At 51.3% G+C, this 142,701-nt stretch overlaps 1 protein-coding gene across 6 annotated transcripts; it reads left to right on the top strand.

The window, feature by feature from the left end:
- The first annotated feature begins 51,740 nt into the window (after positions 1-51,740).
- VWA5B1 (von Willebrand factor A domain containing 5B1) lies at positions 51,741-116,085 on the top strand. Of its 6 annotated transcripts, XM_072750981.1 has the most exons (23): positions 51,741-52,064; positions 52,653-52,791; positions 70,612-70,776; positions 72,528-72,680; positions 73,904-74,174; positions 77,292-77,437; positions 78,302-78,433; positions 79,074-79,198; positions 82,884-83,060; positions 87,194-87,304; positions 89,208-89,410; positions 89,884-89,998; positions 91,632-91,817; positions 94,240-94,423; positions 95,350-95,540; positions 99,091-99,292; positions 99,785-100,105; positions 103,001-103,138; positions 105,513-105,644; positions 107,898-107,972; positions 108,587-108,656; positions 108,931-109,048; positions 110,540-116,085. In XM_072750981.1, exons 3-23 carry the CDS (start codon positions 70,638-70,640, stop codon positions 111,044-111,046), a joined length of 3,696 nt encoding a protein of 1,231 aa, XP_072607082.1. In that variant the 5' UTR covers positions 51,741-52,064; positions 52,653-52,791; positions 70,612-70,637; the 3' UTR covers positions 111,047-116,085. The 6 variants fall into 6 exon arrangements, with proteins under 6 accessions (XP_072607082.1, XP_025867847.2, XP_025867845.2 ...); XM_026012062.2 differs by lacking the exon at positions 52,653-52,791 and having other exon boundaries at positions 51,799-52,064; positions 73,955-74,174; XM_026012060.2 differs by lacking the exon at positions 52,653-52,791 and having other exon boundaries at positions 51,857-52,064.
- Positions 116,086-142,701: the final 26,616 nt, after the last annotated feature.

Here is a 142,701-nt window from a genome sequence, read left to right as displayed (position 1 = left end):
TGTGAGCTGGGGGCAGGTGTTCACTAGCTAATATGTTCCGTTCAGCCACCAATATGAAGTGCTCTGGTCACACTCAGCGGAGCAGACTGGGGGATGGCAGCCAGCTCGGTGCCCCACGGAAGTCCTACATAAAGGTTTGGGAATTTTAGTCTTCAAAACCACAAGCACCAAATTCCAACCGCTAAGATTTAAAAAAAAAAAAATCAAGCACAGAGGAAAGAAAACGTCTTTATTTATTTCCTAAACTCTCTCCTTCAAAATAATTTCTCTTTCTCTTCCTGGGTTTGCAGCAGTCATAAAACTGGCATCAAATAAATTATTTGGTAAGGCTCGTCATAGAAGCAAGAATTTTCCACACACGTGTCAGCTGAAAAAAAAAAAAAGCCAACCTGAAACTAGGTTAGTAAATGCTTTATTCGTTGTCTTACTGGGGAGACAGTATTTCAGATCGCTCTGAAGGAACTGCTCCAAAACTTGTCAGTTTGCAGGGGATTATATGCAAAAGGGGGATGGGGCATACATGTTTGCAAACAGTCCTGCAATTGCACATCACAAGGTATAATTTGGCTATAAAAATCAAGGCTTACTGATTTCGACATAGACACGAAAAATGCCCTTAGCGGTCTTGATACATCATGCTTCGGTCATTCAGAAACGCTGCCGGCATGCATCCACTTAAGTGTCTTCCTGGTTCTTCCTGTTTTGGGTTTCTCTTTGAGGTCACTTGAGATGGTCACAGGAGTTCGGCACTGGTCACCTCCTGCAGTTGTAGTGCGCACATGTAATGGGAGGATCTCACTGATTGGCTAGCCCCGGGCCTTAATCCCTGTACCCAGATATTATAACCTCACTCCACATCCAGAATTTTCTAAGCTCAGAGAGTAGATTGAAAGCAAGTTCAATCCATTTGGCTACACCGGATGGAACCCTAGAGAGCATGAGAATGTACAAAACTGAATGTACAAATGAGAATGTACAAAAATGTACAAAAGCCCTCAGAAGGCCTTGTGTGAATCCAGGGGAGTGTGGGGGCAGGGAGATAGGTATCCATTCGTCACAAAACTTTCACTGATTTGTGTTTTCAACAAATCAAAGTCACTACTACATAGGAATGTCTTATTTGGCCTGCCCCTACATGTCACAAGGGTGATGACAGAACTGAAGTTGACTGAAGATCATCTTGAAGTTATGATGCTATCACAGCGTCCTACTCCTACATCAATCAGCCCTGCCAGTGGCAGGTGGGTGTGCAGACCACCTTGCACGTGGCCTCAGGGAAGGTCTTTCTCTGTTCTCTCTGTTTCCTTACTTATAGAGTGGGAGTGAAGGACTCTCTCCTTACAAAGGTTTTCTGGCTGGTGCACATGGGTGGCTCAGCAGTTGAGCAACTGCCTTCGGCTCAGTTCGTGATCTCGGGGTCCTGGGATCAGGCCCTGCAGCAGGATCCCCACAGGGAGCCCGCTTCTCTCTCTGCCTCTGTCTCTGCCTTTCTCTGTGTCTCTCATGAATAAATAAATAAAATATTTTTTAAAAAAGGTTTTCTGGCTGAAAAGACAGTTGTCAAATGCTGAGCATGCAGATGTGAGCTCCTATCTCCTCCACTCCTCACCTGTTTCTGCTCAGTCGCTCTCTTCCTCTTCTTCTCCTAGAAACACATTCTTTAACCTCTGAAGTCAGAAAATATGTTCTCATTGATTTAACTGAGATCAATTGAACCTGAAACATAAGGCCATTGGTACAATTTCTTGGGTATAATTTTCATGGGCTTTAGGCTTTCCTGGAAGTCTCATAATTCATATGTAAACAATTGAGACTTCGGGAGCTCACCACAACAGTCTAAAAACGAAGCCCTGAGAATAATGGCTCATTGTCCTCATTATTCTAGGACTTTCGCAGAAGCTCTTTATCCTGTCTCTTGTCATAGAACGTCAAATGGTGGGTACCTTTCTCTCTGCCTCCTCTTGCCTTCTGTGCATTATCAGCCTTGACAATAGCACATATTACAAGACGGGCGGGTGCCCTTACTCAAGGGCATAAGTCAAAAACAAAATCGCTAACGCAGTTCACAAGTTTGACAGACTGACTTTTGGAGCCAAAACGGGAGACGCTCTGGTTATTGGTGCAAATGACAGGACTGCCCATCCTCCCTAAAAACTGAATCATTAAAAAAGCAAAAACCAAAAAACAAGCAGCTCACTTGGAGGGCTATTCACAGCACTGGAGGGCTTACAGGCCACTTTCCAGCACAGTGGGAGAGAGTGGAGAGAGAGAGAGAGCGAGAGAGATTGAGAGAACACGGGAAAAGGAGAAATGAGGGAGCAGGCAAAAGGCCAGGCCCTGGAGAACACCCGAATTGAGAGGCAGGAGGAGGAAGAGGAGGCAGCAGAGCAAACCAAGGGCAAATGGTGAAAGAAGCAGGTGAACCAGAAGAGTGTGATTTCAAGAAGACCGAGGAATCTGGGAAAATGAAGGTGCTTTCAACAGCACCTGCAACTAGTGATGCAACATTCGCTGCCCGTTGCTGTGTGCCAGGCTCTATTCTAATGCATCAGCCACCTCGCCTGCCACAGCCAATGAGATGGAGGCTACTATTATGCTCCTGTTATAGATATTGAAGCCAGGGTTGTGGGAAGGCTGATCAATCTGCAAGAGCCCACCACTGTGAGACGTGGAGGGTAAGATTCTAATCCAGGCCCCATGGCTCACCAGCGAGTCTCTGTCTCCCATTAGCCAGATGCAGGCTTATGCCCCGGGTGCTGGGGCACCAGAGTATGTACATCTATACTGGATATATTTCCGCTAACAGCTTGATTTCCCAAGAAGCAGATCCAGAGATAGAGATTTGTACAAGAAGATTTACTGGAAAGGGGGCTCTGGACCACCCCTGGTGAACACTGAAGACGGTCGGAGGAGGCAGAGGAGAGTCAGGTGCCCATCTCACGGAGCTGGGAGCTGGGGTGGCCCTGCACGATTTCAGTCCCAAGCTGGTTCCTGCAGAATCTAAAAGGAAGAGATGGTTTCCGAGCATGGTGCATGACAGGGGGTGGTCTCCCAGCCCTGTCACCGTTGGATGTGTGATCTCCATAACTTGCTGAACTTCTGCGCATCTCCATATCTTCCTCTGTGAAAAAAGATGATAAAGCCCATTTCATGGGAATGTAGAGAAGTGTATGAGATAGTGTACCTAAGTCCATGCTACTAAATAAAGGTTTCTTCCTCAGTTTTGTAGAAACCCACTACTCCATTGAGAAGGAATGAGCAAGGTGGAACTGGAATTCATATAGGAAAAGCTCACTGGAGGCCCTCAGGGCAACACCTGGTCTTGGCCACACAGCCTTATCCTTTGGAGGTTTGTGTCATGGAAAACAACTACTTCCTCTCTGCCAGGTGCCTTCCTGCATTGTCAGGCAAAACCCAGAAGGAGGATGGCAGGCAATTCCTAGAATCACCCTGCTCCAACATTCCCAAGCCCAAGAAAGCTGGTCTGATGAGTCTGGCCAGAAAGAGGAAGAAAAGGCCACACAGCAGAGCATAGTGGCCTCAGCAAAGGCCAGATGCCATGATGTTTTCTCTCATGGGAATGGTAACAGGCAGAAAGCCCAAACCTTTCCTAAGGAAGAAAAACAAAAACCCCTCACCAGGCTCTAATCCACGATTGGTTGGAGATGACCAACCACTACAAATGGTAAAGGCACTCTCAATCTGTGAGGGACATTATGATCCCATCACATAGCCAAGATGCAAGGGGTTGACCCAGGTCCTCAAAATTATATCCATTTTCAGGAGGGTGGGGCTGGGACGGGCAGGAGGATTTAGAGAAGCATCTAAGGCCAGTCTGGGGGGGAGGAGGGTCAAGAGAAAACTATTATTTGATGAGCAGGTAGTGTGTTGCTAGATACTCAAGCTTTAGCTCATTTCATCTTCAAGAGAACCCCACGAGGGAGGATAGACATCATCCCTGTTTCTCAGATTGGAAAGTGAGGGACAAAAGGTGAGCATTTCCCCACATTTACCACAGTAAGTGATTTAATGGAATAATTGGGATTTGAACTAGGGCTTCTCCTCTTTCCACTGCTCCAGTGTCTCCAATCACTGACCTTGGCATGCCTAGGACAGCACCTGACCTAGGACAGGTCCTGCCACCTTCTCCCCTCCGCCTGTCGCATCACATACCCAGCCAGTCTTGCTTCCAGCAGGGAGGCAGCATGTGCACAGCCACAGCTCAACATCCAGCGGCAGGTGACTGCCATCCACATGGATCCCCTTCCTGGCCAATTGCAGGCACCCAGGCCACCCATCTCCCCAAGGGTGTCAGGGCCTCCTCGGCTGCTAAGGATCTTGACAACCAAATGAACTCCATGACCATGAACTTGTATTGGAAAACTCAAGCAAGCTCTCTGACACCCCTGGGTAGACCCCATCCTCGAGGTTGTTGAAGTCTGACACATTTCTCTCATGTTCTATTGAGAAAGACCTTGGTTCTATCTCTATCTTTTATCATTTATTAGATGCATGATCTTGGGTAGAGGATGTGACGACCTCTCTGAGCGTCTGCCACTGTCATCCATAGCGTGGGGTACCGACAGCTCCCCGCAAGCCTCTCACGTGGCAATGTTTCCCTCAGCAGGAGACACAGAGACAGGTGAAAAAATAATAGCAGGTGGCATCCTGACAGGGCGTCGAAGAACATGGCATCACACATGAGAACCTTCTCTTCCAGGCGTTCCAGTTGAGGCCAGAAGAACTACCTGTCTGGTTCCAGCATGTCTTTACTGACTGCTTCTCTAACACCTGCTAATCTCCCTTTTGAACAGAGAACAGGCTTCAGGGCCAGAGCATCATCCGGCTGGACCCTGACAATACTGCTTTGTTTTTATTGTATTTATGTTCCTGGTCACCTTTTGTTTATGGTAAAAGATGCTGGCTTTCAATTTCCAGTGATGGCAACAGCTTTTTTTTTTTTTCAAGTGCACCTATTTAAGTAATAATGGGAATCGATTTTAATGACAGCTAAGTAAGACAGTGCTATATAGGTGGCATACAGAAAGTGGTAAAAATCGTGAAGATAGGACGCAAATGACTGAATTTTGGAGAACACTGTTTAAGAGATTAGAGGAGGCTGCCAATTGGCTAGCACACTTCTCCCCCGCCCCGACATGGTGGGTACTCAATAGATACTAGCTATCATATTATAATTTTTTTATTATTATCAGCCTTGGAGTTTAATTGCATAGCTCACTGCCAAAGTACCCAGGAGCTCCAGTTGCTTTTTCGTGGTGCTCTGGCACAGACACAGCAGCCTTCCTAATGAAGGAAGAGAGAGAGAAAAGGAAACCTGATAAAGATTTGAATCCATAGCTCAGTTCTGTCACTTGCTAGGTGCATAACCTTGGATAAGTCAAGTAACCCGGCCAAGTTCAAACTCTCTGTGATAATAGCTATCCCTTCCTAAGCGTTTATTATATGCCAGGGCACAGCATGAAGGGCTTTACAGTAACCATCCTGCTGAAATCCCACAGCAATCCTATGGGGGGGGGGGGATTATTACGTTCATTATTCAGGTAGGGAAATAAAGCTCAGAGAGGTCACTTGGGGTACTTAAGGTCACACAGCTGTGAGTGGCAGTGCCAGCATTCAATCCCAGGTCTTTCGGACTCCACGAGTTGGTAGGGGGATTAAAAGATGCAGTAGAGAGCAGGTGCCTTTTGCACGACGGACATTTGACAAACAGCTGTACCCCAACATTTAGAGCATCCATGGCTCAGGCATCAAAGGAATGTTATTTTCTGAAAATGGGTTCAAGAGATGCAGAGGAGGAAAACAGAATGAAACAGCTGCTCAGGGAGAAATCTGTGCGCATCCGAACATCAGACCATCATTGGAACATCCGGCTTTCAGCATCAGCAGCAGGGCTGGAGCTTGCACTTCCCTGGTGCTTGGCCTTGAAGAAAGACAGCTAATGAGGATGAGCCAGGGTGGGTGCACAGCACACATCTGCTCCCGCCAAGCACGTTTTCACTTGAAATGCTCAGGGCTGACGAAGAGAGCACAGTGGGGAGGCATTACCCACATCCACCACAGAGCAGGGACCAACTCGGGGAATATTGACTACACAGGGCTGGGGTCGGGGCGGTGGGGGGTAGCTGGAGGAGCGCTGCAGTCAAAGCCCTGCTCCCCAAAGAGCAAGGACAGGTGTAGACACAGTGTGATTAAGAGGGAGAGGGGAGGTGTGCAATTCACTGTTGTCTGCGCTTAACAAAGCACCTGCAGAAGCAGAAAAGGGCGCTGCTTCAAACGAAAAGCCTGTTTGATACAGATTCCCACGTGTAGGGGCTTATGCTATATAATTAATGACATCATTATTATGAGGGGGAAATGCTTGCATTTAAAAAAAATCACTGTAAAGAAGAGTGTCTTAAAACTTCCATATGCTGGGGTGCTTGGGTGGCTCAGTTGGCTAAGTATCTGCCTTCTGCTCAGGTCATGATCCCAGGGTCCTGGGATACATCAGGCTCCTTGCTAGGCGAGGAGCCTGCTTATCCCTCTCTCTCTCCCCCGGCCTACTTGTGTTCTCTCTCTCTCTCTCTCTCTCTCTCTCTCTGTCAAATAAATAAATAAATAAATAAATAAATAAATAAATAAATAAATAAATCTTTTAAAAAATAAATAAAACAATAAAACAATAAAACAATAAATAAATAAATAAATAAATAACACTTCCATACACTTGTGAGGATTTTTCAATTCTCAGGAAAACGAAGGTCTGAAAGGAAAGAACACAGGTCATCGGAGGGGGCACTCAACCAAAGTGGCCGGGGACAGGATGCTGCAATGAGTGTGGGGGGCCAGGAAGATGGAGCAGCAGGCTAGAGTTTCTCTCTGCTTAGCCGGGAGCATCTTCACGGGAACAGGAAAGGAAGGCGAATCGGCTGACTGGAGGCTGCGTGGCAGAGAGACAGGGAAAAGACATCTCCTCAGAAGCATTCAGGAAACGGCTCCATTAATGTTGAAGGGCATGAGCTGATAAATGTTGATTATACTGGCGTGTGTGCATATTATGCAAATGAACCCAGAGGGGACCGATAATGCTTCAGGGTCGCAGCCTGTCATATTCTAGTACCTTGCATTTTGAAAAGGGTTAAGGATGGCTGACTCAGTCCTTAAAATACCTGAGTGGGAGTCAACAGTTTTAAACACCGTTATTTCAGATCTGACTCATTGCGGGCAACATTAATTTCCTATTTACAGAAACCACTTTCCAGCACATCATAGATCCTATTTATTCAATTTACCACCTGCATACCTGTCAGATGTTCCCGATGTCCAGAGGCTTTGCAAATACTAGTCTTCCCCACACATTTGAAAAAGCTATGCTCTTTCAATTACAGTCTGAAAATGTTTGTCTCAATCACATTAAATTAATAGGTGGGCCATGAATTGTTAAAAAGACTTAAAAGCGACGGAGGCGGAGGGTGGGGGGGAGAGGAACCTGTATCAAAGTAGGTTAATCTGTCAGATGGCAATCTTTCCACGAGAGTGTCCTGCATGGGCCCATCCCCTTCTCGGCCAAGGTCATCACAAAACAGTTCATCATCCTCATTCACAAATATGTATTTAATGTTTCTTTGGTTCTATGGAGTTTGCAGAAAGTTGAGAGCTCGGGGATCTCACCAGCTCTCAAGAGATTACATCAGAAGATAGAAAACCGTTTAGAAAGATTTGCATCACTTTCTCATGGGAGACTACGCAGTAGAAGAAATGCCTAGAGGCAGAAAGTAAAAACACATTATACAGATTCCTTTCTGCTCTCCTCAGGCTCCTCCTCCTTAAATTGGATGAGTATGGACTACAGCTTTTCTTGTCTAGCCAGTACTTACTTATTAAAAACTTCACCAGAGGTACCCTGCACTTTGTACTAATGTGCCTCTTGGTGCTATTACAAAATGAGGTGGTGTTTTTTTTTTTTTTTTTGACAAGTATGCATTTAGAGGCTAAGAGATAAACTGAAGACATTGATACGTCTGCCAAGGGCCGTGTGTCTTTTTTAAAAAGACATTTACAGTAGCCTGCTCGCCTCCCCATCTTTTATTCTTCCTTTATTGTGGTTGTGATGTTATTTGTGCAATAAATAAAAGTGATGAGAAAACTAAAAAAGAATCTGCTGGTCTTTTTTTTTTTTTAACCCACTTTAAAAAAAAGATTCATTTATTTATTTTAGAGAGTGAGCGCATGCACATGTGTGCCTACAAGCAGGTGGGGGCGGGAGGGTCAGAGGGACAGAATCTGAAGCAGACTCCCTGCTGAACGGGAAGCCCCACGTGGGGTTCGATTCCCACCACCCTGAGATCATGACCTGAGCCAAAAACAAGAGTCGGATACTTAACCAACTGTACCACCTAGGCACCCCTAATTTTTATAATAATAAATCCAAAAAGAATGAAATCCTCATGAGCCTAAACAAGTTGAGGATCCTGCCAAATTCACAACCTCTTCCTCCAAATATACCGCTGCAACAGTTTCTAAAATGAAATGAATCTTCTGCTTAAATGGCAGCATGTGACCAAGATGTGGACAAGGAAACAGGTGTGCTCCTAGGCAACCTGTATCCATCCCAGCTCCTTCCAGCCCTCCTGATGGATCTCTGTGGAGACAACCCAGCAGATCTGCAGAGGCCTCTGGCAAGCAGAGGACTGTAAGAGGCTGTTTGATGGTTGCAAAGAACTGAGTGGCAGAGTCGCAGGCTGTCAGGCCACTGCAGCAATCAGAATGAACAACCCCAGCAGGGCACTGCTCCCTGCTGCAGTCTGTTCTGTACATCACTGGACTGACCCTCCCTCCTGTTCTGGGCATTCACTGGTTTGGGGCCCAGACTCCAAGTACCCTGCTTCCGGCAACAATTCTCTTTTTATTTGGAAATTTGCTGCTCCCTGGTCTCCTTCACTGTGGTTTGGTCTGGGAGGACTCCACCCTGAACTGGGGAAGCAGGGCTGTGGATTCGAACTTCAAACTGCATAGGCCTAAGCTACCTGGCACACTGCATCCCTCTGGTAACAAATACTGACTGGTCCTGAGAAGGGGCACCTGAACCAAACCAGGCTGTCCCAGCTGTCTAGATTCAATTCCAGGTATTAGAGCCACCAGGAAAGATGATGATTCCCTTCTCCTGGACTTCAGTCTGGAAAGATGTGATCCTGGAGCTGCTGCAACCATTCTATCACCTTGATGGGGAGCCTACTGGAGGAAAGAGCCTACTCGAAGGATGCTGAGCACAGAGATTCAGGAAGAAACCAGTTACACCAGTTGAGCTTTTGGATCAGGCTATGCCTAAAGTAAAATCTATCCTTGGACTTTCCAGTTGTATAAGCCAATAAATTCCCTTTTGTGTAAGCCTATTTGTTTTTCATTTTGTTTTATTTTTATTTTTTAAATTATTATTTCTTTCTTTCTTTCTTTCTTTTATGTGTAAGTCTATTTGGAATGGGTTTCTCTCACTGGAAACTGAGTGTCCCATTGATTTGCTACTGATTTGCAAACGGTTAGCACTCGTGCTCAGAAAATACCAGTGGTTTCTTCCTGTCTATAGAACAAAGTTTAAATTTCTTAGCCTGTCACCCAAGGACATCCACAAGATAACCTTGACTTACTTCCCAACCTGTATTTCCAACTGCTTCCTTATATGAAACTCTCCTGTCAAACTGTCATGCTCTTTGTCCCTTGAATATGCAGAGCCCATAGTCACCTTTGAAGATTCTTGTTTTCCTCTAAGAAATAACTCAAGTCTCAGCCGCCGGAGGCCTCAGTGATTCTTCTGCCTCTGAATCCTCATCACATTCATCTTACTGCTCATTCCTTCAACCATTATTTAATGGATGTCCATGTATGGTAGGCACAGTGCTGGGTGCTCAGGAGACATGATGTCTAGTCTCAAGGAGCTCGCAGACTAGTGGGCAAATCAATGGTCAAATATTTATGGAAAGAGTAGTATATAATTACATTTAAGATAAATAGCTCACCCCCTAGAAAGGTCAGGGTTCCATAAGAAAGTATGGTGTTATCAGTGGAGCTGGAGAGAATTATATGGGTCCAGTTACATTTTGAAGGCAGAAGCTGCATGACTTCATGATTTGTTGGATGTGGGCAGAGGGATGTGAGGTACAGGGGACTGCAAGGAAGATGGAGGACACTGGACGTAGAACAGGTTTGGAGGAAATAGTGGCTTGTTTCAGATAAGTTTAATTAGAAGCAGTCGTGAAATAAGTGCATTTGTTAAATAGTCATGTGTTCAAAGTTTAAAAGAACAGTCTAGACTTCGGATATAAGTTTGGGAGTCTCTGGCATATACTGGGTATTCAAAGCCAGGGAGGTGGGTGGGCTCATCCAAGGAGACAGTAAAGCTAAATGATGACCTGGGGCCATACCACAGAGCACCTCAACTTTTAGAGGATTAGTTGTTGGGATAGAGGCAACACAGAGAGGATGGAGACCCTGAGCTTCCCAGGCAGATTGACACCTCTTGGGTGCAGGAACCCAGCCTCGTCTATCTCTTTGATGAGACAGTGCTCTGAACTCAACATGTATTAAAAAAAAAAAAAAAAGCTCAATGTAGATTACACCAAAGAGTGGCATCGGGCTGAGAATCAGAAGATGTGTATCCTAAAATTTTATGATTCTGGGTGAAAACCTCAATCCATACTCATGATTTAACAGTAAGTGACAGGCCCTCATTCATTCCGCTAGTATTAAATAGAGCCTACAGACACAAAAGCTGGATAGGGCCAGGAACAGAAAACATAAAGGTGAGAAGGGAAGGAAAATTAGGCGTTTCCCATCTTATTTCATTATCTGATTTAAGCCTCACTACATGCCTAGGAGGAGCACACCTGCAGAAGGCACCTTTACATGTGACGGCTGAACAAACGGAGGTTCATGAAGTCTTAGAAACGTAGCCACTAAGCAGCAGGACCAGAATTCAAACTCAGATCTTCTGCTCTCCCAAAGCTGTGCTTTTTCCTCTCCTCTACGGTGTCCCTGAATCCCCCTGCTCAACAACACATAATGTACAAGAAAGTTAACTAACAATGCAAAGTGGTCTATGATTAAATGTCAAGGTCAGAGCAGCGGACTGTGAATGCTACCGTTTAAAGAAAAAGAAGATCAATATGATACAGATGGGGAGAAAAGTACGGTAGATGCACTGTGCCTTGAAATAACAGTGTAACAGAGCCTGAGGGTCAACTTATGGGGCAGGGTGGCAAAACCAACCCAAAGCCACACTAACAAGGAAAACACATTTAAGGCTCAGAAATTCTCTTCTGTCTCCTATAGCTCCTTTGAGACTGTGTTCCCAGATGCAGGGGAATGTCTGTCATGGTGGAGGGTGGCCTGGGAGCAGGTAAAGTACTTAAATTACTTTTTTTTTTAATGACCAGCAAGGGTCTGGGAAAGCATGTAACTTTGGCTCTAAACGGCGTTCACTGAAGACACAATGCCAATCACAAGTACAATAAAACGACTCATGGTTTTTTATAAAATAATGGAGGTTGTCTGTGAAATCTCCGCTAATGCCTAATTTAACCCGACTTGTAGGAGATCCCCCATCACAGTCTTTTCCCCTCAATACTGTAAGCTCCTTGAGAGCAGGGACCATATATATCATGGTCATAGACCTTGATGGCTCGGCACAAGGCCACGGACCTTGATGGCTCGGCACAAGGCCACGGAGCTTGATGGCACAAGGTTGTGGACCTTGATGGCTCGGCACAAGGCCACGGACCTTGATGGCACAAGGCCGCGGACCTTGATGGCTCGGCACAAGGCCACGGACCTTGATGGCACAAGGCCGCGGACCTTGATGGCTCGGCACAAGGCCACGGACCTTGATGGCACAAGGTTGTGGACCTTGATGGCTCGGCACAAGGCCGTGGACCTTGATGGCTCAGCACAAGGCCACAGAGCTTGATGGCACAAGGTTGTGGACCTTGATGGCTCGGCACAAGGCCGCGGACCTTGATGGCTCGGCACAAGGCCACGGACCTTGATGGCACAAGGTTGTGGACCTTGATGGCTCGGCACAAGGCCATGGAGCTTGATGGCACAAGGTTGTGGACCTTGATGGCTCGGCACAAGGCCGCGGACCTTGATGGCACAAGGTTGTGGACCTTGATGGCTCGGCACAAGGCCGTGGACCTTGATGGCTCAGCACAAGGCCACAGAGCTTGATGGCACAAGGTTGTGGACCTTGATGGCTCGGCACAAGGCCGCGGAGCTTGATGGCACAAGGTTGTGGACCTTGATGGCTCGGCACAAGGCCGCGGACCTTGATGGCACAAGGTTGTGGACCTTGATGGCTCGGCACAAGGCCGTGGAGCTTGATGGCACAAGGTCGCGGACCTTGATAGCTCGGCAAAAGGTCTTGTCCAACTCAGCTGTTGCACGAACACGCCCTAAACTACTAGAAAATAAACGTCATATGTCCACAGATGGAGCTCCCAGGCTTGCGAAGGAAAGGAGGAAGGAACGAGAATGGCCAAGGCTGTTTTTTCCCAATCACTGCTTCTTGTTCGTTTGCTTTTATCAACCAAAGGGCGAAGGAAGGAAAGCAGGAGCCGAGTGTTCCATTTCGACATCAACAATTTTCAACCTCCCAAACCAACTAGGAGATCGAAGTCCACTCCCAACCTGCCAGAGAACGACTTGGGGCAGTGCAAATGGCCAGGTCGCTCCCCTCCGGGGCAGGAGGGGTCAGGATGCACTGCGGAGCCGGAGCCGGGGCGGTGTCATCCTCCTCCATCTGCACTGGGCCAATCCCAGGCTTAACTCTCCCAGGGACTAACTGGAGCCATTTGCACTCAGTCTGGGGGGGGGGGGGGGGGGAACCTGAGGCCTGGAGACGGCCGCTCTTGAACCCCGTCTTTCTTAATAAAAACGAAAATGCGAGTTCCCACGAGCTCACATCTAGGACACGAGCGCTTTCTCTTGCATGACCTCATCTGGTCTCCCCAGGACGATCTCGGGAGCAAGGTGCACTAAGCACAGTGCCTGGGGCGGGGGGGGGGGGGGTGTCCTCGAATGCACGAGGCCAGACAGGAGGCCCCAACCCACAGATGAGGAATCCAGGCTCAGACACCAGAAAAAGGAAGCTAAGGCGTCCCCGCAGCGCTCCCGGGAGGGCCGGGCTCAGTCTGCCGGTCTGCAGAATGGGCGCGCATGCGCAGCGCCGATTCTCTCTCGGAGGGGTCCGCTACGCGCGACACCCACGGCACTTCCGGTTCCACATTTTTCAGCGCTGCCCCGGGGTTCCCTCGCTCGCGTTCCGCTCCCCACTCCGCCCCCCTCACCCCCACCCTCCGCGTCCCGTTCCGCCCCAATCCGCCGCGGCCGCGTCCGCACGCCCGGAAGAAGGACCCGCGGACCCCGGGTCCTCCCACCGCCCGGGCTCGCCCGCTACTCCAGGCCGGCGCGGACTGCGCCTGCGCAGGAGGCGCCTCCCTTCCCGTCCGGGTGGGAACTCGAGCCTTGCACTTCTGTTCCGGAACCAAACTCTCGGGCCGTGTCCTCTCTCTAACCCTTAGAGAGCAACCTCCTTAGCTCCTTGCGATGCAGATGCAGAGCCAGACTGCCCGGGTTCAAATCCCAACTTTACCACCTACTACCTAGGTGATGTTAGGCCTCAGATTCCTCACCTATAAATGTGAATTTTAAATGTGTAAATCACCTGCACTGGAACCATGTCTGGCACACAGTAGGCATTATATAAATATGAATTGTTATTATCCCCAATTTTTTTTTACTGGACAAACAGGTTAGCAATTGCATGTTTGGCATTCACATTTCTGTGATGATGAGATTGGCCCTCCTCTCTCATAATGACCAAGAAGTCTTCTCTCCTTCGCCTGAATATGTCACCACCCCTCCTAATCTGCTGACCGCAGGAATTGTTCCAGAGAAAGGGGTCTTAGGTGGTGCTTGCATATACAAGGAAGCCTGAAGTTTTCATGTATTAAGACACTGAAGTCAACTGTCACTCAACATTTGGGTAACGGTGACTTGTAATATTTCCTTCCTTTGTACAGATTTTTCAATAAGCATAAAAAAGCCTTCGTTTGAGTTCTGAGTCTGTGGTCTTACTTTTCACAAGACTTGCAGTAAATTGCAAAAATGCATGCATCCCTGCATGCATTTCCCTTTGCAAAATGTGTTTGAGGGATGGAGTCTATTTCTCTACCCTGTGAATCTGGGCTGGCCTTGGGACATGCTTAACAAAATGTAACAGAAGTCTCATCTCACTGTGGAAGTTCTGAGCCTGGACCTCAGAAACTATGTAACTCCCACTCTCTTTCTTCTTCAATGCTAGGATGACCAATTATCCCGATTCTCTCAGGAGTTTCCTGTGATCTGGGACTTTCATTGCTAAAACCAAGATAATCCCAAGCAAAGCAGTATGGCTGATCACCCTACCTGCTGCCCTGAAGCTGCCATCATCCTTGATGACAAGAAGTCCTGAGGGGAGAATGGCTCAGTCAACATCCAACACCACAAGCATTTGGCTCTTCCAGTCCTAAACTACTTGCCAGATGATAAAAGCCACATGAGTTAATTCAGATGAGACCAGCAGAACCACCCAGCTGAACTTATCCCACATTTCTATCCTACAGAATTGTGAGCAAATGCAATGGTGAATGTTTTAAGCCACATAGTCTTGGTTTATTACACAGCAACAAATAACTGATATAATAATACTCTAACCACGTAACTATAGGGCCTTAGCCTAAGGCCCCACATGTCCCAGCAAGAATAATAGGTGATTTAATCACCTCTTTTGCTTTGTCCATAGATACTTATTCTATGTAAGAAAGCTTTGTCCCACTTCCTTACTGAACCAACAGATAATTAATACACTAGCTTCTGGGTTGTGCTTTTTGGAAAGCTCTTCAGCATGAACTATTTCAGCATCTGAGCATGCTTTTTTTTTTTTTTCAAAAAAATTTCGTGTGCCTCTCCATCTGTGTCAGGCACAGTCCGTGACACTGAAGATAGAGTCATGAGCAAGACAAAGTCCTTGCCCTCTGGTGGAAGAGACAGATGCCAAAACAATAATTCTGTAAATATAGCATCAGGTAGTAAGAAATGCCACAAGGAAACAAAAAGCTCAATATGAAAATAGAGAGTAACAGGTAAAGGAGAAAGTCCTCCCATTTCAAACAACAGCGTTATAAATGAACTAATTACCAAGGAAGAAAAATTGTAGCCATTGTCCAAAGTTTAGGAGATGCCAGGGAGCTGTTCTTTCAGCACCTCTCCCGTTAGCTGAACTCCTTCCTTCATTGGGCATTTCCTGTGGTGTGGGATATTGCTCTGGCCAAGTAAGAGGAGACGACGATAAGTAAACCATGGACCCTTTCCCCAAAAGAATTATACCTGGGAACATCACAAAAAATGCACAATACCATAGCATGTTAATTTTGCATGTGCCATACCAGAGCAGGGAAGCGTACAGGTATCTGTTTCCTTGCCTGTGCTCTCCCACCACATCTGGTCACTTTTGCACCCTCCAGGAAATCCTGATTTCTTTTAGTTTCTTAAATGTTTGTGTCCTTCCCACTTAGGACCTTTGCTCATGCCTCAGCCTAGAACGCTCCTCTCCTCTTCCTTCATCCGCTTACCTTAGCTTTCACTGAGATGCCATTTTTTAAAGGAATCTGGCCACAGACTGCCCAGATTGTCAATGTATTGTTAACTGTAAGCAACAATGCCATATAACAATAGCCACAACAATCTTAGCAGCTTACATCGATGAGCACTTACTGAACTCGCAAGGGTGCAGGTTAGCTAGATATCAGCTGACCTGGGTTGGGATTGACTGGGATCAGCTCTGCTGATCTCATCTGGGCTTTCTCACTCACTTCTTTTTATAGCACATCCACCTCTTTAGTGACCAGCACACGTATATTTTTCTAACAGGGAGTGACCCACCCGTGTCATGTCACATCTCTCCCTTCCTTTGCCCAATGACATATTTCCTGGAAGTCCCCCAGCATGAGGATCATGTTCATCACACCCACTATATCACTTAGAGCATGTGGTGTATCTCCTTGAATGGTCTTTAAATTACCACTTGCTAGAAAAACGGATGGTATGATGCTGTGTACTTAGTAATCAGGATATTTAGTTCATGAAATGTTTTTCTGAAAACTCAGTGCTTGAGCATTGTTGGTAATTTTCCTCATATGTCTCACTGATGCATGGTGGGAGGAAGTTGAGCTCCCCAAACATAAGTTTCCTTAGCTTTTAATGAGGCTGCCCCCAAAAGGCTGCCCATGCACATGGGTATTGGGGTTTGAGAATCCCACCTTGGTTTGGTGGGGCTTCAAGGCATCATAAACAGGAAGTTCAGTGGACTCTGATTCAGTTTCTATAGGTTCCTGGGTAGGCCTGAAGTATGTGAGCATCTCTCATTCACCTTTAAGACTCAAAGGTCCTTTAATCTAGACTGCTTAGCTAGAATATCTCCCTTGGGGTGGCTCTACTCCACCTACCCCCCAACCTCCTGCTAGGAGGCATATTTTCAAGGTGATAGAGAGGCACAAAAATGAAAATTGGAACACACAAGACATGTCATGTCTACACTTAAAATTGGCTCACTACACTTAGAATTGGCTCACTGTCATCTCTACTTCATCTCACTGGCCAAAGAAAGTCACATGGCCAAGTCAAAAGTCAACAGGATGTATAGTGAGAGAAACTTCCAAAGTCACATGACAAGGTTGAAACTATAAGGAGAGGCAAAGAACTGGGACCAATGGTGCAATCTGCCATAATCAGGTTCCCTCTCACACCTTTTCCAAACACCCTCAACTTCTTCATGGGGCTCAACACACTTAAAATTGTGCTACAATGTATGCATTTATTTGTTTGCTGTTTTATTCTCCCAGCACAATAAACTCCACAATGGCAAAGAACGGGTCAAGATTGTTCATTTCTGTATCTATCATGGTGTCTAGTGCAGTGCTTGGCACATGGTAGGTACTCAGCAGGTATTCGTTGATTGAATGAATGTGAGTGGCAGAAACAATAGTGGGAAGTGTCCACAGGAGGGAGAAATAGTTTCTGAATGAGTTGAGCAAGGCAAGCTTCTTGAAGGGAGGTGTTGTGAGTTAATAATTAAGTGCATTTCTCTCTGGATCAATTCCACTCCTTCTGACTGGTTCTAAAACAGTGATTGGACATCAAATTTATTCATTCAAAACAACAGAGGGTTTGCTATTCCCCCACCCCATCCCTTTGTCCGTGGTGGTGAGGCCTTTGGGAGGGTCTGGAGGCATAGCCGGGAATGCCCTGGACTAGAGCCACAAAGCTCTAGGTTTTGGCACTAGGCTTCTCATTCACACACTCTCCATTTGCCCTTTGCCTTTAGCATCCCAATCCTACAATCCTCCTTCCTCCTGGTGAAAACACTGATTTTGTTAAAACTTCTGTATCAAAAGTCTTCTAATGCTTCTCATAATATCTGAAGCCCAGGTATTATCCACAGAATCCTCAGAATGGCACTTCTGTCCCAGCATCAACCCCACTTCTTGACCTGTGCCCTACCTGTCACCTAGCAGAACTGTATTACCTAGCAGGACTGTATTACCTTCGATTTCTAGAAAAGACTAAGCCGATTTCCTGCCTAGAACTTGATTCACACCATCTCTTCTGCCTGGTAGCCCTGTACTACTCTCCCTAAAACCCTCCTGCTCCCTCCAACACCTCCTAACTTGGCACACCCCTATCTGCCTCCCATTTATTACATCCTCTGGAAAGTCTTGCCCGAGATGTCTGTAAAACTGACCTCTCCCTCCTTCATCCCTGCCCCTCAGACTTCTCTTAAGGCACAGGAAATACCGCTTGAGAGTCCTTATATGACACTGGTTAAGAGCATGGATTTCAAAACCTTAGTATGCCACTTACTTATAGATGATAGCCCCTCCTTTATAATGTGTGAATTGAATAGGTTAAAAGCACTCCAAATATTGCTGGTGCAGAGATGAGTGATGGTGCGATGTAAGCCATTGTTTTCTTTTCTCTTCTTTTTCTCTTCTCAACATGCTTCCTCCCTTGCCTTGGCTGCTAAGAAGCTCTGACGAAGTGATAGTAATAGTCAAAACATCTCTGATTAATTCATTTGGAGAGCTTTTTGTCCAGTTATGGGGAGACAGACATTAAATCAATAATTGCACAACTAAGCAGTGAGTTCCAGCATTGATGGGTACTGTGAATAAAGAGTGTAGGTGCTATGCAAGCATATAATTTGCAGAAATTAAGCTGTTTGAGGGGTAGTGTGACAGGCTGAATAATGACCTTCCAAAGATATCTACCACCTAATCTCCAGCACCTGTAAATACAGCATCTTCCCTGGCAAAAGAGACTTTGCAGATGTGATTAAATGAAGGATATTGAGCCAGGAGATTATTCTGGATTAGCCAAGTGTGTCTAATGGAATCATTAGGATGGGTGGCCTCTAGAAGCTGGAGAAGACAAAGAAATGGGATTCTCCCCTCTAGAACTTCTAGAAGAAACAGCGCCACCTTGATTTTAGCTTGGTGAGGTCTGTTTTGGAGTACTGACCTCCAGAACTGTTAGATAATAAATTTGTGTTGTGTTAAGCTACCGAGCTTGTGGTCATTTGTTATAGCAGTCATAAGAAACTAATAGAGGTGATCAGCTTAGCCCATTTTTGGAAGAAAGGGAAGAAGGGAGAGAGGAAGGGAGGAGGGAAGGGAAGAGTTTAAGCCAAGGGAGGTGACGTCAGTTAAAGGAGATGGTCCCAGGGTCTACTGCAACCTATCAGCCCCTGACGCTGTTTGTGGGAAGGAAAGCCTTGGGGGTCAGGACTTAACTAAAGAGGCACCTAGCCACCATGCTATTGCTTGCACTGCTCTATTGCAAATCACGTTTAGCCTTCATTTTAAAGCACTCAAAATCAGACCCACCGCTGGCCCCAGACCTCGTGCAAACATATGGAATGGAGATCCCCGTGGACATATTGAAGACATTTTAAATGTAAATTAATAGTTTAACATGAGCCTGGCTGTAGTACAGTAATCCTCTGTACCACAGAGAAGACAGATATGGGGGAAGCTGTGACAGTTTGGTGGGAATGCCCAGTCATCTCTATACAGACAGGAAGCATGTCTATGTCCTGCACTGCCCAGTGGTGATTAAGACAGAATGGAGCCAGGCTGAACTTTGTTGCCAGGCAGGCCAGCGAAGGAGGGGGTAAAGCCCCAATGCAGAGATGAATGCTATATGACAATGTCCTAGAAAATGGCCCACCCTAATGAGGCTTGCTTAATCTCATTTTAAAATTAAAACCCCAAATTCTCTTGCTTTCTGCAGCAACAAGAGTTGCTCTCTGAATGAAAACCATTCCTGGCTTGTTGTTTGCCCCATTTCTTCTGCCAGGACTATGTCTGTTGTGAGTTCCTCCTCTTCAATTAAGATACTAGCAGCAAGTGCACGGCACACTCAAATTTGGGGTGAGTTTAATAAAAGCACCATTTGTGGAGATGTGGGCAGGGCATGGGGCAGCATGAGGGAGAGTGCAGGATGGTGGGGCTGGTGACCTTGGGGAGCCATTACTACACCCCTGGGCTGCCAGGACAGGGCAGGGAGCCGTCAGTAAGAACACAGAGAGAACATTCTGTGGAAGCAGAGTTGCCTGAATAAAAGCTGTGGCCTTTGGAGACCAGCCAGCTGGAAGTGAAGCTGCAGGGAGGGGGCCAGGGAAATAAGTACCCCTACCTTACTCTCTTCCTTCCCTTGCTATTCAAGGCTCAAAAAATGGCAGAAGTCATGGATGCGATCCCTGTGGTCTGGCCTTCTGGGGCGGAGAGCAGATGGATAGTAGGTCTGGAGGGCCAAATGGAAAGTTCCAGCACAACACCCTCTTTCCCCATTGTTGTCTAGGCATTTCTTTTCTGTTTGCTAACCCCTGTAGAGAAATGGAGCAAATCCATGTTCACCTTCAGCTACTGCAGCCTTGGAATGACATGTCTAAACAATGTTCTTGATACTGAATTTTGTCACAAATCTCCAAATGAGTCCTTGCATTGACTTTTACTTCTGTTTTATTGAAAACATGTTCTGAAGAGGGTAGCACAGTCTCGGTCCCTGCCCCCCACAGACTTGAGCCCCTAAACCTTTACTCTGCAGGCTTTTTGGTCTCCCCGATGTGAAGATTATCCTCCCCAATCTTTCTCAGGCATGATTCATCTTCTGCAAGTTTGGTGTGCGTAAGATGCTTCAAAAATGCTCATTCATCAATACTCGGGAAGATTCTAAAAGGAATGGGTGGTTAACACTTACTGAACACCATTAAGTATCGGACAGTTGACCAGCTTAATCCTGACTAGAATTATGAGGTCGGAGGATTATCTCAGCTATCAGAGGAGGAAATGAGGCTCAGAGAAGGAAGCTGACCAAGGTCACATAGCCAGCAAATTAGCAGAACTAACTGACCAGAACCCTGGGATGCCTCACTCCAGTGTCTGTATCCTTCTCACTGTACCAGATGCTTTCCAAAGAAACAAAGGACTCAAAAAAAGAGCTAATAGGTGAAATAAGATGCTCAGAGTAACAATAATGCCAGACACATATTGAATATTTACCATCTGCCTGGGCACTGTGATTTACATGAATTATCGCATTAAATCCTCAAAACCACCCTAACTAGCTCTGTGCTCTTGTTATTTCCACCTTGAAGTTGGGCCTTGAGTCTTCAAGGAGTTAAATGATTGTTCTGAATAAGTCATATGCTCACAATCCAAACCCCAGGTGGTTTGACTCTGGAGGTTAAGCTCTTCGTGAGAATTAAAATTTCAGAGAATCAATTAAGATGAGCAAGAATTGAGGAGGGGGTGGAGAAGAAAGACCCTCCCACCCCACCACCCCTCACCTCATGTGTGGAAGCTGCAACCAGCACAGATTACCCTCCAGCATAGGATAATGTGGCTGCTTTTCACTGAGTTAAGAGTGGCAGGAGCAAGCATAGCAAGAACTGTTCAGGGAAACTTCCAGAAAAAAACTACTTCCTCAATGTTCACAAAGACAAGAAGAGACTTACTCTAACTCAGGTTTCTCATCCTCAGCACTACTGACATTTTGGGTGGGATAATTTTTTTGTTGTGGAAGGGTGTCCTGTGTGCTGCAGAATGTTGAGCATCATCCCTGGTCTCTCCCCTCTGGGGGCCAATGGTACCCCACTTGCCCAGGGTGACAACCAAAAATGTCTCCAGCCCTTTGAGATGCCACCTGGGGAGGAAAATCCCCCCTCCTCCATTGGAGAACCACTGCTCTAGCTTAGAATGAAGGTGAAGAGTAGGAGAGAGACTCAAGTAGAAACTCTTTACTTGGAATACCCAGAAGTAAAACCTCTAAATGAAGGGCTGACCTCCAGAAACAATGCAGAACCCAGGACAAGGAAAGGCATCAAGATGACCTCGTGGCTTGGTGGAAGGGGTGCAGTGACAGGCAGGTGTGTCACTTATTACTATGCAACAGTGGACAAATTGCTTCGCCTTGCAGAGTTCTGGTCTCCCAGGCTGTGAAAGGAACATAAAAATACCCACTGCATGGGGTTGTTTCAGGGATCAGATGATGCCTCTAGTGTTCCTCATGTGATCGGGGTTCACGAAGTTAGTTTCCCTTTTCTCTTGTTTCTAAGACCAGCAAAGCCAAGTTCTGCAGCTAGGCCATGTGACTGCTATCCAACTTCCTGCTACATCTCACTCTGATGAAGTCCTTTCTCGCCCTCCAAACAGCTGGCCAAGGATGACTCACCACCACAGGAGAGCCATATTCCAGAGAATGAAGGGGGAGGGGCATTGCAGGCAGGAAAAAAAAAGGCTGTGCACCGAGGGAAGGGCATAGAGAAATTATGAACTACAGAATATGCAGCAATGGCAAGTTACCTGGGGGGGCTCTAAAGCCTCCAGAGTACAATAATCCCAACAGCTCAGGCTGAAAGAGTTTGGAACCAGACTTTGAATGTCCAGGCTTTTACTGTTTGTCTACCAAACTCCTACTCATCCTCAAGACCTGTCTCAAAGACCAAAAATATAGAACTAGTCATGTGTGGGTCTGAAGCATTCAGAATAGAATGATCCCAAGAGCTAGGACTAACAGGAAGTTTGAGACCAGCTTTTGAAAGCCTAAGCCCCCACTCTACTTACATGGTAAACTATTGTCTCACCGTCATCTATCTCAAATGTCAAAATGTCATCTTTGTGACACCAACCCAGCTCCCCCAGATAGTGTACATACTCTGTCCTTACTTTACTATGCTTCACCACTCTTCTAATAATATATCCATTGTACCATAAAAGGTTGTTTTTGTGTCAGGCTCGCCTACCAGGCAGTATGCCCCATGGTGGGAAGGGACCATATGTTGTACATCTTCATACTATGCATGCCCAGGACAGAGCCTATGTGACAGATATTGTTAGTGGCCTATTCAATACCCGTCCCTCCCATCTTCCTTTCTAACAGAATCCCTACTGGACAATACATTTAATTAAAAATAGTCACCTCCCCAGGCTCCTCTGAAGCTTAGGTGCCATGTGACCTGGCTTGGACCAATGAGATGCAAGCTGAGTTCCAGAGTGTGGGCTTCTAGAAGAAGCTTTCCTGATTAAGGGTCAGACCCACCTGGCTCTTTGCGTTTAAGGGTCAGACCCACCTGGCTCTTTGCGTTTGGCCCCTCTTACCCTCACGCTCTCATCCTCATCTCCCTGCCAGTAACCTTAGACTACGCATGTCAAGGTGATGTGGCCATCTTGTGACCATGAGGATGAAAAATCACACTGGGGATGGCTGAGCAGGCCTCTGGAAGAATCCTGAGTCCTTAAGGAGTTTCCTCAAACATCTGTGAGCTCTTGGGATTTTCCTTTTCTGGACTGGTTGTCAGATATAAAAATCAAACTCCAGTATGATTAATCTACTGAGTGGGCTTCTGGTACATGCCATATGCAATTGAGCCTAAATGCTGTAACTGGATGTATAAACAATGGTTAGTGAATTCTGATGATCATTTGAATGGCCAGATCTCCACCTGGCTCAGTTCAGGCCACTTGGCCTCCACTGGACCCATAACCATGCATAAGGGATGGCCAGATCTCCACCTGGCTCAGTTCAGGCCACTTGGCCTCCACTGGACCCATAACCATGCATAAGGGATGCACAACTGTGATGGAATCGTTAAGACTTTTCTTATTGGGCTAAAAATTCTCAGAAGTTCCCAGTATCCTTAATATGGCAAGGACCCCAAGGCTTTCTCCTTCTGGGGCACCACTTTTCTTAAAAGAGGCTAATTTTGGAGACCATTCCCCACTAGTTGATATAAATTTGGGGGCAAGTGTCAGACTGTGGCGTGGGTATAAGTATTGACTTTGGGATTATTTTGATCATTCATCTTTTCTTTCTTTCAACACCTACTGAGCAGCTGGTCTGCCAGGCAGTAGGCACTATGCTGAGAACTGGGGATGTGGGGAGGGGGTTGGCCAAGAACAGCCCCGCTGACAGTCTAGTGGGAGAGACAAAGCCTCCTTGAACAACAGCACTGATGAATACTTAATGATAATAGGAGATAAGTAACATATAGAGAAGATGGAGCATAATACAAGGATCTGTTCTGGCCTGTCTTGGTTTTCAGGGAAGGCTTCCTGGAGGAGGTGGCATTTAGGCTAACATTGGCAGGTGACCTGTGTTCAAATATCCCTCTGTCATTTACTAGCTAATGTACCCTGGAAAAATCATTTAACTCTTCTAGGCCTCTGTTCTTACAAGTGAAATGTAGAATTCATTTTCCAGTCATATTTGTGAGGCTTAAATTAAATAATATTCATGGTGTCTGGGTCATAGGAAGCACCTGTTAGGCAGCTGCTTTTAGGATTTTGTTTTGGTCCAAGCTCTGAGGCTGTTGCCACCTGGGATCAGTGTGCTGGGCATCAGTGCTCAGTATGGGGCGGATGCTGGTGATCCCCACCAGTTCAAGCCTGTGAGGACTCTGATCAGGAAATCATATGCTGAGTGAGGATGAAAACAAAGGCTCAGGACAAGGTGAAGGGTAATTAAATCCCCAGGGCTGACTCCCGCAAGATCTCCATTTCTAATCTCCTCCACCTCCGCCCCTTCCACGGGGTTGCTGGTTACCTCAAGGCTTGGATGATGCCAGCCTGGTGGGAGGGGGTAGTGGAGACCACCCCCGTGATACCCTGTGGAGATTTGGAGATGGTGGCTGTGAGGGGCTTCAGAGAACGGGATCAGCTCCTACGTCTGGCATCACTTCTGTCCTGCTACCTAGAGGATCGTGGGGCAGAGAAACTCAGGGAAGACAACTTCCCTTCCTTGAGCCTCACTCCACACCCACATCTGCAAATAGTTTATTAGATGAAATCTGTGCTTCTCAAACTATACTTCATGTTAGAATCATCTGGGGGAGATTTAAAAAACCCAGAACCCAGCTGTGCCCCAAACCAACTCAGAACCCCTGGGTAGGAACCCAGGCACCAGCATTTTTCAGACTCCCCAGGTGATTCCAATGTGCAGGCAGGGTTGAACCCAGGCTAGGCAGGCCCTAAGGGTCCTTCCAGTTCTGAAGTCAGATGCTACTTCTAGCTGCGTGACCTGATTGAAAGTTTCTGTGCCCCCATATCCTCATCAGTAAAGAAAGGGCGGTAATAGCACACCTCTCATCGAGGTGTCATGAGAATTAAAAGGATTCATTTCTGTGAAGTGCCGATAACAGCGATGGGCACCATGGAAAGCCTCCAACAGTGGTAGCTGGAGCTGCTCTGGTTCTTATTGTGACCATGAAGAAGGAGGAGAAAGAGGAAGAGGAAGGGACTCTGTATGAGCCCCTTAACCTCCGTCCCTTCTCCCCACCATGCCCATGACTCTCACAACAATGAAAGGAGGACACATTCAACTCTCAGGTCTTGGGGAGGCCAGGAGGCAGGGGCATGGCATTTGAGAGAGCCCCATTGACGGAAGAAAGGATGGATGAGCACAGCCAATCAACGGGGGCCTGGTGTTGCACTGCCTAGCATCTTTGGAGAACTGCTGGAAGACTAGACATTACTTAGTCCTAACTTATTTAATCAATGAAGGCTCTGAGGCACAGAAAGGCTAAGTAATTCACTCAAGGTCACACAGGCTTGGGCCTAGTCAGGCCTCAAATCCAGGATTGGGTTTTTTGTTTTTTATTAACTTCAGTCTAGAAGTCGTTAAAAAGAAAATAAAAACACTCTGCAGCCTCCTCTCAGAGGACAAAATCCATCAGCATTAATCAGTCCTCTTGCTTTGGCAGGAATTCCTTATCTCTTCCTTCTAAGCAGACACTGTGCCTACAGCTGAAAGAGCAATCGTGATAATTAATAATAATATTTTGCACTTAGAATTTTCCCCTGGCAGCAGCTGCTCTGAAAGCATCCACTCATTCAGCCACACGGTATCAGCCAATCAATCAGTCCCCAGGAGCTCGTGGCGCATCTGCTGCCAGCCTCTTGGCCTGTGCTGGGTGCTTGGAGGGACCCAGCAGCATAAGAAACAGTTCCAAAGCTCCAAGAGCTGGGGGAGGAAAAATAACTCTGACAGGAGGTTGTCACTGACAGAGGCGCCAGGCCTTTGTAACATCAGCTTCTGTGCATGGTAATGAAAGTCACATACCACTGTAGGAGCTTCCGTTTGATTTACCATGCCTGGCACCGTGCCTCAAGTTCAGTGGCCAAAGGTAACTAGCGTTCATGCAAGAATAATGCCAGATAGCACCCACTACACCAAGAAGATTAAATGATCTAAAGCATGTGAAGCTCTTAGAAGACCACACAGGAGGAAGCACCCCATAAACGCTAGCCATTGTTGGTGCAACTCTCTGTATCAGCAAGAGTCCCACTCAGGAGACAGATGGAATGCTCACAAGGTTCACCAGGAAGAGAATGCAATAAAGAGACTGTTTATGAGGCGTAAGCAGGATTAAGGAAAGCTATAAAGGATGGTGAAGCACCCAAGGGACCAGCAATAGCAGAATGCTCTTACTATTCCAGATCTTGAGGGACAAGAGAAGAGGTCATGGACGAAGGAGCTCCACGGGGCCTGTGATACAGAGAAAAGCAGCCACTGACACACTCACAACCGGAGTGTGGAGGATAGAGACCTCATTTCTCTTTCTTCTTCCTTTCTAGTCCCCTCTTGGTACCTCTGGCTTGGAAGCTAGAGGCTAAGAGCAGCTGACTGATGGGTGTGGAGTGGTCAGCCTCTGGGGACACAGAGCAGATCAAAGAAGAGCAGATAAGAACCCAAGAAGAGGCAGGAGAAGGGAGGAGAGAACAATTAGAGATTGACCAGAGGTAAACATGAGACCAATAATTCAATATGGTGGCAATGGTTTGGCATGACAATGTTTTCATGCCACTAGTCCTAAATCGTTGTTCTAGAATTCTGGCAAGGACCTTGAGCTGAAAACTTTAACATTTTGAAAATGTAGATCCTTTGAAATGGAAAGTAATGCAAATTTACCCCCAAACTTGGGTTTGGGAGTAGCCAAGGAGGGATACTGATAAAGCTCTTCTCACATTTATGTGAGCCTCTCTTGTGGCCCTGGTCCCTCTTCTGTGGGAAAGAGGGCCTTCGCTCTGGACTTCCATCCCCCTTGCTCTGTCTTGGCCTTTGGAGCCAGACAGCCTATCTTTGGCTCTCAGCTACCCACCCTCAGTGGCCATGTGCGTTTTTCCTGGTCACTTAGCCCCATCTGAAAATGAGGATAATGTCCCCCCCTTCCTCATAGGACTATTCTCAGAAATAAATGCCATAATACACATACAGCACTCAGCATAATGTCTGGCACCTAACAGGTGTTCAATAAATATTGGCTTTTATTACAACAAGAGACTGCTAGTTCTTTGAAGTCAGAGGTCAGGACTGTTCGACTCTGAACCTCAGTATCAAGAATGGTGCCTCACATATACCTCGTAACAATCATTGCATAAAATACGACAATATTCCTATTTTCCACCGTGAGGAACTTGAGATTCACAGAAGTTACTTGAGTTGCTCAGGGTCACAGACGTACTAAGAACCAGAGCCAGGATTAAACCCAGGTGATCTGACTACAAAGGTGCATCAACTACACCAGTGGTTCTCAAATTTTAGCAAGCATTAGGGTCACCTCGGGATAGTTAAGACTTTCCCCAAGTTTCTGACTCAGCAGATCTGGGATGGGGCCCAAGAATTTGTATTAGTGATAAGTTTCCTGGTGACAGGGATGCTGCTGATCTAGGGGCCCCTCTTTGAGAACCACTGGTCTATATTCTCAGCCTCCCGGTCAGTGTTCATCTCCACTGTGAATACTCCTCTGATTTCTTCAACCTCCTGTGAACAGTTTGCACAATTCCAGTTCCACACTGAACCCATGACCCTATTTCACTTTCAAGATGAGATCTAGAATGTTGTCTGAGCTTGCGGAAAGGAATGGAAGCACCCTGTGGGTGGGGACCCTGTGCCTCATTGTCTCTTACTCCCACTTACCATCTTTCCCTCCCTTCTCCACCCTCAGCCCTTGGGGCATTCCTGTCTGTGCTCACACAAATGTACACGTGTAGGTCTTTCTCACTTTTTAAACAAAAATAAGTTCATATTATATAATTACTTATCCCTCCCCCCATCTCTCTCTTTTTTTTCTCTCTCCCCAATCTTTCAATTTTACCCTTCTAGAAGAACATTCCCCACACACACACATACACACACTCCTGATGAATCTTCCAGAAGCAACACTCTAGATGCCTCTCACTCTCTCCAATCCCCTTATAGGCCTGTCCCACTGAGTGACCTACCTCATTGGTGGGTCCGGGATAAGGAACTTGGCAACAGAAGACCAGAGTCTTCCTCCCCACTCTCTCCGTGGGGAGCCAGGTTCTGCTTGGTTCTCACAGTCCCTGCCATGGCCCAAAGCTGCCTACACCCCAGGAGGAGGGGCCAGTCTGCCTGTTCCGGTGTAACATAAGGCAGCCCACCCTCCCGCACACAGAGACATGTTCTCCAATAACAGCTTTATCTTTGGTAAAGGCAATGTTTTGGGGCCCCATCTGCCTTTCTCTCATTCTCATTTCTCGTTGGTTCAGAACGTGGGTAGGGAAACAAGCGTATTGTTTATTAGCTCCTCTTGATGTGCAGCACTTATGATATATCTTGGACCTAAAGACCTGGCTCATTTTAACAGCTGATTCTGTTAGGATGCCTCTGATTGCAAACAACAGATGGTGCAACTAGAGGTAGCTTGAACAATAAGGGGGCTGTTACCTCATATGGTAAGAATTCTGTAGGCAGATCTTTTTGCCAACCTCCTGATCGGGGATTCGTTCCCTTCCTCAAACTGCAGCCCAGCTCTGGGTCACTTTTCCCTGTTGTTACATATTCCATAATGGCAGGAGAATGGGAGGAGGTAGACCATTGGGTCCCAATGTCTATGGTGCTATCTCCAGTCATTGGGTCCTTGGGTAAGTGACCCAAACTCTTTGACCCTCAGTCTCATCCTCTGTGAAATGAGGATAATGTGCTCTTCCTTCCAAGAGTTCAGTGGGGATAGAATTAAAGCATGGAGAGTGCTTCGCAAAGTAAGACTCAATGCCTGGTCATTTCTGCCCCATTTTCTCCCCTATAACCTTCTCAGGGGATAAAAAAAGACCTAAATCAGTACTTAGAAACTCTTAGAGTTAGGCCTTAACTTAGTTTTGTGTGTACACATGTGCATGTGCTTTTAACCAGGTCCCAGGCAGTGGGGAAGAGACCCCTCTTGAACCAGTTATCCATCCTCCTACCTATTTCCCCTTGGGACCAGGGATTTTTTGGGTTTAAAAGTACAATTCCTAGGTGCAAAAAGCATTTTTCTTCCTCAAGGCCATCTGCCAACACACTCAGAATAGATACACTGTATTTCTTCACTAGGGCTGCCAGAACAAAGTGCCACAAGCAGAGCAGTTTAAACAACGGAAATGTATTGTCTCACTGCTCCGGGAGAGAAGTCTAAGATCAAGGTGTCCCCAAGGCCATGCTCCCTAGAGGGCCTTAGGGAAAGATCTATTCCAGGCCCTCCTCCCAGTGTCTGGTGGCTCCTTGGCTGGTAGAGGTGTGACTTTCCTTTTCACAAGACATTCTCCCAATGCATGGCTTTGTGTTTACATCTCCCCCCTGCCCTTTTTTTAAAAAAGATTTTATTTATTTACTCATGAGAGATACAGAGAGAATGAGGCGAAGACACTGGCAGAGGGAGAGGCAGGGTCCCTGCGGGGAGCCTGATGCAGGACTAGATCCCAGGACCCCGGGATCAAGCCCTGAGCCAAAGGCAGACATTCAACCACTGAGCCACCCACATGCTCCTAAATCTTCCCTTTTTCTAAGGACACCATATCATATGGCATTAGAGGCCCACTCAACTCCAGCATGATCTCATCTTGTATCAGAAATGACCCCATTTCCAATGAAAGTCCAATTTTGAGATGCTAGGTTATGACATCAACCTATAATTAGGGTAAGGGGCCCAATTCAATCCATAACCTACCCTACCTACCCTATGCTTCAACAACAGTATCCCCCAAACACATCCCATTCTTTCCTTGCTCTGTGATTTTGCGCATGACCTGAGATGCCCCTTCCCTTCCATCTCTTCAAAGTCCCACCCATCCTTGAAGGCCCTACTCAGACTACTCTTCCATGCAGCCTTCCTTCAACCCTCTGGTCAGAAACAGTCCCTCCTTTCTCTGTCCTCTCCTACCTTCTCACAACGGTGCTTTTCAAAGTCTAAGCCCCACGGTTGATTAGGGTGTGTGTTCCGATCCCAGGTCAGTCACTTTCTGGTGGGGCGATCTCACATCTCCCTACTCTAGTGTGGTCAGGACCAGAAGCACCTGCATCACCCAGGGGCTTGTTAGAAAAGTGGTGGAATCTCAGGCTCCACTCCAGACCTGAACAATCTGGAACAGGACAACATCATCAGCTGTTTTGCATGTACACGGAAGTGTGAGAAGCTCTGTTCTAGCACCAGGAATTTATCTGAACCTTAGTCCCCTCATCTGTAAGATGGGGATACAATAGTACGAGCCTCACACAGGGTTGTGGGGCGATGACTGAGACAACATGTGCACTGTGCTCAACATAGTGCCTAAAGCGGGATAATGGTGGTTACAATCTTTATTAATATTAGCATACGGTCTTAAAGAGCAAAGATCAAGATGCAAGAAAGTAATGCATGCAAAGTGGTTAGAATAACCAGGCTAAAGCACTCAGTGACAGCTATTGTTGCAAATCTTTATGACCCACCCCTGCTTTTCCTGCTCCCTCACCTTGGGGCAGCGCCCTGCTCAGACACTGCTCATCAGCATTCACTGACAGGAGGGCAATGGCTGAGTTCACAGGCCCATATGGACCCCATCAGTACTGATGCACTCGCTCGTCATGCCAAGGCCCTCCGCCCAGGACGCTGCTCCTGAGCCAGCTGCCCCTCACCCCAGTCCCACTGTCATCCAAGGGCCCTGGACACACAGACACGATGGTTTCCTGTCTTCATTCACCTCCAGCAGGGTCCACAGCAGGGAGCAGGGGGAGGGAGGGGAAAGAGGCCAGAGCGAACAAGAGTAACAGTGAGAGATGGAGGGAGGGAGAGAAGGACCTGGAATTGTCACTGAGGGCCAAATGAGGTTGTAGAATGTAATTTTGGGACACAACACACTGCGTTTCTGCTGGGAAGGGGAGGGACAGGACCTACTATGTGCTGGGAACCCTCTGGCACCTCTTGCTTCCCTCATCTTATTGATGAGGAATAAGAGTCGTAATTTTTATTCCCATTTTGTAGGTGAGGAAACTGAGGCACACAGAGATTAAGGAACTTAGATGAGGTCATCAGACAGGTTCATGGCTGAGTGGAGGGTCTAAAGTATTTCTGGTTCTAGACCCCTGGCCTGAGATGGATGGGGGGAGCAGGGAAAGGAAGACATACAACACTGATCCTGTTTCCCAATTTTGTTCACAGCAGAACAAAGCCTAGCACAGAGAAGAGGGTGGCTTTGAGCTGGGAGAAATCATGGAGAGGGTGCCATCCAGCCTTCCCACCGCCCCTCCGTCCCTCCCTCCCACAGATGGACAAATTGAGGCCTTGTATTAGCCGTGGAAGGAAGCGCGTATCTATAGAGCCCTGTACTGGGTGCCCTCCTGGGCCGTCTCATCTCGTCCCTTCAGCAGCTGCAGGAGCTCACGAGGCCATTCTGTTCCCTATCAGCTGCCACACCAAGTCTTTTTGGGAATTAAATGGGGTACAAATTTTCCAAAGTTTCCTCTAGCCCCCATTTTACAGATAAGGAAGCTGAGGCTGAGAGCAGGAGACTTACCAACGCCTCAGAGGCAGGGAATGGGAGAGCCAGGATTTGAACTCATCCCTGACTGAACCCATGGTTCCTACCTATGCCGCATTTGAAAGAAGGAATCAGCTCAGAGACACAAGAACAGATGAGAGCTACCCTCCTCTGCCCCCAAAGCCACAGCATGGCTTGTTCCTGGGGGCAGGCGACAAGAGTTCGTCTCCTTAAGGCACAACGGGCACCATCCTTATGGCATCAAGAGGCAGACAGAAGTCCAGTCCAGAAGGCCCTGTTCACTGGGTGCTTCAGACACCCCCTCACCATTGCCGGAGACAGAATATTCCACGGGGATCTCCAACTCTCTGACCCCAGTGGACCCAGATCCAGCCAGGCCTTGCTTCCCACTGTCCTAGCACTCTCAGCAGACTCGTGTCTGTAAGCACCATGCCCAAAGCTAATTGCCACATGCTTTTACCACCTGTCCTATTATTTAGTTAATACTTTTCTTGAAAGTGATTAACTTTTAACTTGGCGTCGTCCTGAAGAATAATAGGCACAAAATTGCAGTTGTGGATGCTCATTATTCATGTTGATGTTCATAGAAATAAACACACACTATTAAAGTGTGCTTATTTGTGTAGCAATTGAAATTACATAATGCTCCACCAGTGATAGATGTATCCATAAAACTCTGGATGTGTATCCAGAAAACTCTGACTGGTGTGCACATAATTAATCCCCCCAACAAACCTGTATGTGGTAGGGTTATTGTTTCTCTCAATTTGATGAATGAGGAAACTGACCCAAGGTCACACAGCCAGCAAATTGTGGAATCTGGGGTCCCTGATCCCTGGATGCCCCTTCTTCCCATCGCCCTGAAAAAGTCACCCAATTCTCTCTTCACCAATACCCGCCTGGGACCCCAGCAGTGGTTTTGGGTACACTGCTCTACCAGAGTGACCATCAGGAGGGCCGCCAGTGGCTGTGCCTTTGCTCAAAGCTCTAATTCCTTCCAGTATTTGATGCTGTCATACAGGGTCCAAAAACCTCTCCCTATGGCAGTGTCCTGTGAGGCAACCCAGAATGGACAGACAAGAAATTCAGGGCAAGCTGAGAAGTCCGTCTTATCCTCATATAATCAGGATATCGCAAAGGAGAATGACAAGCAATGTCTCTAAGCAAGGTCAACATCCCCCTCCCCATAGGGTTGTTGGACTCCCCTTTATGTAACTCCCTTTTCTGAGCCAGAGCTTCTTTATGCCACCATGGCAAATACCACCATGTCAGATTTCTGCATTCAAGACTGATGTTAGGGATCTTTGACTGCATGGAACAGAAATCCACACAGGCTTACTTACGCAAAAAAAAAAAAAAGAAATTTATTGGGGAGATTTGGGAAAGCTTACAGATCAAAGGAAAAACTGAAACAAAACAAATCAGATCTCAAAACAAAACAAATACAAGGGAGCAAGAATCCAAACAGCAAGAGCTAAAGTATAACCCTGGTCAGGGCCTTGTGAGTGAGTCATGTTGACCCCATCACTGTTTTCATATGACTTCCTTGTAGATCTGAGTTCCAGGAGAATCCTGAGTTCTGTGTTCACCTCTTGCCCAATGCCATCTGCCTCATGGCCTTTAGAGGATGCTAAGGGGTCTATCATCCTAACACTCCAGGCAATTCTAGGTCCCTATCAGAGCTGTCAAATGAGGGGGGTTCCAGCATGGATGTTCTCAAAAACCTAGCTAGACTGAAGGAATGGGGAAAGGAGACTTTCCTGGGAGTGCCTTGGTCTCTAGGTGGCTCTCCCTCCAGATAGCTTTCAGGTCCCTTGGTGGTGACCAGAGGACCAGGGGAAATTCTGAAGTTTCCTACTCATTTATCCTCAAAGCTTCTGTGATGCTTGCTTTCAAAATTGGGCAGATGATCCCTTCCTCCTGTGCACCCTTCTGCAGACATGGCTTTGCCACTCCTCCCATCAAGAACCTATTTCTCCTGCCCCCTCAAATCTGAGCTATCCCTACGCCTTGCTGGATATGGTGCTATGTGACTTCCCCATCTAAATCCTCAAAAGTCTTGCAGCTTTTGTTTTGTATCCAGTACTTGGCACTTAGAAGATGCCACCTGTTATGGATTGAATTGTGACCCCCCCAAAATATGTAGGTTGAAGGCCTAACCCCCATTGTGACTATGTTTGGAGATAGGGCCTTCAAGGAAATAATTAAGGCTAAATCATAAGGGTGGGGCCCGAATTCAATAGGACTAGTATCCTTATAAGAGGAAAAGCCATATGAGGACACTGCTGCCAGGCAGCCATTTGCAAGCAGAGAGGTCTCACCAGAAGCCAACCTGTGGGTACCTTGATCTTCCAGTCTCCAGAATTGTGAGAAAATACATTTCTGTGGTTTAAACTACCCAGACTAGGGTGTTCTGCTATGACAGCCCCCGCACTGCTCATTTGTTGGTGGGATATCTCAAGAGTTATCCCTGGTCCCATTTCCTCGTTCCACACTTCATTCCAGGTGGATCTATCCCAGGATTTCAATGCCACTTGTATGTTGACAACTACAAAATATATCTTGAATCTGCCTACTTCTCTCCAGTCCCATTGTCATCACCTTAATTCAAGCCAACCTCATCTTTTGCTAAGTATATTAGCCAGCTATTGCCATGAAAATGCTGTATAACAAACAACCTCCCCATCTCAGTGGTTGGCCACAACACCCATTTTTCTTGATGACAGGCTTATGAGTCATTTGGGACAGTACTTGCTCAGGCTACAGGTCAGGTTCTGGTCTTCTCTATAGGTCTCCTCATTTCCCAGTGAACAGCAGCTTCCCAGGGCAGATTCTCATGGCAGGTAGCAGATGCATAAGAATGTAAGCCAAACCTTGCAAGTAAAAGCCCCTGCTTGTGTTACACTCACTCATATTCTATTGAAAAAGACATGCAGTTAAGCCCAAAGATAAGGAGGCAGAAAAATATTACTTCTCTCACAAAAGGGAAACCACCTAAGGACCAGGAAGGGAAGAAGAATTGAAGGCAAATGATACAAACTACCACACCTGGGCTACTATGATAGCCTCTGTAATGGGCGTCCTCCCAAAACCTCTGGAAGAGATATCTTCTTTTTTTTTTTTAATTTTTTTAAATTATTTATTTATGATAGTCACACAGAGAGAGAGAGGCAGAGACAAGGCAGAGATAAAGGCAGAGGGAGAAGCAGGCCCCATGCACCGGGAGCCCGACGCGGGACTCGATCCCGGGTCCCCAGGATCGTGCCCCGGGCCAAAGGCAGGCGCCAAGCTGCTGCGCCACCCAGGGATCCCCGAGGAGATATCTTCTTAAAAAAACAAAAAACAAAAAACAAAAACAAAAACAAAAAAAAAACCACCATTCTGATCAAGTTGCTCTTCTGTTTGAAACCCATTGATGGCTTCCCATTGCTCATAGGATGAAGTCCAGATTCTTCCTGTTGTCTGCAATGTGTGCAGTGTGATCTAGCACCCTCCTACCTTTTGTATCATTCACCCCGACTCACTCTTCTCCAGCCACACTGGTCTTTTAACTCCTTGAACTCATCAGGACATTTGTCTGCTCTTGGCCTTTCTTTTATTTTCTTTTTTTGAGATTTATTTACTTATTTGAGAGAGAGAAAGAGAGAAAGAGCACACTGCGGGAGGGGGGCAGAGGGAAAGAATCTTTCAAGCAGACTCACCACTGAGCGCAAGGCCCAGAGCCTCGCCCAGGGCTCCATCTCACAATCCATGAGGTCACGATCTGAGCCAAAACCAAAAGTCAGACACTTAGCCAACTGAGCCAGCCAGGCACCCCACGCTCTTGGCCTTTCCACTTGTTTCCTGCACCTAGAAGCTCCTCTCTGTCTTTCCCCTACCTGCCATTCTGGCAACCCTTCCAGTTCTCCAAGTCCCAAAGGAAGTGCCATTTCTTCAGGGAGGTCATCTTTTCCCTCTTCCACCCTGTGACCTTGATCTCCTCTTAGACATTTTCTAACTCCCTGTGATGGGCTGAGATTCAGGTACTGAAGTCCCAAACCCCAGCACTTCACAATATGACTGTATTTGCCGAGAGGATCTTTAAAGACGAAACTGAGTTAAAATGAGGTTATTAGGGTGGGCCCTTCCCAATGATTGCTGTTCTTATAAGAAGAGCAAATTAGGACAATCACACAGAGGGAAGACCACAGGAGGACACAGGGAGAAGATGGCCATATATCAGCCAAGGAGAGCCGTCAGAAGAAACCCACCCTGCCTGTATCTGAATCTTGGACTTCTAGCCTCCAGAACTGTGACAAAATAAATTTCTGTCGTTTGAGCCACCTAATCTGTGGAACTTTGTTATGGCAGCCCAAGAAAACTAACACACTCCCAGCATTTTCCTTCCCAGCATGAACCACAATGGTAGTGATGTGTTATTGTGTACTTTCTTGTGTGCCCATCTCTCCCACTAGACTGTGAGGTGTGCAGCCATACAGGGATCACATTGTCGTCTTATCCCAAGATCCACCCCCAGTGTCTAGCTTGGTGCCTGACACATAGTAGGTGCTCAAAAGTTATTTGCATAAGTGAATAAACACATGAGTCTCATCTCAGGAGACAAAGCGGGGGTGGGTGCAGTGTGGGGTGGGAGACGGTCATACTACAGACCTACCTTATGGCTCCCCTGCCTCAGCTCTTCTGTTCCTAACACCCTCCAGACACAGAAGTGCTCAACTGTGAGACCTGCGATTTGATTTACTCCCTGGTGACATCATAGTCATCACCATGGCAACACCCAGCGATGCCTGTCTGCCAGACAAAGTCGCTTCCATCAGGAAAGGGCAAATGGACACCCAGGATTGGAAGAAGTCGCTTGTGAGGCACAACGGCAGCCCCCACAGCCCCGCATGGGCAGCCAGGGCTCAGTGGGGCTGCGGCTGGTGTGCAGCAGTGTCTGTGTCCCTGCGGAGGGCAGCCAGGACTGCCTTCCCCGTCTGGGAAAGAGCTCTTTATCTTTGAGACAGGCCAGCCAGCCGGAAGCAAAAGTGTGTAGGTGGAGGCCAAGTATAGCACAGGCCCGTCTGGCTGGTTCACCTGGAGCATCTGCTCAGAGCCCCTCAGACACCTGGGCAAAGCTCTTGCTTCCCGTCTGTACATCATCTTTCCTTCCTGCCTTCTTACTTTCCCTCCTGCCTGCCATCCTCCCCACCCCTACCCCTACCCCCACCCCCATTTTTCTCTTTTCTTTCTTTCTTCTTTTTTGGGGCAAAATCTACTAAGAACCTGCTGCGTGTCAGGCCCTGTCTTAGATGAGAGTGTTTGCCGGTGTTCAAAGAGGTGTCTGCTTTATGAAGGAGTTAAGCCCCCATGCTTGCCCCTTCAGGGGTGCCCTGAGGCCGTGACTTGAGGGAAGGAGGCATCAAAGAGGAGAGATATATTGCTGGTATCATGAGTGAAATCTTGGGATGTATTTCTTACAGTAACCGTGGCAGTTGAGTGTAGTTGAAACACTACTACTAATCCTCCAAATATTTAGGGGGATCAAATGGGATTTTGAGGGCCAGTCTGAAGTCTAACCACCACCTCACCTAGGCAAATAGATTCCAGTTTCCAAACATTTAGACATTACCTTCTTATTAGCTGAGCACCCTATCTGGTGGTATCCCTGAGGCCCCCAGACCTCCTTAATCCTCACAAACAAAGGGATCAGAAATTTAGGAGACATCACAGTTTTGTCTAGTGCTTCCCTTACAGGCAGGGCTGCCTGGCTATGAAACAATTTGGTATGTAACAGTCAACACAGGCTTGCATCAGGGGGACCTGGGTCCCACCCAGCACTCCACTGTCTGGCTGTCTGATTTTGGGCAAGGTGCCCTCCCTCCACGAGCCTCTATGTTTTCAGCTGTAAAATGGGAATTGTCTCCTACACATTTCAGGATCATTGTGGGGAGTAGAGACAGGGCCTATGAAGAGCCTGGTATCCAGAAGGCACAGGATACATGCCAGCTGTTTCAGAAGCTTCTTCAGGAAGGTAGAGCCTGTCCTACCGCCACCCCACTGGCAGAAGTGTCAACAGGAAGGGCGAGATATTGAGAGATGCCTCCTGAGCTGATGCTGGCAGAGGAGACGTGACAATCTGCCTCTAGAAAGATCCCAGCAAGCTGCCTGGGCCTGGGGAAATCCAACTGTGACGACACTGCCCAGACTCTGCAAGATGTTACCTAATTGTCAATGCTCATGAGGGACAAGCAACCACTGAGCTGATTTCTTTTCCCATAGATCAGCAGCATTTTCCCAGCCCTTACCAGAGAAGGAAAAATAAGGACTTTCTGGGCATGCTTTCAGGTTGTCAATCTTCGACGAGTTACCACATTCCAGAAATCAGATTTTTCTAAAGTCTCTTCATTGTCATCAATAGCTTTGGTGGGCAGAGAACAGCACTGGCCTGTGGGTTCTTTGAGGGACGTGCCTTTTTGATCTGTACAGTTCCAAAACTTAGTAGGGCATGGCACACTAATGAATGTTTCCTGGATGGATGGATGATGGATGGATGATGGATGGATGATGGATGGATGATGGATGGATGGATGAATGAAACTATGAAGTATAGAGAACTGAAATGAAGATTATTTCCATTCTGCCAGAGAATTCCAGAAGCATGTGAAGACCTTGGGCTGGGGGAGCAGTGGGGCTCAGGTTCTGGAAAAAGTTGTGAAGACCACAATAGTAATTGAGCCCCTGAGGGCCTTGAGACCCAGGATAAACCATTCCTTATACACCTGCAAGACATATTTCATAGAGAAAGGGACTGTGGGCCTGGGGGCCAACCCAGGCCAGCCTCTCCTGTTGTAGATGAGCGCTTGGCTCTGTTTCCTCTTTATAGCAAGGGGCACAAGGGCATCTCCCTTGCAGGCTTCTTGTAAAATTTTTGTGGAGATAATGCCAGCTAAGCAGTTTGCACAGAGCCTGACACATATACATGTGCAGTAAATATGTTAATGTTTGATGACATAACAAACACGCAGTAATAATATTGTGGAGACAGAGGGACCTGGAGCAAGAAGCAGATACAGGGAGAATAAGAGGTTTACTTTTCTTTCTTTCTTTCTTTTTTTTTTTTTTTTTGTTTGTTTGTTTACTTTTCTTTAGTTGCACTGTTTCCTGAGGCCCAGAGTCCAGTTAGGGGCCCATTACACCTATGAAAGAGAGGAAACAAGGTGGTTGCCATGGGGAAGGGGGACAAGAAACAGATTTGGAAAATGAATTCAGGATACCGATTGAGCACTTTCCCCACCACCTGTGATCTCTCCATAGCCATTCATGGCCTTCCCTCCAAATCTTCACCCGGAACCTACCTGATGGTTTCAAAACAGATCTGATCACATCAGCCCTTGCCTTAAAGCTTTCTGATGGCTTCCTACCACCCTTAAGGTTAAAGCCAGATCCCTCAGCACACTCTGCAAGGCCCTGCGAGGTCTGGCCCTCATCTTTTGTACATCCGCACCACACAGGCCTTGCATACGCTATTCCCTCCACCTCTGCTTTTTCTTCTCCTCTAATGAACACCCATGCATTTGGATCTCAACTCAAGTAGACTTCCAACCTCCCTGATTAGGTCAAATTCCTGGTGTTAGGCAAGCTCCATGGAGCTCACTTGGTGGCATTTGTCGCATTAATTAGTAGCTCCCTCTTCCACTAAAATATAAGCTCCACAAGGGTCAGTCTCGTGTGCCTTCACTATCTTCCTGCATCCCTAGTGCTTGGCATGCAGGTGGGCTCAATAAACTGCTCGAGTGAATGAATGAGTGTCCACCATTGGCCAGGCACAGCACTAGGCACTTTGAAGGTATCAACAGGCCGGGACTTTTCAGGAGCGGAGGAGCAGCCCCTGGGAGGGAGATGTCCTTCTGAATCTCTGTCCCTGTGTCCCTTTCACTCCTCATCAGTATTCACAGCACCGGAGCGTCTTGAAGGCTGGCATCCCCTTGGCAACGTTGCCACCAGCCTGGCATGATCTGATGCTTATCTGGACCATGCCGGCTGGGCACAGCCTCAAAGGAACTGAGGTGGATGTCATGGCAACGGCCTAGCTCCTGGGAGGACCTGGACTGCTCCCGGGGATGCCAAATCAAGCTTCTCCATTCTCTGGGGACTGGGACCAGGTTCAGCCTTACAGGAATAAAGTCTTTGAGGGAGAAAAACCAGCTTGAACCTTGCTGGGAATGCATCATTGCACTCAATTGCCTCTGAGAGCCGAGGGGAGCCACAGACCAATCACTCCTATCCATAGGCCTGTCTGCATGTTGACAGTAAGACTGTCCCCATGGGCACGAGTTTCCTTGGTGGAGATAGAGAACCACAATTTAGGAGGTTATGGAAAGCTCCCATGCAGGTGGGGGATGGGCATGATGCCAAGAGATAGGGAGATGTACTGGGTTCAAATCTTGGCTGTGTCTTCTGATTCCCATCACCTCTGAGTCCAATGTCCTCCTTTATCAACTGGGGATCGTAATAAAAACTTACCTTGCAGGGCTGTTGTGAGGAGCAGATCTGTTGACAAGTAAAAAGTTCCTGGAACATGGAAAGTACACATGAAATCATAGCTGTTTTTATCAGCAGCGTGACAAGTGATGTCAAGAGGGCACCATTGAGATGTGTGCTCTGTTCCTATATGGATACTTAATAAATTGGATTGGCAGCCTGTTGCGAGTGACCTGCCAAAGTTTTGGTTCTGCTACAAGAGCAGAGTCCAAGTCAGGGGCAGGGGCAGCTTGGGCCGTGCCAGGCCCTTGACCTACCTGACCTCATCTGTCTACACAACCACCCGTGAGGCTGGTATCATTGGCCCCACTCTCAGAAGAGGCTTTCCAGGTCCAGAGAGCTCAGATGATTTGCTTCAAGTCTATCAGGAAAGGAGCTCATATGTTCTCAGAAATATGACTGAGAAGGTACAGCGGTCGCTGCTAGTCTCCGTGCCACAGAAGACCCCTGTGGCCACCTTCACCTGTCAGCCACAAGCCCCAGCCTCTCCCCCAACTCCTTCATACCCCAAACAGAAATGCTCCTTTGTAAGGAGGAGAGTTACATGATTTTAGTTGCTTGGATCATGTCCTAGCTGGACTCCGAGTCTCTCTGCCAATGTGGGCTGTTCCCTCTGACCCCATAGCAGGGCTTAGGAACTGGTGTGGACATGTGTGCGCCTTGGGTATGTCTGGCCATCCAAGAGGTAAGTAGGTAAATGGGCATCCCTCGGGTCTTAGGCACCAACTACCCCTTTTTCACCTTGAAAATGAAAGTTCACCACAGGCCAAAAACTCTCCGCCAGCAACCAGTTACGGTTATGCTTTCTGCTCATGTTATACCGCCATGGAATGTCTGCCAAGTGGGGCGAGCAGAGAACAGTTGTGAGAGATGATTCTCTTCCTGAATTTTCCCCAAAACTAAGTCATGGAGCTTTAAGGAGGTCCTCAGCCTCGAGCAGAGCCAACTCTGGGAGTGTGGCTGAGCCTGACTCTCGCATGGAGGATTGCAAGGCTGGCAGCGGTGCACTACGGAATCCAAAAGGAGTTTCACTTACTGCTGAGAGCAAAGGGCCACAATGAAGATGAGCAACCATGAGCGACTGTCCTAATGGGAATATATAATCCCACAGGCTCAGGACTCCACCTCCTGGGTAGAAGCTCAGAATCCTACAGAGTCCCTTTAAGTGTTGCTAGAAGTCCTAGGGGAAGAAGCTGTCCACCACACACCTTCAAATGCATCCATGTGAGGCCACATTGCATGGCCTTAAAAGGCCCGGGTGCAGTTTGGGGGAGGGGGATGAAAGCTGAGGCCTATGCTAGGGTGCTACAGTCCGGCACTCCGTGCGCTGAAACCTCAAGATCCCCAAATAGCCCTTTCCCCCCACCTGTCATCACTGTGTTGGAGCCATGCTGGGGTCCACACAGAACAGGAAGGGTTTATTCATGTAGTGACTTTTTATTGAGCATCTGCTGTGTGCCAGGTGCTGTACTAAGCTCTGGAGGTACCCTGGGGGAACAGACGTGACGTGGTAGTCATTCTCTGAGGAGGTTGTGGCCTGGAGAGGAGAGATGACAAACACACAAATGAACGGAGGAATTTCAGGTTGTGGGAAGAGCTGCGAAGGAAATAAACGGGATGCTGTTTAAGACAAACTGGGAGGGTGTGCCTTGGGATCAGGAGTCAGGGAGGACCTCCCTGAGGAGGTGACACGTCTGGTAAGAGTCTAAGACGATTCTGCCAAAAAGTGAGGGGCTGAGAGCTCCCCGCAGAGGAAGCAGTGTGGCGGGGAGACCCTGGGAGCTGGGCTTGAGGACCTGAGGGGCGGGGAAGTGGCTGGAAAACAGGTTGGTGAGGGAGGCTGGGCTGGTCATTCAAGACCAAGGTGAGAGTTTGGATTTTGAGTGTGATGTAATTCCCAAAGTCTTTTTAAGCAGGGCAGGGATGTGATTTAATTTATCTTTTTAAAAGAAGAAGAAGAAGGGGATCCCCGGGTGGCTCAGCAGTTTAGCGCCGCCTTCAGCCCAGGGCGTGATCCTGGAGACCCGGGATCGAGTCCCACGTTGGGCTCCCTGCATGGAGCCTGCTTCTCCCTCTGCCTGTGTCTCTGCCTGTGTGTGTGTGTGTGTGTGTGTGTGTGTGTGTGTGTGTGTGTGTGTCTCATGAATAAATAAAATCTTTTTTAAAAAAGTCACTCCTCTGTGGGGTGAAGAAATAGGGAAGCAGAACAGTAAGAGGCTGCTGCAGAGTCTGAGGTTTACCAGGGGCAGGGGATGGATCTAAGAGATACTTTGGAGGGAAAATCAGCTATGCCTGCTGATGGACTGTGCACAGACAACTCGATTATTCTGTAGTATAAGAATAACTACTCTTCCTTTCAATGCCTTCCTCAACCAGGAAGTGCTCCAGACCACACTTTACAAATCTTTCCCCGTCTGGCCCTGGGCACTGGCACCCAAATCATCCTGCACCCTGTCTCCCTGCCCCAAGCAGAGCTGGTGGCCACCTCAGCAGCCTGCATTAGCCTCAGCTCAGCCAGGAGCACCACGCCACCTGAATGAACATGTATGAATTCATACATGCTAGAGCGAGCATATGAAGAAACCAGGCACAGCAGCTCATTTCTAGGCTGTGTTCAGGAGCAACTGAGGCCCAGAGAGGTTGAGAGACTTACTCACCTAAGAGACACCCTTAGAGAATTTGCTTCGATACATAGCTAAGAATTCGTTTATTCAATAAACCCATCGAGCTTCTGGTACCTATCAAGGTATCAGGATACTGGTTGCTCATTAACTGTCACAGGCCCAGCACCCAGGCAGCCTCTGTCTGGAGTTATGATGACAAATCAGAGAAAGCCCCCTGCCCTTGCAAAGCTTTGTCATTTTGTGGATGGTAGGGGGGGATGATAAGGAAGGAGGACAGGAAGGACGTCTCCAAAGGAAAGGGCCGGAATGCAATGAGACGAGCACAGTAGCAAAGACGTACCCAACAGCCTACAGAAAAGCAAAAGCAAACGTATCAACTGCTGAATGTGTATCTGGAACAGAGCAGAGAACAGATACTTCCAAAGGGCTTGGAATTACTCGTTCTAGAGCTCTTTATCTGTCTTCCTTACAAGTTGTGCTTAGCTTATTCATTTGGACCACGCGTGAAGGCAGACTCAGAGGCCAAGGCAAATGTCATCCCTGGCTCATCAGAATGGTCCCAGATTCCAAACCGTCTGTGCGGCTAAGGTTCTAAGCATCTGAAGCTGCCTCTGCTTCCAGGAGGCCCTGCCTGAGTAACGTAAGCTCCTTGAAGAAAGAGATCATGACCTTGGATTTCTTTGCATCTTCATCTTTCCATCCTCAATAATGACTTAACAAATGCATACTAGGCGCTGGGTTGTCGGTGCTGGAGTCACAGGGCAGTGACGATGACAGGCGTGGCTGCTGTTGTCACAGAACTGACAACTGACGCTCTGAGAGGGTCCTCGGTGCTAATTGTCACCTAGAGGGATGCCTGGGTGGCTTAGTGTTTGAGCGTCTGCCTTCGGCTCAGGTTGTGATCCTGGGATCGTGGGACGAGTCCCACATCGGGCTCCCCGCATGGAGCCTGCTTCTCCCTCTGCCTGTGTCTCTACCTCTCTCTGTGTCTCTCATGAATAAATAAATAAAATCTTTTTTTAAAAAACCTAAGAAATATCCTCAGTTCTTCTCTTTCCCGCACCCCCCCCCACCCAAGCCACCATTGCTCTCCATCACCACCATCGCCACCACCATCACCCTGTGCTACTTCCATTTCCAGATAGCTCCCCCATTGACCTTCTCCTAGCTCACCCTACTCGAATCCATTCCCTACACAATGACCAGGACAACCTCATCAAATGTAAACAAAAACCTATTTCTCCCAGTTTATAATCTTACAGGGATTGTCCATTGTTCCCAGAGGAAAATTCTCACTCCACGGGGACAGGCACTGCTCCCATCGCCCCACTGCACCCCCCACCCCTGCATGGGCCACTCTTTGCTCCAGCCAGCCTGGTCCCCTTCTCTTCCTGTGGCCCACAGCACCCCTCCCATGCTTTGCACCTGCTGCACCTCCGCTCCTCCCCCACCCCATTCTCTGAGCATCTGGATCCCTCCTTACCTTCATGCCTCAGCTCAGATGCCACCTTCTCAGAGAAGCCTCCCCTGACTTCCTGATCTGATGTATCACCCCTCACCCTAGTGACTCTCTGTCATGTCACTCAGATTGTCCCCTTTGAGGCATTTATCAAACCCTGAATGCTCTCACGACTGTAGAATGTAGGATTCACGGCACCAGGGGTAGTGTCCATGCTCACCACTGTGGCCCTGAGGCTAGCAGAGGAGACACTCAAATATTTGTTGAATTGAAACAAACCAAACAACAACAGAAAAAGCTTCCCAAAGAATTACGTGAAAGGGTGTCTCTGTGTGTGTGTTGTGCGCGCGCGCGCGTGTGCGCACCTGAAAGCATCTGGCACAGTGCCAGGCTCATGTAGGTCCTCAATGTGCAAAGTATCTCAGACAGGCCTGCAGATTGCAGGGACTCCAAATGCATTCTCCTCTTCTCCCAGAAAAAAAGCAAGAGGACAAGAAACATGGAATTGCTCCAGTCCACACTTGAAAGAATTTATGCTCCTTTGTTCTCCTCTTCTCCTTCTTCGCGACGCATCTACGTTTAAAAAAAAAAAAAAGAAGAAGAAGAAGAGAGTGGCACAAGATTGATAGCTTCAGAGATTCAGCTCTTCCTTGTCCCTGAGCATCCCTCCTCGCCTCCTTCTGATTGCTGTTGAGCAGCCACCTGTTCCGAGCCGCCTGCATCTGTCCCAGCACCTGCCTGTCCCTGTGGCACTGAGCTGCCCTGGACCCCTGGTCAGGCGCGACTGTGTTCCTGCCCCCAGGATGGCTTTGAAGCCAGGAGCTGTCACTGCCTGTTTGTTTGTACCAAGGCCCCACGTACGGTAAGAGAGCATGAATAAGAAACAAGTACTTGATGGTAGAGCAGCTGTCTCCTGCCAGCATTGACCTCCGCCAGCAGCCATCCGCAAACTCCAGGCAGCCCACCTTCTGGAGAGGCGGTAGGGTGCAGGGGACATGCCTCAGAGGTGGAGGAAGAACACACTTCCGCTCAGCAAGCAGGGACTGAGCCCCTCCGTGTGCCAGCAGCTATGTCCGGGTTCCAGCCCTGGCCATGCCACTAAGCCAGGAGACTCAGGTAAGTCTCTTCACCCTTGTGATCATCAGTTTCCTCATCTGTATAGTGGATATACTAATAATTCCAAGTAGATTCCTAGGATTTATAGTTTTTATAAAGGTTTTTCATTTCATTTCACTTCTTCAGCTCTTCAAAAAAATATTTACTGAGTGCCTACCCTGTGCCAGACACCATGATGTTGGATATGGCATATACAGTTGCCAGAGGAGATGAGGTATTAGCCTTCCTGGAGCCATCACTGTAGTAGGGGAGAAAGACATGCACCAAGTGACCCCATGGTGAGATGTTCAGTTGCAGTTGTGACAAGTGCCATAATGTCTACAAAGTATAGGGGATTCAGGACAAGGAGAGCCTGGATTAGGGAATTTGAACTTGAGCATCCTACAAGGATCCTTGAGCTGACACCTGATGAAGTAGAGATGTTCATTAAGAGAGGAGAGAAGAACATTCTAGAGAAAGGGAGCAGCTCTGAGTCAGAAGGCTCAGAGACCATGAGGGTCTGCGAGGAATACAGTGCCTCTGGATGGTACAGAGTGGAAATGAAGTGGATGAAGTTAGCAGGGACTAGATCTGCAGGCGGTCCTTGTTGGCTGAGGTGCAGAGGACTTGTGTCTTTATCCTGAGAGTAATGGGAAGTGTTTGGTGACTTAATCAGGGTGGCACGAGACTGGGTTTGATGCTCTGCAAAGTTCACTCTGTCAGCTGCATGGAGCATGGACTAGAGACGCCTGAGGGGGAAGCAAGGCCCTGAGGCTATGGCAGTCACCCTGGAGGGAGCTGAGGGGGATTTGGAATGGTGGTGGCAGCAGAACCGGAGAGAACATCCAGTAGCTGGCTGCACAGCAGGATGGATGGGGTTGCCATTCACCAGGGGGAGATAGGAATTCCCAGCCCCACTTTGGAGATAAGAGAATCAAGTCTCAGAAAGGGGAAGTGGTCCCCACAAATAGCAAGGGATATTTGCTATTTGTGGGGCCAGACTCATAGCCAGTCTTCCAACTCAAAGGTTCAATCCCCAGGAGATCGTGTCAGGTATCATTATGCAGGTGAGGACTGGATGGCTGGGTGAAGACTGGCCCCTGAGGCCAGGGCTGATCTCTTTTCTGAGGCTTGTGCTGCCAAAGGTGATGAGGGCAGCCTCTGGGCTGACTGGCCCTGTCTTCAGCCAGAGCCCGAGGGTGTCAGCAGCAGGCAGGAGGGGACCAAGTTTGAGGACTAGCTGGAGATTGGACCTGGAAGGGGTAAAGATGATAAGCTCTGGATGCACACAGACTTGGGTGCAAACCCTGCCTTTGCCACCATCTAGCCATGTGCCCCATGGCCCTGCCAGGAGCTTCCTGGCAGGTAACCTGAATGGTAGAAGCCTTCATAACCCAGGCTGAGCTCACTGAGGTTGCCAGCGTCCCTCTCCCCAGAGACTAAGCTGCCCTATCACTCCAAGGATGTTCTCGGGGGGTGGAAGGTAGTTCTCGTGGGGGTGGTGAGCATCAGCGACAGAGGGAAGATGTCCTCTCTGTAGCAAGAAGTCAAGGCAGAGAGGCAGGAGTTGTCTGCCCAGGGGGAAGGACCATTTGATCACTGCCATTGTTTGAACCCAGCACTGCATGGTGATAAAACACAGCAGACTGGTTACAGTCTATCTGAAGGCGTTTAACTCTCTACAGACAATGCAACTTCTCTTGCCTGGCCTCAGAGCAGATGGCCTCCACTGCCCCTGCCCCTGAAGGCCCTCCCCCCTTCATCCCAGCTATGCCCAATGCCAAGCCCCTCCCACTACCACCACCACTGCCACCTTCTCTGGGGAGGGGCACGGGGAGGAGAGCTTGCTGTGACTCTTTGGAACGCTGAGGTGATGTGGTCATGTTCATTCATTCACTTATTCAACAAATATTCATGCAGCCCCGTATGCATCGGGGTCAGGATTCGATGCTGTGAATATAGGTATGTCAACACGAGACTGCCCTTGAGAGAGGCTCGTTAGTTCATGCCCTCATTCACTTATTCATCCAGCATGGTATTAGTTGAGCACCTACTGTACGCTGGGGTGTGCACTAAGCACAGGATACTACAGCTCCTTGGTCAGGTGGTCTAGCTGGGAGGGTGAGCTCCCTTTAGGACCTGTTGCTTCAGCCCTGTGGGACAAGTGGAAGATAGCTAAACAGACACAGGGAAGGCGTCTTTGCAATGAAGGGATTAACATGGTTGGTTCAACCCTAGAGTTTAAAATAACCCAAAGTGGAAGGAACCACAAGTAGTTCTACGTGGTGGGGGATGGAGCAGGAGCAGGGCCAGAGAGAGGGCAGGGGCAATATCAAAAAGGGCCTTGAATGCCAAGCTAAGAAGGGGACTTTTTACCCAAAGCCATAGAGGGACACTGAAAAGTTTCAGGCTAGGCTGGGAAAGGGGAAATACGTAAGCATCAGCATCATCAGATATTACAGAGATCTGGCTGCAGCATGAGGCTAGGAAACCATTAGCAGGCTGGAATTGAGGCAGGGGGTGGAGAGGGGAACCTGCGCTCACAAGGCAATCAGGAAGCCTAAATCTACAAGAAGTAGCTTATCCTTTAGTTATGGTCAGAAAAAGCCACTAACCAACCCATACCAATTCCAGTGACTGACCATAACAAGCATTTATTCAGCTAAGAGTTGGCCCGATCTCGTCCGGCCTTGACTGGGGTGGGGCTTGGTCCTGCTCGGTGTGCTCCTCATCCTCCTCGTGGCACCAGTGCATCAATCTGGGCATGTTCTTCTCATGGCAACGAGGACAGAGGCACAAGAGAACAAGCGCCATCAGGCGAGCGACTTTGCAAGCCTTTAGTGACGTCATGCCCTTCAGCATCCCATTGGTTGTCATGGGGCCCGAAGCCAAGGTGAAGGGGTGGGGGCTCTGTCCACCTTTTTAGAGAAACAGCTGCCAAGTGACAGGGCACAGAGCATGGATATGACGACCGCAGATGATTTCACTATTTCCTGCAGCAGATGCGGGGCTGGGAGGGGAGGTAAAGAAAGGGAGGGAGGTCATGAGTCTGTTGCCGAGGTTGTGGCATCTGTGCGCCCACGGCCTCCAAAGCTGGGACCTGGTCCCCTTTGCACCCCACAGCCATTCACAGCTGCATCCATCCCCCTCAGGAATTAGATCTGAGACAGGGGCACTCTAACATGCACTGTGTGCCCAGCCTGGCCACCAGGCCCAGGGTGTTCTGGGGAAAGAGCCAACCCGCCACTTGTTACCCCAGCCAGACCTTCCCTGATTGTCACTGGAGGACTAGCTTTCCCTTCTCACCCAGACTGTGTTGATTACACACTCCGGAGGCTTGTTTTCCTCCGTGTGGGCAGAAACAGTTGCCTGACTGCTTCCAGTTCTGCAAACAGAGGGCTGGGTGGGAAAAGAGGTGTGTGTTTGGGGACATGAGGAACCTACTGTTTCGGTCCTCACTGGGGTCCCCTCTTCCCTTCCACACCCACCTCTTCCTCTCTTGTCACCCCGCTGGACATCCCCCTGATTTCTCCAACTGCTCAAGATATGGGAAAGAGATTTAATCTACCCCGTGGGCAACCCTGCACCCTAGCTGGCCCAACTGGGTGACCTAGAGAATATCATCTCCCCTTTCTGGGTCTGAGTTTTCACACCGATGAAACAGCAACATTGGTCTGCGGACCACTTAATGCTTATTTTAACACTCATGTGATGCTTACTAAGCGCCATACCATCTTAAGGGCTTTGCAAATGTTAACTCATTTAATTATCGTAATAACACTTCGAGTACCCCCATTTTACAGAGGGGACACACTGAAGCTCAGAGAGGTTAAGTGATTTCCCCAAAGGCACACAGCCAGGAAATAAGAGAGTCAGGGCTTGAACCCAGGCAGTCCAGTACCCGAGTGCACATTTAACTATCTTATTATACTGCCACTTGCTTTCTTCTCCTCTCCTAATTTCTAGAAATCCAGAGCACTGCCCTCTTGGAGTCATGTCCATCCCACGTCTTTCTCTATTACCTTCTGAATGTCTTTTCTGGGTTGAATTGTGTCCCCTGAAAAGATCTGTCCAAGTCCTAGCCCCTGGTGTGTGACCTTCTTTGGGATAAGGTCTTTGCAGTGTAATCAGGTGATGAGAATGGGCCCTAATCAGTGGCGGGCGATTGTATAAGAGAAAGGAGAGGGGAGTTTGGAGACAGACACACCAAGACACAGAGACGCACCTGTGTGGGGCTGTGTGACACAGACACAGGGTCCAGCCACCAGCTGCAAGCAGAGCAAGGCCGAGAGGCTGAGGATCGCCAGGAGCCACCCAGGCAGGGTGCAAGCAGCAGGGAAGGCTGCGTCCCTAAACCCTCAGAGGGAGCAAGAGCCTGTGGACACTTGATTTTGGACGTCTGGCCTCAGGAACTGGGAGAGAATAAGTGCCTGTTTTTTTAAGTTGCTCAGTTTGGGGTCATTTGTCACAGCAACCCTGGGAACCCGAGACAACGAGGAAGGAAGTCTTAGGGCTTCGAGCAGAGGCAGCTCTGGGAAACATCTCCCCACCCAGTCCTGGGCTCAGCTCCTCTGTCTCCTGCCACCCCACGTTTCTCCTTATGGCCTTATCCCCACGCGCCCAGGCTGACCTTGAATCCCCAAGAATTTGGTCCTCAAATGCAAACTCCAGACATGGGACGGCTGAATAGAAAGGATGACTCTGGAAGTGGCCTGAACGGCAGAGATCTTGAGCTCCATGGGGCCTGAGAACTGGGCTTTGGGGAAGGCTGGGAATTCTACTAGCTGTGCCCCTGAAGCCCCAGTGAGTTACCTGCAGGGGAAAGTGGCTCCTGGCACCTCTCAGCCTCGGCCCCCCACCCCTCCAAAGCAGGGCTGATGCCACCTGCTGCCTGGGTGATCACGAGCATTCATTCGAGCATTCGAGCATTCGCTAAGACAGTGTTGGAGACAAAAGGCTTTAGGGGACGGCGGAGTGGAAGGAAAGTTGGTTGGAAACCCTTGCGCTTCTTCCCACTGGCCAGGTTCCTGGAATCCACGCCTCACTCCTCAGCACCCCCTCCTAGCACCGGACCCAAAGCTCCCCTCCCTGTGGGTGAGCCACTGAGCTGAAGTGAATTCCTCCTTATATCTGGGTTCATCCCCCATGTGATAAATGTGGCGCCGCACTCCCCAAACTTCTTCTACTGTCATCTGTGCTATGACACCCCAGCTGGCATTCAGAGGCCATCCAGGCTGAACATGAGCCAAGTCACAGGCGTTCTGCTCGGACTAGCTCCGATCCCTCTCCACCCCTCCATTCCCCCTGCCCAGCACCCTCCCAGATCCCTCCCTCTAGACCAGTCTCCAAAATTCTCCTTCTAGGGACTCCCTTTCAGCTGGCTGACACCTGCAGTGATGGGAAAGACCTGGGGTTTCAGAAGGACACTTCATGAAGGTCTGGGGGGACTTTGAGCTCCGGGGAATCCTAAGATGTGACTCTCTAATGGTGGAACTGTCCCTTCTCAGGCTTCTGACTGAGATCACATGCCTTGGACCCCAGGTGACATCTCTGCTTCTTTCACACCTCCCTCACCCCATTGCATCTGCCCAGTGTCCCTGTCCCACCCTCAGACTGACCCTCCTTAGGCAGAGAGTCCAGAAAAGGGATAAGCCTTCTGCCCTGGATGCCACCCGATGTGCGTGGTGAACAAAGGCAGGGTGGAGAGACCGACTCGGACTTGGACTTGAATTTTGGCTCTCCCACTTGCTTTCCCACTTGCCTCGGGCAAGTTACTTCACCTCTCTGGGTTTATTTTTGAAATGAGGAGGGACTTCGCATCTACCTCCCATCGAGCGTGCCCTCCTCCCAGGCCTCACGTGCGGTGCCTGGCACACGGGGACTGCTTGAAAAGTCCAGCGAGATGTAGTGGGAAGTTCCTAGGTGTCAGAATCCGACAGGCATGAGTTTGAATCCATCCTCATCACCTCCTACAATGTGTCCTCGGGCAGGTCACTCACTTCCTGAACTGCTGTGTCTCCGTCACGTCGGGATTAAGCCCCGCTTCTCAGGGTTGCAGGAGGGCTGAGTGAGAGGCGCACAGGTGGGACTGTTGGCTCCATTCTGTTTTCCGGGGGCACCCACCTTCTCAGCCCCGGACTCCTTAACTCTCAACGCCAAGTTAGGTTTCATAGACCCCCCTGGAAGACCTCTTGCTTCCAGATCTACCTGTCTCCGATACAATAGGTCTCTGGTTCTCTGGGTGGCCCAACTTTGTACCCCAGAGGCTGGACCTCTAATCTGATGCCTCCTGGAGTTGCACCTGAAAGCCTAGCAATTTCCCTTGTGGCTTTGCATGACCAAGGGCAGGAAGTGATGGCTCGGGGCTCTAAGGCTGCACAGACATGGCCAAAGGTCTTGGCAGAGAACCTGCCCATGACCACAGTCACTAGAGCCTTGTGTGCAACATGGTTTAGGGGATAAGTTGGAGGGAACATTCCCTGATGGACCTACAGCTTGGACTTTCTGAGGGGACAGGGAGCCAGCTCTGCTCTGGTCCCAGGGAGAGGGGACAGCACAGTGCTGAAGGGCCCCGAGGCAGCCCCATTCCCTTAAGGAGGGGCTGCCCGCAAGCCTGTTATCACTGGCCAGGCCCTTCCCATCAGTCCCAGCAGGAATTAGCAGAGACTGCTAAGTGGCCTCCTGCTTCCTCCAGTGCTCCAGAGGAGGGGGAGGGAAGGGGTGAGGGGGGAGCAGCACCAGCGGTGTGCGCAAGGGGTGATTGTCATGGTTACGCTCTGACAAAACAGATGGCTCTGCTTCCTGCAGGCCACCTAAACAGCTCTCTCCATGTGGGCATCCATCAAGCCAGCTACCAGGGCTGCGGGCACTGGGCACCCCCTCCAGCCACTCTGGGTGCAGGGAGGCAGCCTCCGGGGCTGTGGACAAAGAGACCACTTGCCCAGACACGTGTTGCTTCTGGGGCAGGTAAGGGCTGGTCCAGCTCGTGGGAGGATGAGGGGCTGGCTGCTGTGCTGTCCTGAGTGTGTGGGCATCAGGGCGTGCGTGTGGGTACACATATGAGGAATTCAGGTGCCCCTGGGTGCCGCTGGAGATGCAAGTGCGTGTGCTTGTGTGCATCGGGATGTGTACAGTGTGTTTGCACTAGGGGAGGGGGTCAGAAGAAGATGGGGCTCAGGATGTTCCAGCTTTCGAAGTGAGAGGGAACACGACCACATGTTGCTGCTGGAATCCTCCCTCCCTCCTCCCTCCTCCCTCCCTCCCTCCCTCTCTCTCTCACTCACTCTCTCTCTCTCACTCTCTCTCACTCTCTCTCACATCCTCTCTCACATCCTCTCTCTCTCTCTCTCTCTCACTCCCTCCCTCTCCCTCTCTCTCATTCTCTCTCTCTCTCTCTCTCTCTCTCTCTGGAGCTCTCTGTGTTTTCTCTCTTCTGTGTGTGATTCTCTCCGCATCTCCTTCTCTTCCCTGTCTCAGCCTCCCTCCTACCCCCCATCCCAGCCACCTGTTTCCATCATCTCCGGGTCCCCATCATCTCTTGTCTGTCCTCTGGAGCCCCAGGGCTGCCAGGAGGCTCTGCAGGCGGTCCATCCCTGGCTGCCTGGCTCGTGCTGGCTGCCCTCCAGGTGCCTGGCCTGTGACCGTCCCCAAAGCCACCGGCCGAGTGCCACAAATGTCCCCCGTCTCCTGCCAGGTAAGCAGGGCTCCAGGATGGAGAAGGGGTCCTGGGAGGTGGGCGGGCGTGGGGGACTTGGCCCAAGTGTGGCTGTGGTGTCCGCTAGCACGTCAAGCGCCTCTGGAAGCCCTGGCGTTACATCTGCAGCCCCAACAGGTCTGTCCGACGCGACGCTTCCTCCGCACCACCGCGCAGCAGCGGAGGCTTGGTGGAAGCTTGGTGGGGAGGAGGCCAGAACCTTCCCCTCCCCTTCCCCCTCCAGGCGCAACAGGCACCTTCCCGTGTCTCTGCTCCTACTCCTCTTTCCCCTTCCTGCCTTCCTGCCTTCCTTCCTTTTCTTTCTTTCTTATTTTCTTTCTTTCTTTCTTCTCTTACTCTCTTTCTCTTTCTTCTTTCTTTCTTTCTTTCTTTCTTTCTTTCTTTCTTTCTCTCTTTCTAGAAGTCTTCAGAGGAAGCAGAGCTTTCTTCCTCTTCTCCTCTACTGGCATAGGACCCTGATCATTTGTCTGAACCAGATTCATTTGTCTGAACCCAGGCAGGTCCCGGGGAACTGGGCAGAGGCTCAGAGGGCACGGGCTGAACTCCTACCCTCCTGCACAGGATGGGAAGCAGAGAGCGTGGAGGTTCCCTTGGTTAGCTGGATTTGGGGAACGCTGAGCACGTGCATATGTGGTATACAGGATGTGTGGGAGCGTATGGGGCATATGTGTCCCTGGAGGCCAGAGATATGTATGGAGTGAGCTCCATAAGTTGGTAAGGGGAGGGGGTGGGGAGTGGCGCATGTATAATAAATGTGTTCACGTGTTTGGGGTACTTGTGTGGGGTGCCCTGTGCCTGCAGGGATTTAAGAGTGTAGGGGCACATGCGTGTGCGCGCACACACATGCACATGTACAATTGTGGGTTGAACCCAACGCAGAGGCTGCTGGGCAGGATCCCTGAGGCCTGATGTGGTACCTGCATGCAGTCACCTCATCACCCAGATTTGTTAGTGTCCTCCTGCAGGAGGAGTGCTGCTTTCCATCCAACCCCACACAGTTGGTGACCCAGGGCCAAAGGGGAGATGAGTGGGTGTTCTGATGGGTGGACTGTAGACCCCACTGCTTTTTGGACATGAGACAGGCCAAGGTTCCTAGCCTGGGGAGTAAGTAATGAGGGGTCTGTGGCCTTGCAGAAAATAGTGTGAGGACTAATCCCCAAACCAGGCCAGACTAAGCTCTCAGTAGAGATTCCAGTCACCAGCCATTGATTTGCCTGGTGGAATGTGCTGTTAGCAAAGTCATCCTGAGCCAGAGGGAAGAAGCAACCCTCTGTGCCTGCTGGTGTCCCTCACTGTACGCCACTCTCAGTGGGCACTGTACTGGTCCCCTGGCCTCTCCTTCATCAACAAATGATGCTGACTATGGTTCTGCAGGGGCCTGACTCCACAGGGAAAGGAATCAGCCCTGGAGGAATGAGGACAGTAGAATCCCACCCAGGGGCTCCAGGTTAGCCATTCCTCCAGGACCCTGACCTCAGGGTTCAAGCTGTGCTTTCTACTGGGTCAGTGCATTCCTGCTAGCACATTCTGGCTGAGTCGCTCCACCTACATGGCCAGGGTAACCAAAGGCCAAGCCAACCTAGATTTCTCATGGTCTCACTGGCATCCACAGTTTGGCAATGCCAAGGAGAGGATTACCATAAGCAAGAAATCAACAGACTTCCCTGCGGGCATTAAGGACAGCCCAGTGTGCTTAAGGCACAGAGGGTGGCTCTAGGTCACCAGGGATGAACAAATTCTGGCATCCCCTTTAACATCTTTTAAGAGAATGCGACCACTGGGCACTCCACCATGAAACCCCGATCAGTGCTCTTCGGGGGGCACTCACCTAGCAGCATGGCTGATATATGAGGCCCTCTGGAAGAAGAGGTTGGGATCAGGTGCATTCAGTGTGAGTCTAAGAAGGCTTTGTGAAGAAGGTGTTGGAGTTGGGACTTGGAGACAACAATGTGGGGGGGGGTGTGGGCAAATGGATGGACACAGAGGATCAGGGAAGGTTTCATTCAGACGGGAGGTGTGAGTACAGGTTAGGAGGGGCAGGAGATCTTTGTCAACAGGCATCAGTTAGGTCAGTTTGAATTAACAGACAAGCTAGGGTGGAAAAAGGGAAAAGCATAACAATCATTCGGGCACTAGATGCCAACTTTATGCCAGGTTCTGTGCTGAGTGTTGGGTCCCCATCGTCCATAGCTTGCAGTCTCCACAATGGAGATGAACTTTAATCAACCAGCCAAGATTATGTAAAATAATGCCCAGGATAAGAACACTTGGACTTGAGGCCTCCTTGAGCTAGCCAAGAGGAGAATGCAAAGGGGTTTCTCAGGGATGGGGTGTGGGGGTGGGGCCAAGCTGGAGAGACACACGTGTGAGTCAGCTGCTCATACACTGGAGCAGGGCAGAAGTCAACCACTTTAGGACAGAGGTAAGAAGGTCTGAGGTGAGCCCTTGAGGAGTGTTCTCCTCCAAACCTCATGGAGGAGTGAGTCTGCAAAAGAGAGAAAAGGGGCAGATGGAAGGAGGTACCCATACCTCGGTGTCTCCCCTGCCTTGTGTTGTTCCCTTGCCAGGGATCTTACCCCTGGTATTTTATTTAATACCCATATTATAGCTGATGAAACTGAGTCTTGGAGACCTCCAAGCGCTAGGTTTAAGGTCACCTAATGAACAGCAGAGCCATTGCACCAAAAATGAAGCAAGGGATGCTCCTGAGCGTGTGCTATGGGCCCAGTGCCAGGACAGAAGCAGAATGAGGAGGGCTTATGTGTCACCCCTGTGGAGATATTAGAACCATCATGGAGCGGGTGATTACAGCAGGATATGGCTGGGGAGGTTCAGGGGAGGGAGCCTCACACCAGATAAAGGAATCAGGAAATACTTCAGGGAGGAGGTGAAACTTGAAAGGGCCCAGAGGACAAGGAGGTTGGGAGTTGGGTGTTCACGGGGGCCTAGGGTGGAACAAACACGTTGCCTTGCCAGGAACATAGGGTTTAGAGGGGAGGAGTAACATGGGATGAGGCAGCCAAAGTGGACCATCGGGGAGCCTGAATTTGACACAAAGAAGTTGGGCTTCAACCAAAGCTACTAGCAGTCCTGAAGTAAGGAAGCGCTGGTCAGATGGGGACCCCAGGAAGACAAATTTATGAACCCGAGGAGTTAAATTTTCACCTTTTGAATCCTCAATGAGATCTGGGGAATCAATCAGTTTGAAACTATTTGCTAGATTATGCACTGTGAATGTTCTGGAGTTTCAGGTGATCCTAGTACAAAACTTTTCTTCCTACAACTACATGGGGTTCACATTGTGGGGCCACAGACACGAGGTAGTTCCTTTCATGGATGCCACTCCAGAGATAGTGAAGAATGCAGGGTCAGAACAAGCAGCTGAACGGATGCTCTCAGCACAGCCTAGAAAGGAACCATGGGTGAGAGCAACTGGAGCATAGGGGATGGGTCCATCTGGTTGGCCATATATCCCCTGTTCCTTGTTCAGATCCCATAAAGAGGTCTCAGTAATCATTATCTGAGACCCCACAGATGTGAGGTTGTAGATTTTTAAAAAGTCACCCTATTAGAAGAACATGAATGAACTGACCACTTAAAAAGTAGTCCCCACCCGAACATCCCTCCTTGCTCGATGCTGGCATCCATCCCTGCGCATCACTTAATATCTATATCCATCAGGCTCTCTTTGAGTTTGGGGCCGTGTCAGCAGCTGAACATACAATGCTGAAGGATCACAGAATGAAACCAAAATCTTGTGAATGTTGTAGGATTTAATGAAGCCAACCAAAGAGGACATCGGAGGGCTCTTCTAATCCCACATAAAAGTCACAGATGAATGAGAATCCAGCAGAGGTAGACCAGTCAACCACAGAAGGGAAACTTGGCAACGATGAGTTGATGATAGGAAACTTGAATCATTACACTGTGATGGTGAAACAAAAAGTGAAAAAATGTCATATCATGTTAGCATATGATTTTGCACAAGAAATTTATCTTCCCCCAACCCAATCAATACTTGATTTGATCTTTGTTTGTGGAAAGGTTTAGCACATGGCCGTAATTATAATCTTATTTTGGTCCAATATAAAATTCCATTTTCATATTTTTAGTTTCACTTTTCAAAATAAAATCTCAGTTGAAAACTTTTTTTTCACTCACTACTTCATGTGAAATTATGGTCCCTGTCTTAAGTGGATTCACTTGAAGTGGTCTTGTTCTGGTCCAATTATTGAGGAAATATGGAGGTTGTTCAATGATTTATTCATTTAATGGGCACCTGCTAATTGCCAGATACTCTTCTAAGCACCAGGGGTACAATCATTAATGAAATATAGAAAAACCTCTGCCTTCATGGAGCTTATATTCTAGTGGACCCACTGGCCAAGTCCCCCTTCCCCACCTCTTACTCCTTTTCCAATATTGTGGTTTCTGTCTCTAGACCAGTGTCTTTGCTCAGAGACCCAAATATTTACGGCCCTATTAGCCAAGTTAGATTAGGTGGTGCTGCACCAAAAAGCAGCAATGTTTTCATTCTTGCTCCTGCTGTACAACCAAAATGGGTCATGCATGTTATCACAAAGACAGTCACTCTTGGGTCCAGGATAACAGAAGCTCCTTGTGGGCAATAGTCCCCATGATCACAGTGGCAGGGAACAAGGTATGGCCAAGTACACATCAGCTTTGAAAGCTTCCTCCTAGAAGTGACACACTTCATTTTCACTCAGTTCATTGGCCAAAGGAAGACACACAGCTATACTTGCTAGGGGACAGCCTACCAAGTGCCCAGAGGAGAAATGGAAAGGTCTGCCCAATAGTGTGAAGAACACAGGTGGGCTTTTTCAAGACAGGGGCATCATAGCCATTATGACAATGCAAACAGAAAATGGAGGAGGAGAAAGGATTATCTTGGACTGAATCCCTTCGGGCCTCTTAGCTCCCAACACTGGCCACTGAATACCCTGTGGCCAGTGGAATCATCTCCTGCCATCCTCCAACCCAACCTAGCAATGCATCTGGAGAGTCTCTATAGTGCCTTAATTAGCTCAGGCTGCTGTAAAAAAAAAAAAATACCCTCGAATAGGTAGTGTAAACAGCAATTTACCTGTGATAGTTCTGGAGGCCAGAAGTCTGAGATCAGGGTGCCAGCATGGTTGGCTTCTTGGTGAGGGCCCTCTTCCTGGTTTACAGCCATCTGGGCACCTTCTTGCTGTGTCCTCACATTATGGGGAGAAAGAGAGCTCTGGCTTCTTCCTTTTTTCACATAACATCATCATAGGGCTCCACCTATGTGGTTCCATCTACATCTAATTACCTCCCAAAGGCCCCATCTCCAAATACCATCACAGTGGGGATTAGTGTTTCCACATATGGATTGGCGGGGACATGGGCCTTTGGCCCATAGCATAGAGAACGCTCTGCTGTAGGAGCTCCGGATCTCCTGTGTCCTTTCCCCCTCTGAACCTCAGTCCCCCATCCTCATAATGGGTATAATAATTTTTATTTTGCCTCAACTCATAGAGCTCCAATTAATTCACAGATGTGAAATCATCTTTTAAATTACTCCATAGGAGACACGGATGCTCAGTATTCATACTTTTATGGCACAGTGGTAGATGTGAAAGTGTCACCTGGTCAGAGACTAGAATCTGCTCACTACTTTAACTTCCATCATTTTCAATTCTTTGAACCTTGAAGTCTTTTCTAAGAGACTCCTCAAGAGCCTGTCGGGAGGTCTGGCCCTGAATGGCTTTGTCACTCAGCCAGTCTTCCCTCACACAGGCCAAAGCTCCCCGCTCACCTCCAGAAGCCAGCCAGCCTCTCTCGTCCACATGGCTTGAGGTCACCCCCTGAGCACCCGAGCTGAGTCGCATATACCTGTGCAGATGCGGGGAGTACTGACTCCAGGTCAGGCACGGTGCTTAGCGCTTACTGTGTCATGGTAACACTCAAAGCAGGCCTGCTACTGTGCCCTTTTTACAGATCAGAAAACTGAGGCTCAGAGAGGTGAAGTGACTTGTCCTTGTCACTCAGAGGTACAAGTCAGAGCCTGGCTTCCAACCTAACTGTTGGGACTCCAGAACCTGAGCTCTTGACCTTCAGGCTGGCTGACCAGGGAGGAGAACCTTGCTCCTGGCCTCCTCTCTCTACCTTCTTGTCCTCCGCTGGTTGTCTTCTTGTCTCTGTTGCTGAAACCCCCAGCCCCTTTGTATCTTGGCCTCTAAGAGGAGGTTTTTGTCTTGCTTCTGAGCACGTGAGACACTATTAGTGTGGCACAGAGGCAGATGCGTAGGCACAGGAAAGAGACCGCCGGACTTCCAGTCCCACACCCATCACTGACCAGCTTTGTGACCTTGGGCCAGTTCCTTCCCCTCTCTTATGTCCACGCAGATCATCTGCAGAAGGAAAAAGAAAGAATGAATGAAAAGAGAAGCACTATAAGCTCATGAGGAATCAGTGCACTAATCCACATAAACTGCTTAGCGCAGTGCCTGATTCAGTGACAGTTTGTTGTTAAGTGTCAGGAGCCTCTAAATCCTCTCTCCTTAAGCCTGGCTGGCGGTGGGGACTCTGTATCCTGGGCCCAGCTCCTTCCACTGCCCGCCCCCATTCCCCATTAACCTTAAGCTACCTTCTCACCAATGGAAGCCCTCCCTGGATAAAGGGACAGGCTAACCTGTTCCGAGTTTCTCCTACACTGTTACCCCTGAGACCCATTTGGAGGCCTCTCTGTGTGTCCGCAATGTTCTGTTTGCCTCTTAGCTCAGATGATTTCCCAGTGGGGGTTGCTTCAAATGCTCCGACTCTGTAGGAGGAGATGGTGGTATGGATCCATCGTGGCTGCTAGAACAGGGGAAGGAACATCAGTCAGGGAGCCAGTGCGGTGTGGAACCTGGCGTGTTTGCCCCAGTCGGTGCCAGGGATGGCAGCCTCTGAATGACAGCAAGCAGGCTTTTGGGGGCCATTGATGGGGCCTTGGCCCCCGGATCTGGCCAAGAGGCAGCAGAAGGACACAGTTAACAGCCCACGTCCTGGAGCTAGACGGCTAGGGCTCAAATCCTAAATGCGCCACCAGCTTGCTGTGTGACCTTGAAATTTCTCTTACCTCTCTGGGCTGGGCCTTGGTTTCCTCTCCTATAAAGTGAAGTTATCTGCTTCATAAGGTCTCTATGGAGCTTAAATGAGAAAATCCCCTAGGGAACTTCAGTGATGCCTCTGGAAATGGCCTAAAAGTCAGACTCCTGGCCCCCTCTTGAAATGAGAACATTAAGATTGGGAACCTATGCACATCTTCTGTTCCCTTGGAACAGCTGGAACCCCTCGATGTCTTCTGGACTTTCAACTTGGGAGAGAGGATTAACTCTCCAGGCCCAGCTCTTCATGCTGTTAGATAAAGATGCCAAGACCTGGTCAAGGTTGGGAGGTGACCCCCACCAGGCCATTCATTTACTCGTTCTGCAATAAGTATGAGGGCAGGAGGGATAAGGCTCTATGGTTACCAGCCCAGTCTCTGAAACCAGAGTCCAAGCCCCAGCTGCATCAGTTATGAGTGTATGACCTGGAGCAAAGGATGCAAACACTCTGGGCCTCAGTTTCTTCATCTGCAAAATGGGGCTAATAAGGCCTGCCTCCTTCATAGGGTTGTCCTGAGGGTTCCCAGAGCAAATGCGTGAAAAGCAATGAGAATAACACCCGGCAGATATTATATGGCCTGACATGCGTTAGCTGTTAGTACTTTATTTTTTTTTAAGATTTCAATTGTTTATTTATTTTTAGAGAGAAAGGACAGGGATAGGGGCAGAGAGAGAGAGAATCTCAAGCAGACTCCGTGTTGAACATAGAGCCTGAAGCAGGACTGGGTCTCACGACCCTGAGATCATGACCTGAGCCAACATCAAGAGTCTGAGGCTTAGCTAGCTGAGCCACCCAGCCACCCCTGGCTGTCATTACTCTTGAAGAGCTCTTTCAGCCACTGTTCTTTGTGTTCAAGAACATAACAAGGAACAAGGCAGCTTTGGTCCCTACCCCCCGGGACTTGTGGGCAAAGCCAGACCCTAAGCCAGCGACCCAGGAACACTGTGTGCAGGACCCAAGCAGTGGGTGTTGGCCATGTGTGTGACAGCAGGGTCACAGGCTGGGGCCCTTATGGAGTGGGCGGCAGAGCTGGCATCCAGGCCTGGGGACTTTGTCTCTTTGTCCAGTGCCCTCAGCCCACACAGCCTGTCTGTACCATCTGATGGGACAGCATGTGTGGGGGAGTAGCCTTGCAGCGCGGTGCCAACTGACCTGGGACCTCAGACGAAGTTAAGGCAATGAGTCTATTCTTCAGCCAACACCCAGGCTGGGTGCTGTGGGAAACAGGGTCCCTGGGGGAAGCTAGAAGGCAGGTCTCGGGGGCTATGAGCGGCCATGGCCACCATGGGGAAATGCCAAGAACACAGCTGCCCAGATGCAGCCTGACTGGTGGGAGAGTAAGACCAGGAAGAAATCCCAGAGAGGAAAGGAAATGAAAGTATTGGCAACGTGGACGAGGCCCTGGGGTAACCCTTCTAGAAGCCATGTCTCACTTGCAATCCTCATAAGAGCCCAAGCGGGGCAGGGCGGGGCTGGTGGGGGCGGGGGAGGATAAACTGCCACTTTACATGCCCATTATACAGAGGGCAAGACTGAGTTTCAAAGAAGTTGTTGTGAGAAAGAATTGGGAAGAAAGTGGAAAGGCAGTTTCCCGAAGCAGGAGGTAGCTTCCTTCCTAGCCTGTCACTCCACCCCTTCCTGGCGTCTGGGGAAGGCACGGTACATATGGAGGGTGTCTCCTCAATTTCCTAGGAGCCCCCAGCGCGAGAGAGCAGTGCTAGAAGGCACAGGCCTGCCGGCAGGAGGGGAGACAGGGAAGTTAGATTCTAAAACAGCCCTTGGCCGGCGCCCTCCTCCTGCGAGCCCCTCAGCGCACAGGGAGACGCGGACAAGGTGTGGGGCCCTTCCTGGGGCCACGGGGACACGGTGGCCCAGCTCAGGGAGCTCGCCTTTGCACATGCAGCCCTGGAAGGCTGGGGGGAAACTGCATTTGCGTAAACGGAGTCCAATTTTCCAGCCACGTGTTGGCTCATTTCTGAAAGACCCTCAGTGGGCAGAGACCCCGATGCTTGGGTTTCGCTGGGTCCCCAGGAAGCGAGCAGCTACTGTGCACCTGCCAACCAGCGCCGTTTCCAAGGATTCACGACACCTTCTTAATGGTGTATCATATAACGAAGGGTCTCTCCAGAAACCCGACAGCCCCCATGGAGGGCCTGGAGAACGAGCAGTTTTTGATGCGGTTGTGCCTCTGTCTCCCTCCTGCAGCAGGCCCAGACGCAGCCTCTCAGCTGGAAGCCTCTGGAGCCGTGCGTGGGCGGCTTGGGCCTCAGCCACCTGCAGGGCTGGCTGACCTGGACATCCGGCCTGGCTGGACTCCAGGTCTCTCTGGGCAGTGCAGGCACACCAGGCACTGAGACGCCTGGGCATCTTCTGTCCTGACCGTCCCCCAACTCCCCAAGCCAAAAGAAGACTACATCTGTCTCTGGGATGGAATCCTACAGGCTCTGGGGTGAAAGAGATTTCTCCCACCATTTGCTGCTTTAAATGAGCCCACAGCCAAGGCCTGTTCCCACTCCCTGATACATTCCATCCTGTTCATTTACTCATTCATTCCCTCGCTCATTCAATATGGGACAAATGGAGCACATGCCGTCATCCATTCAGGCCGCCGGTGAGCACCGACTGTGGGCCAGGCAGCGGGGGAGGCAGTCTTTGCCTCGAGTACCAGGAGCTGACAGTCTCCTTGCTGGGATGGGTGAGGAACGGGACACAAGGGCTCTGGGCAGAGTCCTTCCTTGTCCATCATGCTGGCCTCTGTGGTCCAGGTCCAGCACAGTTCTGGTCCACGGGAGGTGCTCCATCTACATCTGCTGAGCGGACAGCACATGGCTGATGAGAGAGGAGGTGCACCAACTGTGCTGGTGGGGGTGGTCATAATGCCAAGAAGCCTTCATGGAGGGGGTGACATTTGGACTGGGACTTAGGGATGGATGAGCACTCCTCTGGGGACAGGGGTGGGGTGGGACCAGCCTTCCTGGCAAAGCCAGTCACATCAGAGGAGAAGTGGAAGCAGAAGTCAGGCTTGTTTAGAGGAACAGCAAGTGGTGTTGACTGGTTGGAACATGGGGTAGGTGGGCAGAGGTGGGGTAGGGGTGGGGGTTCAGAAGCATGGATGTGGACCTGAGGGGAGAGGTGTGGAGAAGGAGACCAGAATGTGAGAGCCCCAGAATTCTAGAAGCTTAGGACAATCAGCCAAGGCCTAAAAACCCATTGACTCTGCCCGGACTTTAAAGAGAGTGTTGGTGCTGGTTTGTGTGTGGGATGGTTCTTGAAGCACAAGCTCCCAGTGGGGGCATGAAAGCACGGACTTTCTAGACAGCTTGGTGACAGGGAAAAGGATGAAGACCCATAGCCCAAGGTGAGTGGGCAGGGTGGCAAGGCCAGGGTTGCTTGGTGGGCTCCGAGTCTATGTCTGGCCCCAGCCTGGCTGAGACCACCGGGCTGGGGGGCCTTGACCTTGTGGACATAATCTGGGGGCATATGGCCAGGGAGAAGCAGAGAGGTCTCCAGGTGGGGAAAGGAAGGCTGCCAGGCTGTCTCTGGGACAGAAAGTGAACTGAGGAAGAGAGGGGACAGGGCACATTTCAGCCCCAAGGTCAGAATCAGAGAGCTTACTGCGGTGGGCGCTTGGGCAGGGACCCAAGGATCTTCCCAGCTGTGCCGACCTGGCACCTGTGCAAGCTCACCCAGCCCAGGAAGGGGCCCTTGCAGGGAGGGTCTATGAGAAAACACGTGGAAGAGAAGCCCCCAGCTCCATCAGGACCCACTAGCTTCCCGCCCACTCATTTGCAGACATTCTGTCCTTTATCCATCTAGTTTCTAAGGAAGTGGGCACTGTCGCCATCCTGTTTTACAGATGTGAAAGCTAAGGCACAAAGAGGTTAAGTAACTTGCTCAGGGTCACACAATATAGATGTGATGGAGCCCGGTTGAGTAACTGGCCCAAGGCCACCAGGAAGTCGCCGTCTAGGACTCTAACTAACCCAGGCAATGCTGCAGATCGCGGGGCCCGGCTGCTAGCCAGCTTCCCCCTTTCTGATCCCTTTCTGACAAGCAGGCGGGCGGTCCCTCTCCTTGACCCCAGGACCTCGATGCAGGCATTCCCCAGCCTGTCATGATGATGGAAGACAAGCAGGGTCCCCGCTCTCTTTTCTCCTGGCTCCTGTCCCTGGACGTGTCCCCACAGCACAACTAAACCAAGTCACACTGCCTGCTGCAGGCTCCTGGTGGCCCAGTCGGTTCTCAGCCATGAAGCCTGCACCCCAGGCTGTTCCAGGACAACTGAGGCCCAGACCACAACCTGCCCAGAAGCTTCTCTGGGGCCAGCGGTTGATGGGGGGGGGGGGGCGGCTGGCTGAGCTCATGGTGCTCAGGATCACAGCAGCAGCTCGAAGGGCATCACAGCCCCACGTCATGAAGCCCACGCTCCCCAGCCTCCTGGTGCTCCCTGCCCTTCCCCCTTCCTCCTCCAGCAGCCTCTCCTGTGCTCTCCATGAACTGGAAGCAGCTGGACAAGGGAAAGGACAGGCGTGGGCTGGCAGAAGGCTGCTTCCCACCCCACCCAGCCTGACCACCCACTAACACGCTTCCAGACTCTGCACCTCGTTTTTCCCACCCATAAAGTGAGGGTGGGTGTGAGCATTAGCAATGGCTCTAAAGCACTAGAACCTGGGAGGAGCCTGATTTAGAGCCCCTCTTCCAAACTGAGCCCCGTGCAGGAAGCCAGGACACAGGCGAAGAAGGAGATGCCCCCACGTTCTTACGGTACTTGGAGCTGACAAGCATCACCTATGGGCAGTTACGGTGCTTCCGGATGACAGATGTGACAGGTGCTCGGAGGCTGTGGAAGCCCCTGAGGAGGCCGCGGCTGATCCACTGGGGTGTCGAGGGTGGGAGAGGACCTCAAAGAGGAGGCGACAATGAAACTGGGCCTTGAATGTTGAACAGGACTTTGTAAGGCAGAGAAGGCAACACTCGTTGTAGGAAGCAGCCGAAGGGTGAGAACGAACCTGGTGTGTTCAGGGCACAGTGAGGAGGTCAGGGTGTCTGGAACGAAGTGAATGTACAGAATGTACCAGGAGGTGACACCGGACAGAGATGGGGACCGAATGGGGACGAGCCCTGAATGCCATGCTGAGGGTTTAACCTGCCCCATCAGACAAGAGCAATGAGGAGCCATCACGCACAGGGGAGAGGGAGGCTGGTGTGAGTTTGTGTGCCTGTGTGTGTGCGTGTGTGCACACGTGCGTGCCTGAGATGACAGAGCAAACTGGAAAGGACACAGTCTGGAGTCAAAGGAGCGAGTCAGAGATGGTAGAGATGGTCCAGGGCAGAGTAGGGAAGCAGCAGCGGTGGAAATGGAGAGGAGAGGAGGCCTCGGAGAGCGCACGGGCGGAAATGTCACAGCTTGGGGCGCAGGCCAAGCGGGTGGCATCACAGCCCACAGGGCAAAGCGAGCACAGGAGCTGTGTTCCTGCTGCTTGGGCTCAGCTCCCAGCCCTGTTGCCTCCTGGCTGTGTGACCTTGGACAGTCCACCTGACCTCTCTGTGCTTCATGTTCTCATCTATAAAACAGGGATACCCGAGAGTACCCACCCCTGACGGCTGTTGCCAAATTCGATGTATAAAGCCCGTGGAATGACGTTTCACCCGTTCAAAACCAAATAGTTATCGAGCATCCACCATCCCCGGGCATTATTCCCTCTGTAGTGGGTACAGCAGCGAATAAACTGCAACAACCCCCCTGCCCTCGTTGGGGACGACACTCCGGAGAGCTGGGGAGACACGTCCAACCAGACCACTAATAAGCAGGACAGTATGCCAGACGGTGGTAAGTGCTTAGGAGAAATCAAGGAAAGGGCTCGGATGTGCTGAGCAGTGGTGATCTTTTAGAGCGACCTACGTGACTGAGCCAGTGGTTTCAGAGATGGGGCGCTCAGGGGCAGCGTCTCAAGCTCAGGGCGTTGGGAGTGGATGTGGCAAGTGGGCTGGGGCGGGAGCAAAGGTTCCGGAGAGGCAGGGAGTTGGGCGCACCGCGGCTACGGGTGCTGACATCAGCCGATTGATGACAGGGCTTGGGGAGCCGAGGAAGATAGGAGCCGGGTGCCAGGTGTTTGCTACAAGAAGGGTGTAATCGGGACCTTGGGAATGGCAAGCGACGGCGGGACATGGGGATGTGTCCAGAGTCAGAAGGCATCAGCCCGTCCTCCCAGATCACCACCATGGAAAATGGGTTTTATAGGCAGATTTTTTTAATTTTTATTTATTTATTTATGATAGTCACAGAGAGAGGGAGAGAGAGAGAGAGAGAGAGGCAGAGACACAGGCAGAGGGAGAAGCAGGCTCCATGCACCGGGAGCCTGATATGGGATTCGATCCCAGGTCTCCAGGATCGCGCCCTGGGCCAAAGGCAGGCGCCAAACCACTGCGCCACCCAGGGATCCTTTTTTTTTTTTTTTTTTAATGGTGGTCTGGAGCAGCAGCTGAGATGGAAGGCACGTGTCCCACCTCCCGACTCTGAGGGGTGACAAGAGGCAGCCCCCTTTCCTGTCTAGGGCTCCAGGGGAAGCAGGACAGGGAACTCAGAGAGAATCCCAGAGAGGCCCAGAAAACAGGGTGCTCTCTGGCTTCAGAATGGTGGCAGCTGAAGGCACAGCAGGTGGCTGGAGGGTGGGGGGTGGCCAGAGGCCAGCTCGGGGACGCAGAATCACAGCATCCCTGGTGGACGGACGGTCTGTTAAAGGTGGGACCCTGGTGCTGCCGACAAGGGTGTATTTGGGGTCCTGACATAAATAGCAAGATGAGAGCCTAAGGGATTCATTACAAATTCTCTGGGGAGGTGCCCTGGGCCTGGTGGTCAGAGGACCTCTCTCCCACGTCCAGGAGAATAAGGAACCCAGGAGTAGCCAGCCTGGTGTTAAGATTACGTATTGATTGATTGATTCATTCATTCAATCATTCATTCATTCATTCAATAGATCTTTATTCTCCACCTACCATTAGTACAAGTTCTATTCAAGGTCCTTGGGATATACCAGTGAGAAAAACAGACCCCAAATCCTTGCCCTCGTGCAGGGGAAGCAGAGGATAAGCAGCAAACATAGTACATATTTTATATTATAATATCACGTTAGTGGTGCTTGCTGAGGGAAAGGTAAATAAAATGTAGGACAAGGGATTGCATGTGAAGATGGGGGGACGGGCTGCTAGTTTAAAGGGTTGGCCTCCGTGAGCAAGTGCCCTTGAAGCAAAGGCTTGAGGGAGCGAAGGAGCGAGCCCCGAGAACGTGGAAGGGAGAGCATTCCCGGGAATGGGAACAGCCACCGCAGTAGAGTGAAGGCAGGAGAAGAGCTAGAAGGGCGTCTTCAGTGGGAGAAGGACTAGGTGTGGGGGGCCTGGGAGGCACATGGGGAGCCATCAGGAGGACTGTACCCTAGACTCATATGACTGAATCCCCGGCTTCACTCTGCTCCAGTGGGAATAGACTGTGGGACGATGGGAGGGTGGCAGCAGGGGAGGTGACAAGTAGGGGTCAGATCGTGAATCTGTTGGCTTGCAGCTTAGTATCTGTCTCTACCATTAGTTTGTATCTCGTGCCTGCCTGGTTCCCCACGGCCTCCCTGGCACCTCGGTGATCACTAGAGGTTAGTGTCCTTGAGAGGCAGCTGGCTTTCATTCATTCATTCATTCATTTATTCATCCATCCATTCCTTTCACTGTACAAATATTTATTGAGCACCTAGCATGTGCCAGGAGCTGTTCTGGGTACCACACTGTTCAACGCGATCTTCATGGTGCTGGTGAAGTGGGAGCCAAGGGCCTCTCCGCTCGCCCAGTTTTATAGACAAGGGAGTCAGCATCTAGGGGCTGACACTCACTTGGGGGGTAGTGAAGCAGTCAGTTATGCACCAATGTTCACGTCTAGGCTTGTCTGGCTCCAGAGAGGCCTGCCCGAGGGACAGGGATCGCTGGAGATTTACAGGGTCTAGACCATCAAGGACAGCCTTGGTATTCAACAGTCACCCTGGGAACCCCCCATAACCTGGGTGTTGGGCTGGCTGGTGGGAGGGCACCCAGCATTATTGGCTCACAGGACTGGCATGGGGTGCTCTGAGAATGCTCCAGAGGAAACCCTACACAGGCACCCACAGTATCCCTCTGTCCTTCCACTCCCCACCTCAACTCGTGTGCGAAACCAAACACATCTCTCTCTGGGCCTCAGTGTCCCCATCTGCAAAACAGTGCCGTGCCTTATAAGGTGGCTGTGAAATAATACATACATCTAGCACATTCGATGTCCAATAGATTCCAGCTGCGGCCACTAGAGCTGCTCCCCCTCTCCTCTTCCTCTGCCACTAGATTGATTGTAACTCCTTAAGGACAGAGCCGTGTCTTATCTTTGTATCCCCAGTGGTTAATTCAGGGCTTGGAATACAGTAAGTGCTTATCAGTGCTTGATGAATTGATGAAAAATATGCATTGTGTAGACCCCAAAGAATTCCAAGTATACTCTTCCCAAGAAGGAAAGGTACTGGTTATGCTAAAAGGTCGGTTCTGAGTGAATCTGCCCTATGTTACCAGCCTCCTTCATTCAAGCCCCACTTCCCAGGTGAGCCCCACCCCTCCCCAACTTTCTGGGGACCTTGTGGGGAGATGCCCTTGGCCAAACTCCCATCCCAGGACAGACTGAAGCTGAAAGCCAAGTTTGCCACACATCTGGGTGCCAGTTGCCCGAAACTGCGTTCCTCGGGAGCCCTCTGGCCGGGAGTGAACCAGGCTGAGGAGGAGGGAGGGAGGCTGGTGGCAGCGGAGGTGGCTCAGGACATGGACTCCGTCAGCTTGTCCTGTCCCCCGGAGGGAGTTAGGCTCTGCTGGGCCACCAGGACAGAGAACACTCTCTGGGGCAAGGCAAGGCAAGGTGGCTGGAGAGGCAGCGGCCCCCTCGGGGCTCCTTATCTGCTTCCTGCTGCCAGTCAGTCGGCCCGATAAGGCAGGGCTGAGAGCTGTCTGGGCCGGGGCCAGAAGGGAGAACATAATTAAAAAGGCAACTGGTGCCAGGCAGAGAGGCGGGCGCCCCAGAGGATCCCAGGGCGGCGAGAGGAGCACCCGGACGGGAAGGGTTCCCTTCTTGGAGAAAAGCACGCCTTGAACAGCCTTGCAAAGGATTGCAACAGGCCAGCTGCCCACCGTAGCCTGTCCTGGCTCACCCTCCCCAGGGAGGAGCCCCCAGAGCTAGTGAACCGGACCTCAAATTTGTATTCCCCACGCTTTGAGTTCACTGCCCGTCCCCACTGCACCCTTCAAGCACAGCCATGACCGGGGAGGGTGTCGGGAGCCCAACAGATCGTGTGCCGCCCTGAGAAGTGCTCCATCCTTCACTCAGGAATGACCGCAGTCCTCGGTTCCTGTGTGTGTTTAAGCACTGAGGATACACTAGAGACACGGCCCATCCCTCCGGGAGCACACACTGTAGATGGGACGACAGCAACCAAATAATCTCACACCGCAAACTGCATCCCTACACACGGGTGGGGGTGCCCTGAGGGAGAGACTCAGCTCTGCGGGAGGCAGATGAACGGAGGACGCTGGGCCCTGGTGGTGTGGCTTCTGCACACAGTGACCCTGGGTTGACACTGAAGGACACTGAAGAGGGAGGTTACAGTTTAGAACTGGGTCATGGGGTGAGTCTTCCAGGGGGTGAATGGAGGGACAAAGGTGAGAGACCACGGGCCACGTTTGAGGAATGGACTGGAGGCTGCCTGAGGACGTGATGACTGAGCGGCTGGCGAGGCCGGCAGGGCCAGACTACACAGACCCTAGGCCGTCTTAAGGGTTTTGGTGTCCACTCCGGGAGCAGAGACCGCTCCAATTGGTGCGTTGCTGTGGGGGCCTGGTCACTGATGGGAGTGGGGGTGACAGTAGATTCAAGGGGCCAACTGGGAATCTTGGTCCAGATAGACATGGTGTGGCTGGGACGAGGATGCTGCTGGCGGAGAATGGATGGGCGCCAGGGCATTTGCAGGGATGAGACACAAGCCTCGGCTTTGGACTGGGTATGGGTGTGGTGAGAAAGGTGCCAGGAATGCCTCCAGCCTTCTGACGTGCACGCCTAGAGGAATGGTGGCTCCTTTCATCTGAGCATCTTTTGGGTGTTCATCACCCCCCTCACAGCGGCGCTGACGGTGGTGGGTAGATGCATTCTGGATGCCTCTGAGATCAGAGATGGAGGGATGTGGCGAGCTGTCCCTGCTCCCTCATTCAGCGCAGGAAGCAGCCACAACAGCTCTGAGATTATGGGACTCTGATGAAAGGATGGGGCCAGAGCCCGAGTCCCCGGACTCGCATCCAGAGTTCGGGGAGCACCATCCAGTGGGGAGAAATCCAGGGTGGCCGTGAGCCTGCTTGGGCTCCAGCCCCAACTCTGCTCCCTCCCACTAGGGGAGCCCAGGCAGGTGACAGGTCTTCAGTCCTTGGCTTCTTTGCTGTGAAATGGAAAGAAACAGAATCTCCACTTCTCTCAGGGAGGGCTGAGAGCCAGCAAGGTCACTGCCCAGGAGGGGAGAACAGTGCCGGCTGCCTGTGGGGCCAGAAGTGGACAACTGGGGTGGGAAGGGATACGGTGGGGGGGGGGGTCTCCCCACTTCCTGCCCTTCCTGTCTCTTGCAGGCCCTGAAGGCTGAGTAGCCAGCGGGATGCCTGGTCTGCTGAACCAGATCACAGGGGCAGCCCTGCCCCTCACCGCCTCCGATGTCACCTCCTTCGTCAGCGGTTACGCCCTGGGACTGACTGCTTCTCTCACCTATGGCAACCTGGAAGCCCAGCCCTTCCAGGGTGAGGACCCTTGCGGGGCTTCCCCCAGGGCCACCCACCCTCCCTGCTTAATCCTTACCTTGACGCGTACCAGCCGATCCACGCGGGGACAAGCCACGTAACTTTCCTGAGTCTTGGTTGGCTCATCTGTGAAATAGGAATGGCAGTTCCGCCCCTCAGGCCTCAAAGCTAGAGGCACAGCAGGTCAGGCCTCGGGCTCAGCCCTGGCCAGCCGGCCCGGCACTATCTACACCCGCAAGGCATGCCCACCTGTGTCAAATGCCTGGTGCCCCACTTTCTCAGGGAGCCTCCCAGTAGGAGGGGCGTCAAGTCTCCATGGAGAGCCGGGAGCTCCTACTCCTAGGTGTGGCTCTTACCTCTGTGACCTTGGGGAAGCCACTGTCCTCCTCAGGATCGGGGTGCACCTCCACCTGTCTGGACGCCGGGGTTTACGGGAGGAGCAGATGAGGTCATGCGTATGGAAGGGCAGCGTGGAATGAAAAGCAGTGTGGGACTGTGAATCATCAGAGCGGGGTAGTCAAGAGAGTGCAGGACGCTGGTCCGTAGGAGTCTGTAAATCAATCGCCTCTCTTCTCACTTCAGAAAGGGGGTCACAGGAAGGCTGGCCAGGAGGTGCTGGATGAAGGCTTGTTGCCATTACAATTCCTCCTCGTCCACAGAGATGGGGCCTCCTTTACCCCCAGGCTTCATGTCTTGGGGTACCACCCTCCATCCCAACCATCTCGGTCCCCAAAGGAACCTACAGGGGAACTTACTTTATCAGAAACATCTTGGGCAGAGCAGATCACCCTGGTGGTCTATTTAGGAAAATCTCTAGATGGAGACTTAAAATGGAACTAGCTGGGGGCCTAGGAGACTAAAGGACTGGCCCACGTGGGGACGGGTCCTTGGGCTCTCCACATGTGGGGAGAACCAGTCTTCCTAGTGTGTAGATGAGGAGGCTGAGGCTCCGAGGGATGGGAGCCGGGATCTGGGGAGGGCTCGCCGTGGGCCAGGCACTGTGCTGTGGGCACATCAAATGAGATACTGCCTTGATCCCCGGAGAGTGGTCCCCCAGCCATCAGCACCGCTCAGGAGCTCAGTGGAAATGCAAAATCTCAGAATTTGGCCCAGAACTACTGAATCGGAATCTGCATTTTAACAAGATCCCCAGGTGACCCGTGCGCTCTTAGAGTCTGAGAAGCACGAAGGTCTAAAAACATGGAGCTCACGCCATGGGACATGTAGCTAAATAAATGGCAGTTACTTTTTCTGGTTTCACGACAACCCCATGGGTTTGGCTCTGTTGGCCGCATTTTCAGATGGGGCTGTGAGGCTTCAAGGAGCTGAGTGTCCTATCCAAGCTCACCAGGCCAGGAGGGGTGGCACAGACTGGATTGGAACCTTAGTCTGTTTCCTCCGATGCTCCAGCTCCTTGGCACAAACAAGTCACATAAAAATCCCAATTGCCATGGTCTCTTGCAAACTCAGAAGCCCCGGCCACATGGCCAGAGTCAGAGCGGGCTGGGACAGGAGCAGCTGTCCCTCTGCCAGTCGCCCCACTGCTCCCACGGTGTCTCTGGTGCACTAACCTGGCCCGCCCCAGAGCCACGAGGTCCCAGCTGGAGTCCCCTGACCCCGACGTCCTCTAAGTGGCACTGAGTACCATCCATCCATCGATCTGGCTGGCCCAGGGCTTGGCTTCCCTCCCACGGGTGGGGTGCGCAGTGTGCAGCCGGGGCACCCTGTGATGCCGGGCCCTTCCCCTACAGGCCTCTTCGTGTACCCCCTGGATGAATATACCACAGTGATTGGCTTTGAGGCGGTCATTGCCGACCGTGTCGTGACAGTACAGATCAAGGACAAAGCCAAGATGGATAGTGGCCACTTTGAGGGCACCCGCATCCGAGCCACAACTGTCACAGGTGAGGACAGAAGGGCTGTGGCAGGGCCTGGGGCTGGCTGGGGTCTCGAGCAGACTGAAAGGACAGGAGTGGGATAGGGTGGAGAAAGCTCTAAACCAGGAGGCAGGAATCCTGTGTGACCTCGGGCCAATAATGCGACCTCTCCGAACCTTGTTCCTGTTCTCACCTCAAAAGCGTGGTGAAGATCAGAGCCACGAAAGGGCTCCTATCTCTACAGATAGCATGTCCGTTGAGCTCAGAGGTTGTAGAACGAACTGCACCAGGGCTTGACCCCCCCCACACCCCATCCCATTGCTTGCGAATGGTATGAGCTTAAATTAAAAAATTAAACTTCGTCTGTAAAATGGAACTGATCACAAGATACACCCAAAGCTCAACAGGGTGTGTGGGTTGTGGAGATGACAGTCTCTGACAGAGAGTAAGGACTCCAGTCACAGCTACTCTGCCCGCTATTATGGATACTGAGGCACAGAGAGGGTGAGTGACCGGCCCAAGTTCACACAGCCTGTCGGTGACAGTCAGGATTTGAGTTTAGATCAAGTATCATGTGACAGAAGGGACCCTTACCTTTGGATCTGTGATCGGATGACATTTGTTCACCTGATCATTAAGACATTGGAGAGTCTTGTAAGGAGCGCCCAGCACGTGTGAGACATCCAGTCGCCTTCGTTATCACGACTGCTCAGAGCCTAGAAGGACAGCTAGGACATGCTTCGGGGTAACCACAGCAGGGGGTGGGGGCGCCTTTGGCAGAAGAGGTCTGGATAACGTCAGAGGAGGGAAAGAGGGTCCGACTGGGGACCAGGGAGGTTTCCATGGAGCGGTCGGTGGCTGGGGGACACTGGCTGGGGAGGGGTGAGGGAACAGCCTCTCAGACAACAGGGGAGACATGAACAAAAGCACCTGCCCCAAGGCTGGGAGGGTGCTTAACTGTGACCCTTTGAGGAGGAGCAGAGTCTGCAGATGGGTGACTTCTGTCCAGGTTCTGTGGGTCCCAGCCTCCCACTCCAGCATGGTGCCGTGGAAAGTACGCGGGCCTGGCCGCAGACCCCTGTGCGTTCAGCTCCCTCCTCAGCGAGTCAGTTATCTGCTGAGTAACTTGGGCAAGTCCCACCTCCGCGCTAATCCTCAGTCTCCCCGGCAGCAAAATGGGCTCAAACCTGCCTGTGGTACAGGGAACTAGAAATCATCTATGCATAGCTGACTACGGGCCTGTCACTTAGGGAACAATCTGCAAGAGGGGGTCTCTGTCATCCCGCCTTCCTGCACACCAGGGAGGGTGGCTTTGGATGAGGATTTGGAGCGGATCCTGTTCGTGGTCAACCTGGGGACCATTGCACCCATGGAGAACGTCACCATCTTCGTCAGCACCTCCTCCGAACTCCCGACGCTGCCCAGCGGGGCTGTGCGGGTCCTGCTGCCTGCTGTCTGCACCCCGACCGTGCCGCAGTTCTGCACCGAGAGCGTGGGCCCCTCCACCCAACAGGCCCAAGGGTAAGGAGCCCCAGCCCAGCCCAGGGGCAGAGCCTTGGGTGGCAGCAGGGGGTCAGCTGGATGAAGGCAGGGGACAAGAGGTATTTTCTGAGCACCTGAGTGCCAGACACTGAGCTGGGTATCAGGGTGACAGAGGGCCCCAAATCCTCATGGCCCCTTCCTATTTGGAGCTTGGTGGGAGAGATCATCATCCAACTAAGAACACAACTGATATGTAGGTCATTGTTTCTGCGCTTGCATGCATAATTCATGATTGTGATCATTAAAAGTGCAATGAAGGAGAAGTTCATTGGGCTGATGGTATAAAAAAGGGACCCACCCTGGGGGACCAAGGACCAGGCCAGGCTGCCCTGGGGAGTAATATTTCAGCCAAGAGCTGAGCAGTGACAGGGAGGTGGGCGCACAGAGGAATGTTCCCACAGGTGAGAACAGGGACAGAGGCCCTGAGGTAGCAAGGACAGGACCTCAGAGAGAAACTGAAGCAGGGTGACAGGAGATGACGCTGTAGACACACAGGATGCCCTGTGGCCCTGGCCAACTTCAGATTTCTCTCCAAAGCAACAAAAAGCCATTACGGGGGGAGAGGGGGTGTCTCAGCAAGGTGGGGCTGGGGACACCACAAGCCCAGGGCAGGACAGTCTTTCTCTACTCCCCTGGAGGGGTAGACAGGAGGAGAAGGCGGGTCGCAGCCTGAAGCACCTGCTATGAAAATTGGGTCTCGTCCCTTTTTCCCACCCGTGGACTGAGGAGGATGGGTGTTTCCTGTACAAGGAGAGAGGAGGTGCTTCTTACCTGCTGTGTTCAAGTATCTTTTAAGATCTTGTACGTCATCATTCATGCGTGAATTTTTAAAATCTATTCCAGAGAGTCTTTGCGCTATTTTGACCCAAAAAGAACACAATTAATGACCAGTTAAACTACTTAACTCTCCCCACCCCAAGTCTTGTCTCAAACATTTGAGCCAAGTTGACATCTGGGAGGAAGCACCGGTGTATAGCCCGGAGTTTCATGCACACCCTGGGTAGGGCTCTGGGGACAGCCGGGGACACAGAGGACAGAGTCAGCAAGCTTCTGGATGACACCTTTAAAATGCTTCAGGCTGAGCTGGGGGAAGGTTAGTGCAGCTTCCCATGTGGAGCCAGCCAGGAGGACACTCCTCCATCACTACCTGAACAGTAATTAAGCACCTACTGTGTGCACAGTTCTGGGTGCTGGGAATACAGCAGTAAACTAGACAGATAAGGTCCCTGCCCTCATGGGGCTGGCATTCTGATAGGGGCAGGGGGACATGTCAACAGACAGGAAAAAAAAAATAAGCCCATCCCGTAACATGTAATATGTAATATATTAGGGAAGTTCTATGAAGTTAAATGCTATAGAGGCTGGGGTGGGGGAGAGAGTGGGGTTGGGTGCTATTTTAGCTCCAATAGATGGTTTAGGCAACATCTGAAGCCTCATCTGAAGAAGGGGAGGGTGGAAATATGCTGGAGGAAGAACATTCTGGGCATATGGCAGAGCAAGCAGTAAGTGCAAAGGCCCTGAGGCAGCAGTGGGCATAGTGTGTTGGAGGAGCAGCTGGAAGGCCGACATGACTAATGGAGCGAAGGAGCAGGAGAGAGAGAGAGAGAGGTTGGAGGGATGATGGGGAGTCCGATTGTACAGGATCTTGAAGCCTAGGGTGAGGACACCGGTTGGCACAGCAGAGAAGCTGGTGGCACCAGCCAGTCTCAGACCAGGAACACGAGACACACGCTGTGTATTGCCAGTTCGCTTCCTAGGCTGGAAAGTTTCCACTTCCACCAGCGGTGGGCAGGAGCCTCCTCCTGTCCTCCTCCTCACTAACACTTGGGTTTACCCATTATTCTTATTTTTTCTTGTGTCACTCTGAGCACCGTTGAGGTTCACGGGGATTTGACCCCGGCTTCTCCCGAGAGCCTCTCTGTTTGACTCCACCTGCCAGAAGGGGCAGGAATAGGCTTCTCAGGGCCTCCCCAGGCCTCTCGTTCCTGGACCCACCGAGGTCTTGAATGTCCCCAGCTCTGGTAGGCCCTGCGTCTCCAACGCAGAGGGCCCAGTGCCCATGTCAGCGGGTACAAGGATAGCACACAAGCCTTTGACACAGGAGCCCCAGAGAAATTCTTTCCTGAGTCCCTAAGTCCCCAAAAGGGACACAGATGAGGATCTTCATGGCAGTGGTATCTGCTGACACAGGGAGGCAGGAAGAAATAAGGGCCGTATAACAGATGCTCCCAGGTGATACCACATCCCAGCAGAGGCTGGTTTGCACACGGCCCCCTGGACAGACCTCAGAAACACAGCAGCAGGCGAAACAAAGGAAGTGATTGAAAGTGACACAATGAGCCCTCTTCCTAGAAAACACACAATCACATGGCACCAGGGGACTTCACTATCAAGCATTAAGCACCTAGAGCAAAGAGCTTAGGTTAGGGGGTGTGGTCCAGGGGTGCGGGATGGAGCAGGGTCCAAGACGGGGTGGGGAATGACCCAGAAAGAGAGCCCAGAAACGTGAGCCTTCGGCAGGTGACACTTCACTGAGTGCTCACTCAAGGCGACTCATCATCATCCCCATTTCAGGGATGGGAAACAGGCTTGGAGGAGTGGCTCGTGCGAGGGCTCCCAGCTCCCAAAGAGCAGGGATCCAGGAAGCAGTGTGATGTGGTGTTAGCTTCATCACCGTGTAGCCAGGCTGACCTACCAAGTCCCCACAGTGGGAGCTTAGTCTAGCCGCTTCATCTTGTGGAGCCTCTGTTTTCCCGTGTGGGAAATGGGGAGATGGGGTCCTGATGCCTCTTCTAGGGGCGCTGGTGAGAACTCCGTGCACCAGTGCTGCAGGCCACCAGGCCCAGAGCCCCGGCCCATCCACTGTCGGTAGCTGTGCCTTATATCTGAGTCCAGGTTCTCCCTGGAGGCAGGTCATGTGGCAGAGTAAGGGTCTGAGGTGGGAGGAAGCGCATCAGCCCCTTTTAGGGCTGGGCTGCAGCAGGGCCAGGGCTGCCCAGGGCCCACTGCCTTCTTCCCTCTTTCTGCCGGGTCCCTGCCGCCACTACCCTGGCTGCCCACCTGCCACCGCCTCCTCCTCCTCTCGACCCCTTCCAGCAAAGACAAGCACTGCTTCGGCATCCGCACCCTGGATTCTTGGAACAAGCTGTGCCTGGCAACTCTCCTGGACACCGATGTGTCCAACCCCATGGAATACGAGTTCAACTTCCAGCTGGAGATCCGCGGGCCGTGCCTGCTCGCAGGTGAGAAGAGCGCTGCCCAGACCTGGCCCGGGACCTGAAAGAAGACCTGAGGGCCCGAAGTGGGGAGGGCTTCAGGCCGAAAGCTGCCAGGGAGAGAGAGGAAGGGGAGGGCAGGGAAGCTGTCCCACCCCGACGGAAGGCAACCTGAAGCATGGGGAGCCTTACGGACCCCCACTTCCTGCTCCCCAATGTGTTGCCTGAGGAAGAGCCCCTCCCAAGGACAGGTTTCAAGACTGTTCCCATGCCCACGTCAATGGCTCCCTTGGGGCGGTGTCCTTAGGAGCCTGGACGCCCTGAGTCCTCCCCCAGAGGCCACAGCCACAGAGGTGCTTCCTGGTTCTCATCTTGCAGAGTCGAATCCCCTGGGGAGCTTCCAAATCCTGCCACCCAGAGCCCACCCAGAGCTACTGATGGCAGTGGTCTGGGGTGTGGGAATAGTTCAGAGCTCCCAGGTGATCCTAACATGCAGCCAGAGTTGGGGACCATTGCTCTGATGGTCACTCAAGCTTTTAAATAAAGGATATGAGGACACGGTTTCTTGTCAGTGAGTGTCCCCTCAGGGCAGCACAACGTTCCAACACGAAAGACCTTTACAGAGTGTCCAGCCACCAAACGATGAGCTCTTTATGTGTCCTATGAGGAAGCAACCCTCTGACCCCAGTGGATCCTGAGGACAGGGCGGGAAAGGCCCTCAGCACCATCCATCTAACCCCCCATTTTGCAGATGGGGGAATTGAGGAGGCCTGTCCATGGCTACACAGCAAGTCAGCAGCCCTTCATCTCTGGCCTGCGTCTCCATGTCCCCCACTGAGCCCCTACTTCTCCCGAGACTGCTGAGCCTATTTACCTTTCTTTGCCACACAGGGGTGGAGAGTCCCACCCACGAGATCCGAGCCGACGCCGCCCCGTCTGCACGATCTGCCAAGAGCATCATTATCACCTTGGCCAACAGACACACCTTCGACCGGCCCGTGGAGATCCTCATCCACCCCAGCGGTACTGGGCACCGGGCGGGGCCCCTGGGAGGCCTGTGGGAGGGAAGAGGTGCTGATCCCCTGGGGTGCAGACATGTGGCCCCTCGTCCAGTGGCCAGCCAGGTAGAGGGCAGGGGACAGAGGGCAGAGACAGGAGACCAACTAGGCGGCTCCTGGAAACATGACTCTAGTTGGCAGAATTGAGTGCCCAGATTCTAGCTCCAGAGGCCCAGGGGCGTCATCCAAACGCAAAGTGCCATTGGGGCACTTTGCTTCCAGGCCAGCTGAGCAGTTGACCTTGAAACCCTAAGCTCGATGAGACCCTCATAGCTCTGAACACTCGGAGAGCAACTCTTTTGTCTCTTTAAGGATTCCTAAAATGTCAGGATCTGAAAAGATCAGAGCCCAGTCCCACTCTCATTCTGCAGATGGGCAAGCTAAGGCCAGGGAGGGGCAGTGAGTTATCGGGGACCACTGGGCTCCCCTGCCTGCCAACTAAGGAGTCTTCCCATGGCCCCACGCTCCTCCAGGCAGTCAGGGATTCCATCCCCCTCTTCCAGTCGGGAGTCCTCCCCATCGTGAAGATCCTGCTCCCAAACCAAGGCCCCCTGGCATTGCCCTCACATTAGGACAAATGCCAAGAGTTGATCTCATCTCTGCAGAGCCCCACATGCCACACGTCCTGATGGAGAAAGGGGACATGACCCTGGGAGAGTTTGAACAACACTTGAAGGGAAGAACGGATTTCATTAAAGGGATGAAGAAGGATAGCAGTGCAGAGAGACAGGTGAGGGTGGCTGGGGCCGAGTCAGGGGTGGCAGAGCTGGGGGGACCCTGGGGGCTTGGTCATCGCTGGACCAATGAGGATCTCGAGCAGGGGAAGGGGGCGTGGCTCGCCCAGGTCACTCAAGGGAGGAGGGAGGGCTGGGGCACGGGTGGGAAGACGGACTTCCAGATGCAGCAGGCACCCTGTCCTCTTACCTCCTGCCAGGCCACCTCCTCCTAGTGTCACCAAGGTGCCTAAGCCACGCTAGGCTGGTGGCACAAACAACCTTGGTCTTCTCCAGGTTACTGCACCCCAAGAGGACGCCCCCCGACCCTGAAGCCAGGTGCCCTCCCAGCCCCATCATTACCCCCAGGCCTCCCTTTTCCCACCTGCTGAATGGGTTCCCTTCTTGTCCTTCCTCCGAGATCCTTGCTATTATGATGTGAAGAATAAAGGCAAAGAGGAGAAAGTTTGAAGGAGACCCTCTCTTGCCCCCTCTCATGAAGTGCCAGTGTGAGGAGGCCCTGGGCAGAGGAGTGGGCTGGGCAAGGCTGGTAGGAGGCCGGGACACTGGCTACAAGGTACACTGGCCGTCTCTTCTGCTCATGGCCCTGCACGCCAAGCCAGGCCCTGATTGCCAAGGCAGGCTTAAGAGCGGGGGCACACTTCTTTTTCTGGTTTCCCCTTTTTTGATGAGAACACTGAGGCTCAGCACTCAAAAAGAACAGGTGAGCTGGGAGGAAAGGAAGACCGTCCTCTTGGGAGTTGGCTTTGGTGATGTGAGGCTAGTGACTTAGAGTCGATTCTGGGGGGCAGCTTTGTGGGATTTAAGAACCCCTCCCTGACTGGCAGAGGACCATGGCAGAGGGAGTGGTATGGGAATGTGTAGACTGCTTCCGGTTCACATCATCCCATCATTAGACAACATACTGGAGAGGCCCGGTGGGGTGGGGGTTAGGAGGGATCACAAAGGGAAAGGGTCAGTGGCTCACTACTCATATCATCCCATGTTAGGGACCCCCCTCTCCTCCCTCAGATGAGTCAAATAGGAGAGAGGCTGGACCCAGGTTCTCAGAGTGGGGATGCCCCTGGGCTCTGAGAACTATAACATGTGGGCAGCAGTGGGGGAAGTGGAGTTCCCCACCCTGCCTGCCAAGGGGCAGCTTTTGGGACTGCCCAAGCGAATGAGAATTTGCCACCTTGGGCTGGTGATGCAAATACCCTGCATTCTCATGAGCTCTGGGGATGACAGGGATCACCCAAAGTTGGTAAGAAGTGAGGATTTCACTGCAATTGGATAAGGGTAGCTGAAGGAGACATTGGAGAATCCCGGCCCAGGGCCCCCATGCCAGCTCTCTGAGAGGCAAGAATCAGGTTCCCAGAAGGCACTCCTCTCACTGGCAGATGTGGCCGTTGCTGCCTTGGGCTCTGCCTTCCAGGGAGCCAGGCTGGGCCTTTGGCAAAGGGGCTCCATGCGGAGAGAGTGTGATCCCTCACCAAGGAGGGAGGCAGGCATCTGGAGGGTGAACATCAATCAGGAAGAGCAGGTATGACAAGCTGTCAAAAGCTGTGATTCAGCGAAGAGGGGGGCAAGTGACACAGAGGGAGACACCATGTACAAGAGACAGAGAGGCAGAGACAAGTAGAGAGAGAGAGTCTGGAAAAAAGAAAAAGAGATGCACACATAGGTCAGTGGCAGATAAAATGACCCCCACAGATTCATCCTGGTGTTTATTCATTCAACAAACAGTATGTCCCCAGTAGATGTCAGGCTCTGAGGAGACAACACTACAAATGACATGTCCTTGTTCTCCTGGAGCTTACATTCTAGCACAGACAGGAAGTAAATGGATGAGCAAGAGCAGTGTGAAGAGGGCTGCAGACCATGAAGGACATAAAGCAGGATACTCTGACCGTGAGTGCTAAGCACGGGCGCTGTTTAGCCTGGGGTTTAGAAAGAGCGTGTCTGAGAAGGAGACCTGGTGAGTGGTGAAGAACTCAAGACCTGGTACACAGAACAGGATGCAGAACAATGGTGACGTGTTTGGGAAACAGGTGGCTGGTGTTGCTGAAATGTAGGGAGCAGAGTGGGCAAAGATGGGGTGGGCAGGTAGGCAGGGGTCAGACACTAGGGGACCTCATAACCATGGTGCAAAGCAGGAGGGGAAGCTATTGTTTAAACAGGATGACAAGAATGATCACACTCCCTGCTCTATGTAGAAGGGACCACAGGGAGGGGTGCCTGGGTGGCTCAGTCAGTTAAGTGGTTAAGTGTCTGCCTTCGGCTCAAGTCATGATCCTGGGGTCTTGGGATTGAGCCCTGCCTCTGGCTCCCCGCTCAGCAGGAAGTCTGTGCATCCTTCTGCCTCTGCCCCGCCCCCTCCCTGCTGGTACTCTCTTTAGCTCAAAAAAAAAAAAAAAAAGAATGGACCACGGGGAGATAAAAGTGACAAAAGAGGCCACTCGGGGTCCAGACAAGAGATGGTACTGGGGTGGTGGCAGTGGAGACGGAGCAGAAGACAAGTTCAGAATGCATCTTAGGTGCAGAACCGAGTCCTTTCCTGAATGGTAGATGTATGGGGTGAGACTAGAGGGGAACTGAGGACAACTGTGAGGTCTTGGGTTTGAACACCCAGGTACGTGAGGATGTCATCTATTGAGTTGGGGAAGGGGCTCAAATGAAAACAGAGAAACAGACACCGTCAGACAAAGAGACAGAGGAAGTTGGGGTGGAGAGAGAGAGAGAGAGGCAGGGTGACGACAGAGGAAATGAGATTTGGCGCAGTGTGTGTGGGTGCATCCGGAAGCAGGGTTCGGCAGCAGCAGCGGCCAGGGCCAGCAAAAAGAACACACAAAGAGATTAAGAACTGTGTCCTGCCCTCCCTCTAACGCATAGGAGCCCATCTCTGTCCAGGGCTCTAGGTGAAACCCCGGAGATGCGGAAGAAACTCAGGCATGGCCTGCCTGCAGGCAGCAGCAAGCCAGGGAGCAGGCAGGGATACCACATTGCAATGGGAGACGCACCTGGGTCCCCACAGCAAATAGCAGCAGGTATAGTTTAGAGGCAACTGCCAGGTCCAGGCAGCAGGCCTCACAAGCATTGCATCGAATCCGAAAACCTCGGTGAGATAGGTACTCTTGTCTTCATTCCCCCGGTGCAGAAACTAAGCACTAGTCAGTCTACCCTAAAGATGGGGGGTGGGGGCAGATTTTCTAAAGAGGTAAAATCTGAAGAGTGAGTGGGAAGTTAGCAGAAGGAGAGAATCAGCAAACCCAGGGAAGATGAGCCCGAGAGTGGCCTAGACACTGGGGGGTGAAAGCCAGAGAGAGACACTTGCCAGCTGAGGGCCCGCCATGTGCCGGGACTTCCTGCTCAGGTTCCTCCTCTAACCACCCTAAGAAGGGGCATCATTTGTCCCATTTTAAAAATGAAGAAACAGACACAGAGGAAAGGGACTTGCCCAAGATCACACGGCTGGGCGGTGAGAGCTGGGGTTTAAACCCCGGTCTTTCTGCTTCCAAAGTCCATGCAACTGAAAGTCTAGCAAATGCGAGAGCCAGGTATGGTTGACCCGGGACTCTCTCGTACAGAGCATGAGTAGGATCTTAACAAAACCTGGTGAGTGATGGGGGGACCAGCTGAGCCCCCCGGGAGCAGTCCTGAACCCCCGGAATGCCCAAGTGAGAGTTTTCCTTTCTCCTCCAGACAGAAATCATCAGGAAACGTCTCCACAAGGACATTCCCCACCATTCTGTCATCATGCTCAACTTTTGCCCTGACCTCCAGTCAGTCCAGCCGAACCTGAGAAAGACCCATGGGGAGTTTATCTTCCTCATTGATCGGAGTGGCAGCATGAGTGGGACCAACATCCACCGCGTCAAGGTACCTATGTGAGGACCGACCCCTGCCCCCGGGACTCAGGGTTCCAGGGCAGATCAGCAGTGCTGCCCCAAACCAGCCTCCTCAATACTCTGTTCCAAGCAGCCCTCCTTCCACACCTGAACTACTTTCCTAAATGACCACCCATGGCTGCAAGGAACAACCTAACTTTTTAAAATCAGTTTGAACAGAGATACCCAAACTCAACTTGTTCCCAAAAGAAAACCCTGACATGGTGTGAGGGGAGGTCCTGGGGTCCATTTACCAAGCGATGAAGTCATGTTTAGCTTTCCTTGGCACTCTGCAAACCTTGGTTGAGTGCCTGCTCTGGCTGTAACGCCTCACGGGGTACTGCATGGAGGGGGGGACAGAAAAGAGAGGAAGGAGCCAACATTTGCTGAGGCTTACTATGCATCAGACACAACGCTAGCCACTTAATGCCCGACTCGGTGTTTAATCCGGATAATAATCCTGTGCGGTTGGCTCTATTGTCACCATTTGCCACATTGAGGAAGCCAATCGTGAACACTTCAGTAATCTACCCAAGGTCACACAGCTAGTGTGGCCTGAGATCAAAGTCATGTCTGTCAGTTCTGAGCCACCTGACATCACAGATTCATTGCACATGGCCTTAAGGAGTGCGTATAATCCAGTAGAAAATATTTGGTTCATTCTTTTTTTTTTTTCAAGTGCCTAATATGTGCAAAGCGCTGTGCTTGGCCATCTGGAAAGACAGCAGGTTGTAAACATGGTCCCTGCCCTCCAGGAGTTCACAGTAGAGCAAGGGGACAGCCCTGCAAACCAGCCGTAGCTGGTCATTGCAGTGGGAAGTTCTGAAGGAATGCAGAAGAGTGATAAACCTTCCTCCCCAAGTATCCAGAAGTGTTTCATCTCCCTCAGGAGATTATTCGCCTCGATTATGGCATTATCTAGCTGTTCTTTGTATTTTTGGTTGTGTAGATGTGTGTCTCCTCCTCTGGAGTTATGAACTCATTAAGAGAATGGACCAGATCTTTCTCATCTATCTCTCCCCATGGAGCCTGGCTCTGTACTTTCGCATAAAAAGCCCCCAGTCGCTGTTTATTGAACTGGGTAAAGGCACATAGTTCGAGGAAATGAAGGATGCTGGAACAAGAAGAGAAAAGGCTCTGCTGTCACCTGAAATTTCACCCCTCCCCCTAGTTTGTCCCTGGAGCAAACTCTGGTTTCCAGGGCAACAGGACTGGCAAGGAAGGGCCAGGGGAAGTGGGATCTGGGAGAGCCACTATCTCCTCAGGCTTGCTATATGTTTGGGTTTAGTCTTGAAGTATGACTGAGCGATCATGTATGAGACCAAAGTTCCTGTTCGAAGCCTCTTGACAATGAGGTGCAAGACTGGTTGTCACCTTCTCTCGACCTCTGCTGTTGATCATAGGCAAGAATTAGAATGGGGGAGCTGTCCATAGTCCTGCTGAGATGGCCTCCAGGACTGTGTGGCCACGTGCGTTTCATTCCATAGCTGTGTCAATTTGTAAGACATCTCTTCCGTTACTCTAAAGCATTGTGGGATCTTATGATGTCTCTTAGAGAGCATTTAATCCATTATCCCTGCCAATTTCCAGGTAAGAAAACTGAATCCCCAAGAAGCTAAGCGTTTCCCCAGGCATCACAGAACTCATGAGGAAATAAAAGCTTGCCATATCTTGGATCAGTGCTCATTTTCCTTACGCTACTGATAGGGAATTATAATATTCTTCTACTGAGAAAAGCTCTCTTCTCTGATTATGTCATTTCTGCTGCATAGTTTAGTAAAAAGAGCAATGCCTGGGCTTGGGGATCAGTTCTGCCACTGGCTTGCTATGTGGCTTTGGACAAGTTGATTCTTAACTCCGGGATTCAGTTATCCTTTCTGCAAAATGAGAAGGAACGATTAATTCAGAGAGGGCAAACAGATGTCACACGTCCCTTTGTTCCCCTCTCCCAAGGCCAGACAGACATCAATAATTGACCATGGCAATTTTTTTCTCATGCTGAGCCTGGACTCATTCTCTATATTCTTGTCATCTCAGTGTTCCAGGTTGTTACTACCAGTTAAATGGAGGGAGTTTATGAATGGAAATCCATTTCCTGAACTAAAGACCTTTCCAACCTTTACCTTCCAAAATTTTCAGACAATAACTTCCTCTGGCTCTCCTCTCAGTCCCTTTCACCTTTGGAATCTCTCCTGCTGGCTTTTCCAGTTCAGCTCACTGAGCCCAAGGTCATCCCTTCACAAATGGCTTTGCCCTGGCAAAATCCATTCTGCTACATATGCCCCTTTTAGAGAAAGGTGCAGAAATTACCCAGGGCACACACTCCTTTCCCCATTGCCAATGAGACCATAGGGGGGTTGCTTGGGTCATTTATTGCAACCCATTAGGTAGACATTTTAGGGGGTAAAAACTAGGTTTAGGACGGTAGGAGACAATAGAAATCTGAAGAGCCACACCAAGGGGGAAAGTTCAGCCAATTTAATCTCCTGCAGCTGGTCTCATTCTTCAGCCGCAACATGCTGCCAAAAACATGGCTTTAAAAATTCTAATAGGTGTGAGAAGAGACAATCTGTAGGGATCAGCAGAGTCTCCCACTAGCAGGAATATACATTAGCAGCTAATGAAAAAATAAGCAGATATTGACTTCTTTTGTAGAGAAACAAAATGTATTGACACAGGCAACAAAAAGAGATGAGGGAACATTGATGTTAATGTTTGCTGTTTACAGAGGGGGATGGGAGTTGGGCTGCAGGTCTGCGGAGCCTGCAAGGCTATATGCTGTGGAAGTTGCCAAGATCCATTCGCAACCGCTTCCTTCTAGATTCTGGAATACAGTTTGTCTCTCTGAAGACATGCTGAGATCCCTGGGGTACCATCAATAAACTACTTGGGGATGAGGGAGAGCTCTGTGCCACAGCAGAGCCACATGAATAAAGATCTCAGAGCTATGTTTTAAAAGCTGTCCTGTCCTTAGGTTTCGTGATCCATTTAAGCAACCTCTTAACCCTCGGAGCCTCAGTTTCCTTATCTGTAAAACAGAGGTGTTGCTATTAATATGTCTCCCACTGGGTTGGTAATAGTAACCATTTACTGAATATCTTCTATGTGCCAAGCTGAGGCTCAGAGGAGTGGCATAACTAGTTCAAGGTCAAGTTAGTAATGGGGAAAGTGAGATTTAAACCCACATTTGTCTAATTTCAAAATGTATTCTTTTATCCACTGTGCTGTAATATATGTTATAGAGATTAAATTAGATATTATTAATAGAAAGTGCTTAGCACAGGGTTTGGCACATAGTAATTGCTTGATAGTTATCATTGCGCTATGCCAACACCACCACCATCATCATCATCCCTCCTGCCATCTCCTCCACCTTTCCTCATTATGATTATTTATTTCAACAGACCTCATCAAGGGCTCCTGGTGTTGCATAGTTAAGTAGGTTAGGACTCTGTAGTGTTCACAGACTTTGGAGGCACGGTGGCACATTTGGGTGCTGCCTCTACCACTATCAGAAGGCTCACCAATGAGTCATTTCACCTCTCTGTGCCTCAATTTTCTCTTATATAAGATGGTGATAATATTGTGCCTGCCTAAAGGGTCATGGTAAAGATTACATGAAGTAATGCATGTAAAGTATCTCCTGGGCATATAACAAATATGGACTGAAGAGACTGTCCCCTAAGAGATCTGTCCCTCGTTAACCGTAGGTAGGGCACGTCTGATGCAGAAGGCCCTGGATGAAAGCCTCTTCCACCCACAGTGTGTCCTGGACCCAGCCACATGCCTCCCTTAGATGTCGATTTTGTTCTTGCAGAAGGGAGTGGTGCTCCGTGTTCTCTCAGGGTCAGCAGGAGGTGAAATGGAACTGGCAAGCATAATAGAACGGCTTTGAGAAGTCAGACTTACCACACAGATGACAAGTTTTATGACGATGGCTTTGGTCCAGCCTCTGGTTGCTGTCAGCATATTTCTTGATCTGAGGGAGAAGGGACTGTTGGATGGGGCAGAGGGGGTGAAAGCACGTCTAGAGGCTGCTTCTGTGCTGGGATGAGAACATCGATGGGTGGTGGCAGAGCTAGTAACATCTTCTCAAACTCTGAAAATTCCTTTCTTGCCTGCCAGGATGCCATGCTGGTGGCTCTTAAGAGCCTCATGCCAGCCTGCCTCTTCAATGTCATTGGGTTTGGATCCACTTTTAAGACCCTCTTCCCTTCCAGTCAGACCTACAGTGAGGTAAGGAAGGGGCAGGGCAGAGTCCGGAGTGGGTGGGTGGTGAGACGCAGAGGAAAAGAAGAAAATGAAAGTACAGATAACACTGAGGCCCGCCTCAGTAGCTGTCCTCCCATCACACACAAACCTATGGCAACTCCATGATACCCACAAGCAGAGAACTAGAGAGGCTGTCTCTGGGTAGGCTATTTGCTGATATCTCCTCTTCTGATATTCCTCCTCTTTAAAATAGAGACTATTTGGGGCAAAGCATGGGTATGCATGGAAAGGGGGTACAGAAAAGGGGGAGAGAGAGGAGATATCCTAGGCCTGCCACTCACTGAAGCGTCTGTTTCAAGAGAACGATAGACTCATGCAAGGTTGAACTAAAGAAGCGAATGGTAAGGGGTGACAGAGTGAATAGGTAGGGAGTTGGGCTAAGAATAGAACTCACAAGGCTCAACCTACAATTTAGAAGAAGAGGACCGGGGCCCCAGCAGCACATTCAAAACTGGAGCATGTCCTCTCCAGGTCTAGGAGAAGGAACAAAGAACATAAGGGAGGGAGAGAGAAAGGAAGAACACGTTTCAGTGAAAAATAATTTTATAGGTTTTTAAAACACAAAAATAAATATATTGATTGGCCCACAATTTTTAAATCTGGATAATCAAAAAGAAAAAGTCTTTCATGATAGCATTAGGAAAAAAAAAGAAAGACCAACATTACAAACTCAGTATAAACCCCTTCAGACCTTGTTCTATGCCTTTACCCACATTTTTAATAACGATAGGATTAGATCTGCCATACTATTCTGTAACCTACTTTCTTTTTTTTTAAGATTTTTTATTTATTTATACATGAGAGACAGAGAGAGAGAGAGAGGCAGAGACACAGGCAGAGAGAGAAGCAGGCTCACACAGGGAGCCCAATGTGGGACTCGATCCTGGGTCTCCAGGATCATGCCCTGGGCTGCAGGCGGCCCTAAACCATTGAGCCACCCAGGCTGCCCTGTAACCTACTTTCTAACACAACAGCCTGTCATAAGCATACTTTCATGTCAGTAAGTATTAATCGGCAACATAACTCTAATGGCTGCCTAATATTTCAATACACGGATAAATTGGGACCTATTGAACTAAATCCCTATAGTTGGGCATGTCAGTTGCTTCCATATTTTTCTATTCAGTCATCTTTGTAGCAAAGGCTCCACACCCATCCTCAGTGATTCCCCTGGGATGAATCCTTAGTCTTGTTGGCTCAAAAGACATATACCCATTTCAAGACTTTTGATACATGCCATTACCCCAAGCATGGCTGTTAGAAGAACATCTTCATGAATCAAGAACAGAACATCCGACATCCGAGGGGAAATCTGTCTTTGCTGCAGTGACATCCATCCAGAGTCCTTGGCCAGTTGGGTTCCACAGTGCTGATCCAGGAGGAAGGGAGTCTGAAGCTCACATGGGGCACATGATTTCCTCAAAGTACTGTAGGGATTTAGTGCCACAGGCAGGCCACAACTTGAGTCTCAAGATTTCTAGTATAACGGTCTTACCTCTACACCTCTTGCCTTGCTCATCAGAAAAAGACACCTCATTTGTGCTGAGCAATCAGTGCTTGACGTGTTACCTTTTCCAGGGGTGTTTATATTTTTAATGAGGAGCAAAGAAAGGACAGTGGCAAGTAAGCACACCATGAGCAGCATTTAGGGTATTCGTAGGGTGCTACTGGGCAGAATCATGCCAAATGAGTGGCCATCCATTCTTCCTGTGCATGGGACAGAGATGAAGTTGGGAACATGGGTCAATCCAGTGAGACCCAACCAAGATCTAGGGAAGCAAAGGACTCATCCTCCAGGGGGTTTACAGGTTGACTCCATATGGTGATTCTAGGGACTATATTCCCTGTCTACGGCCCTTCCCTGCAGGAGAGTGTGGCCATGGCCTGTGATAACATCCAGAGAATGCGTGCTGACATGGGTGGCACCAACATCCTTTCCCCACTCAAGTGGATCATCCGGCAGCCAGTGCACCGAGGCCACCCACGGCTTCTCTTCCTGATCACAGATGGTGCCGTCAACAACACCGGCAAGGTGCTAGAACTGGTGCGAAACCATGCCTTCTCCACCAGGTGGGCACAGGCTGAAGGTCTAGGGCTTTGGTTATCCTGGGCTGCCGTGGGCTGCCCTGGGCTGGGGTGCCAGAAGTGGGGCATCCTGGAAAATGCCAGAAGGAAAGGAGAGACCTCCAATCCTGCAGTGCTTTGCTTCGAGGGTGGCGCAGCTGACTTCAAAATTTGCCTTCTTCCCTCAAAGTTCAGATGGGATGAGATAACCACACCTCTGCATTTAGCTCCCAAAGGACAGCCTAGGTGGAGGAAGTACTTCCTGCTGCTTTGAGTCAGTCCTGGGGTGGGAGTTTACGGGCTATTGTGAAGGTGAGTGTCCACTGATGGCCCTCTTCCTTCTCCTTCACCTTCTGCCAGATGTTAGGATCAGCTCTGAGATAGCTCTGCTGAATCATGCTCTGTCCTTTTCCCCACCAAAAGGACAAGGACGGCACAGAGGATGGAAAGTAGCAGTCTCTCTCCTCCCCTTCCTCCAGGTGCTATAGCTTTGGAATTGGACCCAACGTCTGCCACAGACTGGTGAGAGGGCTGGCAACTGTGTCCAAGGGCAGTGCTGAGTTTCTGGTGGAGGGGGAACGGCTACAACCGAAGGTAGGCAAAAGGGCCTCAGTCTCTTCTGGTGCTGGTGTCTCAGAGGCCCCAACTGGTCATACAGCAACTCAGTGGTAGAGTTGGGATTTCATTTCACCCAAGGATTTCATTCTCACATCCCAGTGAGAATCAGAGAGGTGGAGGCCACATCAGGCAAGTCCTGGGGCTAGTACAGGACCCTAGACAGCCACTGGATCACATGCTCCATCCATTCGCTGGGCAGGATTGGGGTTTCTGAAAGAGTCACTGCCTCTGTGGATAGAGTTCTGTTTGGGGTCATTTCTGGCTATATAACTGATGATGACAAATGGTGGCTCAGAAACATCTAAAGAACCCAGAAAAAAAGGAGATTATAGTCATCTCTCCATTTTATGCATAGTTGGTACAAATAACCCAATTCTTTAAAAATCCTTGTGTCAGTCCAGATCCTCCTGGAATCAGACACAGAGCTGGATTTAAGAAGTTCATAACTACAGGGACACCTGAGTGGCTCAGCGGTTGAGCGTCTGCCTTTGGCTCAAGACGTGATCCCAGAGTCCCAGGATCGAGTCCCACATTGGGCTTCCTACATGGAGCCTGCTTCTCCTTCTGCCTATATCTCTGCCTCTCTGTCTGTGTATCTCATGAATAAATAAATAAACCCTTAAAAAAATGTTCATAACTACAAGAGGTTCCCTGGGGGATAATGTCTGTGAAAGAGAAAAGAGGAAGAAGCAGGAAGGAGAACTCTTCAGCCCCTAATGTACATGCAGGCTTATGAAAGGAAAGGAGGGAAGCAGGATTTGCAGGGAGAGCTTCAGACTGCAAGTCTGGCAAGGTTTCAGCCAACCCAACAGGGATCTCTGGGGCAAAGAGTACCCATTAGGTAGGCAGATTGGGCTAAAATGCCAGGTGCTATCGCTGCCATGCTCAGTCATTGCCTGGGGGCTTCCAGAGAGAGGTGTAGTCTTGACTGGAAAGCTGGAGCTTTGCATCTAGAGACTATCACCTAACTGCGTTGCTTGCCGCAAAAGGTCACACAGTCTTCCTCCAAAGGAAGATCTGGAAGACCTTTACGGCTGCCACAATCTCCAAATCATTTTTCTCATATAATTAATCTCATGTAACCTCCAAATCAACTTCGCAGTATGTTTGAAGAAATCAGCTAGGTGATGCTAAACCCCAGCTATCAGGTATTAAACACCTATCACAGGGCAGCTACTTCAGATCTCAGCTAATCCTCCCAACTACATTGAGAGTTGAAAATTACTAACTCACTTTACCAGGAAAGGAAATTGAGGTCCAGGAAGGCAACTTAACTTGCTCAAGATCACTATCCAGTCCATGCTTTGACACAACTTTGTGTGCCCCCGGACTAAACACAACCCTACTTTGGGTCTTGGGTTTTCCATTATAAAATGCTAAGCTTTTTAGAGAAGCAAGATCTGCTCCAATTCTGACATTCTAGTAGTCTAAAGAGCTCAGAGGCATGTTCACTGCTGGACAAGCCACTCCAAGGCCTACTTTTCTCTGCTCACACCCCCTACAGGAAAGCTCACACCCATGCTCATACTCCCATGGTCTTTGTGTTTCTCATCTGAGCATGCCCCTGTTCACACATGCCACCAACCTGTGTTCTGACCCCACCCAACAGATGATCAAATCCCTGAAGAAGGCCATGGCCCCAGTCCTGAGTGATGTAACTGTGGAGTGGGTCTTCCCTGAGACCACCGAGGTCCTGATCTCGCCTGTCAGCACCAGCTCCCTCTTCCCTGGAGAGCGGCTGGTGGGATATGGCATTGTGTGTGATGCCTCCTTATACATCTCCCATCACAGATCTGTAAGTATCTCAGACATTCCCGAACAGTAGGGCTCCACAAACTTGCCCACAAAGCCATCCTCAGCTGGAAACACTATTAATTGCTAGGAATTAATTGGATCTAGGTTTACAGTTATGGGGGGTATGGTTGCCAGGCCATGGGCATGTGGTCACGGTGGCACTGCTTGGATAAATGCTGTCATCACAATATGTGGTTCTTAAGATCACCTACAGCAGGAAAATTAGGGGAATGTGTTTAAAATGCAGAGCCCAAGGGACACCTGGGTAGCTCAGTGTGTTAAGCGGGCAACTCTTGATTTTGGCTCAGGCCTCAATCTCAATACTGAGTAGGGCTCTGCGTTCAGCAGGGAGTCTGCCCCAGGATTCTCTCTCTCTCTCCCTCTGCCCCTCTCCCAGCTTGCTCTTTCTCTCTCTCTCTCTCTCTCTCTCTCTCTCTCTCTCTCTCAAATAAATAAATAAACCTTTTTAAAAAATAAAAATAGGGACACCTGGGTGGCTTAGTGGTGTGGCTCCGGCGTGATCCCGGAGTCCCAGGATCGAGTCCCACGTCAGGCTTCCGCAGGGAGCCTGCTTCTCCCTCACCTATGTCTCTGCCTCTCTCTCTGTGTCTCTCATGAATAAATAAATAAAATCTTTTAAAAATGAAAAAATATATAAAATAAAATGCAAAGTCACTGAGCTCTTCTGAAATTAATAATACCTGTATGTTAATTAACTTAGAGTAAATAAAGTAAATTAAATTTAAAAAATAATTTAAAAAAATAAACGCAGAGCCTAAGCTCCAATCCTGGTCTACTGAATAAAGTCCTTGAGGGTAAGGCCCAGGAACCTGTATTTTACATAATCTCCCCAAAGTGATTTTGATAAACAATTCGGTTTAGAACAACTGCACTCAGTTTTGTTTCCTCAAACACTCTATTCGGGTCACGTCTCCTCAGATGAATTTGTGTTTTATTTACATGGATAATTCTCTTGTATGTGGTGACAGGAGTGAGATAAAAGTGAGGAACTTCTCAAAGGAATGTGGAATTCATGCTAAAATGTGGGAGATTGCCTGAGATTTCCATCCTTCCTCTTTAGTGAGAGTCTCTACTTCTGCTTGAAGGATTTGTCATCTTGTTTTATTTTTAAGCAGGGGTCACAAACTCATTGCCTAGAGAGATTGGGCAGGTATAAAATGAATGAGATGGACTTCTAAAAATAAAAGGGGAAAATGCCATGAGAGATAGCAGTTGTCACAGAATCCATAGACAGGCCATAAGAGCAGTAAGGAATATGGCCAACGGGATAGCACACACCCATCTAAACTGAGTGGCCCCTACGCAGCTCTAACAAACTTTCCATGCAGGAATGTGGGCTCTGTGTTACATGTGTTTTCAATCTTGCAGGAGATGTCAGAATTTTGTGTGATATTTCCAGATTTTAGAATATTATGGAGTCTTCTAAGAATCATGGTCAGGGTAATGGTTAATGTGTTATGGAGAATGGGGCATTCAAACGCAGGGAGAAGATGCTAAACAGAATGTTAGTCAGTCTTTGAATAATCTAGACCCTTCCCGGGGGTCTGAGAGGCAGCAGATCATCAACAGACCCTACCACTGGAAGGAATCAGCAAATAAATGCCTTCTCCTTTCCTTACCCATGAGACTGGCAAAATTTTCTCCTGCTACTAGCAAAGCTGTTGGGGAAGGGTACCCTTGCATATTGTGGTGTAAATATGACTTGCCCCCCTGGAAAGCAATCCAGAAATAACTAATGGAATTAGAAAGACATGACTTTTCAGCCCAGAAATCCCTCCTCAGAATCTAACACAGAGAAATAAAAGTGATGTAATGGATTTATGTCCAAAGATTCACTGTAGCAATTTTTTTATGGTGCAAAAATAAATAGCCACAACGCAAATGCTTAAAAATAAGGAGTGGTTGAATGTTGTTCAGTCAAAAGTTAAAAAGAAGAGTTGATATGCAGGATTTCCAAGATGTTTTAAGTGCGAAATTCAAGATACTGATAAATGCAAGTAATATAGTCCAGCTCTTGTAAAATAAAAATTACCCAAAGCCCTTATGTTTTATATATATGTTTATATCATGGAGAACGGAATGGAAGGAACAGATGGTTCATTTTGTTAATTTTGGTTACCTATTTGGAGACATAACGGCATTTAGAATTACATTAAAATTTTTTTAAATAAAGAAGATAATTAAAAATATAAACAATATAAATGTTATGAAGTCAGCTCCATTCACCGTCTCTTAAACAGAAGTCTGTCTAAATTACTCAAGCGAGCAGAAAGCCTTCCTGTTAGTCCAGATCCTCAAAGGTGGAATGTCCACCACCTCCTGTCACACCCCTGGCTGCCCTGCAGATGTTCTATCTGACACCCAGCCCCACTCCCAGCTCTCTTTTGTCTCCCTCCCTCCAGGACAAGAGGAGACGATACAGCATGCTGCACTCTCAGGGGTCCAGCAGCTCCGTTTTCTACCACTCCCAGGATGAGGGGCCCAGCCCAGACGGCAGAAACTGTACCAAGAGCATGGGGGAACACTTCAACCTGAGGCAGCCCAAAGATGCCCAGCCATCCACCAGAGACTCCACCACTAATCCTGGTTAGTCCACTGCTCCTTGTGCTTCGCTCTATCTTCCAAGGAGGCCAGGCTTGCTACATTTTACTGAGCACTTACTATGTGCTAAACACTTTATACAATCTCACGGAATAGTTAGCAAAGGTAGAGATGGGTCCTAGTCTACCTATTTTACAGGTGATGAAACTGAGGCTGGGAGACTAAGCTATTTGGCTAAGCTCACAAAACTTGAAAGAGAGAGGGTACAGACAGGTCTAAAGCAGTTTGCATCTAGAGCCTGCTAATAATTTCCATTCGGAGGGCACATATTGATCATCTTTTAAGGCTGAGTACTGAACACAGTGTAGGAAGCAAAGATGACCCAAACACGGGCTCTTGTCCTTCAGAAGCTTTCTGCCTAGTGGAAGAGATACAACTGGCCCTAACTCTGAAGCAGAGTGACAGGGGCCACGGGAAAGTTTAATAAGCTACAGGGTCCCAGGGAAAGACACATTGGTAGAAGATATCAACAGAGACACAATGAGGGCACCGATTCTCAGAATAGGAAGGAGAGAGGAGATTCCAGGCAACAGAAACTGGCTGAGCAAAGATGTACAAAGGTGACCCCTAGAAAACACACACACAATTGATTATCTGGTATGTTTGGAGCACATAGTACATGGAAAAAATTCTGTATGTTGGCAAATTGAACACCAATAAAAAATAAATTTATTATTTAAAAAAAAAAAGAAAAAGGAGCACATAGTACATTGAAAAAGAAAGACAGTAGTTGGGCAGGTGGATTAGGTAAGGCTTGGAACCCCAGGTGAGGTGAGACACCTACAGATATTTCAGCGGGCAAGCAGTGGGATGATGCAAGAAGTTTCCAAGCAGGAAAGGAGCATGCAGGCCCCTCCCTCTTTCCCCACTGTTCTCTACCCTGATGGCTCCCCTGTCACCACCCTACCCAGGTCTAGACTTCTCCCAGCGACGACGGGCATATAGCACCAACCAGATCACCAACCACAAGCCCTCCCCAAGGGCCCCCACAGCCAGTGATCCCACAGTGCCTGCCAGGAGATACCCACTTCGGAAAGCCAAGCTGCAGGACCTCACCAACCAGACCAGCACAGATGCCCCGTGGTGGCAGATTGATTTGCAGGTACCTAAGAAGAGCAGGTTGGAGCTGGGGGAGACCATAGATGGGGAGAGAACTGTGTCCTGCTTTGGCCACAAGGATGGAGCCTGTCTACTACTAACACCACAAAATGAGCGTCTTCCTCCTCATTTTTCTAGATCTTCATCTGCGTGACCCCCTTTCTAATAATGGTACCTAGTGGTCAGTGACATCACCCATTCTCTGTACACCACACTTCCCAGCTGGCAAAGAGCATCCTCAGCTACACTCATTTGATTTTACAGCACTCTGGGAGAGGCAGGAGTGGGGAGCTGGCCACCCCCACTCTGTATAGATGTGGAAACTGAGGGCCAGAAAGGTAAAGTGGCTTATCCAGGGTCACACAGCCAGTCAGGGGATTGCAACCGAAGACCCTGTGCCTGCAAAGCCCTCGCTTCCCTCCTCCCTCACACTGCACTTTCTCTAAATCCCAAGGGTTGTACATTCACTCCAGGCAGAGATCATCTCAGAGTTAGAGCCAGAACAGGACCAGTCACCCACTGTTCAACTAGACCAGAGTTTCTCAGCCTCAGCACTATTGACAGTTCTTTGTGGTAGGGGCTGTCCTGAGTATTTGTAGAATGTTCGGCCGCATTCCTGGCCTACATCAACCATGATAACCAGAACTGCCTGCATTCACTACCAAATTCCCCTGGGGAAGAGGGCAAGATCACCAGATGGAGAAACACTGCCTTAAACCAAATCGGAGGTTGTTATTATCTGCATACCTTCTCCCATTTTTTTAAGAATGGGCTTCATGTAGCTTTGTCATTGTAAGTCAGGGTTTCATAAAAACAGCCTTTCACTCTCCCACTCCCACCCACCACCACCATCCCTCCCCACCTCTCCTAAGCTCTTACACTCCCAAAGGGCGGAGATATTGCCACCTTGTCCCCAGGCCCCTCTCTGTGCTTAGCCAGGGATCACTTGATGCAGTTGGAAGACACTGACCATAGAGTCAGGTGGGCTCTGCTCCTCAAACATGTTGCTTACCCTCTCTGAGCCCCAACTTCCCCATCTCTGAAATAGGGAGAGTAGTTTGTAGAGCTGATTGAGCTAACTGTCATCAGCAGATATTGATCGGGAGCCAATGTGAGTGGAAGGCTTGCAGGCAAAGGCTGATAGGAGGTGAAAGGCCTGGTGCAGGACCTGGTAGATACAGCAGGTGTCCTTTAAATGCAACTCTACTTGGTGAGAGCTCTGGGCAGCTTAGCATCTGTTCTCTCCTGCTTGCTTCTGGCCCATCTTTGCTCATGTCTCCCTGATCCCCTGCTCAGCTTCTCCAGTCTGATTCTCCCCAACACACTTGTACAGATGCACACACATGCAATGCACGCACACACATGTATACCCTCCCTGCAGCCTCTGGCTGGGTGAAGGCCTGAATCTTAGAGTAATCTGTTGCCATGGAAACTAGCAGCATCTGTTTCTCAGTGTGGTGGTGATGGTGGGGCAGGGGTGAGGGGAATCCCAGTCTCTGATGGGAGACAGGGATTAAGGATCCCTTGGGATGCAGCAGCCTTGGCTGGGTACCAACTCCTACAGAGGCAGTCCTACCAATGACTAGTCCCTTTCTTCTCCCACACCCTTGTACCATCTCTGGGGCTTCAGGCCCAGAGGAGACAGGAAGGAGGACCCCAGCCCCTGCCCTAAAGGAGCCCCCATCTAATGGAGATGCACAATCCTCTTCCCAGTAAATACTTGATAGAGTTGAGAAGGCCTTGATGCTTAACTGTCAACCTGAAAACCTAAGAGGCACTTTTTCTGTTTCACCTTGCAAGTACCTTTGTCCGGCCCATCCCCTCCCCCTACCAAGCATATGTGTTCCTGGAAGCACAATATTCATTTTTAATTAGTTTAATATTCTTTAATTACAGAAGTAATACATAGAGTTTGCAATGAAAACCCTCAAACAGTTCAGGCAGGTATAAAGTAAAAATATACCCCTTCCCTTGCCCAAACCCACTGATTTTCAGTGTTTCCTTCCAGAAATACTACAAACACACACACACATGCAACATACATATATGCTTTGAATAATCACAATACAAATCTCCAATTCTATCCAATTATTATTAGATATCTCCAAAATCCAAAAGCAAATCTCCAATGTACTCTTTTAATGTCATTTTAATTCATTTTTTTGGCATACAGCAAAATTCCTCTTTCTGGTGAACAGTTCTGTGGGTCTTGACAAACGCAGAGTCATGTAGCTATCTCCACAATCAAAATGCAGAATGGTTGCAATTTACTTTTTAAAAATATGTTTGATCTTGGACATCTTCCCACAGTGATATGAAGAAATCTGCCTCTTTCATTTCAGTGTTTGTTGTGTGGCATTCCGTTGCGTGGATCTACCCTAACTTATTTGTCAACCCCTACTGGGGTGCATTTTGAAAGTGTCCAGATATTCAATTTTACAAACAATGCTGCAACAAATCGACAATATGTGCACATAGATATTTGCATGCTTGTGCATTTCCCCAGAACTTCTAAAAATGGAATCACTAGGTCAAAGGAACTTGTACACATTTAGTGTTTATAGCAGATTGCTAAAGTGTCCTCCTACAGGTGTGCATCAGGTCACACTCCCATCAACAGTCCATGAGACAGATCCTGTCTCCCCACTGGCCACAATGGGTGTCAGCAAACGTATAAATATTTGCCAATCTGGAAGATGGAAAAAAAATCATATAACTTACTTTAGAGCAATGCTCACGAGAAAGAACATTTATTCATACTTTTATGAATTTTATTTATTGGATACTTTTTCTGTGAGTCAACTATAGATGCCCTGAACTCAAAGTTTACCTCTGCCCCCCTATCCCAGTGATTTGTAAGAGCTTTTTCTTGAAAATGATCTTTGTCATGCATGTTGCAGATGTATTTCCCAGTTTATTCCTTGCCTTTTGGTGTTTTTTGTACCAGCACAAGAATAGACAGATTAAACCCACGACACAGAAGAGAAGGTCCAGAAATAAAACCAATGTACATGAGAGCCTTGATAGGATAAAGGTAGGGAATCAATAAACCCTAAAAACTCAATAAATGACTCATATTTAATAAATGGTGTTGAGATCTGTACTACTCAGAAAAATCAAGGAAAAGGTTCCTATTTCTTTATACCAAAATAAATTTCATGTGAATCAAAGATTTAGGCAAACAAAAATAAATCAAAAAAATTCTAGAATTTTTTTTTGAGTGGGAAAGACCTTTTAAGCATGACATATGAGAAGACATAAGGAAAAGGCTGATAATTTTAGCCTCCTCCCAACATACAAAGTTTTCAACTTTATGACAGAAAAGTGGGTTTAGAATATTATCCATGGTATGTGATTTTTCCATGGTTTGGACTTTATCCATGCTTCGGGATTATTTGTGTTGATGTTTCTCAGGGGTAGTGGACAGTAGTTTATGTGTCCTGGGGTACTTTAGAAGGACTTGGGGTGCCCAGGAAAAGTGCTGTGGCTAGGGGTGCAGGGAAGGGGACAGCCACCAGGAGCTCAGCCTCCTCCCTTCCTTCCTACACTCCTAGCCCTTGTTGAACAGTGGTCCGGATCTGAGCCAGGGCCCCAAACTCCGGGGCCCAGGGGCCCGCAGGCCCTCTCTGCTGCCCCAAGGCTGCCAGCCCAGCCTGGCCTCCAACCAAGAGACCCACACCTGGAGCCCCATGAAAGAGCTGGATCTTGGGTCTAACCTGAAGCCTGCCTCAGACAGCCGTAGCCCCGGGGACCTGGGTAAGTGCCCACAGAGTCTAGGGCCTGACTGGGGACAAGGAGGAAATCTCCCCTGTAGCCCAGCTTCAGATGATAGGACGGAGGGCAAAGGCCTTCATCTGGGCCCCTGGTGGGGATGGAGAGGCTGTTGCTCATCCCTGCCAGAGAACTTCACCAATCCCACTTTTCCCTCCTCAATCTGGCCCTTGGGCTGGCTGTGAGGCTCCCAGATGTCCCCGTGGCTGCACTCTTCCCTGCCCAAGTGTCCCCACCCCACCCTATCTGGCCACCAGGTACTGGATTCCTGGGGGGTGGGTCTGCCCCATTTGGGGGACAGGTGCATAGCATCCAGTTGCCCTAGGGAAGGATTCCTGTGTTCCTTGAGGTGGAGGGTGGGGGTAAGAAGACTGTATTTGCTTGGGATGTCTGCGCCCTAGGGAGGAACAACGTCCCTGGGGGTTGGCCCTCTGTGCCCCAGCTCAGAGCACGGCCTGGCTGTCCCTCCGCCCGCAGAGCCGTCCCACCACCCTTCCACTTACGAGATGGAGACGTCCTCGGACTGGGAGCCCCCGGCCGGGGCTGAGTCCGAGGAGCCCATTAACCCCGGCAGGCCGCCCACCCCAGGCCCGGTGCTGGGCAAGGCCGTGGTCAAGGGCTTGCGCGACAGCCAACGTTTGCAGTGGGAAGTGACCTTTGAGTTGGGGCCCCCCGGCCCGGAGCGGGGAGGGGCACACGACGCCGACCTGTGGAGCGAGACCTTCCACCACCTGGCGGCCCGCGCTATCATCCGGGACTTTGAGCAGCTGGCGGAGCGCGAGGGCGAGATCGAGCAAGGTGAGCTCCCTGGCCTGCCTGCCAGCATCTTCCCGACCGCCTCCCGGAGCCCCTCCCCACAGCCCCGCCCCCGGCCCATCCCACTCCTCCCTGGGCTCCGCCCCCTCCTCACAGCCCCGCCCTAGGCCCATCCCACTCCTCCCCTGGGCCCCGCCGCCCCTCACAGCCCCGCCCTAGGCCCATCCCACTCCTCCCCTGGGCCCGCCCCCTCCTCACAGCCCCGCTCCCGCCCCATCCCACTCCTCCCTTGGCCCCGCCCCCTCATCGCAGCCCCGCCCCCGCCCCATCCCACTCCTTCCCTGGGCCCCGCCCCCTCCTCACAGCCCCGCCCCCGCCCCATCCCACTCCTTCCCTGGGCCCCGCCCCCTCCTCACAGCCCCGCCCCCGCCCCATCCCACTCCTCCCCTGGGCCCCGCCCCCTCCTCACAGCCCCGCCCCCGCCCCATCCCACTCCTCCCTTGGCCCCGCCCCCTCATCGCAGCCCCGCCCCCGCCCCATCCCACTCCTCCCTTGGCCCCGCCCCCTCCTCACAGCCCCGCCCTAGGCCCCGTCCCACTACCCCCCACCACGTCCCTCCCTTCTCCCCGCCCCGGGGTCCGGTCCCACCTCCCGCCGAGCCAAAGGCCCCATCCCCCTCCAGGCCCCCCACCTGTGATCTCTCCTCCCCTGGCTTCAGCAACTTCCTCCTTCCCACAGCCTTGCCATTGTCTAGTGCTCCACCTCTCCTCTCCCACCGCTGCCTCCTGGTGCCTCCCCTCTGCGCACCTCCCACCTCCCCCGTACACACACACACACACACACACACACACACACACACACTCCAGGGCTCCATCCCTTCCTTGATCAGCCGCCAGCCCCCAGCCGCCTCCCGCGCCAGCCCTGAGCTCCTCCAGCGCTCCCACCCCGACCGGGATCCGGTGATCTGTCCTCTCCTCTTGTTCCTTTTTCCCCTCTGCTGCTGTCCCGCATTCCTCCTCACTTCCCTGGGCTTCTCTTTACAGCGCCCCTTTAGAGCTCCAGAGAGAGAACAATGGGGCCGGCCCTAATCCCAGGGGACCTGCTCCCCGGGGACCACACCTTCTTAGGAACCCACTAGACCCAGTTGGTCCACGCACTCATCAACACCATTTATCGATTTTGGATCATTTGGGGCCAGGATCGAGGCTGAACGGTGCAGTGACCATCACAATTCCCACCCTAACTTATGACGCGGACTAGCGGGGAAGCTGACACGAATCAAATAACCATACACACAATCCATTGAGTGCATTTGTCCTAAGTGCTGTTAAATACAGGGGTCCAAGGGGCACGTGGATGGCTCAGTAGGTTAGCGTGTGCCTTCAGCTTATGTCACGATCCCAGTGGCCTCCCTGCTCTGCCGAGAACGGGCTTCTCCCTCTCCCTCTCCCTCTGCTGCTCCGTCTACTTGTGCATTTTCTCTGTGTGTCAAATAAATAAGTAAATGATCTTTTTAAAAATACAGGGATCCAAGAAATCCTATAACATTGGGGGCAAACTTTCTTTTCCTAAGACAGTGACTCCTGAGATCACGATGGTGCACACTTGGAAAATAGATTGGTATAGGTATAAATAGAGACAACTATTTGTCCTAACTTTGTGCTATGTTTATATAATAACATATTGCTTATATTTTACGTTATTTGTACTTCTGTATAATACATAATTTTTTTTTCAATGAGCACCTCACCTTACAGTTTACAAAGCCCTTGTACCTCCTTCTCCTCCTTGGCTCCTCACACAGCCCTCTGTAGGCAGTGAACCACAGAGACTGCTCACCTGTTCTGAGGGAAGAGCTTGGGCTTTGGGGTCAGATCATCCTAAGTTCTGATCCCAGGACCATTACTAACTTTGTGTGACCCTGTGTTCTCCACTCTCCCTCTCAGGTTTTCAATCTTCTCTGCAAGATTGTCCCAGTGGGCCAGACCAGTGGTCCCCACTCAGCCAGGGGACCTGTGAAATCCTACAGCAGTGTTTTCTTTTTTTTTTTTTAAACATTTTATTTATTTTTAGAGACACAGAGAGAGAGATGCAGAGACACAGGCAGAGGGAGAAGTAGGCTCCATGCAGGGAGCCTGATGTGGGACTCGATCCAGGGTCTCCAGGATCATTCCCCAGGCTGAAGGCAGCGCTAAGCCACTGAGCCACTTGGGCTGCCCTGCAGCAATGTTTCTATCAGATAGCTGCAAAATGAAAATAGAGAATACATAGAGGTGACATAGAGGTTTTGGGGTTTTTTTTAAATTTTATTTTTAAGTAATCTCTACACCCAATGTGGGGCTCAAACTCACAACCTCAAGACCAAAGGCAGCATGCTCCACTGACTGAGCCACCAGGGGCCCCTAGAGGATGTTTTTCATAACACTCAAGTTACTTAAGGGGTGTAACTGTCTTTTTGTCCTAGATGTCTTAGCTCATTTATATTAAAATATTCTTATTTTAGGGGCAACTGGGTGGCTCAGTCAGTTAAGCAGTTAAGCATCTGCCTTCAGCTCAGGTCATGATCTCAGAGTCCCAGGGTCAAGACCCCTGTCAGGCTTCTTGCTCAGCCTATGGTCTGCTTCTCCCTCTCCCTCTGCTCCTTCCTCCCACCCTCCACTAGGGCTCTCTCTCTTTCTCTCACTCTCGCTGTCACTCTCTCTTATAAATAAATAAATAAATAAAGTAAAACGTCCTTATCTTATGAAGTGATGATGGAGGTTAATAATCTTGGGGGCAGGGGCTGAGGTCCTTAATTGGCAAGTGGGCAAACCCCTTGATCTTAAGGGCTTTTATGTAATCTCAAAGATGGGGACTACTGGTCTAGCCCTTCTTTCCACTTGCACAACTTCTGTGTCAGCGAGGCCCTACACTGACCCCCAGCTCCTCCCTCCCCAGGGTCCAGCCGCCGCTACCAGGTAAACGCTGTGCACACCAGCAAAGCCTGCAACGTCATCAGCAAGTATACAGCCTTCGTGCCTGTGGACATGAGCAAGAGCCGGTACCTGCCCACCGTGGTGGGGTACCCCAACTCTGGTAAGGCAGATAGGCACTTTTGAGGGCCAAATGGCTCCCCCTACCTTGGCTGGCAGAGGGGAACTGGGACACAAAGGAGCATAGACCCGCAGAGAAGGGTACAAGGAATGGCTTAGAAGCAAAAAGGCCTCTGGCCGATGATTCCGTCCCCATAGGGTGCTAGGTACATGAATCCCCATCCTGCAGCTCTGCAGAAGGCAATGAAAAGGGACTCCACCCCCCTTTTCCCCACCAAATGAATGTGACTTTATTGTATTTTTTCAATTGGGACAACGTGTGTGTCCTCTGTAGGAAATTCCAAAATACAGAAAGACATAAAATAAATAAAAGTGCCTGGAATTGGCAGGCATCCAGAAAGGAGCACAAATCACCTCCTTGGTGGGACCATCCTTCCAGACTTCTCTCTATGAATATCTACATGTCGAGAAATCAAAAGACAGATCATTTTTCATGGATTGGATTATACCAATATGTGCTATGTTTTACAACCCAGGGGTGTGGAAAAGATCTTTCCGTGAAGGTCAAGGTCTACCAACACCTTAATAGCTGCGGTGTTTTCTGATTTCACCGTCCATGAGACCGTGTTCCAAAGCACTTTATCTCTATCAAATGACTTAATCCCCAAAACGGCTCTGCAAAGTGGATGCTATCATTACCCCCATTTTACAGATGGGAAGATAGAGGCGGAGGGGAGGTAAGTTACTTGCCCAAGGTCACCCAGCAGTGAGAGGCAGAGCCAGGCCTTGAATCCCGGGGCCTCCCTCCGGAGTCTGTGCCCCCCCCCACCCCCGTTCTTCCCACTGCCTCTCAGGGTTTATCCGAACCAATTCCACCAGCCTCCCTGTCACTAGACCTTGAATTTATTCTCCCTTTTGATTATTGTAAACTATGGTGCAAAGAACATGGTTATGCCCCTGTCTGCTTACGTCCTAGGGGTTAATTAACTCTCAGAAGCAAAATTGCCTACCAAAAGGCCCGCTCATTTACAGTTGGCAAATATTTTGCCAAAAGGGCCCTGCCCCAGAGGTGGTTCCCAGGGTCTGCTTTCACCAACACTGCAGGCTGCTGGTCTTTCCAAACGCTGCCGGGCTTGTAGGCAAGGAAAGACTCTCCCTTTGGAGAACGTTTCAAGGTTTTTGGGGCGATACTTTTCCTAGGTGCAGAAACTAGAAGTACTTTTTCTTTCCTGAATTACATATTGCCATATCCTCTGCAGCTCCTTTTTTTTTTCTTTCCTTTTTGTTTTTTTAGCAGACCTCCTAAAAGAATGGTTGAAAACAAAATGTGCCTCTCCTCCGTCCTCCTGTCTCCCTCCTCCCCCTGCTGTTTTTATCTGTGGAACCAAAATAATCAACGACCCGTTCCCTCTGCGGGTTGCTTTCATTTCAGGCTCTGGCCAGCAGCCCAGACTGTTGCTCCACTGGGCATTCTCATTCACTGGGCTTTGTCATCCCGAATGACATTCAGGATGTTTCTTTCTCCCGGCCCATCTCCCACCACCCTCCTTGTGTCTATAGCCCACAGCCTGGAAGGGTCAGGCCTATGTCTTAACCTAAGTTCCACAGCTCCGTAAGACCCAGATCAGTACTTCCTAAAGTGTGTTCCAGGAAACCCGAACCCTAGTTCCATGTCCTGCGCACAGCCATTCAGCACAAAACTAGGACGTCCCAGCTTAGGAGATACGTTTAGGAACCACTGGGTTAAATGAAGCGCAACACTTTTCTTGATTGCGGAACTTGTCAGAGCCTTTAGTATGTTAGTATACATCAGGAGGCTCAGAGAACCCACCGGAGTTTGCAGCTTCTTCCAAACTTACCTCTCCTTAGAACTCTTCGTTTGCTTTTTTTTTTTTTAAGGAATAGTTTACATACCAGTGTTCTCCAAGAGTCGGGTTCCCCAAAACACACTTGAGGGTGCCAGAGCTTCATCTCTCTTTATCCATCCCCTCCCCCGTTGGTGAGGCCCTAGGACTTCAGGGACCTGCCCTGTGGGAGGGGACCTCAGTCTCTGAGACCACAAACTAGAAGAGAAGGAAAATGGGATGTTCCCGAGAAAACCAGCCTTTTAACTAACTAGAAAACACTGCTGCTTCCTGAGCATTATCTCAGGTACAGCAATAGCATGTACTTATCTTCATTTTCCAGATGAGGGAACTGAGGCACAGAGTGGCTAGCACCCCATCCAGCTCCTAAGAGATGGGGATGAGCCCCAGGTCTTTGGGGCTCCAAAGCTCATGGTCGCACCTCATACGAAGTCGTTCTGCCTCTGGACAAGTGACCGACTGCAGGCAGACTCCTTCCTGCCAGCCCTGGCGGAGGGACAAAGGACTGACACGACTGTACCCATCTGACCCCTCCTCCTTGTCCTCCTGAAGGTGCTGCGTGGCGGATGGTCAACTCTCAGGTCCTGACCCACCAGTGGAGGGGCCCCGCTGCTGGCTTCGGACGGTCTCAGACCCTGCTTGGGGAAGACTCTGCAGCGGGAGATGGCAAATTCCAGAACCTCTGTAAGAGCTGCCTCGGGCGTGTTCTGAAGTCTGGGCCCCGGGTGGTGTCCAAGGCCCCCTAGAAGCCAGGCTCTGAGTCTGCACTCCGGGCCCTTGCAGGGCCAGGGCGAGGCCAGGCCTCCTGGGCTCTCTCTGAGGCTCAGCATGGCCCAAAAATGCCACCGTTAGCGCAGCCTTGCGGAGAGAGCTGCCTGCCGGGAGGGAGCCCGCGCCCCCACACCCTCCCTCCGCCTCTCCGCGTTCAAAGTCTGCCAACCCCAGGGGCTGTTCCCTGACTCGGATCTCTTGAGTCCTCCCCAGCACCGAATGCCAGGAAACCTAATAAACAAGGGGAAAATCGAGGAGCAAAGAGGCAGTTCCATCTGCTTGGGTCCCACCATCTGCTTCTCTCAGGATTCCCAAAGCTTCCTTTCTGCCTTTGCCTGATTTCATTGTGCTTATAGCTTGGGTCCTGAGGCCTCCAGGATTGGACCCTTTTGTGGCCTGGCACTCATTCTCGGGATAGCTTTAACCCTCTGTGTCCTGAATGTGTGCGTGCCTTTAGGTCCCACCAAAGACAGCCTAACTGCTGCACCAGTCCTAACCCCTCCCTTCGTGCCCTCTCATGTTCTGCGAGGGCCTCTTGCCTTCTTCTGCGCTTGGGAAAGACATGAGAAGTCCCACCTGGCCACTAGGCCAGACACCCAGCTCATAATTTTTTACTTGAGGGGGCCTTGAAAGTTCTCATAGACATCGATGGGGTAAAGAAGTGTGTGAGGGGTAGAAGAATGTGTAAGTCCAGAATTTTAAAGCGCAGCCACTTCTTTGGTCCCTCAGAGCCTCCCAGACTGAGGCAGGGAAGGGAGCTGCTGGAACCCCTGAGCCAAGCTGGGCTTCCAGTCTGGAAGAAATTTCTGTCTCCCTTTTCATTTCTGCATGGCTCAGTTCTCGGTGGCCCACGGCTTCCATCAAAATCACAAATCCCAATGTTTTTAAAGATTGATTTATTTATTTTCAGGGTAGGGAGGGGCAGAAGGAGAGAATGAGAATCCTGAGCAGACTCCCCACTAAGCCAGAGTCTCATCCCACGACTCTGAGATCATGACCGGACCCAAAACCAACAGTCAGACCCTTAACCAACTGAGTCACCCAAGCTCCCCAAATCCTTTCTTTTCAACTGACCTCTGATTCACACCCAAGTGTGTGTGATTTCTAAACTCTTATTCTATCCCAAGCCTTTTCGGTCCCCAAGGATGATAAGAGCTAACACGTCCTGCGGGTTTTCTCTGTCCCGGGCGCTGTTCCAATCATCCGTGACTCCTCACAACCGTCTGACACAGTGGATGAGGAAAGCGAGGCCCAGAGAGGTGTTAAGTGACTTAACTCACTTACGCAGTAGAGCCAAGACCTGAACCCGGGCCGTGCCTGGCTCCAGAGCCCATGAGGTTCACTACTGGCCTCCCGGCTGCCTCAGTGGCTCTGCGTTCAGTCCCTAATTCGCGGTGGCCCTGCGCCCCAGCCCCCGGCGACAAACAGAGCTTCTGGGCCGTCACAGAGCCACTGACAGTCTTCCGGGGGAGACGAAGGCTTCGATCAACATTTGCGCAGGAAGCCTTTTCCATATTTTGCACTCTTCCCTTGTGGAATATTGCCCATCAGGGCCCAGCCCCGGAAGTGATAATCGTGAGGATGATCACCCCGATTCTGCACGTTGAACAAACCATGTGCAGTTAGTTTGCTCAGAGCCCTCTGACACGTCGGTGCCGTGTTACGGCGGCTCCCGGAGAGCTGGCACGAGCCCCTCAGTGAGGCTGATGCCTGCCTCTCCCCGCACCCTCAGGCCCCTGACCTGCTCCCACGTCCCTGCTGGCTCTGCAGCTCTGGGCCTTGGGGAGCACTGACATCGGGCCAGGCACTAAGTACTCTGTGTGCATGATCTCCCCTAACCCTACAACGACACTGTGAGAGACCTACTCGTATCCCCGGTTTGCAATCTAAACTTATAAAGGGGGTCACTTTCCCGGGGTCACACAGCCGCTGGTGGATGGGGGAGTCGGGATTCGAACCCAGGCCTACCTGACTCTTCTGGTGGAGCCATGGCGTTCAATCTTTGGCAGATGAAGGCCCTCGTAAGCAGGGGTGCAAACCCCGACCTCGCTCTCGCAGCCCGCCCCCCAGCTCATATGAACTCGGACCCTCCCTCTCTTTGGGGGAACAAGAAGAAAGAAAGGGAGGGCCGGGGAGCTCGGGCCTCACTGGCTTCGTGTGCCGTAGATGTGGAGGAAAGCCCCACGGCACCCTTTGGCGAGACCACGTCCCCGGGCCGCGACAAGTACGCTGCTCCTGAAGGTGAGTGGGCAGGCGGCCGACTCCGTCCTTCACTGAGATGGTGGCGGTGATCCTCCTTGGGCCAGGAGAGAGTCTTAGCCCAACAGAGTCCTCAGTGGTTCATTTATTCCTCAGAACATCCTTCTGTGAGATTCATAAGGTATCCTTAATCTAAAGACGTGGAAACTGAGACTCAGAGAGGTGAAGTGACTTGCCCAAGGTCACACAGCAAGTTAGTGACAATCAGACCTCCCGACTCCCAGCTGAGGGCCCTTACACCACCTCACCCTGCTTCAAGCCTCCAGCAAGCGATGTGCCAGGGAAGGAAACTCATTGTCCCCGCTCAGGGATGAGGGGGGCTGATGTGAAGCTGTCATCACCCCCACGGGCAGCCTTCCAGAAGACCCAGCGGCCGCCAGCCAAGGAAACTTGGAGGCCTGTTTCTTACACATGGGCAGACAGTTCACCCTTCCCCACAGCACAGGTCAAAGCAGCCCCGCAGCCTCACGGTTAGCTCCGACCCTAGGGATGTAGGCAGGCCCCTGCCCCTCTCGGGGTCTCTGTTTCCCCGCTGGGCGGAGAGCAGTGGGACAGCGTCATTGTCAGGCCCCAACTGTCATTCTGTGGCTCTCCAGGTCCCCTGCGCAGTCTGGCCACCAATACCCTTTCTTCCTTGAAGGCCTCGGAGACTCTCTTTGGATCCAGGTACGTGGGCTCCCCACCCGAGGCAGGCTCTACCACCACCTGCTTTCCAGGAGTGATCCCTGTAACTTACTGAATGACTCGGGACATGCAAGCCTCCCCACCTTCCCGGGCCTCAGTTTCCCCAACTGTCAAACGAGGTTGGAGGAAGCCATCTGTCACAGGCCTTCTGGCCCTGACTTTCAGAGGCGGCCGAGTGTGTGCCGGGGGGAATGGGATAAGCAGGGACGCCCACGGGGGCAGCTGTGGCCACTTTTCCCCGGTTCCACCCACACAGGCTCAATCTGAACAAGTCTCGGCTGCTGAGTCGAGCAGCCAAGGGCTTCCTGAGCAAGCCCCTAACCAAGGCTCCGGAGTCAACCCCGGGGAGCCAGAGCTTTGACTACGTCCCACTGGTGAGTGCCCCAGACCCCAGGCCTCAGCCCCCAACACTCTCCAAGGGACCTTCCCATGAGCCTCCTGCCCACCCCTCCCCCTTCGCAAAGGGAAGAAGATCTAGACCTTCCTGCCCACGTAGCCAGCAGGGCAAGGGCCCAGGCCCAAGAGTGTTGCTAGAAGCCTGCGCCAGCATCACGAATATTCTTTGCAATCTGCTATCTTTGCTTTAAAAATCCACAGGAATTTTGCATTCTACTCTACCATCTATGTGTGTTTATTTTCCAATACATAAAAATAAGCCTTGAAATAGCTCACAAGTGAGTAAAATTAACACCCCGGGGACATGCACCATGTTTAGCAGGTGGCTCCGCAGACACCCCAGCATGCTGTGGCAGGGTGAGAAGCCTAGGTCTGGAGTGGGTGTCTCTGAACTGAAGAGCAAGCAGGCCTGGCCCCACCACATATGAGGCCCAGCAGGGCTTGGGGATCAGCGGGTACTGGGAGAGGTGTGAGCTGCATGACACAGCCCCAGTCCCTGTGCGCCCAAGGCATGGTGTCACTTTGAATTTCCAGATATCTTGGGCAGCAGAGCACTGTGCCTGAATTAAGTATTTGCTGAGCCAGGCACAGTGCTAGACCCTGGGAGACAACTGTGAACTGGATGAACAGTCCCCGAGCTCATGGCACCAAGTGTCCAGTGGGGCCATGGCCGAGGAAGCAGGCAATCCTGATCCTTGGGCACTGTGAGAGCAGAGGTCGGGTTTGGTGGGGGAGATGTGGTGGCCGGGGGACACCTACTCCAGGCTTGACGTCAGGGAGGCATGAAGCCTGACTGCCTGAGGAGTGCGATGGTCAGACCAACACCTGAAGGGTGAGGAGTCGTGGCCGGCAGTGTAGAGAGGAGAGAGCTTGGGGGGCAGGGGACTCAGGGGGGAGAGTCCAGGACCAGCCAGTGCTCTGGAAATCACTGATTCTACGAGAAACTTGAAGTCACTGAACTGACGGCCTCCAAAGAGTGCCATGGTCTGTGCCTTACAAAGACCCCCCAAATGCAGGAGAGAGAAGGAGTGGGAAAGGGGGGCAGGGGAAAAAAGTGGAGGCAGGGACAATAGGGGGCGGCAGCTGGTGGGCAGCAGAGATGGGTAGAAAGTACACCTGTTGGGACTGGAAAACTGATCGATGTGGAGGGAGGTGCAGGGGAGCGAGCCGTCCAGGGTCTGCTGGATGGCAGTGGGCAGCCCCAGTGGCCGAGCAGGGCCCACCTGCACAGGACAAGAGGCAGGTTTGGGGTGAAGATGTTGGGTTGGGCTTGATCGGTCTGCAGTGCCCGCGGGGTAAACTCAGAGATGCTCAGTTGGCCTGGGTCTCCCGCAGATCGCCCAGGCAGGATGGGCAGGCTGGGGCGGAGGGCATGCCTGGGTGGGCTGTGTGGACTCAGGCCTTTGTATGGCCTGGGGCTCCACAGGCTAAAAAGTTTGAGGCCCACTGAGGGGCTCCCCCACACACAGGTGTCTCTGCAGCTGGCCTCCGGAGCCTTCCTGCTCAACCAAGCCTTCTGCGAGGCCATCCACATCCCCATGGAGAAGCTCAAGTGGACCTCGCCCTTCACCTGCCACCGAGTGCCCCTCACCGCCCGCCAGCCTGAGTCTAAGACCCCAAGTCCCCAGCTGTGCACCAGCCTCTCGGCTCGGCACCCCTCCTGTGACGACTTCTCCCGGGAGCCTCTGGCAGAGGGCAAGCCGGGCTGGGAACCCAGGGCTGTCATAGAACACACAGGGAAGCTGTGGGCCACGGTGGTGGCGCTGGCGTGGCTGGAGCACAGCTCGGCCTCCTACTTTGTTGAGTGGGAGCTGGTGGCCGCCAAAGCCAACTCGTGGCTGGAGCAGCAAGAGGTGCCCGAGGGCCGCACACGCGGTACGCTCAAGGCGGCTGCTCGGCAGCTGTTCGTGCTCCTGCGGCACTGGGACGAGAACCTGGAGTTCAATATGCTCTGCTATAACCCGAATTATGTGTAGTGGCAGGGAGGGAGGAGAGGGAGGGGACATTGCAGCCTGGCGGGGGGAGCTTTGGAAGCTGTAGCCAATATACTGGTTGCTAGAAAGAGCCCTGGACTGGCAGTCAGGAGGCCTGAGTTCAATCCCAACTTTGCTACCACCCAGCTGTGCAATTTTAGGCCAGCCCTTACCCCCCCCCATCTGGCCCTCAGTCTCCCCACCTGTAAAATTAGTGCGTGAGGTGGAGGAGTTGGACTAGATCTCTAGAAGCTCCAAAGGTTCCTCTCAGCAGGACGTCCAGGCAGCCGAGGGGCGGGGAGAGAGAACATACAGTTTGGACCCAGTTCTCTCTGGAGGAGGGTCCCGTGAGTAAAGCCCCCCTCAAATAAAAGGGTGGATGAGCAAACCCCAAGACTGCTAGTAACCAGACCTGCGAGCTTGCGTCTGGGCGCAGGAGGCCACCTCCACCTGCTGCCTCGTCTCCACCCTGATGGTCTGGCCCCCCGAAACCCCACTTACAAACCAACTGGAGAGCCCCCCTTCCCAACGTGTTACAAAGAGTCACTTGGGGGCCTTTGGAAGCCCTTAGTATATTTTAGTTCGCAGACTCTGTTTAAGAAGAGGAGGCGGGGAGGACCAGGGGGTGGGGGGGACACCCTGCAAGCTGAGATGTTAAAACTAAGCTTCAGTCTGTGCAAAAATAGTCCAAAAAGAAGAGACATGGTCGCAAAGCCGCTGGAGAAACCAGGCAACACCTGAAATAATTTGCCCATTTTCAGGAATTGTGCAAGGCGAACGCTGCTTACTCTGAGGGGCTCAGGCGGCCCCTGCCTCGGCTGCATTCTGGGGTCCCGGGGAGCCTCTTTGCAACAGAACCAGCGCCTGGCTGCAGCGCATCTGGGGGCAGCCGCTCCAGCTGGGAGGGCAATTTATTCAGAGATGAAGGACCCTTGCATTGTACAGCAGAGAGCCCCTGGGGGCTTCCCTCTCTCAGGCCCTCCTGTAACACCCCTGGTGACAGGCGCAGCCTCAGCTTCCCTGGGGGCTGGCACCCAGCCGTCTCTGCCCGGAAGACTCCTCTGGAAATCCAGCGGCTTGGGACCTCAGGCTGAACCCGCACACCCCCTCCTCCAAGGCCTTAACGTCTCTTCACCAAGTGGTCCCTTGGGCCCCAGGGCCCTGGCACAAAGCCCCCACAGACGTCGTCCCCCTGCAGGGAGATCTGGAGGTCCCCGCGGAGCAAACTGACCTGTGGAAGGGCTGTGGGCTCTGGCACGCGTCCCAGCCTCACGAAGACTCAAGAAATGCCTGGTCTTCAGCCAGCAGGGACTGAGGGGGAGAGCGGCTCCAGCAGGACGCCCTCCATGCAGAGAAGAGGCAGGCCCGACAGCATGTGATGCCCTGCCCCCCGCACAGCCTGCACCCTGGATGCGGAGCCCTGCCCTGCCCTCCTGCTACCCTGCAAAATCTCCCAGGAGGGGCTCTCTCCACTCCGGTCCCGCTCTGAGGCTCCGGGAACCCGGTGATCCATCCCCAAGGGACGGGAAGGGGCCGGAGACTTCATATAAAGTCCTGTCTGCTGCTTGGCTGACTGTTCTGCTTTAGAATCACCCTCTGGGGAGGAACCCAGCGGGGCAGTCACCAGCACCCTGGCCACCACCACCCCAGGCGGGGCAGGATGACAGTCGGGACTGTTGGCATAAAATCAGCGTCACTGGGAGGGATAAGGGTTGTAGGCTGTCGTGCTCAAGGCCTCAAGCAGGTGTGAGGACAGCCTTGGCATCTCCCAACACACCTTCCCGCGCAAAAGTAACACTTCTGCAGCTGTGTAGCCAGCAGCCCCAGCGTCAGGGTAGGGAGAGGGGCAGGTGTGACATCCCCTCCTTGGCCAACCATTAGTGGAAGTAGCTGTTGGACTGAGAGTGGGAACGCCGGGCACTGGTTTGGGCAAGCGGCTTCCCCTTGCTGGGTGCTGGGTGCACTGGAGCTGGGAGGCTTCTAGGCTCAGATATTCCCAGATTCTCTGCCTCTGAGATGTTAACCTCTTAGTGACCATGGACTCGCACTCACTGTCTGTGTGACCTTGAACCAACTGCTTGTGCTTTCTGGGCCTCTCTCCTCCTCGTACATGATGTGGTCGGACTGGGCCATCCAGCCTCTCAAGTCACCCGATTCTAGGCCTCTACCCTCACTGTGGGCAACGGGCAGGGTCAAGGTGGCCCAGTGTAGAACTGGAAGGAGTAACAGAGAACCCAGTGAGGTGGTGGGTGTACAAACCCCCTTCTCCAGGGAATCCCCCCGGATCCTGCTCCAGCCGCAGCTGCTGGAAATCGGGGCAGTTCTGACTGCCCAAGCAAATCGCTGACCTCTGCACCCCCAGCTCCCCTGCCTAGCGCCCAAAGGGGGCAGAGGAACAAAAATCCTCATTGATATCAAATAGCCCAAGGGCCCTGGGGGACATCTGGATAAGACGCATTTTTGAAAGACCTTCGGAGGTATCGAGATGACACGTAGTCTCCGGAAACGGCCTCCAGGATTGCCAAGCCCAGAGCAGAAGGGACTAGTTCTAGGGAGAAGATAAGAACCTTAGGTAATTATCACACGCATTTGATTTGAAGCTAAACTGGTTCCAGAAAGTCTCAAGAAGGGAAGCATTGCTCCTGCAATTGGGATTCACTTGGAATTATCTGGGGGGTTTTTCGGTTTTTTTGTTTGTTTGTTTGTTTTGTTTTGTTTTGCTAAACTAGCCTTTGCTCTCTAGGTCATGCAAAAAAAAAAACCATTTATGCCCTGCCTGGCTGAAGAATCAGGAGAGTACCGGTGCCTAATGGCACTGTCAGCAAAGGCTGGCCCCAGTGGGAGGAGCACTGGGGAGAGCCGGGGAATTTCAGTGCAGGTGGAGACTCCACCAATGTGCTGTGTGACCTCTGGCCAGTTGCTTGCTTTCTCTGGGCCCTGTTTAATCTTTTGTAGCATGAGGTTACATCCAATCGGCGTTTCCAACAAGATTCCTCGGTTGATGTGTGAATTAGCAATTCATGAGAAACTGTCCGGCAGGCAAATATGTTGGGAAACACAAGGAAAACAGATTTCTTTAGGTCAAGACGGACTCAGAGGCATGAATATGTAAATATGTATTGTCAGCCTCCAATGAGGTGATTCAGAAGGTTGCTTCTCCCCGCCCCCCCGCCCCCTCCCCCCGCCCCCCCCCCCCCCCCCCGCCCGTCTTCCAGTTGGGAAAACACTAGCCTAGGTTTCCCTTAGGGATCTTCAGGCACTGATGCTCCAACGCCTTCTTTATGGAGAGCCTCCTGGATGCCGGGCACAGGGGGGCAGCATGGTGACCAGGCTGGTGTTCCTGTCCTTTTGGAGCTGGGTGAGCAGCACCTGAAGAATGTCTGCTCCATGAACCGTTCCCCCCACTCCTGGGCAGAGGGGCGGGTATGCCTTGACCTGCCACATCCCTGACCCAGGGTCCTGCCGTGTGTAGGTGTGGCCTCAGCCTGTGCTGTCTGGCCGTGGTTTGCACTAGAGGCCAGCCCCTGAGCTGTTGACACTGGGGGCGTGCTAGAGCTGCCCCCAGCAGCACGAGGACGGGGACAGGGACGGTGAGGCCGAAATGGAGGCAGCGTGGGAGCCTGGCTGGAGGGCCTGTGGTGGGGAGTCCCTGCCCCAAAGTGTCCCAAGGGCCCAGCCCCCTGGCCTCACACAGGGCAGAGTCCTCCCTCCAGGCCCCCTCAGCTGAGATCAACTCCAGATCCGGGAAAAGCTGGGCCCCACACGTAGGCTGACTTGCCCTGGATTTGAAAATAAGCTTCAGCTTCCAGCTAGCCATCCTTCCCCGGCCTGTGGACAGAGGACATCCACCGTCCTCTGGCGCTGTGATGGATGAATGGGGTACCTGCTTGGGGGGGTGGGGGAGTGGTGGCCGGGTGGGAGGTTCATCTGCTCTCTAGGAGGGGGACCTTCTGGCCGGGGACCCCCAGTGAGAGGAAGTGAGGAAAGAGGTCTCCCCTGATCTGTGTGCAGCCAGGCCTGGCGACCGGCCTCCCCACTCACCTGCCCCACTAGAACCCCGTGACCCAAGCACCTGCTGTCGCGGGATCCAAATGCTGCTTTTCATTACTTGCGGATTGCAGCCTCTCCGAGTGGTCCCCAGACACAAATGCATTCTGCACCCTGGTGCCCTGGGAAAGGAGAGAGAAGAGCATTGCTACACCAGCGACGGCTTGCGTGTTCACTGCCATTGGCATTTGAGAGATTTTTTTTCCATCAATCTAGCAAGGACTAGGGAAATCAAGCCCCCCCGCCCCCCATGGGCGCATTCCTCAGCTGGAGCATGCTCCACAGCGCCAGAACAAAAATAACCAGGGCAGGGGCGTGTGTGGCATTTTGCAGCTGGATAATCTGATCTGCAGAGAAGCATCCTAAGGTCAGGAGCTTGGCAGAAGCTCCCAGCCAGGCTCCCAACCCCCTACAATGGAGCTCCCTGACCTGCGCCTTCACCCAGGGCCCTCCCCCCGGCCTGTTGGCCTTGACCTCTGAACGGCACCACCTGACAAAGTGGGGTTCCTTCTGTTCATGCTGCAAACCTCCTCGGCTCGGCTCGGAGCCAGCTGTCTTGAGCTTACAGCCGCTTCCCAAGGCAAAGCGCCTCGCCTCAATGTGGTCGAATGTGGCGACACTCGTGGTGTAGTTTCACTATTTGCCCAGGTGGCTTTGGCTCAAGTGGCATGGCCGGTGCTTGTCCCCCTCGGAGCCTTAAGTGCCTACAACGTGCCGCCTATCCCCTTGCCTGCTCACCTGTGATGTCCCCACAGTGCCTGTGACACTTCTTGTTCTTAGAACACCCGTCGCCTTTTTCCAGCAGCCACTCGTGCAGAACACTGTGGAAGTCCTGGATGCCAGTCGCCTTCTATCCCTAATAATTAGCAAACCACGCCGTGGGGCTGTATGACCATGTCTGTTTTCAAAGGAATGGCTTCTTTGTAAATGGTGGCTACTGTTCTCTTAGAGGCGTTTAGCTCATAAGAACGAATGAACCTGATAATACCACAAAATTATACTTGCGTCTGCTCTTTTGTTCTCAAAACCAATACTTGGCTCTCAAGCTAGTGGTTCAGTGATCTGTTTGCCTTGCTGTGTGGTCACATCTGTCTTGGTTCGGGATCACCCCTCGGGTGACCAATCGTCCCTGTTTGCCAGGGACTGTGGTGCGGGGCAGTCTCGGGACGTGGGACCTTGACTCTTAAAATTGGGACACTCTCAGGAAAATCGGAGCAAGTTGGTCGTGGAAGATCCCCCCCTCTCCCAGAAGCAGAGCTTGAGATAAGGATTCAGTGCAAAGAGTGTATTTGGGTGATTCCAGGAAACATCCTTAGGTAAGTGAGGAAGTAAAATAGCAACGCAGAGGACACCATAGTGGGAATGTTATAAGCAGGTTACTGCTAGGAGTGTGGACTTTCATCCCACTGGAAACCAGAGGAGATGCGTATATCCAAGCTCACGGAGAAGGAATGAGGTGTGTGTTCCAGCTGCACTCAGTCACTGGTTGAGGGTCGCTCCTAAGAAACAGCATTCGCTCCTGGGCACTTCTGGCCCGCCACAGGCGCCCCAGCTGGGCTCACTTCTGCAGCTAGAGAAAGCCACCAGTCAAAGAAGTACAGGTATTGGCAGGTGTCCAGCCCACGTGCACCAGGGACCGAACCAGCTGTGGGGGTACAGCCTGCCACCATGGCTCTGCACAGCTGCCTCCCATACTTCAGGTTTCCCTCCAAAGCAATCAGCGGTCACAAAATATATTTATTTGGAAATCATCACCAGCTGCCATTTTGTCTCCAAACCCACACAAACTGCCCCCAAAAGCAAACCTAAGTCATTTGGAAATCTTTTAGTGGCTTACCTTATTTTGCTTACATTGGTCGTCCCTATGCAGCCTTCAGGGAGAACAGGTGCTAGACGGGAATTCCCAGTAGGCCAGAAACATTGCTGTGATGTGCTAACAGCCCCTAATAGGAACCATTTGGAGAGCCAACAGGCTGAGACCAACAAGGCCAACAGAAATACTGCTCTCAGGCACGGTCCTCGCAGATGACTTTCAGCTGGGTCGCAGGCCATTCCTGAGACAATGAGCCCTTTCTCTGACCTGCCACCACGACTCTAGGCTGCTGGGGGACCTGAAGGCCCTTTAGCACCTCACTGACCTATAAGCAGGCCTGCCCTCCAACTTTAGAAGAAAACTGCTTCTTTGTTTTCTCCAGTTGTACACTGTGTAAAAGCCAGTTTGTGTGTGTACCTGTGTGTGTGTGTGTGTGTGTGTGTGTGTGTGTGTGTGTGTCCTGCTGGGGCAGCAATAAGGGTCTCCTAGCCCCCCCCACCCCCGGAGCTATGCAAAACATACTCAGGAAAGCAAGACTTAGGACCGGTAGCTTCTCTCCAGGAACTCTGTGGAAGGGGAGAATGAAGGGAGACCAGGGGTTCAGGTCTCTGGGTCTCCTAGGTCCTCTGTCGTGTGGTTGCCAGTTCCCTCCAAGGCACTACTGCCTCCAAACCGGAGCTCCCTTGGGCTTAATTCATCTTTATCCTCGTCTGAAATGGGGAGAAAAGAGTATGTTGAGTCCTAGCCTCCTAGCCTAGCTCTGCCCAGCTGTCTCATCCTGTCACCCAGCAGCACCTACCCTCCTTCTCATCTGAGCATCACTTAGAATCTCCCAATCATGAATCCCTCCTGGAAGCATCCAGACCACCCACTCGAAGTCTAGCCACCCCCAGATCCAGGGTTTGGAGAAAGAAAGGGACACATCCTCTTTGATATAATGAGACACAGGTCACCTGTTGGGAGAAGGTCCTCTCCTAGCCCGGATCCCCAGGGCTCCTGAACCTCCCGTAAGATCCGGGACGGGTGCGGGGAGTTGTCCACGATGGCTCCCTCAGCCCCTCCAAGCGGAGCTGACCACCGTCTACACTACCCTCAAGCTCTAAGACCTTGCAGGTCGCAGATATGGGCCCTCCCAGACGCTGGCCCAAGTCCGGCCAATTCTTCCCTCCTGGCTTAGAGTCTGGGGCGGCCACAGAGCGGGAACCCCCAGGGGCGCAGAGCCCGCGGTGCTGTTCTGGGGCCTTCCAGCAGAGGGCGCTGCGGGCATGCACTGCCTTCCAGGCCTGGGCCTGCAGAGACATTTGGGAGAGGAGCGCAGCGGCAGGGATGAAGGGAGGCTTCAGAAGCTATTCCTGTCCCCTGTCAACAGCCTTTTTTCCCTGCTAAAAATGGGTGATTCGTGATGGCTAGGAAGCCCACTGAAAGGCGGTGCCGGTCACGTAGTCACCCGTGGGTCCGGGCACTGGGCTAGCTCCCCTGGAACGGGAAAGGAGCTGACTACCAGGGCCTCCCCTGCCCTGCCCACTTCTCCTCCTAGCCACCCTATTAGCACCCCCTCCTTCTCCAGACTCGGGGAGAGCCCACCTCCTTCAGGAAGCCTTCCCAGGCCTCCTCCTGGCAGCGGCTTCTTGCGGGACACTTACTAGTGTACACACGCACGCGGGTCTGTCTCCATCGGCCTGGGAGCTCCCAACCGTACTCGCTGGTGTCTCCCAGGACAGGACTGTGCAGCCCTCATCAGCCGGGAGGCTCTTCAGGGGCACAGATCTTATCTCCTCTGTCTGACCAGGGGTTTTCCAAATAGGGCTCTGTCTCCTCCATCAGACTGTGCACTCTCTGAGGCGACCCTTGTGCAGCTCCAACGGCACCTGCCTTAGGACTCTGTGGTCACCCAACAATCGGTGTGAAGACAGCGCTCCCCCCTGCTCCCCCGCAGGGAGATCTGAGATGCCCCCCAAATCCCACGAGCTCTGCGCCCTGGGCAGGAGAAAGATGGGTTTGTATCAGAGGAAAGATTGCCACTCCGGGAAAGAACAGAAAGCGAGCAGGTGAGACTCGAGAGGGATTGAAGACACCAGACACCACCCCCCCCCCCATTTCCTCCACATGCTGTTCCGGAGGCTGGAAGTCCAAGATCAAGGTGTGGGCAGGGTTGGTTCCTCTGCGCACTGCAAGGAAAGGGTCTGTTCCAGGGCCCTCTCCCAGCTGCTGGGGCTTCCTTGGCTTGGGCAGCAGACCCCAGTCTTCACGTGGCCTTTGTGCTGGGACATGAATGTCTCCAAATCCCCCCTTTTTACAAGGACCCCAGTCCTATCAGGATCAGGGACCATCACGATGATCTCATTTTAACTTGATTTTCACTGGAAAGATCCTAACTCCAAATATGGTCACATTCTAAGTGTTAGGGGTTAAGAGTTCAACATATGGGGGCACCTGGGTGACTCAGTAGTTGAGCCTCTGCTTTTGACTTCAGGTCGTGATCCCCGGGTCCTGGGATTGAGTCCCACATCAGGATCCCCGCAGGGAGCCGCTTCTCCCTCTGCTTGTGTCCCCTTGCTCTGTGTCTTTCATGAATAAATAAATAATTTTTAAAAAGGTTCAACATATGATTTGGGGGAGCAGGGAGCACAATTACACCCGTAATGCTACACTCATGGGCCCGATGTTCTAGTGGAGAGAAACAGATGAGAAACACAAAAGCAAGGAGATACATATTAAGGCAAAAGGTGACAAGGCAGAAAAATGCAATATTAAGGAAAACGGAGCGTCAGGGTGGGGAGGATGCTACTCTGACAGGTGACAGAGGAGCAGGGACTGGATTCCAAGTGTCCCCTCAAACAAGCAGTTCATTTCCTTGCCACGTTTTCTCTGCCAAGTTGGATGTGTGGCCCGCCTCCCCCAGGAAGCCTTCCCTGACCTGTATCCCCAGGGCAGACTGGACGTCTCCCACAGTTCTTTGTACTCCAGGTAATGGCTGTTACTAGCACTTGTAGGTGGCATTTCAGGGCCACGCATCTCCTCCATCAGACTATAAGCAATTTGAGAGCAGAGACCAGGCTTCTGAAGTTCCTGAAACTGCCCTGATGCTCATTAAATGTAGGCTGAAGTGCACACCTAGAAGGTGAGCCAAACCTCCTTTATCTTTAATAAAAAAATAATCAGGAGTTATAAGTTGGGGATTCAGACATGATTCTAAGGTCTTTCCATTGATGCATCATCACTGGCTCACAACTCTATCAAGTAGCCTTCTGGTGTTTCAGATGAGAAAACCCAAATTCAGAGATATTAATTAATCTGCTCAAGGTTGCCCAGCTAGAAACTAGTGGGATCCAAACCCACCTGCACCCAACCCTAGGGCCAGGTCTCTCTTGGAGACACTGCCCCACGGGTTCACTCTCTGCATCTCCTGTGTGCCGGCTCCCACCAGGCCAGGGCACCTGGGCCACGCTGGGGTCGGGCGGGGAGCATCCATACCAAGCTTTTCATTTCCTCCCTCTCTGCCAGGCTCAGCTCCCCAGAGGGTAGTGGAGAACCAGGAGGCACAGGGCACAGGAGGAAAATGGGTAACAAATACTTCCCCTGGGGCCAGAGAGCTTTGCCTTTTCTCTGCTGTTTGTCCCCATTACCCCCTCTACTCCTGCCCAAGGAAAGGAAGCAGCTGGGCCCTGGCCCACGGGACAAAGGTCCCAGCTGCTCCTCCTACTGTGGACAGTCCCGGGCTGTCAGAGCCAGAAAGGTGCGCAGAAACCTCTGAATGTCCTCCCTGCCCATTCTACAGATGGAGATACTGAGGCCCAAAGAGTGATGTGGCCTGGACCAAGGTCACTCAGGTCCCCCAGGCCCACCCTTGTTGGGTCTAAAGATCCTACGTTACAGCTTACCTGTTACAGGTAAGGTCTTTGGAAAGACCCCTGTGAACACAGGTGTGTGGGTGAGGGTGCTTCCCACAAGTTAGGCACTTAGGTGGTGAAGTCAGGTCCTAGGGGAGCAGAGAGAGCACTAGGTGACGGGCAGCAAGAGCTAGAAAGAAGGCTGGGGTACATGGAAAATGAATCTTGCTCCCCACTTTGTAGTAAAACCCAGCCGCCTTGATGCTGAAATAAGGAGACAGGGCAGGCACCATCCACACCCCACAATGGTCCTGGTCATTCCAGGCTCACAGACTCTTGGGCCCCAGTTTCCCCATTTGGGGGAATGAGGGAAGAGGGCTGGATAACTCCCAGATGGTGACTTCACCATCCTGGTTCCAGACTTCACAACATTCCAGGATGCAAGGGCAGTGGGGAGGTGAGCTCTCCTGGAGACAAGGCCTCTTCCCTTGGGCCACAAAGCCCCTGCCTGCATGCAGGTGGCAGCCTCCGGCAGGGCCACTGCTGGTCCAGGGATGGAGCGATGCGCTCCAGGAGCCTGAGGAACCTGCAGAGCCACCACCACACGCCCCACACAGATCCATTGGATGCAGTTCCAGAAGGCTCCGAGGCCACCACAACACTGAGCATCAGTCAGAGGCCTGATGAAATTACAGCCACCATCAATGCCAGGTTTGGCCCCGAGGAGTGGAAAAAGGGTGACTTTCTGGGCTGGACCTCTGCATCCAGCGGCGGCCTGTCACTGGCCAGGGCAGTCACTTCGCCTCTGGGAGCCCAGGGAGCCCACCTGGAAAATCACCATCCGTCCCTGAGTGAAGTTCACAGAAGAAATGGGCTGCGCCCCGTGTGGCCCAGAGGGGGACCCATGGGGCTGCTGGGCTGCCTGCCTGAAGTCAGCCTTTACCGAGCGCTGGGGGCAGGGGGTCCCGGCAGGGGGGCACATTCCCTGGGGTTTCTTAAGCTGCCAGGAGAGAACTTTCAGGGTGACACCAACCTGGCCTGGGAGTGGACGGACAGTGCACCCACAGCCCCAGTAATGAAATTAAATGAATCCCTGTCCCCGGGGCCGGAAGGGGCGAGGGTGGCCCCGGCCGGGAGCTCGGAGGGCAGGAGCCAGCCCGCCCGCGCCCCCTCCCGGCCGCTCCGCCTCCCCAGCCGCGCGGGGCCCCTGGGCGTCCGCGGCTGCTCGCCCACCCCGGCCTTTGCGCCTCTCTCCGGGGGCGCCAGCGGGGTCTCTCCCAGCCCGTCCTCCCCGCTCCCTCCCCGCCCCCGCGCGCCCTGCCTCCAAACCCCGCGGAGCCACATCTGTCCTTAACCCAAAATCCTGCCAATTAAACCGCTCCCTCCGGCTGCGGCTGCTGCTGACGTCGGGAGAAGCGAGCGAGGCGAGGCCGCCGCCTACGCGGGGGGGGGAGGGGGGGGGGCGACGGCCCCCTCCCGGGGCCCCGCGGTCGTCCGTCTGTCCGCCCACCGCCAGGCGAGCGCGCGAGGCCCCAGAGCCCTGCGTACAAAACCCACTCGTGCTCGGGGTCCCCCGCCCGCTCCAAGACCCCACCTGGGTCCCCTCCCCCTCGGGGTCCCCCGCCCGCTCCAAAACCCCACCTGAGTCCCCTCGCGCTCGGGGTCCCCCACCTTCTCCAAGACCCCACCTGAGTCCCCTCGCGCTCGGGGTCCCCCACCCGCTCCAAGACCCCCACCTGGGTCTCCTCCCCCTCGGGGTCCCCCACTCGCTCCAAGACCCCACCTGGGTCCCCTCCCCCTCGGGGTCCCCCGCCCGCTCCAAGACCCCACCTGGGTCCCCTCGCCCTCGGGGTCCCCCGCCCGCTCCAAGACCCCACCTAGGTCCCCTCCCCCTCGGGGTCCCCCGCCCGCTCCAAGACCCCACCTGGGTCCCCTCCCCCTCGGGGTCCCCCGCCCGCTCCAAAACCCCACCTGGGTCCCCTCGCGCTCGGGGTCCCCCACCTTCTCCAAGACCCCACCTGAGTCCCCTCGCGCTCGGGGTCCCCCACCCGCTCCAAGACCCCCACCTGGGTCCCCTCCCCCTCGGGGTCCCCCACCTGCTCCAAGACCCCACCTGAGTCCCTCGCCCTCGGGGTCCCCCACCCTCTCCCGCGCCCCCACCTCTCCGACCGCGCGCTCCCAGCACCCTCCGCGCCTCGAGGGCGCCCCAGCCGCTCCCCGCGCCCGCACCCCGCGGTCACTCGCTCTCCCCGCGCCCTCCGCGCGCTGGGGCCTCGGTTTCCCCGCTCCGAGCCGCGCCGGCTCCGCAGTGGGAACCGGGAGGGGACACATTAAGAACAATTAGCGGGTGCGCAGCTGGCAGCGATACCTTGGTAAATACTAGTCTGGCCGGCGGGTAAATAAGTATCCGAGCGCACTACGCGGGCAGGAGGCGCGGCCCCTGGCCCCGCAAGCTGCTTCCAAGGCGCTGGGAGGTTGGCAGGTGTCCCGGCCGCAGGAGATCCCCGCAGCCCCAGGGGCCTCACCCTCTGCCGGGCTGGGCAGGGAAGGGTAGAGGCTGAGGCCTAGAAAAGGAGGCCAAGGGAGAGAGACTTCGAGGAAGACACCAAAAGCCCTGGGGAGAGAGAAAAAGGAAGTGGGGGGCAGGGACGGAGAGCGATAAACCCAAAGAGGGGAGTGAGGACAGACGAAGGGGAGAGGAAAACGCAGAATCAGATGCCCCAGGATAGAGAGGTGAGAGCTCCCTGCCTCCTGCTGACAGGCTTCCTTCCTTGGATTCTCCTCCCAGGCTCTGCTCCTTCTTTGATGGCTCCTCCTAATCCCCCCAGTCTCTTAATCCTGGGGGACAGCGGGGTTCAGAGGTGGTCCTCTTCCTACCTGTCCCCACTTACTCGCTGGATGAGCACATTCAATCTAGGTGGTTTATATTTTTTTAAGATTTTATTTATTCATTCATGAGAGACGGAGAGAGAGGCAGAGACATGGGCAGAGGAAGAAGCAGGCTCTCTGCGGGGAGCCCGAGGTGGGGCTCCATCCTAGGACCCCGGGATCACGACCTGAGCCAAAGGCAGATGCTTAACCACTGAGCCACCCAGGCATCCCTAATCTGGATGCTTTATTTTTTTTTAATTTTTTTATTTATTTATGATAGTCACAGAGAGAGAGAGAGAGAGGCAGAGACACAGGCAGAGGGAGAAGCAGGCTCCATGCACCGGGAGCACGACGTGGGATTCGATCCCCGGTCTCCAGGATCACGCCCTGAGCCAAAGGCAGGCGCCAAACCGCTGCGCCACCCAGGGATCCCTAATCTGGATGCTTTAAATGCCATCCTTGTGTGGAGGGCCTCCACATGCACACCCTGGCCAGACCTGTCTCCTCTGAACCACAGACTCGCATCTCTCTGGGATATCCAGACCTTAATGTGCCCCCAGCTGAGCACCTGCCCTCCTAGAAAACCTGATTCTCCCTTGTCTTCCCCTTTTGGTAAGTGGCAACTCCCTCCTTCCAGTAGTTGAGGCCAAAAACCTGGGTATCATTCTCGATGCCTCTCTTCCTTCCTAGTAGGGAATCCTGTCCTCTCTACCTTTTTTAATTATTATTAAATATTTCATTTATCTATTTGAGAGAGAGAGAGTGTGAGAGCATAAGCAGTTTAAGGGCAGAGGGAGAGGAAGAGGGAGAAGCAGATTCCCCGCTGAGCAGGGAGCCCGATGTGGGACTCGATCCCAGGACCCTGAGATCATGACCTGAGCCAAGGAGGCAGGCACCTACCCGACTGAACCACCCAGGCGTCCCCTATCCTCTCTACCCTGGAAATATTTCTGGAATCCATCCACTCCTCCCAACTCCACGGCCAACCCCCTATCATTTCCCACCTGGATTGTTGCAATAGCTCCTGCTCGCTTGGCTCCCCACCTGGCCCCCATCGTCTCTCTGTGGACAGAGACACAAAAATACTAGTCAGATTAGGCCATGCCTCTGCTCAAATGTTTCATTCAGAGAAAAACTGACATCCTTCACTGGCTCACCAGGCCCTAGGAGTCTACCCTCCACTACTCCCCTTCCACACTGACCTCCTCTCCCACCCCCACCCCCACTCTGCTCCAGCCACCCTGGCCTCCTCAGCTGTGGCTGGTCCCACTTCAGAGTTTTCACACTAGCTGCTCCCTCTTGCTGGAACATTCTCTCCCCACATATCATCATAGGTTAACCCATCACCTGTTTGTTCAAGTGTCCCATTCCCCATGAGGCCGACCCTGGCCATCCTATTAAAACTATGAATTTCTCTAACCCCTCCCCCTCCTCATCCTTGTCACTCTGCTTCATATTGTTTCATAAGACTCAGCCTCTTCTAATCTAATAGCATGACTTACCCATTTTCTTCTTTGTCTCTCTCTCTCTCCCTCCCCCTCAAACAGACACCACGTTCCATGAAAGCATGGCTTTTGTCCCCTGCTCCCAACACTGCTGTATCTTTAATACCTAAAATCGTGTCTGGAACGTAAAAGAGCCTCAAAAATACTTGAAGGAAAGGAAGGAGAGAGGGTGGGTGGTTGGAGGGAAGAAAGAGGAGTGAAAGAGGAAAGAGCGTCCCAGGACAAGGGACCAGCATGTGCAGACGCAGGGTGGCCCAGGCAACCATAACAGGATGGGGAGCGGAGTGTGTGCCCTGGCTGGAGCGTGGAGTGGCCCTGGGGCTGTCGGTATGTGAGCAGCTCTTCACCAGCCTGGTGCCCGGGCTCAAGGAGCACCCGGTGGGGGATGCAGCAGCCCCGTCTCAGGCGAGGCCTCCCCTAACCCTGTGGCAGGGAGCACCAGCTCCACTCAGGCCCCAGCTGGGTGTCGGACCCCAGGGCTGCAGGCGGTACTGCATGGGTAGGCCCCTGGTAACAGCCACAGTAATTACTGGTTGTATGCGATTAGGGGATAATTATGCTTAATAAGTCCAAAAGTAATTACCATGCAGGCTGCTTGCTGCTTTGGAAAACAGAGGCCCCTGGTGAGCAGGAGCCAGGGAATTGAGAAGGGGGAGAGTGGGCTTCACAGAACATCAGAGGTGCGGGTTCGTTTCTCCAGCAGATGCCTGAGTCCTCCAGCTGGGATCCCCACCAGGGGCTCGCTCACCTCCGGTGATGCGGCAGCTCCTCCATCACTGGACACCCACATATACAATTTCGGCTCCTTCTGGTGGTACCGTAACCTCTTCGCTCTCACTGAACATCTTAGCATTTGCACAGAGAACTAAGGTATCATTTGGGAAAGGAGTGAAGTGCCTCATCACATGCATCTCCACTGGCTGCTTATTGACTCTCAACATCACCAAAGTAGTGTTTCCCATTAGTCCCACTGCCCAGGTGAAGAAACTGAGCCTCACAGAGGTCAAGCGCATAGCAACAGAGAATAGCAGATCCTGAGTTCACATTTCAATGTCTCTAATGCCAGTCTATATTCCCCATACCTGAGCTTTGCTGCTCCTCCCTGGGGGCCTCACAGAACCCAATCTACCTTTCCAGAAACTAACCCAGGTCCCTAGGAGTCTGGTTTTTTTTACTCTAGACAGACGCAGTAGGTAGACTCTGCACCATGCCCAAGAGGCCACGTGGTGCCATGAAAAGGACACCAGTTTATTTCCATTGGTTCTGCTGCCAGCTAACCCTGTGGCCCTGAGCAAGTCACTTGATCCCTTGGGCTTCTATTTTCTCATCTGTGCAAAGGAGGTAAAGGGGGACCCCAGTTCATGATTTTTTATTCTCTCCCCTCAGCCTAACCCTAAGACCTGAGAAGCTCCAGGCCCACACTGCCCCAAGACTTCCACACCCAGAGCCTGGGAAAACTCAGTGATCTTCTCCGACCCCTGGGACAGCTTCCTTTCTTCCTCTGGACTGGATTGCCCTTTAGAGGTACCTCAAGAAGATGCCTTAGAAGAGATAGTGACCAATACTCTGCCTGGACACACAACCCTGCCCTTCCATGACCCCAAACATCTACTTTCAACTTCATTCTTAGAAATTAATTTCCAGGGGAAGAGAAGTGGAAGTTTGTAGGCCACCAAGAATATATTAATATGCAAATGCCCCGCTTAAGTTTGCTACTATCATGTGGGTAGAGATTCATTGATATGATTAGAATAACTCATGAGATGACTTAAAGGATGACACCCTGATGTCCATTTTCTCCCATATCTCACACGAACTCTGCTGAGGCATGGATAAGGCTGTCCATATTTCACATATTAGATAAACGAGGCCCAAAAAATGGAAACAACTTGTCCAAAATCACATGGCTAGCAAAAGCAGAAGCAGACTTTGAACCCAGGTCTGACTCCAAGCCTGTAATTATGATCACTACTCTGTACTTTCTCCCAGCCTCAAAGCCAGCTGCTCTGGCATCTGGAAAGTCAGATAAGAGGTGATGAGGTCTTCAAGGGTCAGCTCCACCCTCCCCCACACCATTAGAGTCCAGGGGAGTTGTCAGAGGCTGGGGAAGCTATCTGGCCCCATCTTGCTTGCATCTTTCTTGGTAGAATATCTAATGCAACCGTTTCCCAGAGTCCCAGAGGGAAAGAGAAGTATCTGAAAGGGTAAATACCACAATAGAGGCATCTCATTGATGCCTGGAGCATTGCGACGTGGGGACAGAGAACACAGAAACATAATTAAAACCTCTCTAGTGCCCTATATCTCCAGGCCTGCAGGCCGAGGGAGAGAATGGAGTGGACTTCAGAGCACCACAAATACGGAATCAGGAGGAAATATGCACCCTCAAGCTCTAAGTGTGGGGGGATAATGGCTATGCTGTAAACATAATAGAACTGCCAACCATCCATAAAATCTGCTCCTTTGGTATAAAACATATAAAATGATTTCTTTTCTCTGAGAGTGTCAAAATCACAGATTGTTTTCAGAAAATAATATTACTGAAAACCAATGATCCATGGGAGAAGCAGGCAAGGGTTGGGATATACAAATGCTCCCTAACATAGTGGGGTCCCAAACCACCCCTCGAGAGATTGCCAAACAAGAGGAGACTGGCTCCTGAGCCCAGGAGATTCTGATTGAGCAAGTAAGGTGCAACACCTGGGAACCACAGTATTGGTGGACTCTCTCCAGGACAGTCCACAGCAGTTTTTTCCAGCCGAGTCTGGGGTTGAGGGACCACCACCCAGGTGCCAGACACGTTTCAGCACCAGGGACAGGGGCACACGCACCGGCTCTCTCAAATACGCCTGGTCACTCTGCTTGGGTGGCAGTTTAGCTCTTTTACTCTTTTCAGTGGGGAGAGAAGAGTGGGAACTTCTTGCCTCCCCCAAACCCTTGGTAGGTAGGAAAGCATATATTCTTCGTGGCCAGGGTGGCTGGCCCAAGACTTGAAAAGCCAATGGGGAGGCAGGTAGAGACTCGCATCAGTCTTAAAGATAAGGGATGCCCCCTCACCCCCCAAAACAGACTTACTTTCTGCTTTTTTTCTTTAAGACATGCTCATTTTGCTTGACAATGAGAGAGAAGCAAGGAGGGAAGTGGAAGAGTCCTGGACTGGGAGTCCTGTGCAGCAGTCTTGAGTCTCTCCCTTGGGCAAGCCACTTCCTCTTTCTGGGCCTCATCGCATCATTTCCTGGGCCCTGTGGCTGGCAGGGTAAAGCTGGGGTTTGACCCCAGATCCTTTTGTTGACTCAGCTAATGCTCTCTATTTCCACTTCACTCACCATGGTCTCCAAACAATGAATAATCCCAAACCAGCATTTCTCAAGCTGTGACCCTCAAACATGGGTGTGTCCCAAGAGACAGGTGTTTAGTGCCTCCAAAGAAAAAAGAAAATACTATAGTAAAAACAAGCTTGAGAATGATGAAGGTAAACAAAGCTGAACAGATCTCTCCACTGTAGGACTTCTGGGCCCTCTGATGCACTATTGCGTGTTGATTATTTCCAAAATGGTGGGCAAGAAGTACTAATCAGTGTTTCTCAAACATCCTTCCATAGGACACCTATGGGAACAGCTAACCGTTTTATATATACACATACTATGTATATATATAGCCCTTCTCACATGCCAGGAGCTATTCTAAGATCTTCCCATTTTAAGGCACTTAATCTTCACAACAGCCTATGAAGCAGATACTATTGTTATTAACGTCTTGCAGAAAGAGAAACTGAGGCACAGAGGGATTAAGTACCTGCCCAAGGTCATGTGGCTGGTATGCTCCAATGCTCCAGAGGCTGCACTTGAGTTGTGTCACTGAACTGCCTCCCTGCCGGAGGACCTGGAGTTCACAGGCCACCTCTGGGGAATGCTGTCCCAGGTGCATGTCTATTTAGCCTTGGATTTTAGCAATAGATTTTCCTTTTCAATTTTGTTTGCTTTGAGCTGCAGTTTAGATTCCCTGAGCAAACAGTGGCAGGCCGAGGTGATGACTGGGAGGCAGGAAGTGCCCGTGTGGTTGTATGCATGTGTGTATATGTGTGTACATGTAAAGTTCAGGTTGGCTTTGCTGTAGGGGGGGCTGAGGACTTCTGCATTTGCAGTCACCTGGTGGGGGACAGGAGACAGGAGAGAAAGGAGGGAGAGGAGAGGAAGAGAGGGACGGGGGTGGGTGGGAAGAGAGAAGAAAGAAAGCAAGGGCAGAGAGGAGGGGGGAGACAGAGTGGGGACAAGAAGCAGGGGACAGAGCGGCACAGAGGAAGAACCGAGGACGCCTCCCCTCAGTCCCCAGACCCTGGGGTCTTTTACCTCACCTTCCTCTCAGGGCCTCGCTTGCCCCCATCCTCTCCTGTGACAGCACCTCCCTGCTCCAGCCTCAGCCCAGGTGAGGACCCCTGTGCATAAGGGCTCTGGGGACACCTGGGGAACAGGATTTGGGGCTGGTCCTGCTTTGGGAGCCCTAGGGCTGTGTCTTGGGAGCCCCTCCACCCCTGGAACTCTATTCTGGGCCTCACCCTCTCTCAGGACACTTTTCTGTCTTGTTCCTCCAGAACAAACCAACGGCTGTCACTCACCCACACTCCTGTCCCTCCCTGGAACTTCAAAAGGGGCTGACATCATTTCTCCGGTGGCCCTTCCCTGCTTATGTGGCTCATCTGCTCCAGGACTCAGCTGTGTCTCTCATTTTCTGGTCTTAAAAAAAATCCAAAACATGGATCTTGCTTTTTCCATGAGTAACATCAACACCAAATTGGAACATCATTGGTGACAGTCCCTGCTCCAGGCCCAGACCTGGGGCTTCCCTGAGGGCACCAGGGTGATGTCATCTCACAGGCCTGAGACATCAGTGGACTCCAGCCCCATCTAGGTCAACCCCCGCCCCCCCACACCAGCCATAGGTCTCTCACAGCCCAAGCCCCACTCCCAGCACCTCTGGGAGAACATTTGGGGCCAACGTTACCATGGTAACCATGAGACCAGCGGTTGTTATTCATTATGCTCAGGGTGTAGAATTATATGGCCTGGAATAAAAAAGGAGAAGCATCTAGCATCATGGGAAGAGCAACAGACTGGGCTCACCCCTGGCCGCAGTGAAGTTACTATCGGGCAGAGTGACTCCAATAAGTTACCTGTCCTTGCTAGGACCCCACCTGTCAAACACACACCTGTGTGAATGTGGGGGGGGGGGTTGGATGGGATGATCTTGATGTTCTCTGAATCGGTGGATGCCTCCAGTAGCTAGGTGACCATGTGAAGGTCCTCCCTCCTCCCCGCCGCCCCACCAGAAACTACCCACCAGCTCCACGGAGACGGTGGAAAGACAGGCCAAAGGGTAGGATCAAAACCTCTGTTTTAGGCATCATCCCATGGGCAGAAATCAGGAACACGTTAGTCCAAAGGAAGTCCAACTCCCTCATGAGTTGGTCTCCTTGGAAAGAAACCACCCTCCCTAGGGCAGATCACCTCAAACCTCAGTCCCCTTCCCATCTACCCATCCCTGAGAACAGCCCTTCCATTGGTCCAATCATTCCCCTTCCAGAGATCTACGCTCGGGCAATCACCTAAAGTCAGGAGGAAACTGGAGCACCAGGAAATGCATCCACGTTGCTTATAACACGGAAAACTTGGAGTCCCTGGCTTGGCTACTAAGGAACGGCTAAGGAAATTGGGGCACATATCCCCAGCCGGAATATTGCGACAATCATTAACAATTATACTTACTGAGAGTTGTTTCTCACAGAGGAAATTGCTTATGCTCTGGTGCTAAGCAGGAAAAACAAGTTGCCAAGTGGTGTGTGCTGTACAGTTTGTTTGTGTGGTTTTTTTTAAGGGCATAGAGAAAAAAAAAAAACTTGATTTAAGATGAATTCTGTTTTCTTATTTTGAATGCTACTTTCCAAATCCCTACAGCTGGCATGTATTATTATATTCTAGAAAGATTAATACAACATTTTTTTAAGTGTGCCTGAGGCAACAGGGTTTGATGGTGCTTGGTTCAAATCCTGCCTCTGACATTTTCTCCTCGTGGGTTTGGTGATTTCCTTGACCTGTCCGTGCTGTGGTTTCCTCACGCCTAGCGTGAGGATAAGATGAGACTGGGCCTCCAGAGCGCCCAGGACGGCCTGGCACAGAGCAGGTGCACAGCAAGCAGCATCTAGCAGCTGGACTCCATGTGGCCGTCATCACACACCTGGGCTGGCTCAGGCCACAGCCCCCTTTCAGATTCTTGGCTTCTGTCCCTCTGCCTGCAGTCCTAACTCTCTCCCTCTCCTTCAGCCTGTCCCCAACCCCATTTGGAGAGTCTGTCCCCTGCCCCCAGCACAAGCCCATCCCAAGATACCACCAGCCCTAAATCGTGCTCAAGGAGGTAGCTGCCCATAGGGTTCCTCTAGGATGCCCCGCTCACTGTGCACAGCCCCCCTACCCGGGGGACCCTCTAGCACTCTGAGCCCCCAACCTCAGCCAAGGACCCCCCAGCCCCAGGGAATGCCCCCTTCCACAGTCCTCGCCACCTTCCCTGACTCCTCTGGGAAAGACACAGTCAGACCTGAGTCAGCCTGTGTACCCTAAGCCCTGCCCTGGGAGAGCAGCGTCTTTCGATGAATCAGCCGGTGGCAGCAGCCCCACTCACCAGGCCTGGTGACAGACATGTTTTACCTCTGATAATTCCCCCATTTCTGGCACCTAAGAGGCAGGGAGAGACGGAGCAGAGCAGGCAAGAGAACAATGAATATTTTGTGGGAGCCAGAGGCGACTGAAGCTCTCCGTGGAGTGATAGGCAGGGAGGACCAGGCAGGGGAGAGGGAAGAGGGGACAGGCTGGAGGTGTCAGCGCTGAGCAGGGGGTGGGGGCCTGGGGACACGGCCCTGAAACCCATCTTCCCCCTCTCCTTCTTTCTCTTTTCTCTTCTTTCCCATTTCCCTCCCTCTTTCCTTCGTCTCCTTCTGTTTTCCTGTTTCCCTCCTCCCTCTTCTTCTACTCATTAATTCATTCCTATTTTTAATTCCTCTCCCATCTATTTGTTCAAGTGCTCTCCCTTTCGCTCCTGCTCTGCGTTGAAGCCTGTGCCGGGTGCTAGGGACATGGATGAACGAGACGCAGCTTGGGTCCTCAACGCACACACTGACCTTCACAACCCCCTCACTCCAGAGCACTCCAGGGCTCCCACCAGAGAAGCCAGGGCTGATCAGCCCTCAGGGGTTATCCGGGAAGGCTTCCCTGAGGAGGTGCCCACCATGTGGAAGGATGAGGCCTTTGTCCAGGAGGCAAGGCAGGGCCAGGGAAGCACAGTGTGTGCAAAGGCCAGCAGTGGCCTGAAGTCAAAGTGTGACCAGATGGTGAGGAGATGATGCCTCTTGCTTGATTTCCTGTGACCAGGCACTTTGCTAACTGCTCTCCCCTATACAGATAGGGAAACTGAGGCTCAGAGAGTTGCATGACTTGCCTAACATCACACAGCCAGGAAGCGGCAGAGCTAGGACTTGAATCCATACCCGGGTAGCTCTAAAGGCCATGACCTTGCCCCTTGACCATGATAAACCTCAGTTCAATGGTTCTCAGAGGTGCAGGCCAGTCCCAACAGGTGGCCCATGAAGCCCATCCCTGCAAGCTCAAGGCACATGTGGTACTTCTCTGCTGCCCACAAAGGCAAGGAGCCTCTGTCCTGTGGGTGGGAGGCCTCCAGCTGCCCTGCACCCCCAGGGAGAAATCAGGGCAGGACTCTCCCCTCTTCCCTCTCTCCTCTCTCCAGGTCTGGCTGGGAAGCGAGCCCAAACGGTTCGGAGGGCAGCGCCCTCCCCCATGCCCCAGCACCTTATTCAGACTGGGCATCTGTCCCTGGCTTCTACAGGAGCCCCCCTCTGGGGGCGGTGGGTGGATCACACAGCAGCCACTTGCTCCCAGCCCTGCCCAGGGCCTCCAGGAATCACTGAGTTGCAGAGGATTGGAACCAGGAACTGACAGGGAAGTCATCACCACCAAAGGCCTGTGGGTGGCAGTGCTGAGGTGCCACCAGCCCGGAATGGGTGACAGACCCTGAACCACCACCTCATCTAAATGCAAATAAAAACTCCCACTTCCTCATTGCCTGGGTCTCCTCTTAGCTCAGTAAGGGGTGGGGCGGCCTGGGGTCATGGAAAGACTGAGGACTCTAGCGACAGAGTCCTTCATCCAGGTCCCAGCTATGCGACCTCACCTCTGAGAACCTGGGTCTCCTCACATGTGCCAGGGAAAGTATTCATAATACCTACACAAAATAACACCAGTTAAGCACCAATGTCTTAGCTGCATTTCTTTCTTTCCTTCTCACATTCGCTCATTCATTCATTTTGTTCAGCACATAGACCACAGTGCCTATGTATGCTGGGCACTGAGCAAGACATAGGGATAGGAGTGGGATACCCAAGACTAAGAAGGACAAGGTCCCTGTTTTAATGGACTGCACATGTTGGGGGCTGCCAAGAGTGGAGTGACAAAAAATACAAAACCAGGTCACAGAATGGCAAGGGATTGGGAAGCTACTTGAGATGGCTGATCGTGGATGAAGGGCAAGAAGGAGCCAGTCGTGCAAAGACCAGGGGCAGACATTCTGCAGAGCGAAGAGCACCGTGCAAAGGCCTCGGGGTGGCAGTGGGCTTGGCATCTATGAGGCTACTGAGACTGAAGACAGGGACAGTGGGAATTGGCAGGGGCTGAGATTGGAGGAGGGAGTGCAGCCAGGTCAGGACGGGTCTTAGAATTCCTATAGAAGGAGCAGGACGCATGATGGGAGCTCAACATAATAGCTGTAGGTATGATCTTCTACTCCCATGCCCCCATTTTTCAGTTGAAGAAATCCTATAGGTGGGCTCCCCCCTGCCCTATGTGACTGCCAATCCATCCACTAATGGCCCAGTGGTCTATCCTGATGCAGAGGGTCCCTAGGGCCACCACGTGTCAGGGCTAAGTTCTGAATAAGACAAAGTGGAGCCCTAGACTCCACGGGGACTGGCATGGCCACCTTTCCTGGCCACCTCCAGCCTTCCTTGCTTCCCTTGCCTTAACACTGTATAGTGATGGATACCAGGAAAGGGTGGCCCTTGTGTCCAAGGGAGCCCTTGGCAGTGGTCATCCCAATCAGGTAAGCAAGAAGTTCTGAACAGATTTGATCTGGGAACATGCAGGGAAGGAAGGTTTTTTCCCAGCACCTGAAGCCTTGAACCTGGTGGAGAATAGGGGGATGGCACAGAGATCTTCCCACCACCTCCCTCAACACCTGCAAGCTGTGCTCATGTTTCCTGGTGGCCCCTCAGAGCCCCTTCAGGAATGTCTGGGAAAACTAGGGCCCTGCTGTGGGGTGCCTGGAACTGGCACTGCTCAGGACTGTCCCTGCAGAACCACCCCGTCCCCACCTGGTGCCTTTCCTCTCCCCTCTGTCTCTGTCTCTCTATTCTCTCTTTCTCCTCTCCCTCTGCATCACCATCATCCATCTCTCTCCATCTCTTCCTCTAGTTCACCTTCTTCCCGTCTCCATCCCGCCCTCTTCTTCCTCTCTTCTCTGGATTGACTAGTTGGTTGGTTTGGCTGATTGATTTCTCTCTCTTCTAGTCCCTGACAGACTTCCAGGAATACATGAAACTCGAAATCAACAATGATCCAGTCCAGGGTTCTTAGGTGGTCAGGCTCAGTCCAGGAATGGATGTCTGCATCCCCAAAGGAAGAGGACTGGGTCCATCAGAAGACCCCAGAGAGCGTTTCTCTCCAGAATGTTGTGGATAAACACTGTAATGGGAGGCAGTGAGGTGTCCCCGCCGCCCAGCAAGTGTCTGTGGGCAGCATCCCACCTTCATGTGGCCCTTTGCCAGCCAAATTATTGGCCTCCAGGGGGACCCAGGGGACAGCCAGGTCAGAATTACCTGGGCAGCTTATTGGAAACAGAGATCCCCAGACTCAACCAAGAATGACTAAACTGGATTTTCCGGGGCTACAGCCCCAGCATTTATATTTTTAACAAGATCCCTGGGGGTTTTGATGGACACTGGGAACTGAGGAAGCCAAGCTGGGGGAGGGCTGGAGAGAGGGGAGTTCTCTCCCCTTTAGTTAGCCATTCACCATGTCCTACTATGCGCCAGGCGGTGTGCTCAGAGCTGGGTACTCATGGGTGGAGAAAGACAGTGTCTGCCCCATAGGGCTCGTTCGGCCAGGATTCTGACCCAAAGCCAATGCTCCTACTATGTCCCACACAATCTGACCCTGCCCATCTCCCCCTGCCCTCCTACCATGGGACCACTGTGCCAGCTACACATGGTAGGAGGCCCCATGGCCCTCATCTGGCATCTTGAACACTCTGTACTCTTCCTACCATCCAGCATTTTCCATGCAGCACTATTCCATCTGCCTGAAATCCACTCTTATCCCCATGCCCACCGCATCTTTGCCTTGTTAAATTCATTCATCCACCAGAAACATTGGGAGTAAAATGGTTGAGAAGCTGGATTGCAAAGCCAGAGGGCCTGGGTTCGAATCCCCACCCCGCTACTTACCAGCTGTATATATTGGATTCTACTCAATCTTCCTGTGCCCCGCTTTCCCAATCTGTAAAATAATGGTCATTATTTCCTCAAGGAAGCCCTGGCTCCTAAAACCAATTCCAGTTCCCTGTTATAACTTCTCTTGGCAGCCCGCTTCTTTTGGGTAGAGCTTAAAAATGTTTGTAATAATGTTTCCATTTGTGTAAGTAGCCGAGTTACATCTGTCTTCCCCATAAGAGCAAGGGCCACTTCTACTTTGTCCTCACCACCGTTCACCCACAGTGCCTGACACGTCGTGGGAGGTAAAAGTATCTGTCCCTATATGAGCAAATGAAAGAATCAAGTGTAGCCATCCTCGAGCCAGACCATTTTGCCTCCTCCCTGAAGTCGACATCAGCATGAGTCACAGTCAGAGAAACATTAGTCTTGTACCCAGAAATGATGAGAAAGCAAGTTGAAGGCTTTCTGTCGTCCCTTGAGAGAATGCCAAAAGTGGGGGTTATATCCATCGCTCAGACCAAACATCTTAAAATCCCTCCAGTTCTGCCTCTGGGCTGCTCCAGCCTCCCAGGAAAAGGGGCCAGTCTGCTACTCCAGGCTGGAAGCCCAGACTAAAATGCTGCTGGCCATCTTTCTCATGAGGGATCTAGAGATCATTCCATGTGCTCTGGAACCTTCCTGCCCTGAGGGAAGGATTCTCCAGCCAGCCATGGGAAATATGAACCCCTGAAGGCCTGGTGAACAAATTGCTCTCAGCCTCCCACTCCAGGCCCAACCAGGCTGCCTTGAGGTCCCCTTGGAAGGAACTGAGGGAGGAGCACCTCCTCCACCATATATCATATAAACCAGTGATGAGGAAAGACGATCTTAGTGGGGGTACCTTTCATCCCCTTTCATTCTTGATAAACCTACTGGAGTCCATACAGCTCTCACAGAATGTCTGTGCTGTCAGGGAGTTGATAAAAAAGGAAATATACTCTGAGCCTTCAGTAAGTTTCTTCCCTTCCCTGAGTGTTGGTTTACCCATCTCTGAGAGGCTGCTAGACTCCCTTCCAGCTAGAAACCAACACAGGGTCCAGATAAATCTAAAGCAGCAAAAGAAATTGGTCTAGGACTTTGGGACATGGAAGTAGAGAGGGCCACGTCTTCCCTGGAGACTTCCCAGGACGGTCATAAAGACAAGAAAGCTCTTAGGTGACCAAAAGGCCTAGGACAGCTTTTATCAAAATATATGTGGTATAAGAGTACCTCTAGGTATGGGTCTGAACCACACATAACCTTTCTTTCCCATCACCCTCAGTTAGTTTGCCTAAGACACACTTTTAGGCTGCTTTGTATTGGTTATATGCATCCTGTCTCTCCCAGAGGGCTGTAAAGACCCCCCACAGTCAAGAAGCACACTTATTTTCGTGTCCCTGGTAATAGGGGGCACCATATCCTGTATGCCAATGGACACTCATTAAATGTCTGCTGAGATGAGTTTTTTTAAATGACTTCACAGCTTACCGGCTGTGTGATATTGGGCAAGTAAGTTCCTTAACCTCTCTGAGCTTCAGTTTTCTCATCTGAAAGACAAGAATAAAAAAACATACCTATAAGGTCATTTTGAAGATTAGATAAAATTATGCATGTGAGACGCTTAGCTCTACATCTATCACAGAGAAAGTTCTCAAAAATATTAATAATTAATAGTATTAATTGTGGTAGTGAAGTATTCATTGCAGTGGTGATGGTGATAATGGTGGTGATGGTGGTGGCTGGGTGGATGGCAGCGGTGATCATGGTGGCAAAGGTGGTGGTAACTGTGGTGATGTTGGTGGTGAGGGTAATGATGTTGGTAATAAGGGTGGCGATGATGGCGATGACATTGGTGATGATGTTGGTAGTAGTGTTGATGGTGGTGGTGATGGTAGTGGTGGTGATAATGGTGATGTTGGTGGTAGTGATGGTGGTGGTGGTGGTTATGATGGTGGTGGTGGTGGTTATGATGATGGTGGTGGTGGTAGTAATGATGGTGGTGGTGGTGGTTATGATGATGATGGTGGTGGTGGTTATGATGATGGTGGTGGTGGTAGTGATGATGGTGGTGGTGGTTATGATGATGGTGGTGGTGGTTATGATGATGGTGGTGGTGGCGGCTATGATGATGGTGGTGGTGGTGGCTATGATGATGGTGGTGGTGGTTATGATGATGGTGGTGGTGGTGGTTATGATGATGGTGGTGGTGGTAGTGATGATGATGGTGGTGGTGGTTATGATGATGGTGGTGGTGGTGGCTATGATGATGGTGGTGGTGGTTATGATGTTGGTGGTGGTGGTGGTTATGATGTTGGTGGTGGTGGTGGTTATGATGATGGTGGTGGTGGTAGTGATGGTGGTGGTGGTGGTTATGATGATGGTGGTGGTGGTGGTTATGATGATGGTGGTGGTGGTGGCTCTGATGATGGTGGTGGTGGTGACAGTAAGGTTGATGGTGATGATAATGGTGGTGGTGGTGGTGGCGGTAGTGATGGTAGTGGTGGCAATGTTGGTGATGTTAGTGATAGTGGTAGTGATGGTGGTGGTGGTGGTGTCAGAGATAAAGATAATGATTCTCTGATGGTGATGACAGCCCTTCCTAGGTCAGCTCAGGTTAACTAAGAATCAGCTCCCACTGGTCCTTAGAGTCCAGAGAATACTTGGCAAAGCAGGCACTTGAAACCCTGACAAGGCCTTTTGGCCTCAAGTACTGCCACTGAGGCGGCAGAGAAAGCATACACCCACACTCAATAAGAGGTTGGGATGTTTCATATGGCATGTTCCGCCAACAAAAGGTGAATGTAATAATTTTGAAAGGAATATTTGTGCACTTGAGCTACTGAACAGCCATTTAATACGGTGCTCAGCAGGGAAGGCGAGACACGTGGGCAATAAGAAATATGTATCCATTACACCCCAGAGGACGGCTGACGCATGGTGGATCAGGGGCTGAATTCCATTTGTCTGGGAAAGAGCTGCCTATGGAAATAAACCACAGACCTTGGTTGAGCACCTACTGTGTGCAGGTTGGCTCTGCAAAGGGGTACAGCTGAGGGTGAAACCCAGGGGTTACCCTGAAAAGCTAGGTGGGGAGAAAGGAAGCACAGTATATGGAATAAAGATGTTAGGAACTGTCTGTCCATTCACTCAACAAATGTGCACTAAGTACCCAGCACATAGCGGGCCTGTCACCTGTCGTATGTACTGGGAATACTAAAATAAAAGAAGGCTCTGTTCTTAAGGAGCTCCCAACCTGGGGAGGAAGACAGATGAGTAAATAAATACTCACAAAAGAGTGGGCTCTGGCTCATATAGTAGCCATCACTCATGGGGGGCCTCGCTGTGCACCAGGCACTGGGCTAAGTGTTCTGCTTCTGTCTTATTAAATTACTCTTACCATGAGCCTGTGGAGGTGGAACCATTAGGATCCCCACTTTACAGAGGAGCTGCCCTGGAGCCACAGAGGGTAAGTCACTTGCCCCAAGTCACATAGCTCTTAAGTGGAGGGATCAGGATTTGCGCCTGGTCTTGGGGCTCTCAGGCACTCCCCCCAGCCCAGGAGATAGAGGGCCGTCGCTACTTGGAGGATCAGGTGGGGGGTTCAGAGGAGACCCCTGAGCTGGATTATGAAGGACAAGGAGCTGGGGTGCAGAGGGCAGGCAGGGCTTGGGCAAAACAAGGCATTCTAGAGAAAGTACGCAGCATTCCCACGGGGACAGTGAGAAGAGCCAGATGTTAGCCAGAAAGTTCCTACAGGCAAAGGGAGAGTTGAGGCTGCTGAGGGGTGGGGGGCCAGGTACAGACCACCGGACTGAGAGCAGAACTCTCGGGAGCCTCAGCCTATGCTGAGCTCTGCGCTCCTGCTGGGCAATGCACGAGCCGGGTGTCACCAGGTGTCCTTAAGAAAACCAAAGCCTTCCCAGACACCAGATCCAAACTCCGGCTGATGCGATAGAAAGAGCACAATCTGTGCAACTTGAGCCAAGTGATCTAATCTTTCTGAGACTCAGTTTTCTCACCTATAAAGTGGGCTGCTTTATACCTACCTCACTTTTGTAAGAAGTAAGCAGCAGGATGATACTATTAAAAGGAAGAAAGAAAGAAAAGAAAGAAAGAAAAAGAAAGAAAGAAAGAAAGAAAGAAGAAAGAAAGAAAGAAAGAAAGAAAGAAAGAAAGAAAGAAAGAAGAAAGAAAGAGAAAAGAAAGAAAGAAGAAAGAAAGAAGAGAGAAAGAAAGAAGAAAGAGAAAGAAAGAAAGAAAGAAGAAAGAGAAAAGAAAGAAAGAAAGAAAGAAGAGAGAAAGAAAGAAAGAAAGAAGAAAGAGAAAAGAAAGAAAGAAAGAAAGAAAGAAAGAAAGAAAGAAAGAAAGAAGAGAGAAAGAAAGAAGAAAGAGAAAGAAAGAAAGAAAGAAAGAAAGAAAGAAAGAAAGAAAGAAAGAAAGAAGAAAGAAAGAAAGAAAGAAAGAAAGAAAGAAAGAAAGAAAGAAAGAAAGAAAGAAAGAAAGAAAGAAAGAAAGGAAAAATACTAGCCTAAGGTCTGGCACTTAATAGTTCCTAAATAATAGATCTCTTCTCTCTCTCCCCTGGCTTCCCTTCTGGGTTCCCCCCCCACCCCCGTTCTCAATGTCCTCAATGTTCTGATTGCCCTGATTTCACATAGTCTGTCCCCTTGTCCCCACGAACTGTCAATGATCCCAGGAATCCTAAAGTTTCTGCATGAAAACTGTCCTCCGGAATGTGCAGCATTCCTAAAACTAACTAGCCTGGAATCCTTCTCTGTGGGTGCCGGCTTGGGGTTCAGAAAATACCTTCCCCCTACAGGGAGGATACAGGCTTAATACAGGTGATGTGGGAAGACGCTGATCACATTCCCCAACGTTCTGTCTACACTTGGATTGGAAATCAGTCGGCAATACTAAAGACAGATGAGGCTGGTTGCTTCTGGAAGGTGCTAGATGCAGAGGGGATCCCGATGGGTCCCCTTACCTGGCGCTGGGGGCTGGGAGGACACGACACCCTTATCCACCCCTTCCCTGAGCTCCAGACTCTTCTACCAACTGCCACGAGGATGCCTCAGAGGCGATGCAAACTCTAATAACCATAGCTCAGCGCCTGCACTTCATCGCCAAGCCTGCCCCCACCCCCGGGTCACGTTTGCCACCTCAGTCCATGGCTCCTAAGGCTGTGAGGATATCCAGAGGTCGTCGCCAATCCCCCTCCCCCTGCTGGCCTCGTCGTCCCCACCTGTCAAGCCCCTGCTACCTGGTCTCACAGCCTTCCCTCCTCCGCATCTCCACCCTTGTGACCTAAGCCAAGCCCTAGATTTCGCTCAGGACAATCCCACCCTCCTGCCTGGTGGCCTGGAGGTCCTGTGCTCACCCCACTCATTCTTCCCACCACAGTCCAGGCCATCCTTGCAAAATGCAAACCTGTTTATGCATTCCCCGGCTTGATGACTCCCACTGCTCCTAGAATAAAGGCATCACTGCTTTGTTGGGTTGGTTTTTTTTTTTAAGATTTTATTTATTTATTCATGAGAGACACACAGAGAGAGGCAGAGACACAGGCAGAGGGAGGAGCAGGCTCCTCTCTGGGAGCCCGATGTGAGACCTGGGATCAGGCCCTGGGCTGAAGGCAGACACTCAACTGCAGAGCCACCCAGGTGCCCCAAGCCATCGCTGCTTTAAAGACAACCTTCCCTAATAGGTCAGAAAGGTGCTGTCAGTTGGCCCCACCTTCTTGTCTATTCTTATTCTCACTCAGACACAGCACATTCCTCTCCCTTCTACACACTTGCTCTGCTCCTTCCCACCCCAGGGCCTTTGCACTGTGTTTTCTTCTCCCTGGAAGGTTCTTCTAGCCTCTCTTTACCTAAACAGCATCATATGCTTTACATCTCGGCTGACGGACACTTCCTCCAGGAAGTCTTCTGTGACTTGCCAGACTAATTCTGGCTTCCCATAAAGCACCACGTGTCTCTCTGGAGCACTTATCACAGTTGCAATTATACATCGATTTGTGTGGTCGTTTGATTAATGCCAGTCTCCCTGGAACTCCCCAGAGGCAGGCATCTGTGGCTGGCTTTGTTGATTCCAGAACAGAGGGCCCTGGTACATCGTAAGCACGCAATGAATAGAAGTGAAATGCAAGCAAGCATGGCATGATGCTTCTTCAGGGGCACACCCTCCATTTCCTGATCTTCTGTAAACCCTAGGCTTCCACAGAGGCAGATGGAGACGTTGAGAAGAAAAGTGATTTGTCAAATCTCAGAGCAAGTGCGCCGCTGAGCCAGGACCAAGAGAATCCAGGCTCCCTGACTAGGACACCCCGCCCGCCCGCTGGCTTGGGGTCCAAGCTCCACAGTGTGGGGAGGGATGTGCGAAAGACTGCCCGAGAGGGCCAAAGAAGGGAAGGCTTTCATAGGCCTGGTTTCTGCACACCTGGGCTCTAATCCAGGCCGCGAGCACCCTGGCGAGAAAAATGTGTTTTTCCCATGTTATGCTAGGCCCTGCCGACACCACATGCAAATGTATGCAAATTATGTGCAAACACAGTCTCTGGCTTGGAGGAGAGAAACCAAAAGCCTGGTACCAGGGGGAGCCATCTGAGATTAGACTAAGCTGGCCAGCCCTTCTGGCCATAAAGCTCTGACGCAACCCTTTTGGCCACAAATAAGGAGGAGGGGCATTAGCAGGTGGGAGCATCTCCCCCAGATAATGCCCCCACCCTCCTGTCTACCCATCAGCCCCAGGGGACTTGGGTGCTGGGAACGTTGAGCTATTTTTCCAGAAGTTGGGTTGCCCCCTGCCCACCCATCCTCTGCACAGCTGTAAGAAGGGTCTGCTCTGAAGGTACTGCCCTTTGGAGGAGTCGGCAGTGGCTCCTCATGGCCTCACTCGGGTGTACTCCAAAACAGGGGCCACGGCCCACCTTCAGAGACAGAACTTGCAGGTCCAGAGGGCTTCAGCTTTTGCTAAGCTGATGCATCCCTGTCCTCGAGGGTCAGTGCAAGGATCCCCTGTGAAGC

The sequence above is a fragment of the Vulpes vulpes genome, chromosome 2, assembly GCF_048418805.1.
Source record: "Vulpes vulpes isolate BD-2025 chromosome 2, VulVul3, whole genome shotgun sequence".
In the NCBI taxonomy this organism is placed as follows: Eukaryota; Metazoa; Chordata; class Mammalia; order Carnivora; family Canidae; genus Vulpes; species Vulpes vulpes.
This window is presented reverse-complemented; position numbering and strand designations above follow the sequence as displayed.

Bases quoted from the DNA above. Each gene is read 5' to 3' on its own strand.
- VWA5B1 (XM_072750981.1), top strand. From the start codon at position 70,638: ATGCCTGGTCTGCTGAACCAGATCACAGGGGCAGCCCTGCCCCTCACC. The intron at 108,657-108,930 runs GTACGTGGGCTC...CCACCCACACAG, and splicing joins GAGACTCTCTTTGGATCCAG to GCTCAATCTGAACAAGTCTC. The intron at 109,049-110,539 runs GTGAGTGCCCCA...CCCCACACACAG, and splicing joins GCTTTGACTACGTCCCACTG to GTGTCTCTGCAGCTGGCCTC.